At 44.5% G+C, this 120,719-nt stretch overlaps 1 protein-coding gene across 1 annotated transcript; it reads right to left on the bottom strand.

The window, feature by feature from the left end:
• Positions 1-20,804: 20,804 nt before the first annotated feature.
• On the bottom strand, positions 20,805-97,309 carry SGPP1 (sphingosine-1-phosphate phosphatase 1). The gene is made up of 3 exons (XM_086937934.1): positions 96,325-97,309; positions 35,151-35,240; positions 20,805-23,334 (listed from the first exon to the last, which is right to left on the bottom strand). Exons 1-3 carry the CDS (start codon positions 96,880-96,882, stop codon positions 22,786-22,788), a joined length of 1,197 nt encoding a protein of 398 aa, XP_086794060.1. The 5' UTR covers positions 96,883-97,309; the 3' UTR covers positions 20,805-22,785.
• Between the last annotated feature and the right edge of the window lie 23,410 nt (positions 97,310-120,719).

The following is a 120,719-nucleotide window of genomic DNA, read 5'->3' as shown; positions in this document are numbered from 1 at the left end:
GAGTAACAAATACTACGTTCAAATGAACTGATATGAAGTGTTCGAATTGGAATAAATCTTGAACAATCTAATGAGAAAACTGTGTTTTCGTTATTATTGGAGAGCCCAGTCTAGAGGCTAGCGTCCCTAACCTCAATATTCGCTTGATTTTCTAAGGCACGTTCAGGCTACGTGCAACGACGTGGGCACCCACCAGGAACTTTAAAGTTAATTTTGTTGAAAAAGTGTACTGAGTGCTCAGGATAACACTATTTGTTGTTTCAGTATCACAGCCTCAAATATCCTTGAGCACCAATCTTGAAAAATGCAATTGGATGATATAGCTCTCTCTACCTCAAATAGAGCGGAAACGTTAGTCTATACAACTGAAGCCGCGAAAGAAATATATGGGCTCATCCAGGAGACCAGACGCATCACCCCTCAAAAAACTACCACTGCGCAAATTCTCAGGCAATTTGAATACATAAGTAAAAAGGAAATAAATCAACGGTTGCATGCAACCACTTTAATACACTATCACAAAAACCAAAGGATTCCTAGGGGACTCAGAATAGCGCTCAAGCCAATGCTTTGCTCCAATAACAAAAAATTCTTGGAAAAGTGGTATCAAATTCTGAACAAGTGTTCCCTTGACCTGATACTGCTGATAGTGGAGGAACTGTCAAAGGTGTTGGTAGAAATAGAAGAAGAGATTAAAACTGTGAAAGAAGAACTGAATAATATTCCTGATTTAGACAAACTATTGGAGGAGGTCAATTTGAAACTAGACAGATACGCGAAGGAGGTGAACGAAAGGAAAATCCGAAAGTATCGTCGTGATACGTTAGATTACAAATTGGAAGAGGTTTACTCTTGGGCTGAAATATACAACAAAAGGAAATGGCAACCACAACCCCAACAAAAACAATCAGCAACCACATCCTCACAAGAAAGCGTGGTATCCGATACAGATATTGCGCAGAACAGACCACCGTTAACAAAAACCACCAAACAAACAGAGGCATAATCAACCAGCCAATTAAACGTTCAACAACCGACTTTTTTAGATATAAGTCCAGCAGCAAACGCTCCGCCTATCACATCGCAACAAGAAGGGCAAAAAGGAAAAGAAACAGCAGAAGAAATCGCAAAGCGAACACGGAGCCAAGTGCAGAAAATAACTTAGTGATTAACATCTCTGAGAAATCACTAACTCCCATGCAGCTGACAGTACTGAACAAAGGAACCACGTTTGTACCCACATATAGGTCTAACATTGGAGAGACTGAAATTTCATTATTCAAGTTTTTCAGAAATCTGAAATTGAAGTATTTCTTCAAAGACACAAGCCAAACCAACCTCATCCCGATTTGGGATCAAGACTTCAAACCACCGAGCACGTTCTGTGCTCCAACTACGCACAAAACCATAGAGGCATTTGAAAGATCTGTTATGTCTGAAATCCAAAAAATCGCCTTCAGCAAACCCAAGAGACCCAATTTAAGCATCACAGAATGGAACACTCTACAAAACCTCAGTAAAGATAAAGATCTAACCTTCCAAAAAGCTGACAAAGGTGGCGCCTTAATAGTAATGGACACAGAATTCTACATATCCAGTGTTAATAATCACGTTCAAAACCATGATATCTATTTACCACTAACCACAGATCCGACAGCAGAGTATCAAAAAATCTTGTATCAGATTGTAGATCATGCTTTGAACATGAAATGGATAAGCCAGAAAACACACGCTTTCTTCCACCTCAAATATCCAAGGAGACCGCAGCTTTACATGTTGCCCAAAATACATAAGGACCCTATCAGACCACCATTCAGACCCATCGTCTCGGCCTGCGGATCCATCTCGGAACCCATTGGCAAGTTTGTTGATAAATTCCTACAACCGCTTGTTCAGAAAAGTGACACATACATTAAGGATACCTCATCCTTTCTGAATATGCTAAACAGTGTGAAACTGTCACACAATGAAACATATTGGTTATGCACGATTGACGTTGTGGCATTGTACACTTCTATCCCACATAAGGAGGGCATTGAGGCTCTCGAATGGAGTTTAATGCACAGTGATCTAGAAGAACACCAAAAAATTTTCATTTTGGAACTTATGCAATACGCACTGTATCACAGCTATTTCGAATGGAATGGAGAATTTTATAATCAATCTAACGGAACATCAATGGGCTTTGGGGGGGCTCCCTCATATGCGAATATTTTTATGCAGAAATTCTAAATAGATCATATACTTGGCAACCGAACATGGACTGAAGGTCTCACCATGTTTAAGAGATACATTGATGATATTTTTTTAATTTGGTGCGGTTCTAGAGAAAAATTGGAAGACAACATCAAGACACTCAATGGTCAAAATGAAAGGATCAAATTCACACACACTGTATCTAAAGATTCGATATCTTTCCTTGATGTACAAATCAATATTGCCAATTATGAGATTAGCACCAAAGTGTTCCAGAAACCCACGGATAGAAACTCAAGTCTGCTCTTTCAAAGTTTCCATCCTGAGCCATTGAAAAAACATTTGCCTTTTTCGCAATACACCCGACTGAAGAGAATAACATTGGATGAAGAACAAGCTACAAGATCAATCCTTCAACAAACTGCAAAGTACAAACAAAGAGGGTATCCGGATGATATTCTGATACAAGCTATAGCTAAAGTTGACAAAATTAAGAGGATTGATTTATTGAGACCCACAATTAAACCAACCACCCAAAAAACGGTATGTGTACTTAAATATTCGTCAGATTCAGAGAAAATCAAAAGAATCATTAAGAAACACTGGCACCTGGTACAAAATGAGCCTGATCTGAAAGACATATATAATGACCATGTGACCTTTGCATATCAAAGATCAAAAAATTTGAAAGAAGTGTTGAACACTCCAAGTAAAGAGAAAAAAGTTTGGAAAGGAATGTCTAAATGTTTTAATTGCATCCATTGCAACAACGTCATCTGTGGAAACACTATGATGCATCCAACCAAAGGCTTTCCCATCAAATTGGAGTATTCCGGTAATTGCGACACAGCAAATTGTATATATTTGATAAAGTGCCCATGTGGTAAGGTATACGTCGGGCAAACTGAACGCAAAGTGAAAATCCGCATCACGGAACATAAAAGCAATATCAGACTCAGCAATCTCAAGTCAGCTATAGCGTGCCATTGGAAAGAAATGAATCACCAAATATCCCAGCTAAAATTCATGGTAATCGAGGTCATCCATCAGCGCCCAGACATGGATCCCACGAAGCAAAGACTCAAAGCAGAGTTCCAATGGATTAAAAACTGAACTCTTCCCAGCCTATGGGCTTGAACGATCGCATTGAGTATGCGTGGGTCTTATGACTCACTTAACCTGCATTGACTTGTGCCAAGGTCCTGTTTCCCTTAATATGTGTTCATATGTAATGTGAAGATTTCGCATGTAGTAAGGTTTATTATCCGTTACGTTTCATTTAAACTTGTTCATTTTAGTCTTTATTTATTTGAGTTCCCAAGTGTATCATACCATTCATCACCATTCATGCTCAGCGTTGTTGGGGTGTTTACATTTACATCATTGTGGTTAAGCTCCGATATCCCTGTGGCATTTCTTCCTGATTTTGAAGCCAGCATACTCTTCTCACGTGACCGCGGCCCCGCAACGCGATTGGTTGCAACCGCGATCACGTGACACCTGCATCAGCCTATGAGAACGAGGTTAGTTGGTTGGTTGTAAACTTGCCGAAATCCATGGAAGCGCGAACGCGTATGTAAGCACGTAAGTTTCCGGATCTTTGTGACTTGTGTTGTAACGCTGATTTTTTCGATCGAGTGGCAGTGACTAGCGCTTTGAACTCTTGCACAGAATGAGGGTTGAGCACTTTACTGCTCGTTTTGCATCCTTAAACCAGTGCTATGTATTCTTGTTCTGGTACATTTGGGTTCTCATTTCTTCACGATTTTTTCCGTTGTTTTCATTTTTCTTTCTCACACTGTGAGTTTAACAGCAAAGAAACATGGTTATTTTATAAACTGTTGGTCACTATGTTGGGTGACTAATTTGGTCCTGTTTGATTCCCTTTCTTTAGACCCCTGACGAAGGGTCATGGCTGTTGTTGGACCCGAAATGCATTGGGTATTTTGAAAACATGGATTAACATAAGGATGTACTATTCAACATAAGATGTCTATTATGTTGACAAGAGTAACAAATACTACGTTCAAATGAACTGATATGAAGTGTTCGAATTGGAATAAATCTTGAACAATCTAATGAGAAAACTGTGTTTTCGTTATTATTGGAGAGCCCAGTCTAGAGGCTAGCGTCCCTAACCTCAATATTCGCTTGATAATGTATGCAATGTCACGCGTTTTTCAAATATTGTGTTTCTTCCGAAAACAACAAAAACATATTAGTTTTGTAAAACAACAAAATATATAATTCATGCAAGATTACGTTTTTTTTAAACAGTATGTTCCTTTGCAACAACAAAACTATATGGGTAACAAAGAATGGCCGGGCATTTCTTGCGATCATTGCCCAAACAGTACCGGTGGCTGACGTCGATGACGCAGGTCACCTGACCAGCGCGGGTAAGCGTCTTCACGCCGCCTGAATTTAACAGGTAGGGCGGGGAAATGCTCAGGAGACAGGAGGAGACGAAGAGCTCCGTGAGGCTCTGTACGGTGAGGAGTGGGGGAGCCGGGTCATAGGGGAGAAAGCAAATCCATTCAAGTTTAGCCTCCAGTAATATATGCCACAAGAGAGTTAATTAGACGCGGCAATTGGGGCGATAATACAAAGAGCCGATCACTTTGGCGGGTTGGCGCCGAGGTGATCGTGTGTACGATATAATCAACTGTGTGGCTAGAGGCCCCAAGATTATAAGAAAGAAAGAGAATGACCATTACACGGTTTTAACAAGAGTTGGTGTAAGCCTTACCGACTCGACAGTGTCTAGGAGATAGAGATAACAGGGTAGTTGTCTTTCAGAGTCCTTACAGGCTGGGGTGCAGTTGGAATTAAACATTTGTGTGTGCTAACGCTGTGTTGAAAGTAAGACTCATGGCAGACTTTGTATTCTCTCTGCTTGGTACTTACAGATTGAGGAGACAATCGCAGGGGCAAACAAACACAAAAAAAGAAGACTCACATAAGGAGTTTGCGATAATAAACACTCCCCTCTACAGCTGGTACGAGTAAAGTGTGCTGGCAGAGGGTAACTATCACGAACAAGATAATTTGATGAGGTATATTTGGAAAGGGGTGCCTTGGGTGTTTTTAACAAGTGTATTCTTTCAACTTGACAGTCATAGAGACCCAGGTGTCCAACATTGGTGCAGTGACAAGGTGTCTAGCCCTGACGAACTTGCCAAAATTTTCAGAGGCAGAGAAACATGTTGGCAATAGGTAACGGTATGCGAAGTTAGCTACCAGCCTTTTTAATTCACAGACCATGCCTAATAATCAAGAATAAAGTTGTGAGAGAGGTGTACCTGTTGATTTTAAATCACTGTTTGTCACAAGTGAAGTGAAAGCTCATTGCTCCATTTCACCTTACACGTTTTTGTTTGTTTTGGACACTTTATTTTTGAACAAAATGACTACCTATGATGAGAAAAGGGGCCCAATCTGGTGAGTACCTGCCAGTTACCCCGATAGTGGTGCGCCCGTGAGGGGTCATTTTGTTCTCTACACATTTTTCACATTTGTGTTGATGTACTGTGTAAATTAGTGGTCCAGACATCTTTCGTGTTCTGTCTGACTGTCATTTGAAGTTTACAAAGAGTTTTATATAAAAAATAATAGAAAAAGAAATTTGGACGAGGTGCGGTAACACACCCTAAGAAAAACTCTAGTAAGACGGGTGGTGCAGTAGTAGAAATTGATGGTTGACTCCCCTGCTGCTAAAAAGAATACCGACATTTATCGTCTAAGGGACAGGGTTTTTTGGTATTGATGGTTTGTGAGCGGAGGGCAACCCTGCTTCTCCTTTTCCCTCTTGGCTCCTTTTTGGAATAGACTTCTAGTCAGTACACAAGAATAATTTACAGTGTCTCAGTTATTTTGTATTTGCAGCGATTCCCAAACCACGCAGAGGTGGGGACAGAGATAAGATGGTTAGACAACTGGAATCTAAAACTATTTTATAACTGGACAGCAAATTCCCAAACAGGTTAAATACAACAGAGGATTTATACTATTTTTTATAATTGCACGAGGTGCAATTATACATTGGTTGACTTTTGGAATCTAGCATGAATTCTTTCAATTTCTACATAGATTAAATTTGTCTGCCTCCCCGCAGCAGCATCGTTTTTTTAGCATATTTAAATACATAAACAAATGTTTTTGAATCCACTATATTTTTTATGGGATATTTATTTATTCACATAGGATATTTGCACATTTAAAAGGCTGTTTGGTTTTCATTAAATCTGTAGTCAATTACAGAGAGTAACATTGAGCTTCATGATAGCTAAAAGGAACATTGACCAGCAGTGGGGATCAGAACAGCATCCCACCCTTGAGACCTGTAAGAGTAACTTAGATTGGTGCATGTTCCGGGAACAAACTGTTTTTATGGCAAGAGGTCGCCCTCAAAAGTGGGCTTCAATATGGGGACTCTGGAATAAATATAGAGGAGAGATCTGTGTGCCACCCAGGAACGCCGTTTTTGATGTACACCCATCCCCGTAAGGTTCCTGGCGTGTATGTACTCTTCTGCCCTGTACCTCCGTGGATGATGTGTTGAATGTGACATTCTTCTGTACTGTATTTTTTTTACTGATGCTTTGTTTTAATAAAAAGAATTGTTAAAAATCTGTAGTCAATTGATAAATTACTATCATCAGTAGGTTTTAAAAAAGAACTTCCTAGTCATAAGAAATTTTATGGGGATATCGCAGAATTGCATCACCAGGTGTAGCAATAAATGTTTAGATCTTATATTGCTTTAAAAGAAAATTGCGTACATTTGCACATATCTTTATACACGTTTCTAGATTTTTTTGCTCAGATTTGCAATTAGATTCATGTTGTATTTTGATATACAAATATTTGGATTTGCGAAATATTGCATAGGTCCCTCTGTTTGATGGCACACATATTCTGCATGTGAGGCAATAAATGTACAGAGGTTATTGCTGATACAAAAAAGTTTGCGTAATTTGCACATGAAAGTATATATGTTTACATAACTGGCCTGATTTGCACATTAGTTTTTTAAAGATGATATTTTACACATTACAATAGGAATTGTGTGATATTGCACATATTTCTTTGCTTACTGTCATTTATATCCATTTGCAGTTTTTTGCACAGCAAAAAGCAACATATTGGCCTATGAATATATCATATAGGAAATACTAATGGTTGCCAGTCATGCACGTGTGCGTTTCCCATAGTTCGTGTATTTATACATGAATTGAAGTTTTGCATTTATGCATTTTATTGATGGTGGTTCTTGGATGTTTATTATGTTTTTCCTGCTATAGTCAGTAGGATTTACAGACCATCTATGACTAGTTGGAAAAAAGACTAACCAACAACCAACACAGTTAGCCTATGCATAGTTTCTTGTTTATGTTTATTTTATCACGAGGTGCACACCAAAGCATAATTAAAAAAATGTCGGGCCGAGATCTGACTGTCTGTGAGCAAGGGCATCCGCCCGAAACGCATCAGATTTGTGTGCTCTGTAACAAATAAAGAACCTTGCCTGAACTTTGGGATTAGCGTTGTCTCTGTTCGCCTGCCGGGAAGTGCGGGGAAGGCTTATCTTTTAATATATCTATCTATCTATATATATATATCTATATCTATATCTATATATATCTATATTACCTACTGGCGGTCGCCAGTAGGTAGTTATAGTTAAGATTTATTTCAATGCAAAATCTCAATATTCTATTGTGAATAACTTTGGCGTCGGTTGACGAATCTGCCTGAAAATTTCCTCAAATTTGCCTCGCGGAGCTCGGGTCCTTCCCTGCAAGTTTGGGGGGGATTCGTCAAGCGGGGGCCGAGATAAAAGGGGGGCCCCAAAACGTGTTTTCCCCATGTTAATTTCTATAGGGCGGTCGAACTCACTTTTAACCCGAACGGCTGAATTGATTTGCACCAAACCTGGCAAAATTGTAGGGACTGGTAGCCCGATGTGCCTTTGCTATGTCTCAAGATATGTGCTCCAGTATTTTTTACGAAAATTAACTTTGAAAAAATATATATTGGGCTACATTGGGCTATATATATGTTCAAGCCCAAATGTAGCCCAATGTAGCCCAAACATGGCCACCAGAGACAAAAAAAAACAAATGTAGCCCAAATATCGGCCAGATGTAGCCCAACTATAGCGCAATGATAGAATGTCCCAGAGTGTTCTAAAGAACAACTAGAGCGCTAACAGTCTTATGACAAAAGTATGGCACACCTGAAGTCATCTTGATTGGAATAAAGTGTTAACACTTAAAACATGTAATTTGCAAAGGAACAAAATGAGGGGGTTCATTTTGCCATAGAAATTATGATTAGTGCTGAAGAAAGAAAAATTAGGGCACATTTTGAGTGACTTCTCAAATCCTCTTATATTTCATAAAAAAAATTCTGATATGCAGTCTCCCAAGATGGCCACCAGAGACAAAAGAGCCCAAATGTAGCCCAAATATCAGCCAGATGTAGCCCAACTATAGCCCAATGACAGAATGTCCCAGAGTGTTCTAAAGAACAACTAGAACGCTAACAGTCTTATGACAAAAGTATGGCACACCTGAAGTCATCTTGATTGGAATAAAGTGGTAACACTTAATGCATTTAATTTGAAATTTTGCCATAGAAATATATATATATATATATATATATATTCACTGAAAAAACCATAGGTTTCACACCAGTTATAGTTAGGTGGAAATTTTACTCGCATAAAACCATTGAAATTCCCACGTTATAGTTAGTTGGACTCACTATAACTTGCGCGTGTAATGCACTGCTGGTGACGTCACATATTACATCACTCATGACATGGTCAGTGACATCACTCATGACATCTCAAATGACATCACTGATGACATCATCCAGTGAATGTGTATCTTTCTGAAAAATAAATATTTTTTATATGTATATCTAAAGGTTGATAGAAGAATAAATGGATAAATAAATGTCTAATTGGATGTTTTTTGTGTAAAGTTGATTGGTTAACTGACTTATTACATGTATCTTAGTGAATACATATATTAGCGAGTAATGTTTAAATATTTAAATAGCTGTATCTGTGTCTCACTTTGTGTATAAGTGGCTGCATGGGTTGGTGAGTAGCTACATGAGTGTGTATATGGGTTATTAGTTGTTTTTTTGAGTATCAGTGTCTGTATGGTTCGGTGGGGGATATTACTTAGAGCACAGATGCATGAATGAGTGACTCACTATTTGTATGTATTTTGAAGACAGCATGTGTGCAAGATTATGGGTGGATGATTGTGTGTATGGGTGGGTTAGTGAGTATGTGTTTTTATAATTGATTGTTTAAGAGAGTAAATATGTTTCCGTTTCTGTAGCACCGAAGACACCATCCGGGTGATGAACTCCGTCCACTCCGGATCTCCGACCGACCCCTGCCCCCACCACGTCTTCAACAAGGCTGACGCCGTCATCGCACCCCACCTGCGGGACATTATCAACACCTCATTCGACACCGCCACCTTCCCCGAGAGCTGGAAGCACGCCGAACTCAGCGCTCTACTCAAGAAACCTACGGCAGACCCCACCAAACTCAAGAATTACCGCCCCATCTCTTTACTCCCGTTTCCAGCCAAAGTCATCGAGAAGACCGTCAACAAACAGCTGGCCACCTTTCTCGAGACGAATGGATCCCTCGACCCATCGCAGTCCGGATTCCGTGCCAACCACAGCACCGAGACCGCCCTCATCGCCGCCACCGACGACATCCGAGCCCTGATGGACAACGGAGAAACAGCGGCCCTCATCCTCCTAGACCTCTCCGCGGCTTTCGACACGGTCTGCCACCGCACCCTAGTACAGCGCCTCGGCAACGTCGGAATCCAGGAGAAGGCACTGGAATGGATCGCCTCCTTCCTCGACGGAAGAACACAGAGGGTCCGCCTACCACCGTACAAGTCAGAGGCCACCGAAGTCATCTGCGGCGTCCCTCAAGGATCCTCGCTGAGCCCGACACTCTTCAACGTCTACATGAGCCCCCTCGCGGCCATCGCACGCCAACACAACCTCAACATAATCTCCTATGCCGACGACACCCAGCTGATCCTCTCCCTGACCAACGACCCCGTCGCCGCCAGAGCCAACCTGCACGAAGGGATGAAAGAGGTAGCCGAGTGGATGACGACGAGCCGCCTGAAACTGAACTCAGACAAGACGGAGGTCCTCATCCTGGGCTCCTCGCCCTCCGCCTGGGACGACTCCTGGTGGCCCCCCGCCCTGGGCACCGCACCCAAGCCAACGAACCACGCACGCAACCTAGGCTTCATCCTGGACTCCTCCCTCTCCATGACCAGGCAAGTCAACGCCGTCTCCTCGTCGTGCTTCAACATCCTGCGCATGCTTCGGAAGATCTTCTGGTGGATCCCCACGGAGACCAGGAAGACCGTCACCCAGGCCCTCGTCACCAGCCGACTGGACTACGGCAACGCACTCTACGCCGGAACCACCGCCAAGCTCCAGAAGAGACTCCAGCGGATCCAGAACGCCTCAGCCAGACTCATCCTCGACATCCCACGGAACAGCCACATCTCCGGACACCTGAGAGACCTGCACTGGCTCCCCGTCAACAAAAGAATCACCTTCCGGCTCCTCACACACGCACACAAAGCCCTACACGATCAAGGCCCGAGCTACCTCAACAACCGAATCAACTTCTACGCTCCCAAACGCCACCTCCGATCTGCCAGCCGCGCCCTCGCCGCCGTCCCACGCATCCGCAGAGCCACCACAGGAGGAAGGTCCTTCTCCTACCTGGCCGCCAAGACCTGGAACTCCCTCCCTGCCGACCTACGCCTGACCCAAGACCACCTCTCCTTCAGGAAGAAGCTCAAGACCTGGCTGTTCGAGCAGTAACGGCCCCCCCCCCCCCCAGCGCCTCGAGACCCTACGGGTAGGTAGTGCGCTCTATAAATGTCTATGATTGATTGATGATTGATAGTGGTGTGTATATAGCAGTATAATCAAGTAAATGTTTTTTGATAGTTTATTTGCATGTGTGAATTTGTGTGTGAGTAACTATATGGATGAGTATTAGTGTGTAACAGGATGTATAGTTGTATGAGTACATATGGTGAGTAAGTACATGCATGAGTGACTATATAGAACTGTTGGTGAATGAGTGGATGTGTATGTAGATGTTGGAATTACCTAATAAGTTGTTGTAATTGGTATTGGTTTCTCATTTTTTAAGAAAATTTTAGTTTCTATTTTTGAATGTGTGTGCCAAAGGTTATTTTATGCTGATAGGAGGTCTGCCACTTTGTCACAAGGATTTTGTCATCAGTGATGTCATTTGAGATGTCATGAGTGATGTAATATGTGACGTCATCAGCAGTGCATTGCACGCGCAAGTTATAGTGAGTCCAACTAACTAGAACGTGGGAATTTCAATGGTTTTATGCGAGTAAAATTTCCACCCAACTATAACTGGTGTGAAACCTATGGTTTTTTCAGTGAATATCTATCTCTCTCTATATATATATATATATATATATATATATATATATATATATATATATATATATATATACACATACATACATACATAAATACATACATACATAGAGAGAGATAAAACAGTCGTCAGCCTCATCATGAGACAAAATATTGAATGATAAATGCTACAGTGTGCCACCCATTCCCTCTCCGATAGGGCAGGCCCTGATCCTCCTCTCAGTGATGTTTCAGGGGGGTCAGTGGGATTGCAGTGTGTTGACAGAGGGACGAGGAAAACCAATGTATCAAGTGTTCCCCTGTGCCCATTATATGCAAGTACTGTGACAGGTGATGTTTGGGGGGGGGATCTGTGGCTAGGTTACCCCATCTGATTGAGCGTGAAACAATGAGCGCACAGTGTGTTAAGAATTGCCACGGGGTAGGCCATCTTCTGCGATTAGGTCTGTATATGGGATTACGGTGCTGTTTTTAAAAAAGGTCCTCTGTGTCGTGAATTCCTACTGTTTACCAAATGCACACTTCTGTTGCCGTGATGTACGACCCTCCCCTTGGTGACCCCAGTAAAGGATTCAGGGTATTTTACACGTGGCACGGTGCCACAGGTAACATACAGGAATCTGCTGTAGCATTTATATGCAGCAAGGAGTCTGCTCTTCTGGGCTTACCCCAAGGGTGAAGGGTTAAACATGCTGAGCTAAGTGTGGAGTGCGACTGGCAGTTGCAGTGTGGCAGTGTGACGGGGCTGAAGGCCAGCCATCTAGCTGTCCATTGCAGCAGTGCTAAGTTATACAGCTATAAATTGGGCATCACTAGCCCACCTGTCCTGCAGGTAGATATAGCTTCTTAATGGAGACCCTGTGTTTGGACGTCCCCCATTAAATATCCCTGATCTTTGCTTCCATTTTACAGAAGAAGGCAGGGGGAATATAAAGAGACCAGGTCACAAAATAATGAAGGCGTGGGAGGCTCACCATTTTCGCAAGGGCTACCCTCCACGAGATGGACAGAGGGAGAGTCCTCCAGAATGCCATCTGTGAGTAAATAGAGAAGGTGGCTCTAGTGCTGTTCTCATCATACAGGTCAGCATTGGTACTATACATGTGGACACCTAAGTATTAGAATGTGCTGGTACACCAGGACACTGGGACCCCTCCCAGTGAGTACCTGGTAATTGGAGTAGACCGCGAGAACGGGAAGAGGGCGGATTTCGCGGCATTGACCCTCGGCCCCGATACTACGCAAACCTTGATAATGCAGAGTCTAGCGAGTGGGGTATCACGTGGAGGTCTCTTTCTCTTGCATACAATATGAGGTCATCAGCATATAAGGAGATCGTATGTGTGCTGCCGCCCAGGGAAATACTTATGTCTATCCAGGCACGAATGAACACCGCCAGGGGCTTCACCGTCAGGGAGAAAAGGAGAAAGCCTTACTGGGTCCAGCGACCCACCTGGATAGTGTCAGATATGTAGGGGCCAGTTTTCACACAAATCGTTGGGCGTTTATACAATAGCTGAACCATGCTGAGGAAATAGAGGCCCATGCCGAACCTTGGTAGCACAACAAAGAGGTAGTCCCACTACAGAGAATCAAATGCTCTCTCGAAATCGCCTTTTTATGGGGCTCAGCTCAATCTTTGGCTTGTTGAAGGAAAACCAGAAAGAGGTCAGGAGTTTGGCATGGTCCTGAGGTGGTCCATGACTGACTGCAGTGAGCCTGCCTTCTGCAACCAGTTGAGGCAAGAGACATATGTATTAATGCATTAGAAGTGACTTTATTCTTCGATGTCTGTACCACCAGATTTTCAAACTTAGGATCACTGGGGGTTTGATTTTTGGAATTTGATTCAATGAGTTTTATATAGAGCTGGCTAGCCTCAAGGGTATCAGAACGCTTTACAAGAGGTTACAAAATTACATCAGTTGACAGATTACATAAGTTACTAGTAAAATATTTAAAGAGCATATAAGATGAGATAAATGGAGTGTAGAAGGGTAAGGGGGAAGAAGGAGGGAGATATGATGGAGAGACGAAGGAAAGTCTGCCCCAAACCCGGCAGGTGATGGCCTAGGGGGAGGTCCACAGCCCATCTCCTCATTACCTATCGGGTAGCTCCACCGGGCATCGGCCAACTAGCAAGGTCTCTGTTAAAAAACATTTAAAGAGCCTAGGAAGACGCGATAAATGGAGCGTAGATGGGTAGGGGGGAGGGTAAAGAGCTAGGGGGGATATGACTGAGAGACAGAGGAAAGTCTGCCCAAAGTCCGGCTGGGTAGGTAACGGTAGAGGGGGGGGGGGGGGGGGGGGGAGTCCACAGCTTAACTCCTCTTTAGCTAACAGGTAGCTCCACCGGGCATTGGTCAGTTAGCTGGGTCTCAACGGTCGGAGGAAGATCACATAATTTAAGTCATGATGGGCGAGCCGGGTGGGGGAGCACCCCATGTCTCGCTGGTGTAAGCCCGATGAGCAAGTCCATGGAGTCTGGTGTGGGTGGAGGGGCTTCTTTATTTGCTGCAGTCCGGTGGAGCGAGAAAGGGGTGGGTGGTGGAAGGGCTTCGAGAGTGAGGGGGTGGCCTACGTCGCCCGGGAACAGGTTGACAGACCGAAAGGCATGAGCACGGACCAAGTGGTCATAAGGATATCTCTGTAAGGGCCTCAATCAAAGTTTATAGTAGCTAAGGAGAGTTTGGAATGGATTGAGATACCTCAGCTACCAAATCTGCCTTGGTTTTAATAGCAAGCAACTATAAATCTAGCATCTCTGCTGCGCTTTGCAAAAATACAGCAAAACCGGCAACTTCTTCCATTGGTGTCCAAGGTGGCAAGGCTAACTCTATATCTGTGGATCTATCGATCCTAATGGAAAACAAATTAAATCGAGGGATAACTCATCATTCGTACAGTGAGGAGAGACATGGTTGTTTGCTTCCTAGTCATCATCAGTCTCATAGAGAACATTCTGCATACCATGAACTGCATCAGAGTCAGATCCAAATAATGCCTCTAGCTTCTGATCCTACTGTCATTGAGGAAGAGTCCGACGATTAGAGTCTGGCGTCAAACAGAGTGTCTGCAAATTAGCCACCTCACAGCACAACATACCCCTAGAAGGAGACCCCAATGGTTCGGGGGTGAGAAAGAGGCATTGGATTCCAGTGCCAGCAAAGTCAGCATTGGCATAGATGGGACTGGAAGTATAACTCAGTGTTGGGATGGGTCCAAGGTACAACTCAAACAGGGTCAGTTGGAGCTAAGGGATGACCAAGTGGAAGTCAAATTGGAGCCCCTCCCTGCTCTGTGGGGCCTGAAGGCTTGCCAGAGGGAGCTGGTAGCATCTGAAAGAGCTCCAGCATGGCCTCCTTCAAACCTGCATTTTGGTCTTGGGTAGATGATGACCCGGGGAACTTACAGAACCCCAAAACAAACTGCTTGACTTGATAGGAGTTGGATGATGTTTGAGTGGAGTAGGTATGACCTTTTGAACGACGTCCTTGAGCCTTCTCACTTGATTTCAAGTGGCAGGATGGGTCAAGCCCTGCTTGGCCTTCTTGCCCTTATGACTTGTCTTCAACTTTCCAGAAGACATAGAGCAAGAAAGGAATTCATGGAGGACTGACTCCAAGAACATGATCGCGAGCAGCCCCACGACTTGGAGCAGGATCTATCAGTGTCCTCTCTTTTCCTGTCAAGAGATGCAGCTTCTTCACTTCCCATTCTAAGATGGTCTTCAGGTGCATCAGCGAGTATTTAATGCATGACTTCGAGCTGTGACCAGAGCCCAAGCACCAAAAGTAACACATGCTGTGGGTCCATGACCGACATCTGCTTACAGCAGTCATGGCACAGCTTGAATCCTGTCGTTTTGGGGGAGATATTGTCCCTGGCACACTGTGTACATTTTTAAATCTTGGAAAAACAACAGAGTTAGGAGCAAAGCTCCAGCCCCGGATCTAAATGTGTGGATAGAAAGGAATTGATGTCAGCGCGCAGGGGTGGAACTTATATATGTCTCTGCTTGGACCCTTCCAACACGATGAGGAGTCACCATAGAGCACTATAACTCATAGGAGCATTGCTGAGAAAATTCTCAGGATCAGTCTGGCATCTTGAGATATTATTCAGGTAGGGATCTACGGTTTTAAGAATCCTTAAGAACTTGGAGTCATTTTGGTGCAAATCAACGAGGTTCTTTGGTTAGGAAGCATAACACGTCTGGATGCAGCTCTCTGCATCTTGGGTTAAATGAACTGAGGAATGGTTAGTGGCAACATAATCCCAATAGCAAGGTGCACAATTAAATTGTGTTTCTCAGAGTTAGTCTTTTATCGCTGGGATTGGAAAATAAAAAATCAAGACACAACTCAATGAGTAATGAACACTGCACACCTTCATTTTTTTACTGCAACAAGTTGATGTAGTTTAAAAAATAACTGGAAATGGAGGGTTTCTAAATAATGGAGTATTTAAAAGTAGCTTGCTTGACCACTCAAACCAGTTACATTTTTTTAATTAACAGGCATTCTATGGCAATTTACACAAAACTTGGTTTAAAACAAAAGAAATAGATATCAAGACCCAACTCAAGGAGCAATCATTTTTTTACTTTAACACATTGATGAAGTTCCAAAAATGAAGGGACGTGGTTTTTTTTTTCTTTCAAAGAATGGTGTATTTAAAAATAGCTGGATGATCTCTCATAAAACAGCTCAAACTCAAATTAACAGTCATTAGATGGCAATTTACACAACACTTGGTTTGAACAAAACCAATCAAACAGTAAAATGTTAACATGTGAAAAACAAGGACCATACAACATTGACAACGGTACAGCTGCCAAACAGTTTATGGCACAAACTTCAATAATCTAATCATATTATCTTCTGTGAAATCATTCTTAATCCACGATTTCCATTTTGTAAAAAGATTTTTCTTTTACAAATTCTTACTTTTTGTATTGTAGTACTGCATGTCCGTTTAAATGAGTTTTACAACATTCAGAAATGTCTCAAAATAGAGGCTATTTTGACAGAGTATTACGAACTTATAATTAAATAAAAATATTTTTTTAAGGGATGGGTTACACACAGATCCTTTCAATTCAAAGTTTTTTGACAAAACGAAAATATAGCATGAACATTTGAAAATGTAGAAACAAAAAAGACAGACAATAACAGTAGTACCATTGATAGTGCATTCACTCACCAGTATATTGTAAACCACCACAACAAATGCATGTGAAACACGACAAACTTGTGATAATGCACAGAAAATGCTTTTATAAAACTAACTAAAATTACTGAGTACAGAATGCGTCCTGCAATGTAGCTGCCATTTTCCTACAATGAAGGTAAAACTTGGTCACGTAAATGGACCTTAAATCTTTTATTTCGTAAACGAATGACATGGCTTGCATAATGTGGTTTAGACTACATTGCGTTATTGAATACAAATACCAGCCCATTGCCCATCTTAACATTTAACATTCAGGCTCTATATGCCATTTCATAAGATGCTGAAAAAGCATAAATCAAGCTTGGTTCAGAACCCCTCAAGAGTGCTATCGCCAGTAAAATACACAAACGTTCCCAAGCTAACACCCACGGCTGGCCATCATGCAAAGAATGGATAGAGTAAGTGGGTCTGCTGCTGCTTCTAGTTTAGCAGGAATATAACAAAAATATGTATTTAACCTATGCATGTATTTTAACCAGTAGCATGCCGTTGGCTGACACGAACACTATCTCCAGGGTGCTGCGCACGACCAACGGCTGACGCAGCCCCGCCCACTGTGTCTAACGCCCGCACTGCGGCGGAATGTCCGCCGCGGTAAATGGGTTAAAAGTCTGTACTGGCATTTCTTTCTAAATAAACATATACAAAAAAGATTATTTTTGGGATCCTTCTAACAAGGCTGTATAAATAGTACAGTTATCTCAGCAGCAAGTCTACAGAGGAGGATGACCAACTCTTTCGACTGATACAAAACACTGGGTAGTCTCGATTTCTGTCAATCAATTAAAACCAGGAGCTGCCACACTGGACTAAGGTTAGAAAAGATCGTATTAGACTTTATATCTGCACACATCATTAACACACTATCTATTTAGAACGTTGTATAAACTTTACTATACAATACAAAATCATAGAACCATCTGGCAATTTCAGTATTTGCAACGTAATTCCTGTCATTTGTTTCCCCAACTTTACAAGCTAAAAGGTTCTCAATTGGCAAGGACCGCCTTCATTCTCCGACAACTTTAAGGTGGGATCGATGTAGATAAAGCTGGGTTACTTTATCTGAATGCATTAGCACATTTGCAAACACAATTTAGTAAATTAATCAAAAACTATTTATATTTAACTTCCTCAGGACAACCATCACTTCCAAGGAAAACACGTCGGCTAACGTTTAAAAATAAACAAAATTCTAACGCTTCAAAAAAGAAATATGTTTACAACAAAGCTTCCTAGATCAACTTGCGCAAATTGAGTGCTTATATTTATTATTTATATTCACTCACTCTAGCCACAGCCAAGTGTTCTTTCCTCATATTCCCAAACAGCTGGATAGTTGCAGTGCTTCTTTTCAGTTTTTTTGGCTCGTTCTACTTGTTTATGAAGGGATTCAAAAACCCTCCCCTTTTATTCTCGTCACACTGTGGTTCCCACATCACCATTTCTTTTCAATCCAGAATTGTACATTATTACACTATATAGACAAATACATTTTATAGCCTGTAGAGGACCTGAATCCACCATACAAATTGTGTAGTTTGAATAATGATGGATTGATTTAGTGAAAAAATACAATTATCTATTTGTGCATTTTATAGTCCTTTGGAGGACATAGTAATTTGTCCAATCACACATTTATTGTACCGACTCGTGTGTTTCACCTAAATATTCTTCTGTTACATTTAAAGCATATCCTCGATCACGTGTAGCCATGCGCTCTAACACTATTCCCCTTCCTACACTTTGGATACTACCAAAAATGTTGGAGGATTCCACGGTTTTCTGAAGTTCCTTTGGGTGATTGAACTGATAGCTTTCGTCTTTGTCCTTATCTGCAAATTATCAAGAATCTGTTTTTGCAAGCATGTTGTGCTATTAATATGTCTCAGTTGACACAGACATTACAAAAGGTAAATTACAAATTAATGTTTGATAGTTTTCAGTTTAGTTTCCCCAAACATATGTCCTACAAGTATGTTACATTGATAATATTTACCCATATATGTCTTTGGGCTGTATCTTCCATTTTAAGTGTAATGGTGATTATCAATAGACTGGCTTCTCACCACTCAAGTCTTTTAATGATTTAGACCACTTGTATGTTGGACATGAACCTAATACCAAGCAAACGTCTGGAATATTGCTAATTATATCACAGTGTCTTTGAACAATTATTTTACTCTGACCCAGTCCGATTCCCCTGGTAAGCCAATTTTTTCAACATTGCCAACAATTAATATTGACATTACAATGTGACGAAAAAGTGCTAGGATTAAAAAATGCACAAGGAGATATCTTGATAATTGGATAACGACAGATTGATTTACTGAAAAAGTAATGGAAACTAAACAGCGGAGAGGTGGGATTGGTCCCATGGGAGCCTGCAAAATAAATGTATGTAGGTAGTAAAATAATGCACAACTCTTAAATGAATACAAGGAGCAACTTAATATTGCTGAAACAATGTGAAGAACAAGCGAGGGGAGAAGAGCTGAACCCCTGTAACAGAAGGGGCAAAACGAAAAAAGCAGTCTGGAAACACTTTATTTATAAAAATGCATTGAAAATAAAGAAAGAGCCTGACTGTGGAGTACAGTAGAGGAGAGAAAGACTAATAGTATAGAAACTAAAAAGGACTAGTATGTCCAGTCGTGAGCAAGACTCCAGCTGGTAGAAAAGCATCTTCTTTATGCATCGTCAGTTAACTGGTGTAAAATAAATAAATTAGTAGTACTGGTTTAGTACCCGTTTTATTTTTTGGGAAGTGGTTTGTATATACATCTGGCCTACAAGGATTTGATATAGTTAAAATATTTTAACTATATTATTTTATACTGTGGTTAAGGCGCTGTGCAGATTTGCAGCCTATTATCACTGAATTGTGCCAGCATATCTAGAGAGAGAGAGAGTGTGCAAGTTAGTGCTAGGGCCAACAAAGTTGTGGTGTCATGAGAAAGTACGGAGGTTAGTGAACATTTCCAGAATCAGTAGATCACATCTCATTATTGAACAAGTTTACCTGATCCCTGTTTTTTGATTACGTACAAGAAAGGTTTTTAGGCTTCCCATTGGCTGCTCTGGGCATCATTAAAGAATTGCGGAAACAAAACCTTTCAAATGGGAGAGGCAATTACAGGTAGGATTTTTTGTTAAGTGATACAGCTTTTAATACCTCTACAGTGCAAAAACACGTAAGTAATTATACCCCCTCAGACAAAGACTGTCTCACTGACCTTTGATGATCACTTTGAACCAAACTGTTCATATGTTGAGGGTAGTCAATAAAATAAATTGGGAGTAAGAATATTCCGGAGAGATGGGTGGTTGCCGGAAATTAAAAACACTCAATGTTCCACAGGTCATGTCTCACACGGCAAAAAAATTTAATACAGCAAATAAAAGTTCTTCAAATTTACAAGCCGGACTGAAACTGAATTCACTCAGTTTCTTTTGCTAGTCTGGTTTATTTTGTGTGGACAGGTTTGGGAAATGGAATATGTGAAATGCACCCGGAAGCAGGATAGTTCTAGAATGCAGCAAGGTGGTAGGGGGTCTAACGAGTGGCTTGTAAACATCACGAAAATTAAGGGATGATATTAAAAGACGATAACAGACCATACCAGTTATGAATTTCTGATAATACATATTACTTGAAAACCCACTGGCTGAAATCCATAGCTCACAGTAATTATTTCAATGTAAATTAGGGGGTTGAAACCACTTAATGTACGGTCAATAACAGACAAATATTCATATATGTTAATGGTCATATACAGGTCTACAAAAGAAAAAAAGAGAAAATAATCAAGACATATACAAAAAAATGATGAGATGGAGTAAGATACCTTTTAAAGAGGCATTAAAATAAAACTCATGTATGAAATAAAGAGCACTATAGTTCAATGCTCTTGTTGTTTATTCAGAAAAGACCAACTAAAATAGGTCTAGTACCAAAGTTTCAAATGCAGACTATTCATAGGACCACCATCAGCCCTATATAGTTTTATTCTTTATGTACATTCAAAGTAAACACATTAAGTGGTGCAGCTGTAAACAAGGAAATGCAGTAAGGCCACTGTGAAAACATCAACATCCCAAAAACTAAACAAAAATCAACCAGGATTGTTATCACTTCCTTGTTAAAATGATCTGCAGTTTCTTCAGGTTCATTTTACTCCAGGAGAACAAAACCTTAAAAAATGTTTGGTAAACAATTTGTGCAATTGTATGTGCGCGTACCGTGAGACAGGCTGGTGAAACCATTAAAAGACCCAAAAAATCATTTACCTTGTGACGTGATCTGTGCAGATCTTATCAGCTACAGTTTGTGAATCTTTGTGAACTTGTGGTTGCTGTTCCTAATGAGGCGAGCCTTTGCCTAAATGCAACTTTCTGCCACAATATGGCGTGTGGGAATCGGTCTCTATTGTTCCAGCTACATAAACATGTTATTCATGCAGTGTAGGAAAATTGTAACAAGTTACAGAAAAAGTAAATCACAGTGTCTTTACTGTGACAATTTGGGGGCAGAAATGAGTTCCATCTGTGATGAAAGGGATCGTGTAGGCTTAAATAATATTTGCTGAAAAGCATTATTGCACATCCGTTATGAGACTTCCATTATCCAAGTACACTAAAAGTACCAAGTAGCAAGAAACAACGCTTTGTTTAGCATGTCTATTATAAAACAATGCTACTCGCAACCCTGTAACTATTGTAATTTTTACTATGGCTAAAGCGACATCCTAACTTCGAAACATATTGCCCTTTACTAACTTGTGACATACAAACTTACAAACGTTCAAACTGTGATGCCTTACAATAGTTTATTTTATTGTAAGCCCCAGATACCTTTAGATTATACTCTTCTAAGTCTGTCCTTGCCTTCCTCCCTGAGCATAACCATTTCTAGGTAGACACAAACTTGTCGTTAAGAGTAAACATATGCTGTTCACTGAATGTGGTTTATATGTAAAGTGAGCTGTAATGCAGCTCAAATAAACCTTCCATGATGAGGTTAACCGATAGGTCCTTTCCCTATGAAATTTACGTTTTCAATTTGACTCTCTCCTTAAGAAACAAAACTAAATTTGAAAAAAATAATACACATTTAATTTTTCCTCAAAAGGTTGATGGTAGAATGGCTTGAGACTTAAATCCATTCTTTACCATTTGGAAATTCGAGATTTAACTAGGCGTTAATAATGTGGTTTCCAATCCAAAACACGTAATTTGTTATTTACATTCCCATGGTCCGATTTTACACTTTGCTTTTATCTGCCATCTAGGTTTAGGGAATACAAATCCGCACACAACTCCTGGGAACATACCATGCAGTTCAATCAGCTTCTCCAAGCTGCATACTTTGCATCTATAACTATGGAATACTTAATATGAAGCAAGTAATAGAAACAACTTAACTAAAATATATATATAAAAATACAATTTGCCAGATTTATTTTTAACTCGGTAGTCCTATTTCAGATCACAGTTTACATGGCATCTGTTAGTTAAGCAAAATAAAGGCACAATCATTAAGCTGTTAAAGTACCTGCAGCAAGTAGCATTTGTGGTCATACCTTGAACCAAAGCCTGCCTCCTAGATCACAAGTGCAAAGAAATATACATTTTATAAGAGGAAATGACTGCTTGCTCGATCCAGTGCAAAGGTATGCCATGTAAATCGTCTGTAGGAAGTTGGGACAAAACAAGCAATTGCATAATAGTGGTTTCTTGCCCAGTAACTGGTAATTAATGTGGAGAATGTTAAAAGAAGGCCTCCAAGATCTTCCATTATTCAAAATGTGCACCAACTTGAGTGGTTATCAGTTCTGGCCTTTGGACTGTGAATATGCCTTTTTACAAACCAATTAGAGTAAAAACGTAAGGTACTAGAAAAATAACACTAAACCCAACCATTCCATAGGGGATATATCGATAAGGAAGCTCCACCTCCATATGTTGCCGTGCCATCCGAATATCGTCACATGGTATGTTGAAGATTTTGCAGGTCAGAAGGATTGTAGCCTTTCTCACGATACCTCTTACCAAGAGCAGTAGAATTACTCCAATTATAAACTTAAGCACAACTTTTCCAAAGAGAGTCAGCGTAATAGGTGCAGGATTAAAAGGCAACTGATCTGGTGATGGATCAATCATTAGTTCCAACAAGTAATTAAGGTGAGAACCACATGCAATGCCAGCCCCGCTGCCCAGGATCTCAGCTGTATCACCACGTGAAGTGCTCCAGGTGTCAAGAGTGAAGGAAAATATACCCATGGCCAAATGAAGACCGATGATAATTATTGGTGCATACTTGTACGTTAGGTTGAAGTTGTCAATCAGTTCTAATGCAGGATGGAAGACCACCATGATGAGAATAGCATACAGAAATCCAGCAATCACGTCCTGTTTAGTGAGAAAACAGAAATGAGACTTAATTTAGGAGCATGTAAACCACATGCGAGACCCACCGTATAAATGTAGGTATGCTGTATATACAGGAGATCATAAATCCACTAATAAAATATACAAACATTTATTACATTTCCCAAGCTAAAAAATAAACACATTAGCAGCTTAATTAGAAAGGGTGGTTACAGTGTGTATATGGCTTAAAATATTTGATAATTGCAATATTTTGAAAAATTAAACCCAAACATTTGTCTGGAAACATGGTCTTAAAATTCCCAATTAGTTTCTAAAGCTGCATAAACAGATCTCCCAACTGATTCTTTACACGCATCAACCTCATATCAACAATTATCAAATTATCTGATTCCCTTCCTTGGTAGGTGGTCCTTCCAATGGCTTAATATTATTGTTTGAATTACTCATGGTCTTGTCTTAAACCAATATTTTCGTCCCTTAACATTCATGTTACTACCAAATGAGCTTACAAACAGTTATTCATCAGGTTCTATCACTAATTCCCATTGCATTACATAGTCTTTAAAAATCCACCCCCTCCTCCGCCCCAAAAAAAGAACTGCACTATGGGCATGTCTACATCTTATGTTACCATATACCTTCATGTAATCCTCTCTGCTTGCATTCTTTATTCATTCAAGGGCAATGCTAATCAACAATGGCCCGAATTCACCTCGGAGGAAAACGCTGACACCATGAAGTCTTTCGACCCCTACCCCCACCCCCACCCCACCTACTCCAGAGGACAGCATCCCATAAGGAACATGCTCACGCCAATTCTGAATGGCATCTATTCTGCAACCTTCCCCAATGCTTGTAAACATGCAACTTAAGAAACCATCTGTGAACCCTTCAAAGTTCGCCAACTATGGATCCTGCTATCATTACCAGCCAAGTCTTACACCGTGGCCCTCATCCTCCTATGCTTCTCGGCAGCATTTGACATAGTCCCCACCCAATCGTCATCCAGCGTCTACACAACATCGGAATTCAAGGAAACGCACTCTGGTGGGTCTGCTGTTTCCAGACTGGAAGGACCCAGTCAGTCAACTTGGCACCGTACACCTCGGATGCCTGTGATCTCATCAGCAAAGTTCCTAAAGCAGGTGTGCATTTTGTCCATGGGACAAGTAGGCCCAACCCCCTGCAGCACAAACCCTTTGGCTGCCAGTTGACAGTACCACATTGTGGGTCAGGGAAGGGCATTCTCTACAATTAAGGTTAAGTGTGTGTTATATGTAATATGTGTGTTAATGCTGTTCAAACTTGTATATATGGTTCATTAACGCAAAGCCTTTATTATTAGGGTGAGCACTAAAAGTACATGTTTTAAGCTCAGCCTGCACTACTAACAGTGGTTCCAGTATAAAAGTGTACACACATTTTCAAAGTTTAATAATATGAGGCTCTGTATAATGCACCCAGAATGCTCTGATTATATGCAAATATTTGCAGAAGCTTGAAAGCAAAAGTGATGATCATTTGCTTTCAAAATAAAACGTTCACAACGAAATGCATGTAAGAAAAGCAAACATTTAGCTAAACTACTGTAAGATTTTAGGTAGCGTATCTTTGCAGCATCATTTAGTAACATGTTGATGTATGTTAGTATTTCCCGGAAATATTCAGAATGGAATATTAGTGTAACCAGCTTAAATACGAATATGGAAAACAAGAACAAACAAGCATTGGCAAAGCTAGTGGGTCTGAAATTGGTGGTCAGCCTTTTGGTTTTGTCAAGGCGGGACTTGTTTAGGCATGGTTTTTGTAAAACCTTAACAGTGTGGGAGCTGCTGGGTCCTCAGCATTCTAACAAGTATTGGCAAAAGCAAAACAAAAAAATGTTGTTCTCAGCATACATTGCTACAGCGGTTCTGGGCACTGAACAAAACTACTTTGTGTGCCAATATGCTTCTTCTAAAAGAGCAAAATACTGTCACTTACAGGGACGCCAGCTGCTAGACAGAGAGAGACAGAATAAAAAGCAAAACAAAAGGTCATGGTTAACGCCAGGCCTAATTAGAGGCCCAATTATTAAAGAGAGTCTCAAAAGTGCATCCATGGTATATATCCTTGCATTACGTGCATATGTACAGTTTGCAAGAATTTACAAAAATGTACAGAAGTAGGCCAAGAAACAGTACTCCCAGAAAATATTTGTGAACTGCATTTTAGCATGAGCAAATATGCAGGTGTAGATTTGCTTATGTGAAAATCTGAATGTTTTCAAGATCACTTTTTTCCCCAACCCTGGAGAAGTTTTAAGTCTGCCACTGTCAGTAGGAAATTTTCAACTGTTCTCAGTATGGGAAATGATTAGAGAAGAATTGGTGAAAACCCTTACAACATGCATTTTAGTAGGTTTGCACAGACTAAAAAGGGCATTCCAACCCTGGAACTATTGCTTACCACTACCTTCAGCCCCAGTATGTAGACCTGCAGAAACATAGCAGCATAAGGGAATTGCTAGTATTCAAACACTACTATGGTATGAACCCTGGCATAATCAGAGAGGCTATATCAGAACTCCTATATAATGAGATGCTGCGTAATTTGTTGCCGCATTACATGGCACAAAGGGGACAAGTGGATTTTGTTACAGGACAAGTAGATTTATTAAGCAGTCTGCCCCATGGAATTCCACACCCCTGCCTGTTGCCCTGGTTGAATGGGCACGCAGCCCCACAGGAGGCTCCTTCTTGGCCAAGGAGTAACAAGCTTTGATGCACAGAATGACCCACCGGGAGATGGTACGTTTGTGCACAGCCCAACCTTTTTTGGGGCCCACATAACCAACAAAAAGCTAATCATCCACCCAGAACTGCTGTGTACACTGCAGACAGAACGCAAGCGCACGTTTTGGGTCCAGACGGTGGAGCCTCTCCTCTTCCCTTGAAGGATACTGAGGCAGAAAGAAGGTGGGCAAAGTGATGGTCTGCCCGATGTGGAAGGGCGTGACAACCTTTTGCAGAAAAGGACGGGTCCTTAAAACTACCTTGTCCGGAACAGAAAGGAAAGGAGGTTTAGACGGAAGGGCCTGGAGCTCTCTCACTCTTCTAGCAGAGGTGATAGCACCAGGGAAGCAGTCTTTAGAGTGAGAAGATGCAAGGGACAGTTATAAAGGGGCTCAAAGGGATCGCACATCAGAAAAGTCAAGACCAGATTTAACTCCCACTGAGGCATTATGAAGGGTACGGGTGGAAACGCGTGCGTAATGCCCTTAAGAAACGGTTAACAACCGGGGACTTAAAAAGAGAAGGCTGATCTAGAAGCCGTAGAAAGGCGGAGATAGCCGAAAGATAACCTTTGATAGTGCCCAGAGCAGAGCCCTGCTGGGCCAAAGAGAGAAGGAACAGAAAAACTTCAGAAAGAGAGGCAGAAAGGGGATCCACAGCCTTTGATGTGCACCATGCCACAAATCTGTTCCACCTGCAGGCGTATACCGTTTTGGTGAAGGTACGCGTGGCTGCCAGAATGACATCACAGACTTCGGGAGGAAGATCAAAAGGTGTTAACTGTTCCAAGCATGGAGGTGGAGGCTGGACAGGTTTGGGTGGAGGACTGTCCTCTGCTGCTGCAACAGAAGATCCTCCCGAAGCGACAGACGGATTGGGAGATCAATGCTCATACTGAGTAGCTCAGGATACCATACTCTTCAAGCCCAGTCCGGAGCCACAAGAATGACTTGAGCCCGGTCGCGCCTGATCTTCTTCAGCACTCTGGGCAGAAGTGGTATAGGCAGAAAGGTGTACAATAGACGGCAGCTCCACTCGCGATGAAAAGCGTCTCCGAGTGAGTGCCGCCTAGGAAATTCCAACGTGCAGAACTGATGACATTGCATGCTCTCTTTGGTGGCGAATAGATCTAACCAAGGCTCTCCCACCGCAGAAAGAGACCTTGTGCCACGACTAACTTCAGATGCCATTCGTGATCCACCATGCACTGGCGGTTGAGCTCGTCCGCCCTGGCATTCAGAGAACCTGCAGGTGTTGAACCACCAAGGTAATGCCTTGATGTTCCAGCCAAGTCCATAGGCGCAGAGCCTCCCGACGTGGGGTGTACGACCCCACCTCGCCCTGTTTGTTGCAATACCACATGGCAGTGGTGTTGTCTGTGAACACCTGCACCACACTTCCCCCGAATAGAGGAAAAGAATGCCTTCAGTGCAAGCCGGATCGCCCAAAGCTCCAAAAGGTTGATATGGAGCCGGGACTCCGCCGGAGACCAGAGACCTCTGATCTCCGCCTCTCCCATGTGGCCTCCCCTTCCCAAGAGGGACGCATCCGTCACCAGTGTGTGCTCCGGTTGGGGAAGGGAGAGGAATCTGCCAATCGCGATTCGTGAGCTACCACTGCAACTGTCGTGCAGCGCCCTCCGAGATCTGGACGTGATTGGACAGGTTGCCCTGATGCTGTGCCCACTGGAACTTCAGGTCCCACTGCAGAGCCTGCATATGCCACCAGACGTGTCACTAGCAGGATGCAGGAGGCAATCATGCCCAGAAGCCGGAGGGTCATCCTGACAAACCCGGGACAGAGCCTGAAAGAGCGGAATCAAAGCCTTAATATCCCGGACTCGCTGGCCGGGAGGATAAACCCGTAACAGTGTTGAATCCAGAACCGCTCCGATGAAGGGGAGCTTCTGAGAGGGACTCGGGTGCGACTTTGGCACATTGATGAAGAACCCCAGCAAATGCAGGAGGTCGGCCGTAGTCTGGAGGTGGGTGACGACAGCCTGGGGCGAGCCCGCCTTCAACAGCCAGTAGTCCAGGTAGGGAAAACTGACACCCCAGACCTGCGCAGATGAGCTGCGACCACCGCCATCACCTACGTGAACACCCTAGGGGCACTGGTAAGGCTGAAGGGGAGCACGGCAAACTGAAAATGCTCCTGGCCTACCGTGAACCACAGGTAGCGCTGATGGGCCGGCAGGACAGGGATGTGAAAATAAGCGTCCTGCAAGTCCAATGCTACCATCCAGTCTCCAGGGTCCAGAACAGCCAGGAATTGAGCCAGAGTCAGCATCTTGAACTTCTCCTTCCGATGGAAGCGATTGACGTCCCGGGGGTCCAAGATGGGGCACAGGCCCCCCTGTCTTTCTTGGCGACCAGAAAGTAGTGGGGATAACAACCACTCCCTTCTTACTGACCAGGAACACACTTGATGGCCCCCTTGGCCGGGAGCCAAATGATCCCCCCAACATGCGGTGGCACCGAGGTAGCATGGCTGGAGGGGAGGACAGAAAGCAGAGTGAGTAACCGTGGCAGTTTATCTGCAGCACCCACTTGTCCAATGTAATTTCGTGCCAGTGGTGGAGGTCCCTGCCACCCACCGGCGTGGGGTGCTCCCTGAAGCTCTGATTAGTTAGGCTTCGGGCGGAAACGGCGGGGGTGGAAGTGGACTGGTCGGCGCTGGTTACCAGACCCGCCCCTACGAAATCCACGGCCGCGCCTGGTTCTGCACAGGCTTGCTGGAAAAGCGTGCCTGGGTGCCCCTGCCCTGGCCACGAAAGGAATGAAACTCAGGCGTGGCTGAATTCTTTGTGGAAAGACCCAAAGACTTGGCTATGGCCCGAGAGTCTTTAAAGCGCTCTAGGGTATTATCTGCCTTATCGCCAAAAAGGTGGGAGTTATCAAAGGGCATGTCCATGAGCGAGCCCTGGCCTTCGGGTGAAAACCCAGTGGAACGCAACCAGGCGTGGCGCCGCAATGCCACAGTAGTGGAAATTGCCCTGCCCAACGAATCAGCGGTGTCCAAAACACACCTGACGCAATCGCTAGGGAAATGACAGCCTGGACCTCCTCAGCACTGAGGCAATACCTCGGCTACCAAATCCCACACTGTGTGGAAGTAATGGCCCAACAAGCAGGCGGTGTTAACCAACTGCAACCCAAAGCTGGCTGAGATAAACCTCTTGCCAAATTGGTCTAACTCTAGCCTTTTAGAGTCCTTATCAGGCGGAGCCGTGGGAAAGGCACTCTGCGATGTCGAGGCCTGGATGACCAGGCTCTCAGGCGTGGGGTGAGTGGTCAAGAAGGCGGGATCACCAGGCGCCTGAGCGACGACGCCTAGTGAAATTTTTATCCACCAGCGCCCCCGAGGCCAGGCGCAACCAAGTGCCCAAGAGGACTTCGGTGAGAGCCTCATTAAAAGGGTTAGACGGCGTAGACGCTGTCTGGAGCACCTCTGTAAGAAGGTTGGTCTTAAGGGCCACCGTAGGGAGGTAGAGATGGAGAGCCTACGTAGCCCGACACAGCACCACGATGTAGGAAGCGCCCTCCTCCATAGGAGGTGGAGGAGAGGCAAACTCGAGTCAGAAGACACATCAAGCTCGCCCGCATCTTGAAGGTTGTCTACCCAATCCTGCTCGGAGTCATACTGCCGGGCAAGGGGGCCCTCAGAGCCGTACCAGTCCTCGTCCGGCTCCTGAGTAGAGGGAGCCGGCTGCAGCGGAGCCAGAGAGGGGGTGCTAGGGGCGTCTGAACGACGCAGAAAACGGCACCAATCGGTGCCGAGCCGTATCCCAATACGGATCCCAGGTCGGAACGAAATGGTCTGAGAACCGGGGCAGGGGTGGGAGAAACGGCACCCATTGTGTCGCCTCTGGCAGGGCCGGGGCCGGAGGCAAGGGAGGCGCCGGAGCCAGCGGCGCTGCTCCTTGTGGCGCCAGGGCTGGAGGTGCAGGATCCTGTGGCGCCGGGGCTGGCACCGGAGGCAGTGCCGCTGGGCCAACAGGATCTGGACACTGGACCGCGGGACCCAAAGGCGCGCCAGCAGGAGCCCGGGGCCTAAAGAGGCAGTCCATGGCAGCAAGAAACTCTTGCATCTGTTCGGGAGTCGCCGACGGACACGGGTATAGCGGGTAGGCCCCGGGACTCCCAGGCTCCAGAGGAACCGCAGGGGCGGAGCCTCTGTCCCCCTCGTCCACCTCCGGGGAGCGGCGGGGGGACGTCGGAGAGCGAACACGCTTCTTCGACTTCTTTTTATGGCGTAGCTTACCGGAATCTGAAGGTGAAGACTTAGAGCCCGAGGAGCGACGGCTCCGATCCAGCGAGCGGTCTCGTGAACAGCCCCTAGACTTGGAGCAGCGGTGAGAGGAGTGCCGGACCTCCAGCAATTTCCGGCGCCGCTCCCTCAAGGCCTTCAGGCCATGGCTCGACAGTCCCGGGAGTCACAGTGGGTCTTCAGGCAGTAGAGGCACACATCGTGGGGGTCCGCCACCGACATGTTACGGCGGCACGACCCACAAGACCTAAATCCCGGCATCCCTACGTGCACCAGGAGACAAGAGGAGTCAAAAAGCAGTCAAAAAATTACTGAGGTTTGTGCTCAATCCAGATCTGCGCTTTCGATGCGGAAAAAGAAAGAACTGACGTCAGCGCACATGGGTGGCCCCTAAGTAGTCTCCGTGACGTCATCTCGGCAAACACGACGCCAGTGACGGACAGGGAGTCGCACGATGCCACCTACTGGCGCGCAGGGGTACTGCTAAGAAAAAACTTTCTGGATCCAGTCCGACACCTGGGGGAATATTCTAAGGTAAAGAATCTATCACTAATGTGTCTCTTTCAGATATGGACGATAGAGTGATTGGTCCATGTGAGTTCTGTGGTGTGGCTGTAGATTGCGTGGTTGCGGAGGTGACAATGGGGTCCAATGTTTGTCCTGCGGTGTCCGTATGGTCGGGGACAATCGGAATCAGTCCAAGGCTTTTCATGCTGCCGAGGAGGTGGGTGGTATTGTAGTCACGGAGGTCATTGATGCGAAAGTTGAGGTCGTCGAGGAAGATGTAGTACTTGGAATACAGGGCTAAGGATGCAATGCAGTTGCAAAAGGTGGCACGAGGGCCCGGGGTCATATACAATGGTGCCTCTGATGGTTGTATTGCCGTCCGTATAGAGTTTGAAATGGAGGTGTTCCATGTGGGTGGTTTCATCGTCTGTGGTGGTGCACTGTAAGACTTCTCTGTGTATGCACCCCCCCCCCCCCAGTTTGTTGGTACTGTCCCGGTAATTGATTGTGAATCTGTTGGGGAACACTGTGCGATGTCAGGGGCAGAGAGTGGGTTGAGCCAGGCCTCAGTAAGGAAGACGATGTCAGGTGTGTGGTGATTAGGTCCCATAAATTGGTGGAGTGCTTGCCCATTAAGCGCATCTTGAGGAGTAGGTCGTGGAGTCAGTGGCTTGTTTCTCGTATTGTGAGGCAAAGGGTCAGGGTGTTGCTCAAGGGTGGTCCGGATGTGGAAGTGATGGTGCAGGAGAAGATGCATCTGGCGCAGGAGAACGGTTCTAGTGTAGAGTGCGGAACGGCATTGCAGCAGAGTTCGGTGTGGCAGCCGGTGTTCATGGAGAGGATGAACGCGGTGCAGTAGATTTCGGAGGGCCGGGGACCAGTTGACCTGGCTCTGGTCGCAGTCCAGATGCAGACAGGCTTGCCTTTGGCATGCCTGCTGCATGCCTCCTCTGCATGCCCGTCCTGCGGCCTCCATTAAGTATGTTCTGGGAGAAGGGAGGGGTGCTGGGAGGTGGTCGGCGGGCAAGGCAGGAGGCGGCAGAGAGTTTAGCAAGAGGCGGGAACGGGCACGAGGCAGAAAATCGGGGAAAACAAAAGCAAGAGGGGAGTCAAGAGAAGCAGCAAGAAAACAAAAATGAGGAGAATCGGAAGTGGCAAGAGAAGAAGTGGAAAAATAAAGAGAAGAATCAGGGAAGTGGCTAGAGAACAATAAGTGGCAAGAGAGCAACGAGAGGAGAATCAGAGAAGTGGCAAGAGAGCAAAGAGAGGAGAATCAGAAAAGTGGCAAGAGAGCAAGAAAGATGGCAGAATAGGCAAGCACACAGGACAAGGCTGTCACAAGGATAAAACCAACAAAAGAACATCAGACAGATTCCCCTTGTAGGGGTCAGTGTCCCGGAATCTCACCAGGTCACAAACTTTCTTTCCTAGAGCCCATAGTAGATAGATTTTGTAGAACAGTACATGGCTGTGAGAATTACGTCCACCACTTCAGCCGGCAAGTAGAATGCAATCAATTGTCGCCACTCAATCTAAACGCATGGAGGTGTAAATTGTGGATATTTAGTCGGAGAGAGGTTTCTGCTTTGCCATTGAGAAAGAAGATACTCCCAAACTACCAGTCTCATCGGAGGAGGGACGTTCATGCTCAGGTGGTAAAGGTACACACCCTTCTGGCCCAATCAAAAGTTACTAAGGGGATTGGGGCACAGTGGTCCTGACCTTCAGAATTCAGGGTATGAAAGGTGATCCATTCCAGCTTGAATGCAATTGCTAATGAATGTTCTTATGCAAGATTTTAAACTTTTGCATTAGACGATGATGAAAAGATCGAGCCAAGGCTCTCTCCACTGGTCGACGATGCCCTGCACAATCATGGGACGTTAGCCCCACTCAGGTTCAGACTGACATCACCTCAGTTCGTCCGCTTCGTCATTTAGGGTTTTTATTCAATGGTTGCCGACCAAGAAGATGCCCTGGTGCTCTCAAGAGACAATCTCCAGAGACAACGCCTCTTGGCAGAGGACACAGGACGCTCTCCCATGACAGTGTTGTCCATGAGAATCTACACCAGCTTCCCCTGATGGACAGCAGCAAGAAAGCCTGATGAATGACTTGCAGTCCAGTATGCTGATGTGAAGCTGGCGCTCCACAGGAGACCAGAGGCCTTTGATCTCCAACTCTCCCAAGTGATCTTTCCAAGACAGTGATAACATGCGATTAGCATGGTCAGTTTTGGGTTGGACAGGGGGAGCGGCCTGTGGCAGGTCAGCATGTGATCGACCAGTCACCACTGCAGATTGTAGGCAATCTCCCTCAACACCTGGACAGTGTTGGGAAGGCACCCTAGCTGCATGGTCCAATGGGACTAAGTTCTACTGCCGAGCTCGCATATGCCAGCTGGCGCGGTTGACAAAGAGAATGCACAAGGCTTTTTCAGACGAAGAGGCCTTAGAGCCACCCACACCTGGATTAAGCCTGAACATGTGGATAATAGCCTTTATGATGAAATTAGGGGGGAACTTGGTCTCATTTCCTCTAAACCTCAAAGAAGGTCAGTTGTTCAGCCGCTGTTCAGAGGTGACCCATGACCGACTGCGGCAAGTCCTTCTTCAGCATTCAGTTGCTGAGGTTATGAGAATACAGATACTCTCGACCTCCGGAGATGGGTAGTAATCGCCTCCATCACTTTTGGGAAAACCCGCGGGTTGCCAGTAATGCCAAAGAGGAGCACGGCAAATTAAAATAATCCTGGCCTATCTTGAATGGCAAGTAATGCCTGTGGGACTCCAGAAAGGGTATATGAAAACATGCATCCTTCAAGTCCAAGGTGAACATCCAATATTTCTGGTCCAAAGAAGTAAGGATAAGATCCAACCTGAGCAATACAAATTTGTACTTGCGCAGGAAGGCATTCAGGGGTCCTAGGTTTAAGACAGGTGTGAAGGAGGATTATTTATTTACCTGTAATCCTAGTTCTCCTCCAGGGGTATACTCAACAAAGTCATAAGCACTGAATAATTCCGGCCCACGTGCGGGATCCCGGAGCATATAGAAATATTATATATATATATATATATATATATATATATATATATATATATAGATTTGATTGATTAACATATATATGTGTATGTTGGGGACCAAAAGTGCCCAGCACTTCATTGACATACATATATACATGTATAAAAATGTGCTGCTCCTGTGCACCGACATAGCTCCGCTGTAAAATTCTCTCTCTCAAATTCCTCTCGCTTTTGCAAAGGAAATACAGCACTCCTGGGAGGTAGATTCCAGCACAATCACCGATTTATTTACTTACGCAGGTAAAACAGACGCGTTTCGGAACAAATCCTTCGTCTGTGTTATTTAAATACATAAATATGCAGCCTAACATAATTCCAATAGGGCAAAATGCCAAAATTACATAGGTTTATCTTGCACAAAAAATAATCTCCTACATACACTTTGTAATAGAGAACACACACTGTAATAGTTTCATACAAGAAACCTTTATTTTCAGAAAGGAAAAACAAGTAATAGCAGGCAGTTGGCCCTGGATTGTTCGCCTGAGGCACAGGGTCAGACTGATTTGCATATGGCCATGTCTGAACTGGGGTGGTGGAGTGAGCTAAAGAATTATGATGGATTAAACCCCGATCAGTTGACTCTGGGTGAGTGCTCGCAATGTTCAACACTCAGTCCATCATCCCCTTTGGTTTTGTTTTGTTTGCCCTAAGTAGGCAGGGTATGCCCAGACGTGGGTCCCTTGCGCACTTTGCCACTGGATTCAAGCTAGCCTGGCCGATGATGGCTGATTAGCCGGACCCAGTCCTAGGATGCTTGTTTCCGGTCCAGGAAAGACATGGCTTGGCAGTTCGGGCTGGACTGTTCCCATGAGGCACAGGGTCTGACTGATTTGCATATGGCCATGTCTGAACTGGGGTGGCGGAGTGAGCTAAAGAATGATGATGGATTAAACCCCGATCAGTTGACTGGGGGTGAGTGCTTGCAATGTTCAACACTCCGCCCATCATCCCCTTTGATTTTGCCACATTCTAATACAGGCATTTTCTGAGTTTTTAACCTAGGTTCCACTTGGTATCAGGTAAGAGCTGAAAGATACAAAGTATAACAATTCGCAACTCAAATAGATTTAACAACTTATCATAAAGCATTGACTCTAGACACAATGTAACAGCCCATGGTACTTGTAACTTTTCTTTACTAGTCAAATTACAAACAATTTCAGTAAAATACATAAAGTGAACATTTTTGTCTTACCAAAACTGAATGCATTCCCATGTAAATGCGACTTGTACAAACCAAAGTACACCACACGATAACAAGAAATAATCCAAGCATAAATGGGAACTGTAAGGATAAGAAAAAAATTGTTAAATACACTCAACACCTTGCAATCCTGACAAATAGAAATAGAAACTGAACACTAACTCAGCAAAACGGATTCTGTAAGTAGATTGCCTACATAGCTTTCCAATCTATACAACCAAAATACATAATTTTGTACCAACATTTCACCAAGAATCAAGATGTTTTCACATTAGCTATACTTGCAATTATTTGAGAGTTCCGACATGAAACAGAATTTTCAAGCAAGTGTTAGCTATTTATTAAAAAAGTAATTCCTTAAACGTATCTAATGCATGTATCATTTAGCACTCATTGTCCACCAATGACTAACCTGCTCCCATTTTGATGATTATTTCTTTGTTTTCTTAGAATTTAAAACGATTCTTACAACCAGGATTGATTGCCACCCCTATAGTCACTAGGCAATTGCTTCATTCGTGACCAGTAGAAAATGTAAAACCCTACAAATAGGCATGGCTTCAGGCAGTGTACATACATTTGCATTTAGGTGGACACTAAGCATATTTCTTTAAGTATTTTACATTGGATCACAAAGCAATGTTAAGGGTAGGGTTTGTATTTGCACAGTTAATCATTCTATCTGCTAAATCTGTGTCAAATAACAAAAACTCGTAAAAAGGTCAAGTTTTGCATATTCTAGGCCTTGGTGACAACAGCTTTTTTACATTCGACAGATTTACGAAAAAGACAATCCTCATAATTACATAATTAAAGTAAACCACTAATTAAGAGCAAATTTCTATTTAAAAAAAGCAATATTCCATGGAATTTTTTTTTCAGGTTTACATAATAATTCCCCCACAGCCCACCTCAGTGACATTCTATGCATCGAATTAAGCAGGAAAAGCTTCTAAATCTATCATGTCCAAATGATGTATGTACAAGATGCAGCTTTTTACTCACTCTAGTCTGCATCCAAAACGGGAATAGGGTGTTCTCAATGATGTACATTCGTCACTTCAAAATTATATTTCACATAGGATATGTAGCCTAACTCCTAAAATATAGTGAAGTAACTAATTTTTCATGGTCTATATTGACTTGTAGCTTTCAAAATTCTACGTGGGAGGGATAGGTAGACACAGGCATAGCTTGGATTTATTACAGTCAAGCCAGAGCATTCTCTTTCTGAGGGAAATACACCTATAATAGTGTGCAATCTTCAAACCCCAACACGAGACACAGTCTGGTTTTATGCCCTTGTTTTAGTTTACTCCTGCCTGGAGACTCAAACCTCCAGATACCCCCCTCTTCCCCCCCTCCCCACCCTGCTCAGAACTGGAGTAAAACACCTTGTAAGGATCTGTCGCAGAGAAATGAACAACAGGGAAGATCAGCTCAGAACTGGTCTATGGACTGAGCCATTGGAAAATACAAGTTTGTCTGCCACTTTAGTATGAAGATAGGCCAGGTCTCCCAGCCAGAATGTCAAGAATACTTTACTAGGAATCCAGGGACAACACACAAGAGGTGACTGAGAATTTCTCTAAGCTCCAGGAATCAATTTCCACTGCCAACTTCCCTGGTCAGGTTCAGAACTAGAAACCTGGGGACTTCGTCTAAGATTACCGGGAGGGCAGACTGTCACTATACCCTGATTGAAGGAGAGAACATACCAGGTGCGCTGGATGGCATACTAGAGTTCTCCTTGCATTAGAAAGATGCTACTCAAAAGCAAGTGCCTATAAAGGAGCGGAGGCAGGACCAGTCGAAGATGTACACCCGTGCATCATTGGAGGACATGCACTGTTCTGTGAGAGCGACACTTAGGGGTCTGAAAGTCACTCCCAAAGTGAAAGTGAAAACGTTTACCCCTGTGGACACAGGGTATGGAGAAATACAGGATGACCCAGAAATTCTGTTGTAGAACTAAAGCATCATGAAGACACAACTGAAGTAGAACCACAGTGACCAAGATGCTTGCAGTCAGCACCAAGCACTTACCATGACCACAGGGGTAGGCATCTAGCTTGTTTGAGGGTTGTGGATTGTGCTTGGGCCCGAGGAAGAATCCAAGCCACAAAATTCATTGAGTATATAACCTCCACTACAGCCTCTTCAAGAGCTGCAAGCTCAGCCTTTCTGGCACTGGAGTTGGTGATCGTGCATCACAGAGCAGGATCGGAGCATTCACTGCTGTTCACATTCAGTCAACTGTGTAGGGAACACTGTCAAATTGTGAGGCTCCACCAATGACCACAGGACAGGGCTGCACTAGCAAAGAACTACGTGAGACAATGAATAAGGTAATGTGAAAATTCTGGCATCCAGGCTAGCTGCTTGCCATGGGGTTGGTTTTTACAGTGCAAAAGGGTTAGGAGTAGCGCCTCCTACTTTCTCTCGCAATAAACATCTTTCCTACTAAATACGGCCTCATATCTCTATAAATATGGCGACAAGGATCTTAACTTTGTTCCTAACATTCACTGAAGTACCTGCTGTGCATCCATGGTGAGAGCAAGCGAGTGGAACGCTGCTGTTTGCAGGAGGGAGAGTGGAGGATTTATTCTGTGTCCAGAACCCCTTGGTGAGCCTGAGCTTACTTGAGGAGCCCGTGGCGAATGCAGGTAAGAGTCACGTTTTTGGCTGTGGAATGGGGATCGTAGGCTGCTTAGTCTGCGCATTCTACAAGCAGCCAATAGCACGAGATCGCAACTTCTTAGCACATGGTCCGCATCCACCACATGCCTCTCAGTGAGCTCAGGCCACAGGCTATGCAACTGAAAGTTTACGTGATTAACGTCTACACGCTACGCAAGTGAGGCTACGTGACAGACGTAAGGGCCATTTTCTATTGGGCCCTTGAGCTTATTAAAACGGCTGTCAGGTACAATAAGGGCCCGATTCACAGAATGAACTTAAGACTCAATCGTAAACTTACTACTGTTTTGGTATTCACAGAATGCACTTACTACTTTTGGTATTCACAGAATGAACTTACTCATTTCGGTATTCACAGAAGTTAGGACTCCTAACTTTAGGACTCCTAAATGCCTTCTGTGAATACCGAAAGTCCTTAAATTGGGATTTTTCTCAATTTAGTAGTAGTAACGTTAGTACTCCTAACTTTATGACTCCTAAATGCCTTCTGTGAATACAGAAAGTCTTAACATTAGGATTTTTCTCAGTTTAGGAGTCCTAAAGTTAGGAGTCCTAACTTTACTACTACTAAATTGAGAAAAATCCTAATTTTAGGACTTTCGGAATTCATTGATGCCTGTGGCAAGGGACTAGGTGCTGTATTGACACAGATTTCTATTGAGGGCTGTGAATGTACAGTAACATATACTTCTTGTTGCTGGTTTACTGCTGAGTAAAATAATTATTCTTTTCCAAAGAACAAGCATTAGGTAGTGGTGCACTGGCAGAGTGGGAGACATGAAGACCTAGGAAGGAAATCAACTGGCGTTGAAATAAAAACATCTGCGCAATGCATGTGAAAGTACACAATCCATTAAATTACACACTAGCTCTGAAATAATGCCTAGCTGCCGATGACTGACAAAGAACAGAACAAGGAAATTTTGCAGCTATGTGAAGTTCCCATCCCATAAATGTGCCTGTGACGGAAGACCCAAGTGTACCACTCTTCTGTGGCTGAAGAGATTTGAAAGTAAGTATCCAGAACATGGTGGTATTCATGTTCGTGCATGGTTGTGATGGGTCTTACTTGGCATTCTATTGAACCCTCAACTGCAGATACTGTCAACCGACAGAAAGTAGCATTTCCCTCCTCAATCAGGGCATCAGTGACCTCAGTAACAATGTATGTTGAAGACTTCCTAATAATTTGTGGATGTTGGAGAACATGTAGCGTGCACTAAACCAACCAAAAAAAGTGGAAAAGAAAACGTAGGTCTAGTTCACAGAACTAGACCGGACAAAGAAACGTGAAGATGGTCACACTGCCGACTTGGTGCATCAGCAAATGTTTGGTTGATCACCCACTGCCAGTGTGATCTCAAATGCTTATCTTTCTCAAAGCCGAAAACAAGAGATTTTGTTTGACAATCGTCCCCCATTACCAAAACTGCAAAGAGACATCCTATGGATAGGCAGCCACTGTTTGTATTTTGCTTCTAGTAAAAGTCAGCAAAATGATTAGTGTCATCGCAGTAAGCTGTACGATTGTTTCAGTTTATTTATTTAATTAACTCACTTCCTCTGTGAGAGTCCCAGCTTTCCTTCTTTAAACTTCTACACGAGTGCCTCCTCATACAAGGCAGAATCCGTTCGATTCCAGACTCTTGGCTATTTCTTTGGGATTTTAAACATGCTTGCCAACATTCTGTGACCAAGAAAAGGTTAGAATTGTAACGTTTCCAAATTCGAAGTTAGAATTATGATATCAATGGAAATAACTTCAAACCAATAAGCCAGACATAACCCGACTTAAATGAGTGAAGTGAGCACAATGTCCGCACATTGATATTGTGAACATCTTTTCACCACCCAGCTTCTGACAACTAAACAATCCAGCGAGTCAGTAACGTATTTGGATCCTAAAACTTTTCCCGAGAGTTTGGGGTAGATCACATACTCCAAATGCAGAGAACAGAGTAATGACTAAGGTCATACAAGTCTTAATACAGGTCAAGGCCTCAGACCAGAAAGCCATACCTGACTTTACGAAGATCTCACAAGTTGAGGCTACAGGCGAATAACAGGTTGCTGGCGGCTCACTGTTTAGTTTAGAAGCCAACATGAATGCAGCTGTGGGAAAACATTAATTGCTTAGTGGAATTATCAGTCATGTTACTCGTGGTATCTCTAGACTTTTGATTGACCAGACCTACAAAAATGTCAGCAATTTTAGACTCACATAAAAATAACAAGAATGCTATGCATTCTTTTCACCAATATATTACACCTGTCTTATCTTTGCAACTATTTTCTTCACACCACTTTCCTAACCTTCACTTCACATCTCCATCTCATTACTCTCCATGCATTTTCCTTGCTCCCAAATCCATCTAACAGATCCTGACTTTGCTCCAAGACCATACCTCACTAAACGAATTCTGCTCCACACCCTAACCTCCTCCTGCCTCTAACTTTACCACCCTACAGTCCAAGGCAAAGAACAGCCCCTCGCTAACTTTTATCTATCTTCATTTAAGGGCCATTTCACTCCATACGTCTAGTCCCTCTTGTCATCATGGTCTCTAGCTGTCTGTCACATTTTATCAGGAGCTTTGGAAAATGTGTGGATCAGCACATTTTTTCAGAGAAGTCAGTCTTTCTTACAATACCTTGTTCATTCCTATCAAGAATTGAAGTGGTGTGCATGATTCATAGTGTCTTTCAATGCTACTATTAGTTCCAAATAAGGCTACGCAGCTTTCTTTTTTTTTCACTTCAGTTGCATGTAATTTATTTATTTATTGAATTTATAAGGCGCAACAGCTACCCAAAAAGGGTTTCCCGGCGCAAGGACGGACTGGGCGAGAAACAGAGCGGCAGTAACTTGAGATTATTGGTTAAATAACCAAGTCTTCGGGGATCTGTGGAAACAGGTGTAAATAGTTTCTTTGCGAATAGTAAGGGGAAGAGAGTTCCAGAGGGAAGGGACGAGATGGGTGAAAGATCTTCCACCCATCTTGGAAAGTTTGAACCTGGGTACCGTAAAGCTTTCGTGAGTTGCAGACCGGAGATGGCGAGTAGGAGCATAAGGGCAGACAAGAGATTGCAGATACTGTGGTGCAGTGCCTGTTTTGATTTTGAACATATAGCTCAGGGCTTTGATCTTAATACGGTTCTCCACCCTGAGCCAATGTAGGTCACGGAGGTGGCTGAAAATGGAAGTGGCTCTGGGAACCCTGCAGAGTAGTCTTGCTGCAGAGTTCTGTACCAGCTGCAGTCTACGGGTCACCGCCTTGTTAAAGCCAAGGTATAGGACATTTCCATAGTCAGGCCATGAGGTGACAAGGGCTTGAACCACTGTTTCCTGGGTAGCATCTGGCAGCATCCAGATGATCTTCCCAAGTCATTTCAGGATGATGAAACAAATGGCAGTAACCTTGACTGCTTGATGGTGCATGGTCAATGAGTCGTCTATGGTTGCGGACATGGATGGAAGGCCGAGGGAGAGCACCATCTCGTCAGGCCAGTGTAGTGGGCCCCAAAGATCTTTCTTCTTACCAAGGATCAGAACCTCAGTTTTTTCACCATTAAGTTTAAGGTGGTTGTGATTCATCCATGTAGCAATTTTTCCAAGACCTAGCTGAAGGAGAGATGTGGAGCTGGGATCGGTGTTAGAGAGAGAGAAAATGATCTGGGAGCCGTCAGCATAAGTAAAGAGGGTCAGGCCAGCCTCTTCAGCTATATCAGCTAGAGGCCTGACGTATAAACTAAAAAGCAGCGGGTTAAGGATGGAGCCCTGGGGTATTCCATAGGGCGATGAGTGAATGTCAGAGCTAGCAGTGGCAGAGAAGATTTGAAAAGTGTGGTTATCTAAAAAAGAGGTGAGCCAAGCCAAGGATGAGCCACGAATGCCCAGAGACCTCAGTGCATTGATTAATGTACGATGGGAAACTGTGTCAAACGCCGCACTTAGGTCTAACAGTATGAGAGCAACAGTATCTCCAACATCCAGATGATGGTGCAGCCTCTCCGTAAGCCCCAGCAATGTTGTTTCTGTGGAGAAACCAGCTCTGAAACCAGATTGATGTAATCACCCTCTATTCTCCCTTATTTGACAGTTTGGCAGGCTGCCTCTAAAACAAGCACTTGTCCGTGAGTAGGAAAGGGAGTTTCTAAAATAGTTCTGATGGCATGGTCCAAGAGGCAATGGAGGGTTTACCATGTATTCCTGTACTTTTTTCTCCGATTCCCTTAAACCAGAGACTTGATTTCGACACAAAGGATCAAAGAACGTAGAAAACAGAAGTTTTTGGTTCTTCTGTTGAAGCAGCTTGTTGCAACAGAGCATGCAGCAATAACTACACATGATAAATTTGTGGTAACAAAATTATTCATAATAATCGGATGCAAGCATATGAAAACGCATGCCTTGGCCCCTGTGAACTTTCAAATCGGTGGGGGCATAAATGCCTACCATGTATGGTGCAGAAAAACCACAGTGAGCAAACCCAAAGTCTCCTAAGCGAGGGAGATTTTGGGTTCACCCCTTCGCCCAAGAAACTTTAGCAAGAAAGTAGATGCCAAACAGTAAATGGACGGCATTTTTTAAAACAAAATTTGCTAACACCCCAAGAAGAGTTTTCCAAGTACATCTGAGGAGGAACTACTGAAATATCATAAACCTTCAGTTTCTGCAACAGCCGAAAACAATGTACATTACTGGCTTTGTCCATCAGGAAATTCTACTAACAGTGGTAATTCAAATACACGGAGGGGACAATGCCTGTATTACAGCCTTTTGAAGTTTCAAAAATATGCTTGTGCTGTGTCACAAAGAGGAGAGATGGAGAATATTCAAAGCCACATTCAAAAAAAGTACTGTGTAGAAAGGACCTGGTTTCCCTAATTTACAAAACATAAAAGCACTGCGGCATAGCAAGGCCACCTTGGCTCTACTGCAAGCAAGAAAATTAGGCTTCCCTGATCCAAATTTTGTGTGAAAACCGCAATTAATTTAGAGTGAGCAAGGCCACTCACGGTATAGGGCCTGGTGCCACTGAACCTGGTGCACTATTTGGTAGCAACACCTCTGATGTGATAGGAGCGTGCTCAAATTTTATCTCAAGTGCTTGCAGCTCCCCTCTATTTCTGCTTTTTCTTTGCATTCTAGTATATGTTGCGGTGATTTCGCAAAGAAATAAACAGAACTGTCGATAATGCAAAAAAAAAAAAAATGGACTGAAATGCTATCACTGTGGAGCGGATTGCTGATCTACCATCTAGTCAAGGTTAAAAGACCATCTTCAAGATTGCAGATACCTTCACTAAAATGAGCCATTTTATTCCTTTAAAGGCTATTCCACATGCTAGGGTATTAGCGCAATTATTAAGTCAGTACACTCTCAATGTTCAGAGGGTACAAAGGATAGTAATTTCAGGATTGTGGGTCCCAGTTTTTTATCACGCTTTTGGAAAGCCTTTAAACAAGGCCGAGGGACAGAAGGTAGATGCTCTTCTAACTACCCCCTGTAGACAAACAGGCAGCCAGAAAAGTGCAATCAAGAACCTGAACATTACCAGCGCCTATTCCTTTTAGGCCAAGAAGCTAAGCGGCCAGATCGCTTATTGGCAGCTGAATTTGCACATAATGCCACAAATGTATCCACTGGCTACACTACATTCTTTCTAAATTATGGTAGACACCAAAGTCCTCCAGTTGGGTTTCAGGAGGTATCTTGCCAAGCAGTTAAGTAACAGCCTAGCAGTTAGAACTAGTTGATGAATCAACCAAGGAAAACAGACGCACTGAAAAAATTATAAGACACAGGCTGACAAAAAAAATGACAGGCTCCTGATTTCCACATGCGAGAATAGGTGTGGTGGTCATCTTGTCATCTTGGCCACAAAGGGAATAGAAAACTAAACCCTGTTATATGGGGCTCTATCAGGAAGAAAAAGATTATAAATCCAGTTACAGTCTTATTAGAAATTAACTGAAAGCCCTGGAATACATGCAGTCTTTCATGAGTCGGTGTTATAGAAAACAGCACTAAGTACTAGATTAAAAATACCCGTCACCATTACTGATTGCTGGAAGTTCAAAATAATTAATCAAGAGAATCCTGGACTCAAAAAAGAGTTAGCGGTAAAATGTACTACTTGGTTGACTGGAAGAGCTATGGACTCTGTGAGATCATCACCGAGGGGAGGGGGCATGGAGGGGAGGGATGGTCAAGTAGTCCCAAAGTTTAACAAAGCAAGCTGCAGGGAGTTACGATTTGTACCACAATTTTAAAACCCAAAACTGAGGACTTTAAAGAAATCCAACAACACGAATGCTGACACCTGTGGAGTCCTATAGAAGGATAGAACACTCAAGATGGCCTAATAGAAGACGCAATCATCGTGGTTCTGTAAATAGCAACCTGTTACAAGATTTGTGCTGTAAATAAGATTCTTAGTTTATATTATTTAATGTAGTCTTTTCTCAATATTGTTACCACCTTATACTTCTAGAATACTATCAGGGTTCTGATGTTATGACTTCACCTAGCTGAGATTCCAAACACGGCAGTTGGAGTCTGGTGAGACGCACGTTAGGTCTCTGGGCTACGAATAAACTTACCAAGTATCTCCACCAGAGCGGTGTCCTGTGACCCATTCAGCTTACAACACTTGGCGACGAGGATGGTTCAGGACGATATACTTATCTTTGGTGATACTATATCCGAACACAATGATGTACTCAAGGTGGTCCGGTCTAGGATCGAGGAAGCAGGTTTGACACTGCGCAAAGAAAAATGCTCATTCTTAGTACAGAAGATAGAATATCTGGGCTATGTTATAACCGGAAGGTGTCAACCTAGGAGAAATTCATTAATGGCTTTTGAATAAGCTCCTTGTCCTATCGACAAGGATCAACTAAGGTCCTTTATGGGGCTAATAGAGTTTTATGCAAACTTTGTGAGGGATTTTTCAGATAAGACATCTATTCTGAAAAGTTTATTAAAGAAAGGTGTAAGATTTGCGTGGAATGGGGAACATACAAATTGTTTCAATATCATAAAAAAGGAATTGTGTGATGCTAAAGTTTTGACCCTGTTTGATATCAAACATACCTCGATTTTAATGGTTGATGCGAGTAGCATTGGGTTAGGTCCGGTGTTGCTACAGAAACATGGAACTGAAGAAAAAACAATAGCTTTTGCTTCTCGTCCTTTAAGCACTTCTGAGTTGTAATATTCCGTTGTAGAAAGAGAAGCTCTTGCTACTGTTTGGGGTACACACTACTTTAGGACCTACTTATGAGGCACTAGGTTTCAGTTGAGATCTGATCACAAGCCTCTTGTGAATGTGTTGGCACCTGGAGGTGCAGTTAAAGGCTCACCCAGATTAGCGAGACTTGCTTCGAGATTGCAAGAATATCAATTTGAGATGACCTTTGTTAGAGGTTGGCGAAATGTCCAGGCAGACTGTTTATCCAGACTCACTGCAAAAAATGAAATTTCTTGTCATGACCTAGTTGAGTTCCAAGATGAGAGTGCAGTGGCTTTCTTTCAAGATGGTATATCCATGGGTGAAGGAACTTTTTCTAAGCTGGAGTGGTGTTCTAGCATGGAGAAAGATTTAGTTCTTTTGAAAGTCATAGACCTCATAAAAATGAGTACCAGACGTGAGAGTAGTGTTATGCCTTCCGTGCGACCTTTGATAAAGATTTTGGATGAACTTTAAGTATCAAATGGTGTGATTTTGATTAGTAGGGACAGATTTGCTCCTCCATGTTCATGGAGACATAAGCTGTTAAAATTGGCTCATGAAGGGCATCTAGGCCAAACGCTCACTCAGCGTAGGATAAAGACTAATTTCTGGTGGCCTTCGATAGATCCAGATGCAGCATCTTGGGTTGAGAATTGCGAGAGTTGTAAGGAGGGAGAGAAAAGACTTAAGATTGCGTCTGGTCAGGAGTTGGGTAAAATTAGTTCACCGAATCAGCCTTGGTATATATAGTATATGCTTAGACTTTATAGGACCAATGGATGAATTGCCTACCAATCAGCATTTTGCAATTGTGGTTGTGGATAATTTTTCAAAGTAGCTTACAGTTACCTTTGTTAAAGAAATCACTACTGACTGTACAATTAACTTTTTAAAGGGGGTATTTCTTGATGAGGGTTTTCCTTCTATACTCATAATAGACAACGGTACTCAGTTAACATCTAACAAAATAAAAATGCTTTTAGAGAATTGTGGAATTATACATCATCGCACAAGCTTATATAATCCCCAAGGAAATGGTATTTGTGAAAGAGTCAATAGATTAGTAAAAGGTATTATTCAAATGACATGTGCATCAGGTTGTTTTTCTACAAGAAATGGTTTGGGCCTATCGTTCTACACCACACAAACAGGATAATAAGTCCCCTTTTGAGGTAATGCGTGGAAGATCCCCAGGTACAAAACAGACACCTTCTTGGTTGAAAAATGATTAAGATGATCATTCTCTGCAGATAAGTCAAAGGGATTCATTTAATTCTATCTCAATGGGAGACTTAGTAAAAGTTAAACCTGGTAGGGCCTAAAGGTCTTTCTAAATTTAGAGGACCATTTGTGGTCAAAACGTTTATACCCACACTATATTGTTCTAGAAAATGGTGAAAAGTGGAACTATCGCAGAGTTGCGCTTTATCAAAAGTGTTCTGATTCTAAAACAAAAGGAAAAATCTCTGAAAATGTATTAAGTAACAGTGGTTATATGTTCTCAACTCAGAGAGGATGTAAGCTTCCCTATTCTGACAGAGTATAGGAGAGAGGAAGGTGAAGGTGATGCTTCACATCATCTCAATATACAAAGACATAATTGTCAAGCTAATAGATCTTCTCTTAATAGTAGGTACGAAGAAGGTAGATCGACTAATGATATTACCAGAAGTTCAAGATCTCGTCGACCACCGGAATGATTATATCTGTTGATTTCCGCATGTTATTATAAATTTGTATCTTTCTTGTGTTTCTTCATTTTTAATATTCCAAGGGAAGGAGATGTGTTGTATATGTTAATGTTAAAAATATTTTATATAGCACACAGCTACTCCGGGAAGTGTCCCGGCTCTTTAACCCCTTCCACACTCATGACGAGCTGGGCTCGTCATGGTGTAGCCTCCTCAAAAACTCATGACGAGCCCAGCTCGTCATGAACAATGGGTATTCGGATACTTCAGCACAGGGGGGGAAAACGCATAGCAGCCATGGGGTTAATAAAAACTAGGACACAGACAATGGGGCGAAAAGGGATCAGACCTACGGGCCTACTGGACAAAAAGCCAAGACTTTAGCTCCCTCCTAAAACCTAGGAGACTTGTGTTAAGTCTCATGGACACTGGCAGAGAGTTCCAGAGCTTGGGCGCCAGATAGCGGAAAGAGCATCTACCAATTCTGGCCCGTCTGATTGATGGAACTTGAGCCAGATGTTTTGAAAAGGTCTATAACTAGTGAAAAAAACCTCAAAGATAAATAAACAAACACTACTACTATGTAAGCCCACTAAATCTAATATTGAATCACCAAAAGTGTAGAGGTATTCTGATTTATTTTATTTTTTCTTAGATATATATACTTTTTATACACATTTATTTGAAGCAAAAGAAAATATATGAATATTTGATAAATGCATTATAATATACTTGATATTCACATAATATTCACAAACACATCTAAAATTTCATAGCAAATATATAAAAAGACATGTAACAAAGAATGATGGAGGCAACGTGGTAGGTCGCACACAAGCAAAGTGGTGGGTGACACACTACGAGCGTTTCGGCTTAGGAAGCCTTCATCAGGTGACCAGTCTTTGGCAGTGAGAGAAAAGGAGAAAGGGGACTCAAGTTGAGAGAAAATTCAGACTTAAAAACATATACTCCATCAGACGTTCGTATTCCAAATTAAGGTGAAATAAATGAATAGTCGCACTGTATAGTCCTGTAGATAAACTGGTAATAATAACAGGGATATGTGCGGGGATTCTGCTAAAACGATATATCGAACTAGAAGTGGTTAGATATTCTTGCTGCTCCTCCAGTTAAGGATGTCAGGAAGGGCTTTCAATCTTATAATAATGCCAGGGATATCTACAGGGATTCTGCTGGGACGATATACCAAACTTGAAAAGGTCAACTATTCATGCTACTCCTCCAGATGAAGGTGTCGGGGAGGGCTTTCAATCTTCAAAATAAGATCCCTAATTGGAAGCTGAGGGCCAGACATAAGGTGTGTTCATACAGGGAACCTATATTCCATACGAACGAAAAGGGGGGTTATGGCCCTCATAGCTTTACGTGATCAGGTGCGGCTCGTCACACTCCACGAGTTGAACTTGAGCCAGAGCCAGGGAAGCTACCGTAGCGTTCTCGTAGGCAGATAGAATGCCAAACGATTCCTAATGTATTTAGCTTGTGTGCCATGAAGCGCCTTAAAAGTCAGTGAGAGAGCCTTGAAAATCACTCGTTTTTTAATGGGGAGCCAGTGGAGATTTTTTAATAAAATAGTCGCACTGGTCTGCGATGAAGCCCATAAATGGCTCTGGCGGCAGCATTCTGCACGACTGTAATAAGTCAAATGAGTCACAGGTATAATTTAAAGATGAGTGCTTTATTGATACAATCTTAGATGGATGTAAGTATCAAGCACAAGAATCATAGGTAAGTAGCCCAAAGGGAGAGCCCCACCAGGAACAGCTTCCTTGCCGCTCAGCCCATCCACTCCAACTGCCACTCCACGCACAGGCATACCAGCATTCCATACACACATCACACATACCAACATTCCAAGCTCACTCACACTGGCTGAGCAGCAAGGGAGATAACTAGGAAAGGTACAATATACTAAATACTAGCATACTACAACGACCTGCAGGCGAGAAAGAAGAAACTCCGGCAGTTTATATTATTTAATAGAGTCTTTTCTCAATGTTGTTACCACTTTATACTCCTAGAATACTATCACGGTTCTGATGTTATGACTTGACTTAGCTGAGATTCCAGACTCGCAGTTGGAGGCTGGTCAGCTGGTGAGATGCACGTTATGTCTCTGTGCTACGAATAAACTTACCAAGTATCTCCACGAGAGCGGTGTCCTGTGATTCATTCAGCTTACAACAATTTGGCACAGAAGAAAGACATTGCTTGGGACTGCATCATCACACTTTAACATGGTTTGTCCTAGTGAGCAGTATTCCATTAAGTATACCTTTGTTTTAGTAAAAGAGTGTCACCATCTTCCATTTCAGCACATCATCTTTAACTCTTTAAAAAGAGTACTGGAGTCATGAGCAGTGTTCAGTTAAGCGTTTCATAAGAAGAGTGTTATTGTTCCCCATTTCGGCCTGTTATCTTCATCTCTTCTGAGAAAATAAACATATTGTGAGGAGTGTTCCCTTCAACGCATATGTGTCACACAAATAGAGCGCTGTGGTTCCCAGTTCCTTTCCAAAAATAAACCTCAACATTAAAAGTTAAATGTGAAGTAGACAATATTCTTTTGGTGAAGGAAGAAAAAGGCTCACATAATTTGCAAAATGTATTCTTGCATATTTGTGCTCACTTAGTTGAACGTCCGTAGAATTGTTTTGAGGAAGTGCCCATTTTGCAAGATCACAGCCATTTTTGCTAGATTTAGTACTGGTTTATTGACTCTGCACACTAAAGCGCTGACATCCAGGCCCAGTGTATGTGCTCTAACCCCTAAAACATGTATAATTGGCCAATTCCTGATTGGCAACTCTAATTTACCTGTAAGCCCCTGGTATAGGATACTCTTGGTACCCAGGGCTCGTAGGTTAAATGTCACCAAGTGGTGCCCAAAAGCTACTTGACCCTTGGCGGCTGGTGTTAGACAGTACCCTCTACCACTTAAGGTTGCAGTAGAAGACACTTAAAAACTTTTTCTGTACTTATGTTTAAAAAAAAGAACCATTGGCTACCACAGGACCAGCGCCAAACCACAGCCGCTGTTGTTGCTTTGCCGGTTGTATTCAACTTCATGATTTGCTCTACAGAAACCAGCTCTACTTCCAGAAAAGTTTCTAAATCCCAACATGGAGAATTGCACCAGGACCAATGCAGAGCAGCACCCCGCTGTCTTTGAACCTGCCGTCGGCTCTAGCAAGCGCCTTACCGCTGAGGAAATTCTACCAGAAAAAAAGACTAAGTCAGAAGGCAAACTTTTCACTGGGACATACCTGGACCCTGTAGCTGTCCCACCATCCATTGTGAGTGCCCTGGTCTAGTGCAACCAGATAACCGCAGTAGGCGTGCTGCGTTTTTTTTAGTTAGAAAACTCCAAAGCTTCTCAAAATACTATCCAGATTCACTTAATCAGATTTTTGTGAATTTAAAAATAAAAATTATGTGCTGTTTTTATAATTTGGAGTGGGATTTTTATTGTGTTGTATTTTTAACTTATTAATGGGTTGGGGTACTGGTGCGAGGAGGAAGGGAACAGATGCAAACAACTGAGGAAGCCACAAGAAGGGCAGAGGGGGACACACACAAAAGGATAGAACATCACAAGGGTGAAAGAGGAAGGCAACTGGAAATACCATGCACACTAATCAAAAAGAAAAACAAGCACTGGCAAAGTCAATAGGTCTCACCTTTTCAGAGGTTCTATTTTTGTTTTCTCTAGTCTACAGTAGTTGTGTGGATGTAAGCGTAGATTGTTTTTTGTCAACAAAATAGTTTTTAATGTTTTGCTGATTAAGTGATATATATTCAATGTTTTGTCTGCCACGGTAGACCTATTGGCTTTGCAAATGTTTGTATTCATGTTAGCCAGCTGAAGCATTAATGCCCTGGACTATCTCAATGGGATTGAAAACCATTACTGCAGATTATATAAATTCCCTTTGATATGCGTTCAGCTAACCATAGTACATGATTTTGTTAAGCCATTTTGGCATAGCACACAGTAGCTTGGTTCTTTTAGTAGGAGCAGGGGTCTTATTTTAGTCTTCCATTATTTCAGAAGTTGTATGTATAAGGTATTTATATATAAACCTAATTGAAAGACAGTGGAGCTCTGTATTTAGTCAAGGCAGAGCCATCTAAAAATAGGACAGAAGTGGTAGCTGGTTTGTGGAGTACTGATGATGTGCTTCTATCAAAAAGGAGGGAAGAGGATTCAAGGTCCATTCAGTTCCCCTAGTTAGATAGTGAATTAATCAAAAGGGAATGGACACTGGTGTCTACTAAACCTTCGGTTAGTCTTTGAAAACCTTCATAGACAGCCTGTTTTAGTCGATGCGGTGTATCTTTTATCCGCCCCGTCAGGCGTCATGGCATATTCATAGGGTAGTCAAATAACGTGCGGTATGCCTGCCTCAACCGAGGCTACCTCTGGTCCAGGTAGAAGTGTCCAGAAATAATAGGAAAGGGAAAAATATAAAAACAGTGTGTCACCAAAAAAGAATTTTTAATGAAAAGGTTGGCACTGTTAATAAATTCGATATATATGTAATCGGGCAACTAGATTACCATATATCTATATATATATATGGATGCGTCAACATGTTTCAGCTCTATGAGCCCAGCCGGGTCTGTAGAGCTTTCGTCAGGACAAAAAGACAAAAATACATACACAGAAGGTACTTACACAACTTGTGTAGGTTCCTATAGCTATTATGGAATTTCTTATACAGTCACCTTAATAGGCGTTCTTAGAGGCTCCTACAGGAGTGAAGAGTCGCTAGGAGTGGTCTTTGCCACGAGGACCAGCTTTCAGTCCCTGTGCTGACTCTGCCTCCATTTATAAAATACATAGCTGTAAAGCTTTGGGCATGCAGCCGCATAGCTAGGGGGGGGGGGGGCGGGTGGTCCGCCCCAGGCGGCACTATTTTGGAGGCGGCCGCCTATCGGGCCCCATCAGGTTGTGTGCTGGTAAGTACGTGCCAGCACCACGGTGGACGTGACTGTCGCCACATCCTGTCTGTTATTTAGCGGGGAGTTCAGTTTATTGCAGACGGCTTAGGCTGGTTGCTGAATTTACCTCACCACCCGCAAACCATTAGTGGCTCTCGTAGCTTCCTGCTGCAGCTCGCACCGGCGGCCCTTAGCCAGCCTGGCCCGGGTGAAGTGTGCTGTCAGCTGCCGCACCCTGGCAAATTCAATTCTTGCCACAGCCGAGGCCGAGGGACACAGAGGAAGGAGTCAGTGACCTGTGGGGCACCAGCCGGCAGGACAGACTCCAGTCCGTCACGAAACAGCCCCACGCTCGGGACTCACTGAACAGCCTGGACGACTTGCATCTCAATTAGGCAACGTGAGTGAAAAGAAAATATACTTTTGCATTTACTTTCATTTTCTATAACTGAACATGGAATGAGTAGACTGCACCACGTGTCGGACGTTTTTTTTTGCTAAATGTCAATACAGAGGAATTTAAATACTTGCTGCCAGCTTCATTTGTAGTCATAGTATGCTACATTCACAGTCGAAGTAGACTGCTATTCAAGCGAGGAAAAAATAATCTACAAGTCTCTGGACAATCCCCACGGTAGAGAGGGGCAGGTGTCATAGCGAGAGCTGGTTTCACTGCTCTCCCCGCCCCGCCCCCTCCCCCAACCAGCAGCACACCACATTAATCCAGCATGTGCAGAGGTGAGGTGAGCCGCCCTGAATGCCATCCCGCCCGGCGTTTTGCGGCCTGTGTCATACTTGTGATTGCGTCCACAAGAGGCCTTTACTTAATTCCCACGCTCACCAGCATTAAATTACAGATAAAAGTAAGCAGAGTAATGTATTCTAATTCTCCGGTTTTATTTTCTAAATCACAGCCGGTAAATGTTAAGATCTAAATACTTCTTTGTCGGGGCAGGCTCCTTTCAATGTAATGCTTCCACAACCTGGCTGGCTCTTTCAAGGTATGGCGCGTAACTAACTCCTAACTGGATGGATCAGGTATGTTTTTTTACAAGTCCTGTGGCTGCCGAGCCCCAGGAAGACATAGACAACATGAAGTACTCGACTGCACGTTTCATTACGGTGAGCTGCTCACCGTAGAGACACCCACCGCACACTGCAATGCAAGTTATTTCTGCTGCTGAAAGCATTTGCCTTTTTCTGCCCATGTCAGAGCACTGTGGTGTATCGACTGCCCGACGGACTCGAGCATAGCACGGTCTGTGAGCAGCTCTGAGCAGAGCAGCTGTCAGCAGTGATTTTCACATTGCAGCTTAGACACTGCAACCCTAGGCAGGATTTTCCCGTTGGTAAGTGGCCTGTTACACTACGGGGCAAGCGCTAGAATCAGTGAGGTTTGTGTTTAGGAACAGCATGCAATAAGGTTCAGATTACAAAAAGAAAAGGAGTTGGATTGCTGAACAAAGTGCGATAAGGTGCTCTGTGTCCAAACATGATCCAGCAATTTTACACTGGCAAATGCAATTTCTGTGGCTCTGCAAGAATCAACAATGATCACAAGTGTGAAATCACTAGAGTAGATTGTGGGTATACAATCGTTTTACAGTGGGATTAGGTGTTTTGCAGCAGTTTCAAGTTCTTTTCAAAGCTTATCCTTGCTCAAACGAATGTAATTTGTTATGTTTATCTGTTTCCATGTACTTAATTTGTTGATTTTGCTTGCTAAAAAGTGTCACTCTTAGTGTCATACATTTAGTAGCTGAATGCCCTTCATAGGTACCCTAAAACCTTGAAAATGTCACACATAAGCACTCTTAAAACGTGGCAGCTATGCAGTCTGTGTTTGTCAGATAGTGCCCTTCCATTTCTGGTGGTTTGCAATAGTTTTAAGATCTTCGTAGTGTTTCTCGTTGCTGATATGGCTGTAATTTCTGATATATATATATATATATATATATATATATATATATTAATTACACTCAATTTATGAAAATGTCACACATAAGCAATCTGAAACCTTGGCAGTTATGGGCCTTTATAATTTATTTGGTACACTCACTGTCAGTGACTGCAGTCAGTGTCCTCAAATAAATTATAAAGGCCGCCCCCAGTGCCACGCAGCCCCCGTGTAAAGAGCAAGGCAAGAGCACCTGCTTGTAAATGCTGCCTGCAGTGCAGCATGCGCTACGTACCCAGTTTGGGGTTGCTTGTGGGTCCCGTCCCAGGGCCGACAATCTTGTAGCGCGAAAGCTGCGGAAGCCATGGGCGGCAATCTGAGGGATAGCCCCGGGCGCCACAAGCTCTAGCTACGCCCCTGTGGGCATGCATACATGGTTGCGATAATTATTGTTAATGCATTGTGCCGCTGTGTGATGATTGACAGGGGGAGTGTGGGGGATGGGGGATGGGGGATGGGGTGTGTGTGTGTGTGTGTGTGTGTGTGTGTGTGTGTAGCTCTCCATTGGAAGCAGGTGTTATGAGGGGATGGGTTGCTAAAGTGGAAATCAGAGGGGAGGAGGCTGAAAGAGCAGCCGACTACAGAGGGGCATGCAGCGATGAGGGTGGTGGACAGAATAGGGACTTTAGAAATCAGCAAATGTGAGGAAATAAGGACAAGATTTACAGGGTTGTTTACAGAAACGGTGCTAGGAGCATAAATACTAAAAAGAAGCAAAAGGGAACCTTCACAAAACATGGACTGAAAAAACAAAAAATTGGTGCGCATACATATACTGAAATAGTCAAAAGTGAATGGTTAGTTTTATAAAATACATAGCTGTAACGTTTTGGGTTTGCATATATGTAAGCTTTCCTGTTACAGTTTCTATTTTTGGTAAATTCTGTTTTTTTGTGTGTTTTCAAGTGATTTCAATACCTTAAAAAAACAGTGGTTACATATTTTTGGGCCATTACAAACAGAAACAGTGTTTTTCCGGCGCTTATAGAACCTTTTGCTTTTAATATTTCTTGCTTTCTGCACTGATAGTGCATGGTATATAGACAGTGTACGTACAGCATAGATGAGCTCCAAATAAATTTGTACAAATCAAACTTATCTTAGTACAACACACAATAATTCTTCAGGGAGTCTTTGGTCATACACGCTCGCTCTTTTCTTCCCATGTAAACTTTTATTTGTGAAAAAGCCCTCTCAACATTGGCACTTGAGACAGGCAATGCCAAAATAACCGGTGTACAATTTGGTAACTGGCCACTGACTTTGCTTTTCCATGCCAATACTGGTGCACCTTAAGATTGTGAATCTTTGCTACAGGTTCTGCAACATATGTGTTGAACTGGGAGCATATGCGCATATGCCCTCAGAGTTAGTGATGCAGTCAAAAATCAGGCAGCACTTTTGAAACTCCGGAGAAAATTTCTCTTTACGGAAGGGATCTTTAACTTGTGCAGAGTACCACAGTGAGGCTTCATTGACTTTATATACCATGGTTGGGGAAGGGCTATTTCTCATACATTGTAAAATAAAAGTTGCTGAATTGCTCCTCAACATTTCTTTGCTTACAAAGTGGTAAGCACTCTAACATGGAATATGTTGCAGTAACAAAGTCACTTAAAGTGTCGCCCAGCCTACTCTCTACACCAATTATGCTGAACACTTGGTAGACAAGGTTGTTTTCAGAATATAGCTTTTTTTTCTTATGTCCACTACAATGCTTTATGTCCACTACATGCTTTCCTGAAAAAATCTAAGAATGCAGTAGAGTGTACTTTTTTCAAATCACTATAAATATGGGATCATGGCCTCTAGGAATGAGAATCACCTTATCATTCTTTGATGCCACACAAAGCACAAAATGAGAAATATTTGCGTTTTAGTTTGCGTGCATAACAAAACAGTGCACCTGAATGGACTAAAATGTCAATCGCATTCTTCATTAACTCTGAAGATTGTAAAGATGCTTTCAGCATACCATCTAAAAAGTGGCAATGATCTCGTACAGGGAAGCACTTCAGCTCAGGTACGATTATGACAGGTCATCAAACAACTTTTTCACATACGAAGCTGAATCACTGAAAAATAACAAAATCGCTCCAATCTTTGTTGAACTTGGTAAGAACTTTTTGCAGCAGCATTCCAAGCGACACTGCATTCAATGTTTTCCAAAAGTTTGGCAATTCACCTACTATCAATACTGACGCACTAGAAAAGTGGGCTGATATATCAAGGGGGTTTTACCCATGCTCTGTGGGTAAATGTGATGGTACATATTAGGAAAGATTCATATGAAACCACCATTTTTCCTATCAGTGAAAGACTAAAATGTAGCCGAAAAAATCAAATATGATTTTGAAAATGTGCTGCTGTTTAGGACCTCTAGAGACTATTTGTCGCTGGGAGCTGGAAGATCAACGCAACAGGAAGAAGCGTGTCACATCCGCACAGATTCCCAGAGCATCACCCAGTCACAGGGAAGAAGCGTGCCGCATCCGCACTGGTTCCGATGCCTCGTCGAGCAACCAGGAAAAAGCGCACCACATCCACACCGGGTCCCTTTCAGAACCCCCTACCCCCTCCCTTGAAGAGACGGGCCAACGTCTCACCCTGCTGGAAAACCAGCTAGCAATTGTTATCAAGGGCTTCAATGAAATCCTTACCAACCTCGCCTCGATCCGTAAACCTTACCCAAATCTCCACTGCACCCTCACTATCAACAACCCTACTCCCCAAGGGCACCCCTCGACTCCCCTCCACAAAGAGACCTCAACCCCCCGCAAATCAAAATAGATACCTAGCCGTTCCAACAGAACTAGAATAGCTATTTCCTCAAGGGAAGCAGCAGATTTGGCCGCCTCTTACGACATCCCCTCCACCGCCTCCTCTCTATCCAAAATCCAGGTGATCACCAAATTCAAAAGGGACCCCTCACCTCCCAATAACCCTAGACTCCCTGCCTCTCTTACCAACATTCCCAGGGCCCCCCTTAAGAGAAACCCCAATAACGAGGCATCCACCACTAACTGCAGATCAGCCTCTAAACATGCAACTGAACTAGCAGAATCCATCCTCACCCATGACATAGACATAGCCTTCATCACAGAGACGTGGCTAAACGATTGATCGACATCCATCATGGACACTCTTGTGCCACCAGGCTTTGTATTCATCAACAAATATCGAAATGACCAAAAAGGCGGAAGTTTAGCAATCATCCATAAAATCAATATATCTGTGACTGAAATCAACACCTTTAATTATAACGCCTGTGAATGTCTTTCCGTAAACATCAACAGGTCATTCCAGTGCCATCTTCTATACCATCCCCCAGGAAACACCACCACATTCACCGAACATCTGTCCGATCTGATTGCTCATTACTCTCTCCGAGACGCCAAAAACCTAATTCTGGGAGACCTGAACTTACACTGGAACGAAAACATAACACGGTACTCCAGAACCTAAATGAGCTGCTACTCAGCAACAACCTCATCCAACAATGTTCAGAAGCTACCCAAGACAAATGAGCGATCCTTGATGCCATCATCTCCCAACAGGACACCATCACAATCAATCAGATCCTACCTGTCGACGGGTCTGCCTACCTCCTTATCCTATTCCACTTCAATCAACCAATCAAACATCATACCCCACCCAAGACCCCCCAAATGGACGAGAAATCTTAGACAGATCTCCATGGACGACTTTGAAAAAAGGGTATGCTCACTCCTGCATTCCTCCACGGATGAACTCTCTACAACGGAACTCACGACTCACTATTACTCTACTATGACTTCCATCCTTGATCAAGTAGCCCCACTGAAACAAAGAAACAAAAACCAGAACATTCCGTCTAGATCATGGTTCAACTCTGACATCAACGCGTAAAGAAGACAACCAAAATCCTCCAAGAGCAACTCAAGGAGACCCAAAGGAAATACAAAAAAACACATTAACAACGAAAAAACCACCTTCTTCTGCACCACTCTGGACACCGCGAACAATAGACCGAAAGAACTATTCAACATCATCAGACAAACATCCAAGCCCTTAGCTGCCCAGGCCAGGCCTCCAAAAACCTATGGGACAACTTGGCAAACTTCTTTAAAGACAACATCTCAAAGATTGATCTCTCACTTAACATCAACCCTAACCCCTCATGCACTAACCCACCCCCGGAAACCGAAGCCAACACATGCAAACACCCCACGAAATCAAATCCTGGAAATCCTTCAACCCCATACCTGAAAACGAGATTCTCAAACTGATCGCCACCTCCAAACCCGCATCTCACGCACTTGACCCTTTACCCTTCCAACTGACTAAAAAGCTGCAACTCTCCATAGCTCCATTCTGATGCAAGATCATAAACAGCTCCTTGAGTACTGGGGTCATTCCCAACTGCCTCAAAGTTGGACAAGTCGCACCTCTCCTGAAAAAACCCGGCATTGACACCAACGATTTGAACAACTTTAGACCTGTTTCCAACCTCCCCCTCCTTGCTAAAATCCTTGAAAAATGCGTTCTTTCACAACTAACTCAGCACATTGAAGACTTCAACCTTCTAGATCCCCACTAATCAGGATTCAGAAAAGGCTACAGCACCGAGACCGCAATCCTAAACATCGTGGATGACATGCACAAATATCTAGATACTGACAAATGCTGCCTACTCATTCTCCTGGACTTATCGGCAGCCTTTGACACGGTGGATCACAATCTACTCATCAAGGCTCTGCAAGACAGAGTAGGTGCTGACGAGGTGGTCCTACAATGGTTCTCCTCCTAACAAAAACGCTCCCAAAAAATGAAACTCAAACCCATCACATCCCACTCACAACCGGTCAACAGAAGTGTCCCACAAGGATCAGTGCTCTCCCCTCAACTGTTCAACATTTATATGGAACCCCTCACCTCCATACTCAAAAAAGGCGACACCACCTTCCACCTCTATGGAGACGACACCCATATCTATCTGGAAACCTCCTCCTTTGAAGACATTCAGAGACTAAACAACACTCTCAAAGAAGTCCAACATTGGCTATCCATAAACCACCTCAACTCAACCATGACCAAACCGAAATACTCATCTCCAATAAATAAGAAAATCCCCAAACCATGGAATAGCTCAAAGCAATCGATGCTCTCAACAGTAATCTCACCCCGGCCAACTACATAAAATCGTTAGGAATCACCCTAGACCCTAAACTGGACATGGACAGGCACCAAGAACTGCGCGAAGAGTGCCTTCCTCAATCTGAAGCTTCTCAATAAAATAAAACCCTTAATCCCACCCAAAGACCTTAAACAAGCCACCCAATCCCTGGGGATATCCAGGCACGACTATGGAAATGCTATCCTCACTGGTACAGCGAAATCCCACCTAGCCCCCCTCAAAACTACTCTAAATGCAGCAGCCAGAATGGTCACAGGAGTCAGGAAATTTGAGCACATTGTACCTGCACTCAAACAAACAACATGGCTCCCAGTAAGAGATGCGTGCCAGCTTCAGAACTGCCTGTCTCACGCACAAAGCCCTCCACACAGGAAAACCGGAATATCTGACTTCCAAACTGAACAAGGCTGGCCAGACCGGGAACCTCAGGAGCTCCAACTCCCTAATGCTCATCCCTATGAAAACATGCAAAACAAAAAACCGTTGCACGATCCTTCGCTGGAAACCCTCCTAAAATGTGGAACTCCATCTCAGCACACATTAGGTCTATCCCATCCTTTGTAAAATTTAAAAAAACTCCTAAAAGACCTCTTCCTCAACCGTGCCTTCCCGAACAGTTAAGCTCCGCTGTAGGGCACTTGCCGACTTTCTGCAGCATCATGCCACTTTGTTACCATCATCTACCTCTTCCAAGTTCCCCTACGCCCCTCACTGATCCCCCTCCCTATAAATGGTTTCGCTCAAGACAGGGTGCGAAGCTCCAAGGACTGCCTTACCTCATTTGTCGTACCACACGCAGGGACTTTATGTATGAACCAATATGTATTCCTATGCCTTATTTTGGGACTCCTGCATTATAATCTGTTGTAAAGTGCTCCGATAGCCTCCAGTCTGGCTAGTTAAATAAAAAAATAAAAATTAACAAGACTGGATGCTACTTCGTGGTCAAGAGGACCTTTGCCAAGGAAGAAACAATGGAATAGATTAAAGAAGAGGACTGACCCTTGCTGTGTGCTCTGGGACTGGCCTGCAGTTTGCTGTATTAAACAAGGAAAGGCTAAAGGGACTTTGCTGTGTACTGTGTCCCCCTGCTTGAAAGGACTTTGCTGTGTGCTTTGTCCTGAAGTAACATCCCCAAGGGCCCAAGGTGAGCTGGCTCCCTGTTGCGGAAACACAGGAACACAAATGTTTGCAGGAGAGTCTCAGCAGCGCTGTGTGCGCGTGCTTGTTGCAGCCTGAGACCCTGGTAAGGTGTGCCCTGTGATCGTGGGCATCTGGAGTCCAAGCAAAGTTCAGCGACGCGGTGTGCGTGTGCTTTGGCAGCCTGAACTCCTTTGTGAGGATTGTCCAGTTATCGTGTGCACCAGAATCCAAGTGAGTCTCATCGACGCTGTGTACGTTGTCCACCGTGAGACCATCGTGAGGATTTGCTATGTTATTGTGCGCACCAGAATCCAAGTGAGTCTCATTGACGTTGTGTGCATGTGCTTTGTGCAGTGAGACTTTTGTGAGGATTTGCCTTGTTATCGTGCATCCAGAGTTAAAGTGAGTCTCAGGGACGCTGTACGCGTGATCTTCGTGCAGCCTGAGACCTTTGTGTGGAGTGCCCGGATATCGTGCACCCGAAGCTCAAGGAGGCAAGGCTCAGCAACTGTGTCGTGTGCCCTGTGGCAGCCTGAGATATTTGTAACAGTAGCGGCCTGGACCGGCAGCCCCGGAGGAACTGAGTCGCCAGCCTGAGCTCACTGTTGCCAATTCACCAAGATTGCATTGGAGGCACAACCACTGGACGAGGAGAGGAGAGTGAGTTTGCGCCCCCAGGTAACGTGTGTCGACTCCTGGTGCGGGCTCGGAAGGAAATTCTCGGCCTCTCTCATTTCGGCAGTGCAAGCCTCTGCTTCGGCTCGTATCGCGGCCTGTATTGCCAAGGAAGTGGCAGTGCCGGGGCCAGTGTGTGGAGCTGCACTTTTTGATTACACCATACCCCTGTTGGGGCAACTGTTCGGAGGCTGACTGCAAGTCAGGAGGAGTGGCGGACAGACCACCTAAGGCACTGTGATCAGTGCCAGTGGGCTACGCATTATTCCATTTCTGCATAACGGAGTACCTGAATAGACGCATGGAATTATTTCTGCAAAATGAACTACCGGATTAGCGTATTACACATTGCATTATTCCTGCATACCGAACTACCCGATTAGTGTTTTAAACGTTGCCTTATTTCTGCATAACGACGTACCTGGTGGTTGCATTACGCATTGCATTATTCTTACCTTGCAAAGTGCCTGATTCTTAAGTTACGCATTGCATTCTTTTTACATTGCAGTGTCCGATTGCTGCGTTACGCCTTGCTCTATTTTTTTATTGCAAAAGTCCCGGATTCTAGCATTACGAACTGTATAACATGATATTAGGATTAAAGTGGAATGTTTAGAAGTGCTCATTAATATCGCCAAAACTTACAAGGGCTGGCTGGCCTAACAGCCGGCCAGGAGAAATAGTACACAAACTCATATGTTGGATTTATATCGTGTGGTCTTATCGTATATGTTTTTATATAAAATGTAAACCTGTTTTTATAAAACTTGTGTGGAATCTATTTGTGGTGTCATCATTGGGTTGCTGTGAGCGTGGTTGCAAAAACTTTACACATTTGCCTTGAAGATAAGCCTGGCTGCTCATGCCAAGCCTTCCTTTTCCTGATGTGGAACGGCGGGTCCCTATTTGGCCTAAGGTACCTAACTCAGCCAGCCAGGGATCCCGGGTCTAACAATTATTAACAGTGCATTTCATTTTTATAAAATATTGTTAAATTTTGCGTTCTGGTCCCTCACTCACCCTCGTGGCACATCAACCAGAATGGGTGTACACTTCATGAAGAAGCGGAGAGTCACTGCTTCATGGTTTTCACCGTTCAATTATTAACAGTGCATTTTATTTTTGTGAAAACTCTTGTAAATAAAATATACATTTTGAACCTTTCACTTAACCTCGTATCAAGTCCAACCAGTATGTGTGTGAACTGAGGAATAGATGGTTGTGCGATAATATTTCTCTTTTCTATCTTTCTCTGCCAACGTGTACATTGTCTCTAAGGAAAATCTACCAACTCTAGATATTTTTGGAAACTAAAACACCCAGGGGAGCACAAGCTGGTGTGCCTCTTGTGAATTCCACGGCGTTTCTTGCCCACAATGCACTGCAAACCTCAAAATATGACTAAAGTCACACATGTTCCTTGTATTACTGTGCCATATTCTTCGAGCATCATAAAGAAGACACAAATGTCCTACCACCTAGTGTTCCCCCAGGTCTCCTGATAAAAATGGTAGCTCACTTTTGAAGGTAGGCCAAGTGTCTGGGACAGGAAAAGGCCCAAAACTCGTTGTGGAGGCTTATCAAAATTATAGATCACAAAACAAGCTGGTTTTGCAAGAAGGTCACCTGCATTATTGGTCCTGGTCTCGGTGGCCATCTAGGGAAACCTACCAAACCCAGACAGTTCTGAAAACTAGGCACCCGGGTGGCTCCGGGGAGGTGTGGCTTGCATCGATCTTCCAACGTTTTCTCGCCCGGAATCCCTTACAAACCTTAAATTTAGCTTTTAAAAATACCATTTCTGACTTGTATCACCATGCAGGCACAAATTTCCTACCACCCAGCATTCGTTCCCCATGGTTTCCTGATAAAAATTATACCTTGCTTGTTTGGGGCCCAAAGCATGGTCAGCCTAAAAATGCATTAAAGCACAAGTTACTTACCTTCAGTAACGATATATCTGTAAGAAACATTAGTTAGTTGTAGATTCCTTACCTTAGAATTACCCCCAGGGGTCAGACTGGATCAGGAAAGATTTTGTGTCAGCAGTACCTCTGCGTGTCAGAAGATGGAGTCGGTTGGCTTCGCGTTCGTCGTTGTGGTCGCCGGGATGACGTCACGGCAGCTACTCAGACACCGCTGTTGCGCGCGTACGTCAGTTCTGTGCACGGCTTTCCGTGCCAGAAACACAGAGCCACGCAAGACACTGACCATTGGTGCACAAAACTAGGGCCCTAATAAGATGTCCTTTTAACCCTTGAAAACAGTTCGCAGAACGGGGAGGATGAGTGGGGTGGTAAGAAATCTATAACTAATGTTTCTTACGGATATATTTTTACCGAAGTTAAGTAACTTGTGCATCTGAAAGAAACACCTTAGTTATAGATTGCTTACCTTAGAATAGATACCCCAGCAATACCAACCCTGGTGGTGGGTCTGCAAACCAAGATCACACCAGAAAGTCCTGGAGAACAGAACGACCAAAGAAGCCATCTCCTCGGACTTGGCTGTCCAGGCAGTTGTGTTTTGTGAACGTGTGCAGCGATGCCCACGTAGCCGCCTGGCAGATGTCATTTAGAGGCACTCCTCTTCCCAAGGCAGTAGTGGCTGCTGTCGCCCTGGTGGAGTGAGCGCTTCGCCCGACTGGAGGCTCCTTTTTAGCCAGAGAGTAACAAGCCTTAATGCACAACACAACCTAAGTAGAAAAGGTGCGTTTGAGTACGGCCCGACCCTTCTTTGCACCCATGTAACCAACAAAAAGTTGATCATCCAACCAGAACTGTTTTGTGCGATCCAGATAGAAGGAGAACGCATGATTTGGGTCCAGACGGTGGAGCCTCTCTTCCTCCTTTGAAGGATGCAGAGGCGGAAAGAAGGTGGGCAACGTAATGGTCTGCCCGATGTGGAAGGCAGTGACCACCTTAGGAGGAAAGGATGGACGGGTCCTGAGAACCACCTTGTCCGGATGAACAGACAAGAAAGAAGGTTTGGAAGAAAGAGCCTGGAGCTCACTCACTCGTCTAGCAGAAGTGATGGCTACCAGGAAAACAGTTTTAAGAGTTAAGAGACGTGAAGGACAGTTATGAAGCGGCTTAAAGGGTGCACACATCAAATAAGTTAGTAAAAGATTCAAGTCCCACTGAGGCAAAACAAACTGAATTGGAGGAAAAAGAGGCGTTAAGCCTTTCAAGAAACTTAACTACCGGGGTCTTGAAAAGAGAAGGCTGATATGGCAGCCGAAGGAAAGCAGAGATGGCAGAAAGGTAGCCCTTGATAGTGCCCAGAGCAGAGCCCTGCTGGGCTAAAGAGAGTAGGAACAAGAGTACTTCAGAAAGAAGGGCAGAAAGCGGATCCACAGCCTTTGCTCTGCACCATGCCACAAATGTGTTCCATCTGCAGGCGTATACAGTGTTTGTGGAGGGACGCCTGACTGCCAAGATTACAACACAAACTTCGGGAGGCAGGTGGAAAGAAGTCAACTGATGCTGCTCAATTTCCACGCAAGAAGGTGGAGACTGGACAGGTTCGAGTGGAGGACCGACCCCTGCTACTGCAACAGAAGATCCTCCTGAAGAGGCAGTCGGATCGGAGGATCGATGGTCATGTTGAGCAGCTCAAGATACCAGGCTCTTCGAGCCCAATCTGGAGCCACAAGAATAACTTGGGCCCGGTCACGCCTGATCTTCAGCACTCTGGGCAGAAGTGGTATAGTCGTACAACAGACCGCAACTCCATTCACGATGAAACGCATCGCCTAGCGAATGCTGCATTGGAAATTCCAATGCGGAGAATTGCTGACATTGTGCGTTCTCTTCGGTGGCGAATAGATCTAACCAAGGCTCTCTCCACAGTTTAAAGAGACCATGCACCATCTCAGAGTGAAGACTCCATTAGTGATCCATCATGCACCTGCGGCTAAGTTTGTCTGCCCTGGAATTCAGAGAACATGCCAGGTGTGGAACCACCAAGAATATGCCTTGATGTTCCTACCATGTCCAGAGGTAAAGGGACATAGGGTTGCAGAGAAATTTCGTTTTCTGACAAAATCTAACAAAAAGCTTGTAAGATTGAGATTTCAGCACAGCAAACCCTTCATGGATACCATTTAGGGGGTAAAAAGACAGATCCTTCCTTCAGCAGCACTTTTTTCCCCAAAAAACCCAAATGTAGCTGTATTTTGGCTAAATTCTTGGTCCCCTCACAAACTCTGGATACCTTTAGAATCCTCAGGATGTTGGAAAAAAGGGACACAAATTTGGCATGGATACCTTATGTGGACAAAATGTTATGAGATGCTATGCACGAACTACCCCAAATGGCCACAAAAAGGTTTTGCACATGGGGAGGGAAAGCCTAGCAGAGATGCTCACTTTACGTTCTTGGTAAACTGACCATAGGTCTTTAGCAACCAGGCAACTTGCCCTGTTTGGTAGGTAGGCTTGATCTAAAAGCAGGTAACAAACAAATCAAAAACTGCACACGGCTGTCCCATTGTCCTTAGTAAAATAGCTCGAAAGCCGACCTGTGCAAAAAAAGCAATCACCTTTTATTTTGCATACGCTTGCAAACCAAACAGAAAGAAGAGCACAGCTTGTGGGCTAGGCTCCACCGACTGGAATAATAAAGACTAAAAGAGAAGAGGAAAAAAGGGCTGAAAACGTAAACCTGTGCCAATATCAGTAAAACCTGTGAAGCTACAGAAAGAGAAACTTAGTGCAAAAGGGGTCTCAAAGTCAACAAATGTGTCCCGTTCAAGCTCCTCATGCACGCCTACAAAGCCCTCTACGATGCAGGACCAGCATACCTGAACCACCGTCTCTCATTCCTCGTACTTACCAGACACCTCCGCTCAACTGGCCCTTGCTATCGTCCCTCAGACCTGCAGGACCAGGTCAGAGGAAGATCCTTTTCCTACCTCTCCGCCAAGACTTGGAACACCCTGCCTTCCCACCTCAGACAATCCCAGTAGCGGACTCAATTTAAGGAACTCAAGACCTGGCTCTCCAACAGAACCTCAGCGTCCAGTCGGATCAGGAGCCCCCGCACCTTGAGACCCTCACTGGTGAGCAGTCGCAGTTAACAAATACTGATTGATATACTGACTGACCTACATAAAGGACCATCATGACAAAACCATCATCACACAATGCACATCACACATCAAGTCAATTCCTTTTATTAGTTTTGCTCGCAGGATGTAAAATATAAAGAGAAGGTAAGAAACCAAACTGGTTTTCACCAGGTTTCATCAGAGAAAACCACCAACTTGCAAGCACCACAAACTATTACTCTAACAAATGCGGTATTTTGCTTCATGATTTTTCCCCGATACAACCAAGGCCTTTGTTGGGATAGAAAAGACCTCCACATGGTAATGGACGCCACCCGTATCCGGGAGTATCCCCTACTGTAATGATGTCTGGATCCCATATGCTGATATTTGCTGTCATAGGTAAAAATGAATCATATGTGCCGCCATGACCTAGGCCAGTCTCACGGACTACAGTCTTGTTGAACTGGGAGCAGCACACAAAGTGCTACCCTTATAGTGTTGAAAGGCTACTGCCTTTACTAGGAGTCAAGCAGCATGGGCACACTGGTGGCAGTATACTGTGTAAGGATCAGTAGGAGTTAACAGATAATTTTAAATTGTGTCACTGGAGTGAGGTCTCATTTAAAGTTCTGTGGCTATGTGCTTAATTCACCCTTGGCTTACATTGGTTTGGTGTGTAGTGCTGCACAGTGCATGTGTGGTGTACATGGTTAGGTGTGTGAATGGTACAATACAGGGATAATGTAGTACTGTGTAGTTCGAATAGGTTATATGCATGTGCTGGGTGTATGTGTGCCTTTGAACGGTCCAATACATAAAGGATGCAGTGCATGTATGTCATATGCACCTGCTGGGTGTAGGTTCGCCTGCATGTGGTACAATACATGGATGACTTTGGGTTCTATTTTGGCAGACCCAGGGCTACATGGTTAAACATGAGGAAAAGAAGTAGAGGAATATACCCCTACACATTTGTGTTTTGCTGCATTTGTTTAAACAGGGTGGGATACACTGGATTTTGAGAGAGGTCACACTAGAAGGGACCCACGCACATCTCAGGAAGGAATTGAGACTGACAAGGGAATCAGAGTACGGATGAGGCTTTGGGTTAACCTCTTCATACACATCACTATAGCTGACATCCAGGTGCGAATTTCTAGTCACTCCCATGGCCTGGGCTGTGGTGCTATCAGTTTCGGAATCACTCCTGCTGTGACAGACTGCTTTCTGAAGAAGAGGGCAGATGAGTTGGCACTTCAAAAGAAAGAAGACCCCAACATAAACTTGAAAGACTCAGACTCTAAATCACATTTGGTGTCTGGAAAGAACTATAAGAAGAGGAGATTGAGACCCCCAAAAATGGCAACTTTCAAGCAGACAATCGAGCTGTGTAAGGAGGAGAAACTCTGCAAGACTTCTGCCTGTAACCATGTCCGGGAGCCAAGGCTTGCTAATCTCCAGCTGAGTGAGGGAACATCGCCCAGGAAATCCAAGACCAGTGTGTCCTCTGAGGGGAGTATTGGAAGGAGCGAGGTCCAGTGGGAAATCCTGTCAAGTGGATTCCCTTAGTGAGGTGTGAGGAAACGGCTGCTGCACCCATCGGGTCGTTGTCTATGTTCAGGTAAAGTCATCGATCCTCGTATGCCAGAGAAGGGCAACCATGAAGTGAGCAGTGATTGTAGCTGTGCCTAACAGGTCATCGCCCGTATGCCAGGAGGGGATGCTTTTAAAAAACGGAGAGAGCCGTAGCCCATGTGCGGGGGAATGCCAGTGACCCTAGAGGCCTCCGTGAAGTGATTGCTATATTCAGTGTGTTTTAGCCCTGTGTGGTGGTTGGCCGGCGAAGCTGTATGCCAAGTGAGCCACTGTGAGGAAATCTGCTGTACCGATTGGGTCAAAGTCTGTGTGCTGTGGCGAAACGGTGACTCTGTATACCATAAGGGGCCACAGGGACCAAGCACAAAGTGTGACCTGATCGAGAAAGTTACTGAAGGAGAGATGCAACACTGGGGCTGCCACGGACCTCCATTGTGGCTGAGAATAATAGTCCGGAATTCGCAGTACTTCCCCTTGCCCCCTCCCCCGCATTGGGTGTGACCAAACAAACTTACAGATCTTGGAGAAGCCACAAAGAACTTCAGGTCGCACAACTACGTGTGAGAAAATTGAGATTTGCCCAACGTAGCCAAACGAGGAGGTATGTGCAGAAAACTTACCGGACACAGCATCTGCAGCACTAAAGCCCACAGAGGGAGAGGGCTCAGGAACTCTGGTCGATCTGCTCCTGCAGGAGGGGTTTACACTGGTTTAGGGCCAGACAGCATGAGGAAACTTGCTTGCCAGACAGCTCTGCCGTGCTGGAAAACATTTGACTTTAGTACAGAGTTGGAGTGGTACTTCTGAGACTACTAGTAGAGCTACACATGAATGTGACTGAGGAAAAGCCACGATGGCTAGAATGAGTAGGGAGTGGTTCTCAGGGAACCGACTAAAGATACACTACAGGCCTGACCTCAGATCTGTGGAAGTTGTTTGTCAATGTCGTATTTCCCTTTGTTTAAGTAGTGGTAAAATAAATACTTATTTTTTCATAAATGTAAGTATTTGACCAGATATTTATAGCAGCTGCTGTGTGTATTTTGATTTGTAAGCCCACGTTCACTCCCTGTATCCATCTCCCCCAAGTAGCCATTGACTGCTCAACCAACGCTATTACGGAGAGTCAAGTGCTGAAGGGGTACTTGGCCCAGCTGCTCATGATCCATAGTAGGCCAGGCACCAGGAGACGAGGAGTAAAAGGTCTCAACTCACAAGGTTGGGCCCTTAACCCCTGCTTGCCCTGTGACACTCCGAACGGAGCTCGGACAGCCTTAAAAGCCTGGCTTTGCTTATGCATCAAACATGCAAAAGGCCAAGGGAGGAATGCTTGCACATTGTTTAAGTCAATTTGCAAGACATTTTACAACGGGACTCACACAGAGAACTACCTTTTATGCAGGAATTTGTCCCAGAGCAGCAGTATTTTTCCACCCTTTTTAGGTCGGGCCTAGAGCAGCACATGCGTTTCTTGCTCGACTTTTAGTAAAGGGTAAAAAAAAAGTGCTACCTACCAGAGGCTTTTGCTGGTCAGAAGCTTACGTGCACGCCATCGGTCTCCTCCGTCACGGGTCATTAGGTTGCTTTCCCCTCTGTCTCCGTCCAATCACTTTAACTTTCATGGCTTGGCTTTTTTTCTTTTGCTTTCAGCACTCAGCCTTCAGCTTCATTTGTTTGTGTCTTCTAGCTGTGAATCATGCTCCTCTGCTCGACTCCCCCTCCCTTCTCCCCCTCCTCCGCCTCAGTTTCATTTGTGTCTATCACTGTTAATCTCCTGATTCCACCAGGAACACACACTATCAGTCGTCAGTGCACGCTTTCACCAGGCACACACACCACCAGCCGTCAGTGCACGCTTCCATCAGGCACACACACCAACAGCCGTCAGTGCACGCTTCCATCAGGCACACACACCAACAGCCGTCAGTGCACGTTTCCACCAGGCACACACAAAACAGCAGTCAGTGCACGCTTCCACCTGGCACACACACCACCAGCCGTCAGTGCACGCTTCCACCAGGCACACACAACAAAAGCAGTCTGTGCACGCTTCCACCAGGCACACACACCACCAGCCGTCGGTGCACGCTTCCAGCAGGCACACACATCACAACCCATCAGTGCACACTTCCAACGGGCACACACACCACCAGAAGTTATTGCACGCTTCCACCAGGCACACACACCACCAGTGCACACTTTCACCGGGCACACACACCACAAGCCGTCAGTGCACAATTCCAACAAGCACACACACCACCAGCCGTCCGTGCACGCTTCCAACAGGCACACCCACCACCAGCCGTCAGTGCACGCTTCCAACAGGCACACACACACCAACAGCCGTCAGTGCACACTTCCACCAGGCACACACACCACCAGCCGTCAGTGCACGCTTCCACCAGGCACACACACCACCAGCTGTCAGAGCATTCTTTCACTGGGATCCCACACCACCAGCCGTCAGTGCACGCTTCCACCAGGCACACACAACAAAAGCAGTCTGTGCACGCTTTCACCGGGCACACACACCACCAGCCGTCATTGCATGTTTCCACCAGGCACATACACCAGTGCACGCTTCCACCAGGCACACACACTACCAGCAGTCACACACCACCAGCCGTCAGTGCACGCTTCCACCAGGCACACACACCAACAGCCGTCAGTGCACGTTTCCACCAGGCACACACAAAACAGCAGTCAGTGCACGCTTCCACCAGGCACACACAACAAAAGCAGTCAGTGCACGCTTCCACCAGGCACACACAACAAAAGCAGTCTGTGCACGCTTCCACCAGGCACACACACCACCAGCCGTCGGTGCACGCTTCCAGCAGGCACACACATCACAACCCATCAGTGCACACTTCCAACGGGCACACACACCACCAGAAGTTATTGCACGCTTCCACCAGGCACACACACCACCAGTGCACACTTTCACCGGGCACACACACCACAAGCCGTCAGTGCACAATTCCAACAGGCACACACACCACCAGCCGTCAGTGCACGCTTCCAACAGGCACACCCACCACCAGCCGTCAGTGCACGCTTCCAACAGGCACACACACACCAACAGCCGTCAGTGCACACTTCCACCAGGCACACACACCACCAGCCGTCAGTGCACGCTTCCACCAGGCACACACACCACCAGCTGTCAGAGCATTCTTTCACTGGGATCCCACACCACCAGCCGTCAGTGCACACTTCCACCAGGCACACACACCACCAGCCGTTAGTGCACGCTTCCACCAGGCACACACACCACCAGCTGTCAGAGCATTCTTTCACTGGGATCCCACACCACCAGCCGTCAGTGCACGCTTCCACCAGGCACACACAACAAAAGCAGTCAGTGCACGCTTCCACCAGGCACACAAAACAAAAGCAGTCTGTGCACGCTTTCACCGGGCACACACACCACCAGCCGTCATTGCATGTTTCCACCAGGCACATACACCAGTGCACGCTTCCACCAGGCACACACACTACCAGCAGTCACACACCACCAGCCGTCAGTGCACGCTTCCACCAGGCACACACACCAACAGCCGTCAGTGCACGTTTCCACCAGGCACACACAAAACAGCAGTCAGTGCACGCTTCCACCTGGCACACACACCACCAGCCGTCAGTGCACGCTTCCACCAGGCACACACAACAAAAGCAGTCAGTGCACGCTTCCACCAGGCACACACAACAAAAGCAGTCTGTGCACGCTTCCACCAGGCACACACACCACCAGCCGTCGGTGCACGCTTCCAGCAGGCACACACATCACAACCCATCAGTGCACACTTCCAACGGGCACACACACCACCAGAAGTTATTGCACGCTTCCACCAGGCACACACACCACCAGTGCACACTTTCACCGGGCACACACACCACAAGCCGTCAGTGCACAATTCCAACAGGCACACACACCACCAGCCGTCCGTGCACGCTTCCAACAGGCACACCCACCACCAGCCGTCAGTGCACGCTTCCAACAGGCACACACACACCAACAGCCGTCAGTGCACACTTCCACCAGGCACACACACCACCAGCCGTCAGTGCACGCTTCCACCGGGCACACACACCACCAGCTGTCAGAGCATTCTTTCACTGGGATCCCACACCACCAGCCGTCAGTGCATGCTTCCACCAGGCACACACACCACCAGCCGTTAGTGCACACTTTCACCGGGCACACACACCACAAGCCGTCAGTGCACAATTCCAACAGGCACACACACCACCAGCCGTCCGTGCACGCTTCCAACAGGCACACCCACCACCAGCCGTCAGTGCACGCTTCCAACAGGCACACACACACCAACAGCCGTCAGTGCACACTTCCACCAGGCACACACACACCAACAGCCGTCAGTGCACACTTCCACCAGGCACACAAACCACCAGCCGTCAGTGCACGCTTCCACCAGGCACACACACCACCAGCTGTCAGAGCATTCTTTCACTGGGATCCCACACCACCAGCCGTCAGTGCACGCTTCCACCAGGCACACACAACAAAAGCAGTCTGTGCACGCTTTCACCGGGCACACACACCACCAGCCGTCATTGCATGTTTCCACCAGGCACATACACCAGTGCACGCTTCCACCAGGCACACACACTACCAGCAGTCACACACCACCAGCCGTCAGTGCACGCTTCCACCAGGCACACACACCAACAGCCGTCAGTGCACGTTTCCACCAGGCACACACAAAACAGCAGTCAGTGCACGCTTCCACCAGGCACACACAACAAAAGCAGTCAGTGCACGCTTCCACCAGGCACACACAACAAAAGCAGTCTGTGCACGCTTCCACCAGGCACACACACCACCAGCCGTCGGTGCACGCTTCCAGCAGGCACACACATCACAACCCATCAGTGCACACTTCCAACGGGCACACACACCACCAGAAGTTATTGCACGCTTCCACCAGGCACACACACCACCAGTGCACACTTTCACCGGGCACACACACCACAAGCCGTCAGTGCACAATTCCAACAGGCACACACACCACCAGCCGTCCGTGCACGCTTCCAACAGGCACACCCACCACCAGCCGTCAGTGCACGCTTCCAACAGGCACACACACACCAACAGCCGTCAGTGCACACTTCCACCAGGCACACACACCACCAGCCGTCAGTGCACGCTTCCACCAGGCACACACACCACCAGCTGTCAGAGCATTCTTTCACTGGGATCCCACACCACCAGCCGTCAGTGCACACTTCCACCAGGCACACACACCACCAGCCGTTAGTGCACGCTTCCACCAGGCACACACACCACCAGCTGTCAGAGCATTCTTTCACTGGGATCCCACACCACCAGCCGTCAGTGCACGCTTCCACCAGGCACACACAACAAAAGCAGTCTGTGCACGCTTTCACCGGGCACACACACCACCAGCCGTCATTGCATGTTTCCACCAGGCACATACACCAGTGCACGCTTCCACCAGGCACACACACTACCAGCAGTCACACACCACCAGCCGTCAGTGCACGCTTCCACCAGGCACACACACCAACAGCCGTCAGTGCACGTTTCCACCAGGCACACACAAAACAGCAGTCAGTGCACGCTTCCACCTGGCACACACACCACCAGCCGTCAGTGCACGCTTCCACCAGGCACACACAACAAAAGCAGTCAGTGCACGCTTCCACCAGGCACACACAACAAAAGCAGTCAGTGCACGCTTCCACCAGGCACACACAACAAAAGCAGTCTGTGCACGCTTCCACCAGGCACACACACCACCAGCCGTCGGTGCACGCTTCCAGCAGGCACACACATCACCAGCCGTCAGTGCACACTTCCACCAGGCACACACACCACCAGCCGTTAGTGCACACTTTCACCGGGCACACACACCACAAGCCGTCAGTGCACAATTCCAACAGGCACACACACCACCAGCCGTCCGTGCACGCTTCCAACAGGCACACCCACCACCAGCCGTCAGTGCACGCTTCCAACAGGCACACACACACCAACAGCCGTCAGTGCACACTTCCACCAGGCACACACACCACCAGCCGTCAGTGCACGCTTCCACCAGGCACACACACCACCAGCTGTCAGAGCATTCTTTCACTGGGATCCCACACCACCAGCCGTCAGTGCACACTTCCACCAGGCACACATACCACCAGCCGTTAGTGCACGCTTCCACCAGGCACACACACCACCAGCTGTCAGAGCATTCTTTCACTGGGATCCCACACCACCAGCCGTCAGTGCACGCTTCCACCAGGCACACACAACAAAAGCAGTCAGTGCACGCTTCCACCAGGCACACACAACAAAAGCAGTCTGTGCACGCTTTCACCGGGCACACACACCACCAGCCGTCATTGCATGTTTCCACCAGGCACATACACCAGTGCACGCTTCCACCAGGCACACACACTACCAGCAGTCACACACCACCAGCCGTCAGTGCACGCTTCCACCAGGCACACACACCAATAGCCGTCAGTGCACGTTTCCACCAGGCACACACAAAACAGCAGTCAGTGCACGCTTCCACCTGGCACACACACCACCAGCCGTCAGTGCACGCTTCCACCAGGCACACACAACAAAAGCAGTCAGTGCACGCTTCCACCAGGCACGCACAACAAAAGCAGTCTGTGCACGCTTTCACCGGGCACACACACCACCAGCCGTCATTGCATGTTTCCACCAGGCACATACACCAGTGCACGCTTCCACCAGGCACACACACTACCAGCAGTCACACACTACCAGCCGTCAGTGCACGCTTCTACCAGGCACACACCACCAGCCGTCAGTGCACGCTTTCACCAAGGACACACACACACACCACCAGCCATCAGTGCACGCTTCCTTCAGGCACACACACCACCAGCCGTTAGTGCACGCTTCCACCAGCCGACAGTGCACGCTTCCACCAGGCACACACACCACCAGCAGTCAGTGCACGCTTCCACCAGGCACACACACCACCAGCCGTCAGCGTATGCTTCCACTAGGCACACACACCACCAGCCTTCAGCGTATGCTTCCACCAGGTGCACACACCACCAGCCGTCAGTGCACGCTTCCACCGGGCACACACACCATCAGCAGTCAGTGCAGGCTTTCAAAAGGCACATACACCACCAGCCATCAGTGCAGCAGGCAGGCTCTTCTCAGAGTTTCTTGGTAAATATTTGTTCAATGCCTGTGAGGGAGTGGGTCGAGTTTCCTTAACCCCTTCCACGCTGATGAAGAGCTGGGCTCGTCATGGCGTAGCCTCCTCGCAGGCTGATGACGAGCCCAGCTCGTCACGTAAAGTGCGTTTTCGCAAAACCCAGCGTGCGAGCGGAATTCCGCTAGCGCGCATGGTGTTAAACCATGCCGAGTATGCAGGTGCAGTGCATGAACTCATGTGTGAGTGAATCATTCTGCCTGGGCTCACTCACTCCACACTTGTAAATTGCGCCTACACCAGGCTTTTTCTCATTTGCAAAGTTCAGTGCATGCGCACAGCTAGGCAGCCTGCACACCCCCGGGAATGACTGCTTCCTACAACTAGAATGGAAACAACATTCAGAGTAATGAAAACAAATTCATTTGTTGCAAAGAACTGTTAACAAAAACCATGTCAAGCCATTGTAGATCTGGCAACTTAAACAAAACAGCAACAAAAACAAATGACAAATCTCGAGAAAAATGCATATCAGTACCAACCCTCCTCCTCATGGATTTGCTAGGCAAGCACTCCTTCAGAACAGAATGCTACCAGGAGGGTTAGGCTGTGTGTAAGAATTAGTCCCATCAAGTTGTGTACAACATTGCACTCAAAGGTTAGCTGGATGTAGGTGATGAGCATAAATTAACTTAGTCTGGTTTGTCAAAGTTTTAAAAAAAAATCGGTTGCATGTAAACAGTGTTTTGGGAGTTCTTGTTCCTCAATTTTCTGGAAAAAAGGGGATATTGTGACATCCACACTTCCCTTTTTTACTGGCGTTTAGCTCTGTTAGCACCAACAAAAAATGTCCCACTTAGCAGTGGTTCTGGCGTCCCTGAAAATGTCAGTAGTAAGGTCAGTGAAATCATACCACATGTATACAATGCAATAGTCAAATGTAAGTGCAGGCGTTGACCCTCCCACCTGAGTGAGTCTGTCAGCATGGGGGAGGGTTAAAAAGGACCCTCTGGTGCTTTGCACTAAATGTTTTCCTTTTGTTCCTCCTGAAGCTCGAGCTTCTCAGGAAGAGCTACCTAAACAGCCTGAGGTTTTGTTGTTTGTAATGACTATCTGCTTGCAGGGCACGCTGCTGACATTACATTACAAAAGTGGAAGGGCTCTTTTACCTTTTACTGAATACACGCTCTGGGAGGTTGGGGGGAGAGGAGGGTGCTATCCCAGCCCTCCAAGGACTAACTCTTATGGAAGAGATCTCGATGAAAAGAGTGGAATCTCCCCTTTTTAATGGTACCTCTGCCCATTGGATGCCTGCTTGGAGATAACCACAGGAGTGCGACCTCCAAGCAGGGACGTTCCCAACCAGACACCAGGAATGGGGGAAAAGAGCTCCCTTACACAAGAGCGTGTACTCCCCCCAGCACATCTGCAGAAAGCCCTAATATATATGATATATTCATACATATAGATGCTTCGTTTTACTCGTGGCAGTTACGCACAAATTAATGCACTCTCGGGAGCGAGTTCATAAAGAATGTATTTGAACTCCGCAGCAAACAGACGCGTTTCAGCAGTCGCCTTCGTCAGACTGCTGATACGCATCTGTTTGCTGCGGAGTTCAAATAAATTCTTTATAAACTCACCCCCTGCAAGTGCATTACTTTTGCGTATTGGGCACGAGCAAAACTAATTGCTTGTATAATAGCACAGACACACCTCCGTGCGATGATGCACCCGTCCGCGAGTGCACAGACTGCAGTGTAAACATGGGAGCTTTGGGGATATATATATATATATATATATATATATATATATATATATATATATATATATATATATACATATACATATACATATACATATACACACACACACACACATACACATATACACACACCCGCACACCCACCAGGGCATGGCCTTGCCCCTACCCCAACATACATTAAACATGTAACAGTCTTCCTGCGCCCCTCCTCCACCGGTAAGAACCAGTGATTTTCAAAATGTAACCAAAACAAACAAAAGGAGGTGGTGGTTTAGCTGACATGGAGCCATACGCCGCCCCAGAAGGAGTAATATAGACTTTGAGCCCCCCCCCGCCCACCTCTGTTCCCACCACAGCAGATAGGAAGTTTGTCCCAATTAGGGAGGTCACCCCAAATCTTTGGCTTCCCCCACTGGGGGGAGAGGGGTTTAGAAAGCTCACCAGCCACAAGATATTTGGCTTTGGGGCAAAAGAAAGGGGCACAGGAACTGCACTCTTGCATTGGGCACACCCCCAGCCCAAAGGGGACAAACCAGTATTTTGGTCTTGGGGGAGGGGTTACAGAAAGAGTATGCCCCCAATTTCACCCCAGGGACATAAAACCCAGGTCAATGTGCATGTTCCTGAAAGCTAGTAAGATGGGGACTTTAGCACAACAAACCATTTGTTGGCTGGTGCAATTTTTAGGGAGGAAAAATAAAAAACACTTCTATCCGGAGCTCTTTTTACTATATTTCACTGAAAAACTCAAAATGTAGCTATATGTTGTCTTTTTTCTCTGTTCTCTCCAGTGGAAGCCACAAGCCCTGGGTATATTTAGAATCCCAAAAATGTTGGGGGGAAAACGCAAATTTGGCATGTGTAACTTATGTGGCAAGAAAGAACTTGGAGGACACTCTCCAGACAAACATGCTGACCACCATCCTCCCTCCTCTTACAATCAAATTAGGCCGAGAGTTTGGAAATCCTAAACCCTGTGGAATCCTTCAGCTGTGGGCCAGGAAATCAGGCCCAATCACCTCCGACCACCTATTTTAAGATAATGGATGTGGGGCAAGGATCAATATTGTGAGAATAGATTATTGTTTTATTAGTGAGTTCCAGAACTGTATTTCCCCTGGATGTAAACACATAGGAAATCCACATTGAATATTTGAAAAACTATAATGATAATTAATAAGTGCAGATTATATTATTAAATGCTGTAACCAGAATAAACAGAGCAGTCATGATAAATTAAGCAATAAAACAGCACGTTAAAAAGAATAGCAGTAGGTTAGAGGGTTTTCGCTTTAATAAATCAATGAGGGAATTCGTCCCTTTCTAGGCCAGAGAGGAGCTGAACCAGTTCAGCACCAAAAGCCTCTATATGAGTTTCTGCTCTGATGGCATCAGACACACACGTTTTGCACTCTACCATTCTACTGTGCCAGGCTTCCTTTACAAGGTCAAGTTGTGGCTCTGTTTTGGCATTCCACACTGCAAGGGTAAAGATAAGACTAGAGCAGCTAGTCTACGGCTTCAGTGCCGATTTGTCTGCATATCATGAGCCCTTCTCTCCATATAAATCTGAAGATGTCCCTTTCAGTGAGATGGATAAATTTTACATTAAAAAGGCAGACCTTGTGATCTGCGATTTAAAATGCACAAATTAGCAAATGAATTGTTGCACCCTAAGGTAAACTTAATATCAGCATAAATCAAATTACTGATATGAATTATTTGTTGCGCGATTAAACAATACATCCTATTTGCATATAATGGAAGATAAAGGGAACATGCATTTAAAATGAATAGGGAGCACACAGGAAAAAATGCAAAGCATGTTACAGGAGGAGCTGGTGGGGATTGTCTGGGCCTACACATTGTTAAGTGTTTGACCAGAGGAACAGAATACAACAACTTGTGCACCCCAATCTAGACTGCACTTTTCTGATGGACACATGCATGTATGTCGGGAGGTTTGCATCATAATCCGGTCTTGAATTGGTTAGTGAATACTGCGAAATGTTCAGCTAACAGATTGCTTTAAACTACGAGCTACTTCTGTAAAGCTGCATTGTGATGACTGGTGCAGTCAGGCAGTCCTTCAGTCTGAATGTCAGTCAAGCTTCTACCTGCTAAAAGAGCTGGTGGAGCTTGTCTGATCCAACATAGAGATTTAATTATTTGACCAGAGAAAACTTGAAAGCCGCAAATTGTGCAGTCCCATAACAGTGCTGTCAGGTAACAAAACTATAAAACATTTATATGTTGAAAGAGGTCCACAACTAGATGCACTTGAATTTATCACCAAGTACAGCCTAAATGAGTTTAGAGCCTGCCTTGAACTACATCTACTATGATGCATTTGGGTAGAGTGGTGGTGCATGGATGCAAAGTGTGCGAGCTCTTAGTATAGATTTGTACACCGTGAAAGCTGAAGACTGAAGTTCAGGGTGTGGTGATTATTGCTGTGGGTAGGGGTGGGGATAGTATTGTGAAAACTTGGGATTGGTGGGGGAAGCTATGGTAGCAGGGCAAAGGTGAGTAAGGAACCGACGTCAAACATATGTGAAGTGATCTCATTAGTTGGGTGGGCCGCGCCGTAGTTTGGTATTTTAGGGGGAGAAGAGAGCCTTATTTCCAATTACCAGATATTTATATACAAGATTGATACTTTTACGTCCTGGTTAGGGCCTCGCCTCTTGAGATGATATGGTTGGAGTGAGTGTCCCCCACAAGCAACATTAATGGAATTACTTTCACCTTTTTGTTGTACTGATGGAACTAGTGAGGGTGTTCTGAAGAGCTGCTTGGATGAAATTGTGCAGATTTGGCCGCACTGAAACTGTTTGAAAGCACTGGAAGCTTTGCCCAAAGTGAGAGATCAGCATCTGTAGGAGATTGCACGGGTCGTCAATTTTTCAGTAGACTAAAGCCTGGTACTAATCAATGTTACCTTAATTATTTTTCTCAGTGTTCGTGGTACAGTGCACACATGTATTGATTGTGGACTACTTCACTCCCAATTCAGCATCTCCAATGCACTACCCTATTTCTCAGCCTATACCTCGCTCAATAAATCCTCTACCTCCACTTGGACTCATCCCAAACGCCATTCTACTACTGTGATCCCCAAAATACCCCTTTCTAGACTCTTCCCTCCTATACCCCTTCTTTCATCTAAAACCTCTTTTACTATTCAGATCTCCCAAACAAGCCTTTCTAAAACTCTTCCCTCATGAATCCCTCCAAGACTCATCCAATACCTCATATTTCTCCCTAATCCACTTTTAGAGACTCTTCCCCCCTCCATCTCTTCTTTTCTCATCCTAAACCTCTTCCAACTTCTATGATCTCCCCAAAAACGTTCTAGACCCTTTCCTCTTTTATCCCTCCACTATCCTTTTCAATCCAACTAACAGACTTGGATGTCCACGGCTCAAATATTTCCCTATACTAATTCACCACTAATCCTTTTTGGGTTCCAGAGTAGTGTGCTACTTGCAAAAAAGCACTTAGACGCCTCGTCATGGGTAGTAAGCGCTATATAAATAAAATTACAATACAATTAATGTAGGCAAGTTTACTTTTCTTTTACCTTAACCCTTTGTTTGCTCACATTAGCAAGAAGAGAACAGAAAAAATATTTACAACAGCTGGAGACCTGCGGGCATTAATGTAACTCAAAAATTCATAATGCATTCCTTAGAGTTTCCTATTACTGACAATAAGTGTTTGTTAATTGTCACAGGACAAACATAGTTAACTTACCAATGCAGCGCAAGTACAAAATAGGCAACAGCAGTGCAAGGAACCACAACCAGTTAGTGAACGGTTTGGAGGGGGGGGGGGGGGGGGGGGGCAGGGGCGACACACTTCTGTTACTTTTAATGAGAGCAAGAGGGCTGCAACCTTCACTCATACACAGAAGACCACCGCAGGCCGTTTTTGGGGGGATTTGTTCCTAAATGGAACACTTAAAAAGATGGTACGGCCAGGTCAACCAGAGCGCAAAGGACTGTAGAAAGAGAGAAACGTCCAACCTGGTTGCAAGTATTGATTTAATTTTAGTTGCAATTGCTATAAAGCTGACAAGCCAATTAAAGGATGACCAACGCTGTCTATCAAGGTTACATTTACAAACATATCAAAGTACAGTAGCTGAGAAAGTCAGCCATAAATAAGCCATTAGCACACAAAGAAAGTTCAGAGGTTGAGAGAAATAAAACATGGAAAGGAAAATGAAGCATAAATCATGAGACAACAATCAGCATGTTTTGGATCGGAACTGCCGGTTGTGCAGGTACACAGTGAGTGTAATTCAATCAGTAGATCTACCATCTTTGGCCCACTGAGATAGCTGAAGGTTTTATGAATACGAACTACTAAACTTGGGTCAAAAAGATCGATTCCCAGAAATTGCACACAAAAAAAGGTAACTTTTTAATTTGAGATTTTAATCCTTTTAGATCTTTTGGATAAGAGGTATTAGTTCGGTTTAACAAAAACCTAAATGGATTAGTGGGGGAAACATCCTCAACGACGACTCCGGAACAACGAGTTCTGGAGTCACACAAGCCGAACAACGAAGCAGCCTAAAACCACGTATGTGCATGGTTTAGGCTAAGCCGGTCTAGTGTTCGTATTCGTTTTTAAAGGGTGGGGTTTGGGTTTTCAAGGGGTGGGGGATTCGGGGTAGTTTTAAGGGGTAGTTTTTTTAGGGTGTAGGTGTGGGTTAGGGGTATTTTGTAGAGGGTCGGAGGGGTACAGATTATTTTTTAAAGGAGAGGGAGATTTCGGTCTTTTTTGGGGAGTGGCAGGGATACAGATTAGTTTTTAGGGGTATTCATAGTTTTAAGGAGGTTGGAGATGTGTATTTAGGGTGTAGGTGGGGTTAGGGGTATTTTGTAGAGGGTCGGAGGGGTACAGATTATTTTTTAAAGGAGAGGGAGATTCCGGTAGTTTTTGGGGGGTGGGAGGGGTACAGATTAGTTTTTTGGGGTGGAGGGGTTATGGGTTGTTTTAAGGAGGTTGGAGGTGTGTATTTAGGGTTTAGTGAGAGAAGGAGGGAGTGGTAAACTCAGCCACAGATAGCGGTTTCCCATGCATGCATTTACCACGAAACATTGTGGTAAAGAAATGCATGGTAAAGCTAGTCGTGGTTAAGATGTGGTCATAGTAGAAACTGTGTTGTTCAGGTAGGCATTGTAAAGGAACTCGTTCCGACATACAACTGATTAGTGGTATGTTTGATACACCAAAACAAGAGGATTTGTTAAATTGGGATCTCAAACTTAATCTGTAGTCGAGATACAGTAGTAAAAATGATGGGCTCTGTTTTTTAGTATGTAGCATTTAACATTAAAGATCATTCTATGACAATTGATTGCTTTTACTTTCGAATTACTGTAGATGCAGGAAATATTACAATTAGTTTTATTTGGAATAAATTGTTGATTGGATGTCCGATTGGATCTCAAAGACGCCTACATTACAATTCTCATTTCCCCCCTCACAGACGGTTTCTACAATTTCAATGGATGTCCCAGATTTTAGAGTTCACCGTCCTTCCTTGCGGTCAGTCTTCCGCTCCATGGGGCTTTACCATGGTGATGAAACCTGTGGTCAAGCTCATAAGAGCACTGGGCGTCGGGTTGATAGTCTATCTAGACGACATCTTAATCTTGAATCTATGTCCAAATCGCCTGTCAACTCATCTGCAGACGACCATCGATCTACGACAATCTCCCAGCTTTGTAGTCAACAAGAAGACATCCCAATCCCTTCGCAGAATATTCAGTAGCTGGAATTTGTAGTGAATTCAGTCAAAGCTACCCTGAACCTTACCTCTTGCAAGTGTTCCAAAATAAAACACGAATTCAAGAGAACTCTGACCAGACAAACGATTTTCCTAAGGCTCTCAGCCCGGGTAGTAGGCCTCCATTCATCGTCAATACAGGCCATTTTTCCAGACCCCTTGCATTGCTGCGCACAACAGTACCTCAAGATCTTTCACTTGCAACAGGGTCTCACGTATTCCCAATCCGTGCCCCTTTTGAAGGAAGCAAAAATGGTAGATCTTCCATATGGAGACATGGAATGGCAGGGCCATCTTTGGCTCTTAACTTGATCTGGTGATAGAATCAGACGCCAGCGGTTCGGGAGCCTGCTGCGGGTAAAACTGTCTTCCACAGAGCAGGCTCTTCATGTTAACTGCTTGGGATTGCTAGTAGGCTCTTTTGAGGTGAAATGTTGGACCAAAGACATAACCCAATGCTGTGCGCTCTTCAAGATGGACAATGTTGCGGCAGTCCGCTACAACAACCATCTAGGTGGGATGAGATTGGAGGCTTTCTCTGATCTTGCTCAGGCCCTTTGAGAGTACTGGTTAGCCAACCAAATTTAAATCAAGGCAGAACATCTCTAGGGAACCTCCAATCACGTGACAGACTGGCCTTCCTATCATTGGTCGAATGGCAGTCTCCAGAAACTTTGACCAAGGGTGTTCCAGGATCTTCTGAACCATTGGGGCCCATTCACGATCGGTGTTCCAGGATCTTCTGAACCATTGGGGCCCATTCACGATCAATCTCTTTGCCTCATGACTGGATCATCAGTTGGAAAAGTACTGCAGATGGCAACCGGGTCCCAACAAAATAGCGACCAAAGCATTCCTCCAGGACTGGAGTGAGGTGAAAGGGTATGCCTGTCCTCCATTTGCAATGATTAGGAGACTGTCCACTCATGACAGAGTGCAGACCTAGTGGTAATTACCCGATGTGGAGGTCTCAAATCGGATTTCAAATTCTGATGGGACTTCCTTGGGATTTTCCAATCTCTCTACTCCCGTTTCAGGCTCTCCTAAGAGATCCCCAGGGAAATCCACACCATCTGTTACTCACGCGTTCACTCAGTTTTATGGCATGGCGGATTACAGGGAATATTGGGAAGTCCAAGGGATTTCTGAAGAAGCTGCCACCTTACTTGCCAGAGCCTGGGCACATAGCACAAATAAAAGATACCGCTCTGCATGGTCACAATGGGGGGGGGGGGGGGGGGGGGGGGGGTTGGTGTCATCAACAGTATTTGAATCCAGTGGGGGCAGAGGTTTACATTTTGAATTTCTTGGCAGCCTTGGCTTAGGAGGATCTGGCTTATAGGTCGAATAATACCTTTAGATCAGCCATTTGTGCTGGCTACATTCAAATTGATGGACATCTAGTCGAAGAGCGTCCTCTTGTTTGTTAACTCCTTAGGGGCATCTGATCATCTGTCCGTCTGGAACCCTGATAGTCTACTTTGTTGGATGTTACGGTTTTGCTCTTATTTAAACCATGGTCTTCTAATAAGTACCGATCTAGGAAACAGATGTTGGCAAAATTAGACACTCTGTGGCAGAGTATCGGATGGGAGAGCCCTGGATTTTACAGGTAGAGTATTGACTCCAGACTGAGTGACATTTAATGTTTCCAGAAGAACAAATATGTAATTCGAAAACTGTCATACCCAGCCTTCTCAAATGTCCCAAAATTGTGTTAGAGCACTGAAGTCTCACCAGTCTATGACCAATGATATACGAACTCAGGGTGAGTGACAATTACTCTCACGAAACCTCCTAAAGCAGTTTCTTTCCCAACCATTGCTATGTGGGTCCGATGGGCCATGCAAGAAGCAGGGATTGATGTTTCCCGATTTAGGAGCTCATTCTGTAAGGGGGGGCCATGGCCACCTAAGCTTTTTCATTGGGAGCTCGTTTGGAGGACATTCTAAATGCTGTAAATTGGTCCTCAGATTCTATCTTCAAAAGGTTTTATTTTAAGCCAGTTACAATTCTGGCATCTCTGGTGCTGAAAAAGCTTCAAAGCTAGCCTCCAGTACTGAGACAGAATGAAAAATGTCCTAGCAATCATAATGGAAAGTTTCAATTCTATAAAGGACTCCGAAGCGAGGATTAGCTCACCCTCTGTTAAAAATATTGGTTAATCCCGCCCAATAAGAATTACTGTGTAAGAATGATTTTGCTCTTAATGATGATGATGTATAGTGCTCATGATGAATATTTCGATATTTCATTTTGTGGTGTATTTGCATATCAGCTAGTTTCTCATGCTCGTTTAGAACGTAATGAGGTTAGCTAGAATCTTACATCACTCGTTTGTTTTATTTGGGACGGATATGAATACACAAGAGTGATCCTGGAAATGATCTGCTGTGTTCGCAGGAATAAAGAGGAAGATGGAATGTCCGAGGAAGGTTGAGAGGATGAACTGTTAGCCTTTGTTTCCCAATGACTTATGGGAAATGTGAAGTCAATAAAGACTTTTAAAGGATGCAGGTTAATAAAAATGAAAGTTGAAGCCTAATCCTACCCTTCAAGTCTTAATAGAATTGAAACTTTCTGTTACGCTAGCTAGGACATTTTTAATTCTTACTCTCTTTGCTGAGAATGTAAAGTGCCAGGGTCCTCTTCTGGCACACAATAATCTCAGTGCTCTACACACAGGTTTTTCAATATACAAATAAATTCTAGATTTGTCAGTTGTAGGGGAATGTGTTATTGAGCTCACTTCCTACAGTAACTTCTTCTGTTTGGGATCAACAATTCAGAACTTGTGAGCTAGAATTCATTTGTTCATTCCTCTTAAATAAAATCTCACATTAGTTTATATAGAAAGTGGAAAGGACCCCTCTTACTGTACAGGCAGTAGGGTGTAGAAACCTGGGTCTCCTTTGGTTCTGATAACTTTTCCCCAGCCTACAGCTTGTGGGCTTCTGCCATTTGCTTACACATCAAAGCTGGTTGACATGTTAACCCCTTCGAGGCTGATGACGAGCTGGGCTCGTCATGGTGTAGCCTCCTCGCACACTGATGACGAGCCCAGCTCGTCATGTAAAGTGCGTTTTTTTAAAAGTCAGCATACCAGCAGAATAAGAGCAGCGCGCATGTGGTTAAAGGTGACTTAATGATCGCAGACCTTTAGAACTACCAACTTAAGAGGCAAGACTTTGTTTCCAAAAATACCACAAAAGGGAGGGCGGGGGGAACTAGACGCAGGCAATAAACTAAGGGAAGATATGACACTACAGGTTTGAATTCAAAATCTTTACTATGCACGTATATTGATTAACAGATGTACTGATCTTTGTTTATTTGCAACATAGTTAAGACATACACAAACACCAATAAAAAACAAAACATGTTATGAAAAGAAAAAACTGATTTCCCAAGTTATTGTTTCTAACACTGGTAGGAAAGTTCGAAGACCTTGCTTATTTCCCAATCTGACATGAGCTAAAAGAGAACCGTATCATGACTGTTGCGTGTATATATTTTTTTGTTACTTTTTAAAATTTGTTTTTAGCTCTCTTATTTGGACCGATGGGACACTTCTGGATGTTTCTTTTATAATTGACTAGCAGCCCGTCCCGACGTTGTCCGGGTATGAATTGCTGCTGGCCAGTAGTATATTGTTTTGTAGGATTTCGTTTTGATAGCGTTTCTTATCTGTGACAGGCCTGTGAAACGCTCCGATTCACAGAGCACTGCTGATGCACTTAAGAGTGCGCGTTCAGTAGTGTGTGAACTCTAGTTTCCCTATTTTATTTTTCCTTGCAATATTATATATCGCGAACTCGACTACATGGCATGAGCACAATTTACATTACAGAAGAACACATTCATTTGTGGTAGGCACGGGGAGACAAACCGATTTGCCTGGAATCACAGGATGTTGAGCTGATGCAGAGATTCGAACGTAGCTCCCCAGCTCTAAAGTTCGCAATTCTAGAACTTGTGGCGGGAGGTGTGTCTAAAAGTGTATGTCGGTGCTGCCCATCAATGAGAGAGACCTGTGCATTTTTCAAATGGGTGGTGAAAAAATGTTAGTATGTTGCTGGAGATGTGGGCCGCCGTGCCACCAATGTACTTACCGGGGAGGGTAAACACCCATTATTCCGCAACTTTCTTTCCACATACCATCACTCCTAATACTTTCATTACGAAAGTACCATGACTCCGCAATGCCATTATAACGCATGGCATTACATTTTATATGCTTTTACCACGCATACATTTACAACGAAATTCGTTGTAAATGCATGAATGGTAAAAGAATGTTTTTTTTTTAATGTTTGGATGAGGTAAGTATGGGTATAGGGGGTATATGTTTTGGGGTACTGAGGTATATTTTTTGGGGTGTTTGGGTATTTGAAGGGTTCAGATATAGTTTTGGGTTATGGGGTACAGGGGTAGTTTTAGGGTTTAGGGATAGGTATGGGTTTTGGGGTACAGGGGTATTTTAAGGGTTCAGGGCTAGGTTGGGTTTTGGGGTACAGGAGTATTTTAGGGTTCAGGGCTAGGTTTGAGTTTTGGGGTATAGGGGTATTTTTTGGGTTCAGGGGTAGGTTTGGGTTTTGGGGTACAGGGGTATTTTAAGGGTTCAGGGCTAGGTTGGGTTTTGGGGTACAGGGGTATTTTAGGGTTCAGGGCTAGGTTTGGGTTTTGGGGTACAGGGGTATTTTAGGGTTCAGGGGTAGGTTTGAGTTTTGGGGTACAGGGTTATTTTTAGGGTTCAGGGGTAGGTTTGAGTTTTGGGGTACAGGGTTATTTTTAGGGTTCAGGGGTAGGTTTGGGTTTTGGGTACAGGGGTATTTTAAGGGTTATGGGCTAGGTTTGGGTTTTGGGGTACAGGGGTATTTTAGGGTACAGGGGTAGGTTTGGGTTTTGGGGTACAGTGGTATTTTTAGGGTTCAGGGCTAGGTTTGGGTTTTGGGGTACAGGGGTATTTTTAGGGTTCAGGAGTCAGGGTGGGTTATGATTATGGGGTGCAGGGGTACTTAAAGGGAGCAGGGTGGGATTAGCACACGATATGAGACATGGCATGAAGGGCGGAACGTACCACACGCCCCCAGCGTTTGTCACGCCCCTAGCACACGCCCACAGCACAACGCAGACACGCCCACAAGGGACTACTTTGCTGGCACAGTTCTTTTACCTTTTAAATGTATATGGTGGGTGTCTGCATAGCCTATGTCCTTCTGCTGCAACTGCCCTTTCCAACGCTGTATTGGGTGTTGTGATTGGTACTGTGGTTCCTGAAATTACCCACCTCAAAGGTTTGGGCTCTCTCTTTATTATATTAGTATAGATAGATAAACTAGTACCTGGAATAAAAGAGCAATTAGACAACCCCTTGGGATAGCAGACACTCGTCAAAACACCACTGACCAACAGAGAGACCTTGGGACAGTTATTACCTTATTATTTTGTAATTCGTTTGTATTTATTTTGCTTAGCAGAGCTTTACTGCATATAAATGAATGCTTGTCCACTTGGGCAGAACTGAACAACTGGTGTTGTAATGGGAGTTGTATGTTGTATTTTTCTATACTCGGGTCTCATGGGATGAATCGATCTAAATTAGCTGGAAAGTGGGCGATTTATGGTAATTTGTGGAGATTTATGGAACTGCCCCTTTTTTTACTTGCCTTGCACTCGATTACTTTAGATTGAGAATAATTATTTCAAAACAAATTAACTCAGCCCACTGGGACAGGATTTGCTAACTGTTGTTTAATTCGAGGGCTCAAGCAATGCGGCGCCCGTTTTGTACCTCAGTTTCGGTGTAGGTATTGACTGCTACAAGATTTGTTTAGGACACGTTAATCAAGAATATTATGTTTAAAAATTTAATTTGTTGACCAGATGGATTGATAATTCTGTTGACAAATTACTTACCTTCAGTAACGCCTTACCTGGTTGAGATAGGATTTAGCCGCACCTTTTAATTTTCCACGTGTCAGACTGGATCCAAAAGATTTTTCTTCGAGCAATACCCCTGCGCCCGTAGGTAGTGTCAGTCGGGTCCGTGCCGATGTGACGTCTGCGTCACCTACGTAGCCACCACCTTGGCGGGCTGATGTCAGTTACTGGTCACGACTTTCCACGCCAGCAGCGCAAAGCCATGAAATGCACTGAAATTGAGATGTTTCTGAACAACTAGGGCACTGAAAGGGATCAACCCCCGACCACAGAAACCTGCAGTGCGATGAGTATGAGTGGGTCGATAAGGAATCTGCGGCTAGATCATGTCTCTACCAGATAGGAGGGTGTTAACGAAGGTAAGTAACTTGTCCATCCGATACAGACATCTAGCTGCAGATTCCTTACCTTTGACTAGCTACCCAAGCAATACCATCCCAAGAGGAGGGACTGCGGACAAACTTAGACCAGGAAATCCTGCAGGACAGAGCAGTCAAAAAGGATGTCCCTGCTGACTGGAGTGTCCAAAAGGGGGTGGCGATGGAAGGAGCATCTGAAGCAATCAAACACTCACACCCAGTCAAAAGATCTGGGTTCAATCCATCACCGTTCTTTAGCCCACTCTGCCACGCCAGTTCAGACATGGCTATATGCAAATCAGTCTGACCCTGTGCCTCATGGGAATAGTCCAGCCCGAACTGCCAAACCATGTCTTCCCTGGACCGGACACAAGCTTCCGAGGACCGGTTTCTGGCATTCCATGTCTGAACTGGGGTGGCAGAGTGGGCTAAAGAACGGCGATGGATTAAACCCAGATCTTTTGACTGGGTGTGAGTGTTTGATTGATTTAGATGCTCCGTCCATCACCACCCCGTTTTGTACCGACTTGAGTGTCCAGGTAGAGTGCTTTGTGAACCTGTACAGGGACGCCCATGTTGCTGCCTGACAAATGTCGATGACTGGAACTCCACGTTGCAAAGCCATTGTTGCAGCCTTGGCTCTGGTGGAGTGAACCCTTAAGCCTTCAGGAGACTGCTTTTTGGCAATAGTGTATGAAATTGTGATGCAGAGGATGACCCGTCGCAAGATAGTCCTCTTATGCACACCACAACCTTTCTTAAGGACCACATACCATACAAAGAGTTGGTCGTCCACACGGAACTCATTTGGGCGGTCAAGGTGAATGAACATGCTCTTTTTGGGTCCAGACAGTGGAGTCGCTGCACTTCTTGAGAGGGGTGTGGAGGAGCGTTGAAAGTGGGCAAGGTGACCGATTGCCCCACATGGAATGGTGTTACCACTTTCAGGAGGAAAGTGGAAAGCACCAAATTTATCACAAAATATTGTCAGGTAAGGAGGCCTGGATGACAAAGCCTGCAAATCGCTTACCCTCCTAGCAATGTGATTACCACTATAGAGGCTGTTTTGATGGTAAGCAGCCAGCGAGGGCAGTTGTGCGGAGGCTCGATTGGACCACACATCAGAAAGGTAAGAATCAAATTAACATCACACTGAGGTATAATGAAAGAGGAACGTCGGAACATATGTAGAAGCCCCTTAAGAAATCGGTTTACAATAGGAGATATAAATAATAAGGGTTGATCTGGCAACCTCAAGATGGCAGACATGGCCAAAAGGTACCTTTTTAGAGTTCCACGAGCAGGGCCCTGTTGGACTAACGTCAAAATAAAGAGACGTATTTGAGAGAGGGAAGCAGAAAGAGGATCAATGAACCTTTCTGTACAATATTTTACAAACTTCTGCCATCAGCAGGCGTACACAGTCTTGGTAGAGGGATGCCTATGAGAGGATGGTATAATGCGGTCAACTGCCACCACTCAATCTCCATGCAAGAAGGCGTAGAGGTGATAGGCCCGATTGGAGGATTCTCCCCTGATACTGAGACAGAAAATCCTCCCAAAGAGGCAGCCTGATCTGAGGATCGATGCTCAATTGTAAAAGCTCGGGGTATCAAACTTTCAGTGCACAGTCCGGCGCCACAAGAATAACATAACCAAACGTGTATTTGTAAAGTGCATGTTCACCCAGACGGGTATCTTGGAGCAGAATAACTGAGGTTTATTTTTACCCAACTCAATGGTACTCGTTGTGTCGACCGCAGAAGGATTAAAGGCTGAGTGGACCCACCAGAGATTTTAACCTATGATGATGAGGTCGAACAAATTCCACTGCAGAGTACATATTAGTCCACTGAACCACCAGACCCAGCGACTTGGGCCTGGTCGCTCTTGATCTTCATGAGCACTCTGGACAAGGGTAGTGTGGGTGGAAAGGCGTATAGGAGGCCTGAGCTCCACTCGAGATGAAAATCATCTTTGAGCGAGAGCTGCCTTGGAAACTCCAGAGCACTAAACTATTAACATTGCACGTTCTTGTCAAGAGCATCCAGATCCAACCAAGGCTCTTCCCACTGTTGAGACATTGAGCCACCTCCGGATGGAGATGTCATCCATGATCTGCTATGCATCGACGTTTGAGTTGGTCTTCCCAAGAGTTCAGAGAATCTGCCAGATGTTGAACAACCAGAGATATGCCCTGATGTTCAAGTCATGTCCAGAGACGAAGGGCTTCTTGACAGAGGGTTCACGCCCCCTCCCTTCCCTGCTTCTTGCAGTACCACACAGCGGCAGTTTTGTCCGTGAACACTTGAACCAGCTTTAACTTGATTGAAGGAAGAACAGCTTTCAATGCCAAGGGAATCACTCGGAGCTCGAGCAGGCTGATGTGGAGTCCGGATTCCGCCAGAGACCGTTGCCCTCTGATCTCCACCTCTCCCAGATGCCAACCTCATCCCAGGAATGACTCGTCAGTGACTACTGTTTGGTCTGGTTGGGGAAGGAGAGGAGTATGCCTCTTACCCAATCGGGGTTGGTCAGCCATCACTGCAGGTCCTGTACAGTTCCCTCTCAGATTTGCACCATGTCTGAGAGATTCCCCTGATGTTGCGCCCACTAGAACTCAAAGTCCCACTGCAGAGTCTCCATATACCAGTTGGTCTGTGTCACTAGCAGGACGCAGGGTGGCCATGAGGCCCAGCAGCCTCAGAGTCTTTCTCATCGAAATCCAGGATTGAGCTTAAAACATCGGTATCAAAGCCTGAAGACCCTGAATTAGCCACTCAGCAGGATAGGTCCGAAACTGCACCGTGTCCAGAACAGCTTAGATGAAAAGGAACATCTGAAACAGAGTCAGGTGTGAGTTCCGCACGTTGATAGAGAACCCCAGCGAATGTAGTCTAGATGTGGGAGATGACAGCCTGGGGCGAGCCCTCCTTCAACAGCCAGTAATCAAGATAGAGGGAAGACTGACACCCCTGTTTTGAGCAACCACCACTGCTATCACCTTGATTAACACTTGAGGGGTGCTGGTAAGGCCAAAGGGGAACCCGGTGAACTGAAAGTGGTGGTGGCCTACCATAAATCACATGTAGCTCCCATGAGCAGGCAGGACAGGAATGTGCAAATATGCATTCTGTAAGTCCAACACTACCATCCAGTCTCCTGGGTCCATGGCATAGAAGACCTGAGCCAGAGTGACCATTTTGAACTTTTTGGGGAGGAAGTAGTTGACATCGGCTCCTGTATTTTAAATTCCTTAATAGGGTGTACTACTCCCCCGAGCGCCTGCACAGATGTGGATTACGAGACAATCCCAGCTGTGAGCGTTGCACAGCACAATCTGCTGATTTCTTACATCTTGCCTGGCTGTGCCCTAAGGTGGCAGACTTTTGGCATGAGGTCTACTTAGAGGTAAACAGGGTCACTGAACTGTCGTTATCCCCTGAACCGCTGCTCGCGCTACTGGGATATTCCAAGGATATAGCGCAGGAATTTTGTCGCCGTGTTGATATAGCCTTCCTGGTGGCAAGGCGTTGCGTAACACTTACCTGGATGAGAGGGCCCTTTCCTACACTAAACAGATGGGCCAGGGATAAGGTATATTGCTGCACACAAACAGGACTGTACAGCGAATTGCTATCCCCTCGAAATCGACCGAAGAACTACTGGGCGCTGTACCTGGAGAGGAGGCCTGTGGTAGACTATGCTGACACTGACGACACAAGATCTGACTTGAGGGCGTTGCGCGTGAGGGGAACACAACACAAGCAACTAGCATACTGACGCAGCCGATGTTGTAGAGTGACTGGGTGATGACAGCAATTGGTGACCCCCACTACGGGACGTGATGATGTACTGTCTATGATTGACTGCACTTATTTCGGGATAGCTGACTGGGCTACTGGATGGGAGCGGGAAGGCAGAAGAGATATGTATTGACAATGTATATATTGGACTCCACGTGAAGAATTGATTTGTGGGGAATTCCTACGTATGTTAAGGGTGGGACAACGATAATGGTCGAGAATACTATGCAAAACCTGCAACTTATAACTGCTCACTCTGATGTGTCTGTCGAAGTTACTGCCAACCTGATTGTAATCCATTTTGTTCTTTCCTTTTATGATATGCCAAAAATAAAATAATTAAAAAAAATAATATATATATATATATATATATATATATATATATATATATATATATATATATATATATATATATATACACACACGTGAACAAGGCTGTCCGCAGCCGAAACATGTTGTTAGGTGAATAAACACCCTTGGAGTTGCAGAAGAGTCGCGTTTGTTTTGTGATCTTAGAGCACTACTACTTTGGAACTTTTGGAATTGTAATTACTGGCGTGCTCGGCCGGCATTGGTGCCACCTCCCTTGGGGCCGCAGGCAGCACATCAGAGCGGACTTTGAAAACATATATATCACGCTCCAATTCCTCCTCACTTCAGAGAAAGATGACAGCACTCGGGGGTTACTCTTCGAAAAAGTGCAGGTTTATTTACTTCTTGCAGGCACCCTCCACAAACGCGTTTCGGCGTGCTGCCTTCGTCAGTGTGGTAATAAAATTTACATGATTACATCGTGATTCTTTCACTGATAATATGTACCATCACAATTACTCACAGACAGAGAATTGGTGAAACTCTTTGATACATCAGCCCACTTTTCTAGCGAGTGAATATTGATAGTAGGTGAATTGTCAAACACTACAGGCTTTAAACATTCAATACAAGGTGTAGTGACAGGTGCTAAGAGTGCTGTCCCCAAGCTTCTGGGATAGTGGCGGAAACAGGACACCAGATGTTTGGAAAACATGGAACGCAGTGTCACTTGGAATGCAGCTGCAAAAAGTTCTTCCCAAGTTCAACAAAGATTGGAGTGATATTGTTTGTATTTGTAATGATTCAGCTATGTATATGGAAAAGTTGTGTGATGACCTGTCAAAATCAATACCTGAGCTGAAGTGATTACCTGTAAGAGATCCTTGGCACTTGCTAAATGGTGTGCTGAAAGCATCTTTACAATCCTCAGAGTTAATGAAGAATGCTATTTACTTTGTAGTCCATTCTAGTGCACAGCTTCATTAAGCTTGGAGAGAGGAGTTGGCCCAACGGCTAGGACGGTCGACCTTGAATCTGGGGAACTGGGTTCGAGTCTCTGCAATGACATTGAACATCCTGGGATTCTGGGCAAATACTTAATCTCCCTGTGCCTAACAAAAAAATGAATGTGTCCTCATGTAACGCAACTTGTGCTATGTAAAGCTCTCTGATACCCAATACCTTTGAGTCAAGTTTGCGTTACATAAAACGGTGTTAGAAAAAAGCATGGGAACTCAAATGCCAACATTTCTCATTTTGTACTTTGTGTGGCATCAAAGAAAGAGTCATCCCAACTGTGCCATTTAGACGGCAGTTTTCAGTCCTAGAGGCCGTGAATGCTATATTATCAATGTGGCAACCGTTTACATAATTTCTGCTCAGTGATGATGCCAAAGGTAAGAAATATGAGAATCTTCAGTCGCATATTGATAGTGATGTGAAAAAAAGTACTCTCATTGCTTTCTTAGGTTTTCATAGGAAAACGTGACTGCAGTAGTGGACATTATAAAAAAACTAGAGAGTCTGAAAACACTGGTTTCCCAAGTGGTCAGCATAATTGGTGTAGATGTGAAACATCTCCTTTAGAGTAGGCTGGGCAACACTTTTAGTGACTTTACATGCTCCATGTTAGAATGCTTGTCACTTGCGGAGCAAAGAAATGCTGAGGAGCAATTCAGAAAATGTTATTTTACAATGCATGAGAAATGGCTTGCAATTATGCATAGAATTGCCCCTTTACCAACCATGGCATTTGAAGTCAATGAAGCCTCACTGTGGTACTTTGCACAAGTTCTAGATCGGTTCCATAAAAGGGAATTTTCTCCAGACTTTGAAAAGTACTGATTCATTTTTGACTACTTCAATAACTCGTGAGGCATATGAGCCCAGTTCTGTACATATGCTGCAGAACCTGTCCCAGAGAATTGCAATCTTCAGATGTACCAGTACTGGCATAGAAAGCTATGTCAGTGGCCAGAGTTAGCAAACTGTGTACTTATTTTGGTGTTGCAAGTCTCAAGCAGCAACTGTAAGAGGGCCTTTTCACACATAAAAGTTTACATGAGAAGGAAAAAGCGAACGTGCATGACCAAAGTCTCACTAAAGAAGTATTGTGCTACAACATGTTTGATTTGTAGAAATCTATTTGGACCTCATATACACTGTACGTAAATTGCCTACCTCATACACTGTACGTAAATTGTCTAGGTACCATGCACTATCAGTGCAGAGAGCAAGCAATAATAATAATAGCAAAAACGTTCCAAAAACACTGTTGTTTTTAATGGCGCAAAAAATGTGTAACCACAGTTTAAGGTATTGAAATGACTGGGAAACACTGGAAAAAACACCACAAGTAAATACCAAAAATAGATCATCATCAATGGCACCTCAGCAGCTTTATTTGTAGATGTAAAATGTTCAGAGACTTGTGCGGTCAGATCGAGACTCCAGCAGGAACATGAAAGGAAGAATACTGTATTTATACCACCTTAAAAGCAAACCATATTCTCTATTCCAACCCAGTGTAGAGAGGGTTAGCAACTGAAGTGCAAACGCAAAGGTTCAACAAGTGGTGGTCTGCTATATTTTGAACAATTAGCAACTGGAACAAAAGATATTTGCAGAGACTCAAATGGTTTGCTTTTCCGTAGTTGTGGTACGAGGAGACAGCAGCAAGTGGAAGCTACACAAATGATCTGGGGAGTGAAGAACTGAGAAAGCATCCGACTTATGGAGCGCTTCTGAGGCACAGTTCTATGCATTGTCCCACTGACATATTTTATTTTGACTTCCAGAACAGTAGTGTGGGAAAAGGGTGGGCACTACTTGAGCCAGTACAAAATAGTACCCGTAGGATTTCATGTGTGCATTTATTTTGAGTACCGATGGTCGGAATAAGGGTTAACGGGTGGAATTTTGTTAGCACCAATTTCCTAAGCTTTTGTCACTTTCCAAACATTTTTTACTGGAAAAACATGACTTTAAACAATTTTACAGTCCATACTGGTGGGTCATCAAACTCTGCCCGTCTGCATTTTCATCTTAATGCCATCTATGCACTACTCAAAGTGTGCTGAACACAGGCAGACATGTTGCACAGATATCTGCTTTTCTTTCGGGGAGGTAGCACATTATTAAGACTGTAGGAATTCCCTCGTTCCAGATGCCTTTAAGCATATTAAATTAACTAGATGCTCCCAGTTGCAGCTGCAGCACATGACGGTGCTTGAGACTTGTGTGCTACAATGGGGGTGGGTGGAAGAAAGATGTTTTCCTATAAGCTGTGTGTGCTCTCATTTCACTCTTATATGCACGTTAGACGGGTGGCTGCGTTAAGCTTTTTGAACGGCAACATGTAGAATGCAAAATGACTATTTTAAAGAATTGTTCCATGTAAACAACCGTGGCAATATTCACGACTTAAACGCAATGAGGTTGGGGCCCATTGAGATACCATCAATCATATGACTGTCCAATTAACTCAGACACACTGGTAATGTGGCCCATATCTCGGTATTCACGCTGATATTTAGGTGTATCGCATGTCACTCACCAGCAGAACAAGCAGCAATCTGAGAACACCCATCCCATGCACCACTACAACCGGCGGGGAAATTGGATAGATGGAAGATAGCACCCCACCCCTGCCCCAATAGAATAACCCCCCACATCCTTTAACAAGTGACACCTTTGGCAGCAACCCTCTTTATGTGCACCAGTCACTCTCGCCCTCAAACTAAGGTGCAAAACTGCCACCCCAAAGGTGAAACGGACACAACACCCATGGGCACTCACCTGCCAACGGCCGTAGGATAGCAGCAGCACAGACAGTGGGATAGCGGTGCCGGACATGGCGTGCGTGGAGGGCATGCTGTACTCGGAGTTGTAAAACACCTCAAGCTTCAACACGGGCGGCGAGGAGGGTCGGGGGCGCCGCACTAAGTCTTTGGTACACTGGCCCAGGTACATCACCCACACCCAGACGATGATCAGCCGCCGGCCCACGTAGGGATCCACGTTCCAGATCCAGAAGGGGAAAAATGAGATACAGAAGAGCTCGTTGCCCAGCTCTGTGCCCAGGGTGAACAAGTAGTACAGCGCCCGGTTACTGATCTCGAAAGGCTGGCCTTCCTCCCCGGTTAGAGAGTTCCTGCGCTGTCCTTTACCCCAAACCCGGTCCTTGGGTGGCCTCTGCCGCAGCTCCTGGTGCTCCCGTCCATTTGCTACGATTTCTTCCGCCCCGGAGTGCTTCTCCACGGCTTCTCCTACCCCACACAGCCGCTGGAAGCGCGCCACCTTGTCCGGGTGCTGCAAGTCCTCGCAGAGCTGCCGCAGCCTCTTCAGCGTCCCCATGTTTCAAATCACGGGGCCCGGGCTCGGCGCCGCAGCTGATAACGGCTATCTCCCCTCCGGCCTGAGCCTGTATCCGGCAACGGGTGAAGGCTGCGCCGGGGCCGCCCAGCACCTGGAGGCAGTCAGCGCTGCTCGGCCTCCGCCCCTGAGAGGAGGAGCCGCGATACGACGGAACACAGGGCACTCGAGAGCAGCAGCGCAGGCCTTGCGTTATAACTGCTGACTGACTGGGAAACTCGTGAGCCGAAGCGGCCGTCTGAGGCAAAGTCAACAATGTACACACCACTCCCAGCAGGCTCCGAGGGGCAGCGCTCAGGGAACCAAGCCACACCTGCAAATGTGAGAACCCACCCCACTGACAGGCGCGAGACAGAGGCCAGTCAGCCACACAGCGGCCGGTCTTCGCCGCCACAGGGAAGCCGCTGTGACAGCAGTCACGAGACCGACCGAGTGCTTCCTCCTGGTCAGCACGAAGGCGGCTTCCTGTCGCCCATTAGAGGACCCCCTCCGTTTCAAAAGGCTTCTTGTGCAACCGTAATTAAACGAAGAGCAGATAGAAGATGTGTTGTAATGTCTACAGCGGCAGACTTAGAAGCTGGGGGTTGAGTCTTGGCGGGAGGCTCAGGCTACCTGTGATTCTGGGCAAATCACTTAAATCTCTCCGCGCCTAAAATGAAACATGTCCCTGTCCGTCTGTAACGCACTTGGTTGGTGCTAATGTTAAAGTGCTTCGATACCCTCGGGTCGAGTTCGCGCTATAAGAATGAACAAAAAAGGTTTAGGCACAGCTGTCCCTGAGTTTGTAAAATGACCCTTTCTGGGTGCAGAGCCACGCGGCCTCGCGCCCGCCTCACCGGAAACAGCGCTCGGGTTACCTACCTCGAGTGCTGCTATTGTGTAAGGTCATTCGTGTAAGTGGTGGTATTGTTAACCAACCAGTCGACAACGTCTGCGTTTTTTTTCTGTACTTGTCTACTGAACTCTTTCTACGTTTTACTGAACGTGACTCATACCTGTCAAAAATGTGTGAACAACAATGGAGTTTTCGAGAAAAAAACGACTGAAGTGAATTAACCCATTAACTTGCGCTAGAGAGTACGCGGTTTTCAGCAGGTAATAACTAAAATAGCATCATTTTCAATTTAACAGTCGGTAGTCTTCTGCCTAAAGCATGCATGTTGGGCCAGGTGACTGCTGTTTTTTCAACGGTTGGTAATGACGGTTAAGAGTCTATCCATTTACTAGTTGAGCGGTAAGTATTACCATAGGGTTTCATGTTACTTTTTAAAATTTCACTTGAGTTTATGTCAGTACCAAGGCTTCAGAATATGAGGTCTACTATTTGCTTTATTTTTTAAATAGATTATTTTTCAGTCAGACTGTTCAAAACAAGTCGCAAGAAACAAAAGTGCAATTGTACATACGTCATTATAATCATATATGAATATACTACAACATAAACAAATAAAAATAGCTAGGGTGCAGGAAATTCCTAAATACTAACAAAAATATATTTACTTATTCAGTAATGTCATGTCATGTTCCAGCTGAGACCCGCCCACATTTTGTCAAATTTTCTCAGTGAAGAAGGACCTCTTGCTATAGCAAGGACCTGCTCCGACTCTTATATTTGTCTCAGAAGCAGCCACCATGCTTTATTTAGGGGGAGCATCTGAGATCCAAACACAGTCACACATAACCAGGCACAGAGTATCAGTATTGACACTAAATCCTTGGTACCGCCATCACGTTCGTATTTAACACCCATAAAAATCTCTTTAGGGGATAAAACCATATGTAAACTAAGACAATGAGACATTAATTACATTGGACCAATTCTGCTGGAGAGCGGGACATACAACAAACTTATAAGCCATATCTGTTGACTGTAGCGTGCTTTTAGGACACTTAGTTTTATCCCATCGAGCATTAGAACTCCATTTAGAGATTGTTTCAGGCATATAATATAACAGGCACTTAGATTGTTGCAGCTTCAGATTGATCGAATGGACTGATCTGTCAACAATCTCCAATGCACTCCGTCTAGCTAAAACATGCACAGCTGTATCAAGTTGCCCACCCATCTTTGAAGCCAGTAACACATTATCATCCGATACTGACAAAGAGCCTGATATACCAAGCTTATTGTTGGTTTCCTGCCTACTGTATAAAGACAGACCATTAAGTCAGAATCTACCAAATCCATCGGGTAGCGGCAATGTGTCAAGAAATAATCTCTTATTTGAAAATATTTAAAGAAAACATGGTGCAGATGCCCATAGCTAGCCTGTAAACCAGAAAAAGAACCTAAGCCATTCACACAAAACACCTGCCCAATGGTCTGTATCCCATATCGAGCCCAGGCATTCCTGTTTGGATCTTGAAAGACTAAAGGAAAGGTAGGATTGCCCCTTAATGTCGTGAATTATTTAAAAAAGAGATTGAATATTTGTTAAACATTTCCTGCCAAATACGAATAGCACTCTTCAAGACCTTAAAGTGGACCCTCATGTAATAATTTGAGTCCCCCATTCAATATAAACAAGCTTATAGTCTACAACTAACGCTATTTGATGGCATAAATCTACTTGATCTGGGTAGTTCAGAACTAGCAGGATACGCAGACGCCCGAGAACGCAGCCCAAAAATACAACTTAAAATTTGGAAGTTGTAGCCCCCCTCATTTATATGGGAGCTTAACAAATCAGATTGCTCGTCTCGCTTGCATGTAACCCCATAAAAAGCTTCCACTAGCACTTTCAAAGCATCTGAAAAAGGAGTCCAGGACCCGTAGAGATGTGGCCCAGAATAGAGAAATTTCGTGAGGAAACTCATTTTGATTATATTACATCATCCAAGTATTGTGATTGGTAATTTTTTCCATACCTTCTTTTTGACGACGACCAACATCAAAAAAGCCTCATAGTGCAACTTAATTATTACCCCCACCTCCAAGCACAATTTCACACCAAGATATATAGTGTTCAGAACTAACCCTGTCATAGGGGCATCTAGCTTAAAGTTCATAAGGACCTGTGTTTTAAACATTTTTAACATTCCCAGAAAGCTTACCAAACTCAACAGCCTCCTTAACAACTTGTCCCGAGGCACAAAGCGGATCTGATGCATATATGGCCACATCATCTGCATAAGCAGTGATTTTGAGATCATAGCCACTGAACTTTGGCGACAAAATGCCAGGGTTCAGTAACAGCAATCTCAGATATGGTTCAATATAATAAAAAAAACAGGGAAGACAGCAGGCATCACTTATGACTTCCACGATGTATCTGCGGTCTGCTTGAGTACAGCACCAGATGTATCACCCTAGCACACGTGGTCTATATAGTTCCTGCAGTATTTGTATAAATTTATCCCAACCCTGAAGGCGGTCAATGTAGCCCAAATAAAATCCAAAGCAAATCGATCAAAGGCCTTCTCGGCATCTAAAAGGAGCATACCCATCCTAGTGTCAGTTTTCTCTGAACCATCGAATGCGGGGACTGCTGTATTTATGTGACTTTTAGTATCCCTTCCTGATACAAATCCATGCTATTGCTCAGAGACTTAACATCGGAACAAAAGGGGCAAGTCTCATTGCAAAGACCTTAGCACACCATTTAGTATCCGAGTTATTCAGGGAAATGGGTTGATGTGACCTCCTGTCCTCTGGTGGTTTACCTTTCTTCAGAAAGGCCATAATATTAGTTACCTTCCAGGGTTCAGGGATTTTCCCTCCGTCATAGATATGCTGTGCAAGCATTAAGAATTCCTCAGCTAGTACATCTTTAAAAGCTTTATAGCACTCTAAGGGACAAGCGTCCTCCCCTGCCGCCTTACCCGAAAAGAGCTGGCAAAGCCTCCTCCACCTCATCTATAAAAAAAATTGCGCCATCCAACTCGCCTGATAGGCTTCTAGGTTGGACAGCTTACACTTCTGTATGTATGTCTCAGTTTCCAACTGGCAGTCTACATAAGGCTGAAAATAAAGATCCTGATAAAACAGGAAGAACGGCTCTGAAATGAAGTCGGGTTTCATATGAAGATTACCATCTACACCTTTAAATAATCATACACTTGAACTGCTTATACGAGATTTGGTGAGCTAGAACCTACACAAATCCTAACACCATATTCATATTGTAGCGCTCTATTTTTGACATACTTTGCTGCAATCTGCTTTTTCAATACCCGCCCTGACACAGACCGCTTTTCAATTAGTTGTGAAAAGATTGATTGTTCGTCTGTACCGCCTTGAGCAATTACCTGGGCATGAAAGATTTTGAGCCGTAGAATTTCTTGATGCAGTTGACGTGCAGCACCCAGAGCAGCTCAATTTTGTTGGATGATAAACTGTAGTGTGTTACCTCGAATGTAAGCTTTCATAGTTTCCCAGGCAATAGAAGGTGTCGCGGTACCTGTATTGTTGACAAAGAATTCCCTTAACAAACCTGTAGTGTAAGTTAGATAGTCATCGTTAGTTAACAGATGAAGGGGAAATGAAAACTTAGATTGCATATATTTTGTATTGGTGAGACAGAATGTAAATCAAAGTGGGTTGTGGTCTAGGGCATGAGTCTATTTCTGCACTTAATAATAAAGGCCTCCTGACGAGCACCATAACAATCCTGGAATACTGCCTATGTGGACAAGAATAAAAAGTATATCTAGGATCAGCTAAGTGCAAAATCCTCCATACATCAGATAGCCTATGAAGCCGAATCAGCTCTTTGATTGATGCCCCAGTCCTAGTCCTATGAGGGGTGGTTTTGTGATTGGTTGAATTAATACTGTAATCCATTACACAGTCAAAATCACCCATAATAATTAGTTCCCCTGCCCAGTCTAAAATCTCTAGGGAAAGCTTATCCAAAACCTCTGGATCATCAATGTTTGGCCCATCCAGTGCACAGATAATAAAATTCTGGGAGCACAATATCAGTTGGGCGAGCACCCATCTTTCTTTTGGATCAGCAGCAGTTTTCAAGATGTTACATTGAATATTTTTTGCAGATAATAATGATACTAGTGGGTTTGCTAGATCTACAGAGAAGGAGTGTATTTCCATATTTTGCCTACTGGCTACTGCATGCTCCAACGGAGAAGAAAGCATCAGAGAATCTGCCAGATGTTGAACAACCAGAGATATGCCCTGATGTTCAAGTCATGTCCAGAGACGAAGGGCTTCTTGACAGAGGGTTCACGCCCCCTCCCTTCCCTGCTTCTTGCAGTACCACACAGCGGCAGTTTTGTCCGTGAACACTTGAACCAGCTTTAACTTGATTGAAGGAAGAACAGCTTTCAATGCCAAGGGAATCACTCGGAGCTCGAGCAGGCTGATGTGGAGTCCGGATTCCGCCAGAGACCGTTGCCCTCTGATCTCCACCTCTCCCAGATGCCAACCTCATCCCAGGAATGACTCGTCAGTGACTACTGTTTGGTCTGGTTGGGGAAGGAGAGGAGTATGCCTCTTACCCAATCGGGGTTGGTCAGCCATCACTGCAGGTCCTGTACAGTTCCCTCTCAGATTTGCACCATGTCTGAGAGATTCCCCTGATGTTGCGCCCACTAGAACTCAAAGTCCCACTGCAGAGTCTCCATATACCAGTTGGTCTGTGTCACTAGCAGGACGCAGGGTGGCCATGAGGCCCAGCAGCCTCAGAGTCTTTCTCATCGAAATCCAGGATTGAGCTTAAAACATCGGTATCAAAGCCTGAAGACCCTGAATTAGCCACTCAGCAGGATAGGTCCGAAACTGCACCGTGTCCAGAACAGCTTAGATGAAAAGGAACATCTGAAACAGAGTCAGGTGTGAGTTCCGCACGTTGATAGAGAACCCCAGCGAATGTAGTCTAGATGTGGGAGATGACAGCCTGGGGCGAGCCCTCCTTCAACAGCCAGTAATCAAGATAGAGGGAAGACTGACACCCCTGTTTTGAGCAACCACCACTGCTATCACCTTGATTAACACTTGAGGGGTGCTGGTAAGGCCAAAGGGGAACCCGGTGAACTGAAAGTGGTGGTGGCCTACCATAAATCACATGTAGCTCCCATGAGCAGGCAGGACAGGAATGTGCAAATATGCATTCTGTAAGTCCAACACTACCATCCAGTCTCCTGGGTCCATGGCATAGAAGACCTGAGCCAGAGTGACCATTTTGAACTTTTTGGGGAGGAAGTAGTTGACATCGGCTCCTGTATTTTAAATTCCTTAATAGGGTGTACTACTCCCCCGAGCGCCTGCACAGATGTGGATTACGAGACAATCCCAGCTGTGAGCGTTGCACAGCACAATCTGCTGATTTCTTACATCTTGCCTGGCTGTGCCCTAAGGTGGCAGACTTTTGGCATGAGGTCTACTTAGAGGTAAACAGGGTCACTGAACTGTCGTTATCCCCTGAACCGCTGCTCGCGCTACTGGGATATTCCAAGGATATAGCGCAGGAATTTTGTCGCCGTGTTGATATAGCCTTCCTGGTGGCAAGGCGTTGCGTAACACTTACCTGGATGAGAGGGCCCTTTCCTACACTAAACAGATGGGCCAGGGATAAGGTATATTGCTGCACACAAACAGGACTGTACAGCGAATTGCTATCCCCTCGAAATCGACCGAAGAACTACTGGGCGCTGTACCTGGAGAGGAGGCCTGTGGTAGACTATGCTGACACTGACGACACAAGATCTGACTTGAGGGCGTTGCGCGTGAGGGGAACACAACACAAGCAACTAGCATACTGACGCAGCCGATGTTGTAGAGTGACTGGGTGATGACAGCAATTGGTGACCCCCACTACGGGACGTGATGATGTACTGTCTATGATTGACTGCACTTATTTCGGGATAGCTGACTGGGCTACTGGATGGGAGCGGGAAGGCAGAAGAGATATGTATTGACAATGTATATATTGGACTCCACGTGAAGAATTGATTTGTGGGGAATTCCTACGTATGTTAAGGGTGGGACAACGATAATGGTCGAGAATACTATGCAAAACCTGCAACTTATAACTGCTCACTCTGATGTGTCTGTCGAAGTTACTGCCAACCTGATTGTAATCCATTTTGTTCTTTCCTTTTATGATATGCCAAAAATAAAATAATTAAAAAAAATAAATATATATATATATATATATATATATATATATATATATATATATATATATATATATATATATATACACACACGTGAACAAGGCTGTCCGCAGCCGAAACATGTTGTTAGGTGAATAAACACCCTTGGAGTTGCAGAAGAGTCGCGTTTGTTTTGTGATCTTAGAGCACTACTACTTTGGAACTTTTGGAATTGTAATTACTGGCGTGCTCGGCCGGCATTGGTGCCACCTCCCTTGGGGCCGCAGGCAGCACATCAGAGCGGACTTTGAAAACATATATATCACGCTCCAATTCCTCCTCACTTCAGAGAAAGATGACAGCACTCGGGGGTTACTCTTCGAAAAAGTGCAGGTTTATTTACTTCTTGCAGGCACCCTCCACAAACGCGTTTCGGCGTGCTGCCTTCGTCAGTGTGGTAATAAAATTTACATGATTACATCGTGATTCTTTCACTGATAATATGTACCATCACAATTACTCACAGACAGAGAATTGGTGAAACTCTTTGATACATCAGCCCACTTTTCTAGCGAGTGAATATTGATAGTAGGTGAATTGTCAAACACTACAGGCTTTAAACATTCAATACAAGGTGTAGTGACAGGTGCTAAGAGTGCTGTCCCCAAGCTTCTGGGATAGTGGCGGAAACAGGACACCAGATGTTTGGAAAACATGGAACGCAGTGTCACTTGGAATGCAGCTGCAAAAAGTTCTTCCCAAGTTCAACAAAGATTGGAGTGATATTGTTTGTATTTGTAATGATTCAGCTATGTATATGGAAAAGTTGTGTGATGACCTGTCAAAATCAATACCTGAGCTGAAGTGATTACCTGTAAGAGATCCTTGGCACTTGCTAAATGGTGTGCTGAAAGCATCTTTACAATCCTCAGAGTTAATGAAGAATGCTATTTACTTTGTAGTCCATTCTAGTGCACAGCTTCATTAAGCTTGGAGAGAGGAGTTGGCCCAACGGCTAGGACGGTCGACCTTGAATCTGGGGAACTGGGTTCGAGTCTCTGCAATGACATTGAACATCCTGGGATTCTGGGCAAATACTTAATCTCCCTGTGCCTAACAAAAAAATGAATGTGTCCTCATGTAACGCAACTTGTGCTATGTAAAGCTCTCTGATACCCAATACCTTTGAGTCAAGTTTGCGTTACATAAAACGGTGTTAGAAAAAAGCATGGGAACTCAAATGCCAACATTTCTCATTTTGTACTTTGTGTGGCATCAAAGAAAGAGTCATCCCAACTGTGCCATTTAGACGGCAGTTTTCAGTCCTAGAGGCCGTGAATGCTATATTATCAATGTGGCAACCGTTTACATAATTTCTGCTCAGTGATGATGCCAAAGGTAAGAAATATGAGAATCTTCAGTCGCATATTGATAGTGATGTGAAAAAAAGTACTCTCATTGCTTTCTTAGGTTTTCATAGGAAAACGTGACTGCAGTAGTGGACATTATAAAAAAACTAGAGAGTCTGAAAACACTGGTTTCCCAAGTGGTCAGCATAATTGGTGTAGATGTGAAACATCTCCTTTAGAGTAGGCTGGGCAACACTTTTAGTGACTTTACATGCTCCATGTTAGAATGCTTGTCACTTGCGGAGCAAAGAAATGCTGAGGAGCAATTCAGAAAATGTTATTTTACAATGCATGAGAAATGGCTTGCAATTATGCATAGAATTGCCCCTTTACCAACCATGGCATTTGAAGTCAATGAAGCCTCACTGTGGTACTTTGCACAAGTTCTAGATCGGTTCCATAAAAGGGAATTTTCTCCAGACTTTGAAAAGTACTGATTCATTTTTGACTACTTCAATAACTCGTGAGGCATATGAGCCCAGTTCTGTACATATGCTGCAGAACCTGTCCCAGAGAATTGCAATCTTCAGATGTACCAGTACTGGCATAGAAAGCTATGTCAGTGGCCAGAGTTAGCAAACTGTGTACTTATTTTGGTGTTGCAAGTCTCAAGCAGCAACTGTAAGAGGGCCTTTTCACACATAAAAGTTTACATGAGAAGGAAAAAGCGAACGTGCATGACCAAAGTCTCACTAAAGAAGTATTGTGCTACAACATGTTTGATTTGTAGAAATCTATTTGGACCTCATATACACTGTACGTAAATTGCCTACCTCATACACTGTACGTAAATTGTCTAGGTACCATGCACTATCAGTGCAGAGAGCAAGCAATAATAATAATAGCAAAAACGTTCCAAAAACACTGTTGTTTTTAATGGCGCAAAAAATGTGTAACCACAGTTTAAGGTATTGAAATGACTGGGAAACACTGGAAAAAACACCACAAGTAAATACCAAAAATAGATCATCATCAATGGCACCTCAGCAGCTTTATTTGTAGATGTAAAATGTTCAGAGACTTGTGCGGTCAGATCGAGACTCCAGCAGGAACATGAAAGGAAGAATACTGTATTTATACCACCTTAAAAGCAAACCATATTCTCTATTCCAACCCAGTGTAGAGAGAGGGTTAGCAACTGAAGTGCAAACGCAAAGGTTCAACAAGTGGTGGTCTGCTATATTTTGAACAATTAGCAACTGGAACAAAAGATATTTGCAGAGACTCAAATGGTTTGCTTTTCCGTAGTTGTGGTACGAGGAGACAGCAGCAAGTGGAAGCTACACAAATGATCTGGGGAGTGAAGAACTGAGAAAGCATCCGACTTATGGAGCGCTTCTGAGGCACAGTTCTATGCATTGTCCCACTGACATATTTTATTTTGACTTCCAGAACAGTAGTGTGGGAAAAGGGTGGGCACTACTTGAGCCAGTACAAAATAGTACCCGTAGGATTTCATGTGTGCATTTATTTTGAGTACCGATGGTCGGAATAAGGGTTAACGGGTGGAATTTTGTTAGCACCAATTTCCTAAGCTTTTGTCACTTTCCAAACATTTTTTACTGGAAAAACATGACTTTAAACAATTTTACAGTCCATACTGGTGGGTCATCAAACTCTGCCCGTCTGCATTTTCATCTTAATGCCATCTATGCACTACTCAAAGTGTGCTGAACACAGGCAGACATGTTGCACAGATATCTGCTTTTCTTTCGGGGAGGTAGCACATTATTAAGACTGTAGGAATTCCCTCGTTCCAGATGCCTTTAAGCATATTAAATTAACTAGATGCTCCCAGTTGCAGCTGCAGCACATGACGGTGCTTGAGACTTGTGTGCTACAATGGGGGTGGGTGGAAGAAAGATGTTTTCCTATAAGCTGTGTGTGCTCTCATTTCACTCTTATATGCACGTTAGACGGGTGGCTGCGTTAAGCTTTTTGAACGGCAACATGTAGAATGCAAAATGACTATTTTAAAGAATTGTTCCATGTAAACAACCGTGGCAATATTCACGACTTAAACGCAATGAGGTTGGGGCCCATTGAGATACCATCAATCATATGACTGTCCAATTAACTCAGACACACTGGTAATGTGGCCCATATCTCGGTATTCACGCTGATATTTAGGTGTATCGCATGTCACTCACCAGCAGAACAAGCAGCAATCTGAGAACACCCATCCCATGCACCACTACAACCGGCGGGGAAATTGGATAGATGGAAGATAGCACCCCACCCCTGCCCCAATAGAATAACCCCCCACATCCTTTAACAAGTGACACCTTTGGCAGCAACCCTCTTTATGTGCACCAGTCACTCTCGCCCTCAAACTAAGGTGCAAAACTGCCACCCCAAAGGTGAAACGGACACAACACCCATGGGCACTCACCTGCCAACGGCCGTAGGATAGCAGCAGCACAGACAGTGGGATAGCGGTGCCGGACATGGCGTGCGTGGAGGGCATGCTGTACTCGGAGTTGTAAAACACCTCAAGCTTCAACACGGGCGGCGAGGAGGGTCGGGGGCGCCGCACTAAGTCTTTGGTACACTGGCCCAGGTACATCACCCACACCCAGACGATGATCAGCCGCCGGCCCACGTAGGGATCCACGTTCCAGATCCAGAAGGGGAAAAATGAGATACAGAAGAGCTCGTTGCCCAGCTCTGTGCCCAGGGTGAACAAGTAGTACAGCGCCCGGTTACTGATCTCGAAAGGCTGGCCTTCCTCCCCGGTTAGAGAGTTCCTGCGCTGTCCTTTACCCCAAACCCGGTCCTTGGGTGGCCTCTGCCGCAGCTCCTGGTGCTCCCGTCCATTTGCTACGATTTCTTCCGCCCCGGAGTGCTTCTCCACGGCTTCTCCTACCCCACACAGCCGCTGGAAGCGCGCCACCTTGTCCGGGTGCTGCAAGTCCTCGCAGAGCTGCCGCAGCCTCTTCAGCGTCCCCATGTTTCAAATCACGGGGCCCGGGCTCGGCGCCGCAGCTGATAACGGCTATCTCCCCTCCGGCCTGAGCCTGTATCCGGCAACGGGTGAAGGCTGCGCCGGGGCCGCCCAGCACCTGGAGGCAGTCAGCGCTGCTCGGCCTCCGCCCCTGAGAGGAGGAGCCGCGATACGACGGAACACAGGGCACTCGAGAGCAGCAGCGCAGGCCTTGCGTTATAACTGCTGACTGACTGGGAAACTCGTGAGCCGAAGCGGCCGTCTGAGGCAAAGTCAACAATGTACACACCACTCCCAGCAGGCTCCGAGGGGCAGCGCTCAGGGAACCAAGCCACACCTGCAAATGTGAGAACCCACCCCACTGACAGGCGCGAGACAGAGGCCAGTCAGCCACACAGCGGCCGGTCTTCGCCGCCACAGGGAAGCCGCTGTGACAGCAGTCACGAGACCGACCGAGTGCTTCCTCCTGGTCAGCACGAAGGCGGCTTCCTGTCGCCCATTAGAGGACCCCCTCCGTTTCAAAAGGCTTCTTGTGCAACCGTAATTAAACGAAGAGCAGATAGAAGATGTGTTGTAATGTCTACAGCGGCAGACTTAGAAGCTGGGGGTTGAGTCTTGGCGGGAGGCTCAGGCTACCTGTGATTCTGGGCAAATCACTTAAATCTCTCCGCGCCTAAAATGAAACATGTCCCTGTCCGTCTGTAACGCACTTGGTTGGTGCTAATGTTAAAGTGCTTCGATACCCTCGGGTCGAGTTCGCGCTATAAGAATGAACAAAAAAGGTTTAGGCACAGCTGTCCCTGAGTTTGTAAAATGACCCTTTCTGGGTGCAGAGCCACGCGGCCTCGCGCCCGCCTCACCGGAAACAGCGCTCGGGTTACCTACCTCGAGTGCTGCTATTGTGTAAGGTCATTCGTGTAAGTGGTGGTATTGTTAACCAACCAGTCGACAACGTCTGCGTTTTTTTTCTGTACTTGTCTACTGAACTCTTTCTACGTTTTACTGAACGTGACTCATACCTGTCAAAAATGTGTGAACAACAATGGAGTTTTCGAGAAAAAAACGACTGAAGTGAATTAACCCATTAACTTGCGCTAGAGAGTACGCGGTTTTCAGCAGGTAATAACTAAAATAGCATCATTTTCAATTTAACAGTCGGTAGTCTTCTGCCTAAAGCATGCATGTTGGGCCAGGTGACTGCTGTTTTTTCAACGGTTGGTAATGACGGTTAAGAGTCTATCCATTTACTAGTTGAGCGGTAAGTATTACCATAGGGTTTCATGTTACTTTTTAAAATTTCACTTGAGTTTATGTCAGTACCAAGGCTTCAGAATATGAGGTCTACTATTTGCTTTATTTTTTAAATAGATTATTTTTCAGTCAGACTGTTCAAAACAAGTCGCAAGAAACAAAAGTGCAATTGTACATACGTCATTATAATCATATATGAATATACTACAACATAAACAAATAAAAATAGCTAGGGTGCAGGAAATTCCTAAATACTAACAAAAATATATTTACTTATTCAGTAATGTCATGTCATGTTCCAGCTGAGACCCGCCCACATTTTGTCAAATTTTCTCAGTGAAGAAGGACCTCTTGCTATAGCAAGGACCTGCTCCGACTCTTATATTTGTCTCAGAAGCAGCCACCATGCTTTATTTAGGGGGAGCATCTGAGATCCAAACACAGTCACACATAACCAGGCACAGAGTATCAGTATTGACACTAAATCCTTGGTACCGCCATCACGTTCGTATTTAACACCCATAAAAATCTCTTTAGGGGATAAAACCATATGTAAACTAAGACAATGAGACATTAATTACATTGGACCAATTCTGCTGGAGAGCGGGACATACAACAAACTTATAAGCCATATCTGTTGACTGTAGCGTGCTTTTAGGACACTTAGTTTTATCCCATCGAGCATTAGAACTCCATTTAGAGATTGTTTCAGGCATATAATATAACAGGCACTTAGATTGTTGCAGCTTCAGATTGATCGAATGGACTGATCTGTCAACAATCTCCAATGCACTCCGTCTAGCTAAAACATGCACAGCTGTATCAAGTTGCCCACCCATCTTTGAAGCCAGTAACACATTATCATCCGATACTGACAAAGAGCCTGATATACCAAGCTTATTGTTGGTTTCCTGCCTACTGTATAAAGACAGACCATTAAGTCAGAATCTACCAAATCCATCGGGTAGCGGCAATGTGTCAAGAAATAATCTCTTATTTGAAAATATTTAAAGAAAACATGGTGCAGATGCCCATAGCTAGCCTGTAAACCAGAAAAAGAACCTAAGCCATTCACACAAAACACCTGCCCAATGGTCTGTATCCCATATCGAGCCCAGGCATTCCTGTTTGGATCTTGAAAGACTAAAGGAAAGGTAGGATTGCCCCTTAATGTCGTGAATTATTTAAAAAAGAGATTGAATATTTGTTAAACATTTCCTGCCAAATACGAATAGCACTCTTCAAGACCTTAAAGTGGACCCTCATGTAATAATTTGAGTCCCCCATTCAATATAAACAAGCTTATAGTCTACAACTAACGCTATTTGATGGCATAAATCTACTTGATCTGGGTAGTTCAGAACTAGCAGGATACGCAGACGCCCGAGAACGCAGCCCAAAAATACAACTTAAAATTTGGAAGTTGTAGCCCCCCTCATTTATATGGGAGCTTAACAAATCAGATTGCTCGTCTCGCTTGCATGTAACCCCATAAAAGCTTCCACTAGCACTTTCAAAGCATCTGAAAAAGGAGTCCAGGACCCGTAGAGATGTGGCCCAGAATAGAGAAATTTCGTGAGGAAACTCATTTTGATTATATTACATCATCCAAGTATTGTGATTGGTAATTTTTTTCCATACCTTCTTTTTGACGACGACCAACATCAAAAAAGCCTCATAGTGCAACTTAATTATTACCCCCACCTCCAAGCACAATTTCACACCAAGATATATAGTGTTCAGAACTAACCCTGTCATAGGGGCATCTAGCTTAAAGTTCATAAGGACCTGTGTTTTAAACATTTTTAACATTCCCAGAAAGCTTACCAAACTCAACAGCCTCCTTAACAACTTGTCCCGAGGCACAAAGCGGATCTGATGCATATATGGCCACATCATCTGCATAAGCAGTGATTTTGAGATCATAGCCACTGAACTTTGGCGACAAAATGCCAGGGTTCAGTAACAGCAATCTCAGATATGGTTCAATATAATAAAAAAAACAGGGAAGACAGCAGGCATCACTTATGACTTCCACGATGTATCTGCGGTCTGCTTGAGTACAGCACCAGATGTATCACCCTAGCACACGTGGTCTATATAGTTCCTGCAGTATTTGTATAAATTTATCCCAACCCTGAAGGCGGTCAATGTAGCCCAAATAAAATCCAAAGCAAATCGATCAAAGGCCTTCTCGGCATCTAAAAGGAGCATACCCATCCTAGTGTCAGTTTTCTCTGAACCATCGAATGCGGGGACTGCTGTATTTATGTGACTTTTAGTATCCCTTCCTGATACAAATCCATGCTATTGCTCAGAGACTTAACATCGGAACAAAAGGGGCAAGTCTCATTGCAAAGACCTTAGCACACCATTTAGTATCCGAGTTATTCAGGGAAATGGGTTGATGTGACCTCCTGTCCTCTGGTGGTTTACCTTTCTTCAGAAAGGCCATAATATTAGTTACCTTCCAGGGTTCAGGGATTTTCCCTCCGTCATAGATATGCTGTGCAAGCATTAAGAATTCCTCAGCTAGTACATCTTTAAAAGCTTTATAGCACTCTAAGGGACAAGCGTCCTCCCCTGCCGCCTTACCCGAAAAGAGCTGGCAAAGCCTCCTCCACCTCATCTATAAAAAAAATTGCGCCATCCAACTCGCCTGATAGGCTTCTAGGTTGGACAGCTTACACTTCTGTATGTATGTCTCAGTTTCCAACTGGCAGTCTACATAAGGCTGAAAATAAAGATCCTGATAAAACAGGAAGAACGGCTCTGAAATGAAGTCGGGTTTCATATGAAGATTACCATCTACACCTTTAAATAATCATACACTTGAACTGCTTATACGAGATTTGGTGAGCTAGAACCTACACAAATCCTAACACCATATTCATATTGTAGCGCTCTATTTTTGACATACTTTGCTGCAATCTGCTTTTTCAATACCCGCCCTGACACAGACCGCTTTTCAATTAGTTGTGAAAAGATTGATTGTTCGTCTGTACCGCCTTGAGCAATTACCTGGGCATGAAAGATTTTGAGCCGTAGAATTTCTTGATGCAGTTGACGTGCAGCACCCAGAGCAGCTCAATTTTGTTGGATGATAAACTGTAGTGTGTTACCTCGAATGTAAGCTTTCATAGTTTCCCAGGCAATAGAAGGTGTCGCGGTACCTGTATTGTTGACAAAGAATTCCCTTAACAAACCTGTAGTGTAAGTTAGATAGTCATCGTTAGTTAACAGATGAAGGGGAAATGAAAACTTAGATTGCATATATTTTGTATTGGTGAGACAGAATGTAAATCAAAGTGGGTTGTGGTCTAGGGCATGAGTCTATTTCTGCACTTAATAATAAAGGCCTCCTGACGAGCACCATAACAATCCTGGAATACTGCCTATGTGGACAAGAATAAAAAGTATATCTAGGATCAGCTAAGTGCAAAATCCTCCATACATCAGATAGCCTATGAAGCCGAATCAGCTCTTTGATTGATGCCCCAGTCCTAGTCCTATGAGGGGTGGTTTTGTGATTGGTTGAATTAATACTGTAATCCATTACACAGTCAAAATCACCCATAATAATTAGTTCCCCTGCCCAGTCTAAAATCTCTAGGGAAAGCTTATCCAAAACCTCTGGATCATCAATGTTTGGCCCATCCAGTGCACAGATAATAAAATTCTGGGAGCACAATATCAGTTGGGCGAGCACCCATCTTTCTTTTGGATCAGCAGCAGTTTTCAAGATGTTACATTGAATATTTTTTGCAGATAATAATGATACTAGTGGGTTTGCTAGATCTACAGAGAAGGAGTGTATTTCCATATTTTGCCTACTGGCTACTGCATGCTCCAACGGAGAAGAAAGCATTAGAGGGTTGAGAGCTGTGAAGGAATGTCTGAATCAACATAATTTCTTACTGAATATAATAAAATGTTCTCTTATTAAACAAATAAACTAGTGTTTGTTGGAGCAGAGTTTGACGTTGAAGTGAATGAAGTTCTTTTCTGAACAGAGAGGACTGGCGATTCAAGAAATAGTAAAAATATTCTTTCAGAATTTTAAATCTCCAGTAAGACTATGGTTGATGCATCCTGTTGATGGCATCATGCATCTGTCTAGTGCCCTGGGCCCATCTGCATTTGTAACCTATCGGCCTTCATCCAATCTTTCACTGGAGATGAAAATCCCAGGACATAAGCACATTAATTCCAATTTTCCCTCTTGTCAAACAGGTTCTGAGGTGATAGCTGAATTGGGATACCTTGTCATAGGGAATGCCTCTTTAGCCAAGGGATCCTCCCTTCATTACAATGGATTCAAGCTCTTTAGGCCGAGGAGCAACATTGAAGGACTATTTAATTCAAGACCAGTGGTCCCCACTTCAAAGCCTTCAGTGCATCTAACTGGAGGGAATTGAAGCCGGTGGAGAAAGCATTAAGATGTTTCCAAAAGGTAGTAATAGAGAAACGTGTTAGCACAATTAGGCGATTTAGTGACAGTATCTTATGGGAATCTCCAGTGAGGAATAAGAACGAGGTCCCGAAGGGGAAATTGCTCAGAGCACGGGGCAATGGACAGAAAGTTGTGTACCTTCATTGAGTGAGAGCTACAGTAGGCAGGGAAAAATGGGGGAGACATTGCTGCCTTTATGCTTTCTTAATAACAAACTGGGGATGCCAGGGCTCGAATTTTGTTCAAGACTGCTCTTTATTTAGCAGCTCTGGGCCTTCGTTTCACAGATTACGAAGACTATTATATTAATTCATACATTACATTTGCGTTTCAAATTATTTACATTTTTCACAAACGTCAGAGGTTTTAACAGACCTAAAAAATTAAAGCAGTTGAAACAGACATAAATCATATATATAATAATCTGTATTGAGTTGCTTCATCAACATAATTGTGTTTAACCCATATGTCTAACTGTCATTGAATGTCGTCATTTATGCACTTACAGATTATTATATATATGATTTATGTCTGTTTCAACTGCTTTAATTTTTTAGGTCTGTTAAAACCTCTGACGTTTGTGAAAAATGTAAATAATTTGAAACGCAAATGTAATGTATGAATTAATATAAGAGTCTTCGTAATCTGTGAAACGAAGGCCCAGCGCGGCTAAATAAAGAGCAGTCTTGAACAAAATTCGAGCCCTGGCATCCCCAGTTTGTTATTAAGATTGATTGTCCAGCCAGGACCTGTAGGACAAAACCCCCCTAGCGTTAGAAGTGATTAGAGCAGGCCCCAGCCTGCGTGGGTTATTGGTTATTCAGCCAACCTAAGAAAGAGTTTCAGTAATTGCAAAACGGGTTATAGAACATAACCTGTTTGACTATGTCAGAGGAGGAAACACTATCCTTTTCTGAAGATCACATTAAAAATTTAATCTCGGGACCTTCTCCTTTCTCCTCAATCAAACTTAGTACGAACGCACAACAACAAAATGAAAGTGATAAACTTTTAAGACTCAATAAGAAACATACACGCACAGAATTGCACGGACATTTTTTATTTGAACATCTCAAAGCAGGCACCATTCCTTGGGGCCTCCAAGTCAAAAACGTGCCGGTGGTGTTCACAGAGGACCAAGTATATAAAAAGGGTTTTAGCTACATAGCAACAAAATGCAGCAGAGACCTTATGGTCCATACAGTAGAAACGGCTAAGAGAATATGTTTAAAAGAGCAGGAGGAAATCGAGGCTTTAATTAAAGCTATTGAAGACAACCACACAGTCACTGAAGCAAAAGCGCTACTAGAAAAAATTGACAAAGAAATTGCGACTTTCAGGGACAATACAATTAACTTCAGGTCTAACAAATTTGAGAAAGACGTCAAGTCCTTTAAAATAGAGACAGTTTACCACTATCTAAAAGAGGACTACTATACACAAATCGAATCAAGACGAGTTCTATCCTAATATCAAGGGAGGTCTAAAAACAGATTCTTAACGTTTTCAGAAAGTTCGTCATCAGAGTCGTCGAGCGAGACAGACCCAAGAGAGGGCCCATCCAAATGTAACAACTCTTTTTTAGAGAAGGGCAAAGGCAGAGTCAGATTCAAACCACAGCCTCAACCATGGGAAATGAGAACACGAAGAACTCAGTACAAGACCTAAATCCAACATCAATTGTAAACTTATCCAACAAAGAACTAACCTTACATGAAAAATCTGTCTTGGAGTTAGGCCTGAAATTTGTGCCAGCAACCAACACAGATTTAACCAATTTGAAAATTGAAGCTTTGGAATTTTGCCGCAAACTAAGATTGAAGGCATTTTTCCACAATAAAGAAGACACCAGAGTAATGGAACCCTCAAACCTCTCTAACAAATCCACATTCATTCCTCCAACATACACAATGCCAAAGGAAATAATAGCCTTCGAACAAATAGTTCTTTCCTCCATCACACAGTTGGGCAAACAAAAGGTGTTTCTGAAGAGAAACATCACCAGAGAACAACAAACAACATTAAATAATCTCAGCAACAACGAAACGATAGTCGTAAAACCCGCAGACAAGGGGGGAGCCTTGGTGGTTTGGGCTAGAGATAAATACATTGCAGAAGCCAAAAGCCAAATAAAAAATACTGTGTGGTATAGAGAACTAAAAGAAGATCCAACTCCACAAATAAGATTAGAAATCCAGACTAAACTAAAAGAGGGACGTGACAAAGGAATACTAGGAGCAAAAGAATTTGAATATCTAGATAAAAAAAGTCCTCGTATTCCAGTTATCTATTTTCTACCCAAAATACATAAGAACCTGATTGAGCCACCCGGAAGACCCATCGTCTCCGGGTGTGACTCAACATTGGAACCACTAGCCAAATATGTGGATGTTTTTCTAAAACCATTCATGCCTGAAGTTGCATCATACCTTAAAGATACCATGGATTTTATCAACAGAGTTGAGGGTGTCCCATTTGATGACAGTCATGAACTTATGGTATCCTTTGATGTCACTTCCCTATACACCCAAATCCCGCAAGAGGAAGGACTAGAAGCAATGGAATATTTTTTGGAAACACGACCCAGACCACAAAGAGTTCCTACTGATTACATCCTTGACTTAGCGAGGATAGCCCTCAAAAGAAATTATTTCCGGTTCATGGACGCGTTCTACGTGCAGGTGAAGGGGACTGCCATGGGGTGTCCTTATGCCCCAGAAATGGCGGTCCTCTTCATGGCCCTGTATGAAGAGCGCTTCATTTACCGGAATAATCCATACAGACAAAACATTACAATATGGTATCGCTACATAGATGACATCTGGTGTCAATGGAATGGGTCTGAAGAAAGGCTTGCCCAATTCCACCAGTGGCTAAACACCAGGCATCCCGACATCAAATTCACAATGACTCACAGCACAACATCTCTCTCCTTTTTAGATGTTGTAGTTTTCCCACAAGACAGCAAATTGACCACCACTCTACACCGCAAAATCACGGACAAAAACACCATGCTTCACTATGAAAGCTACCATCCGAAAAGTCTCAACGCTAACCTCCCATATGGCCAAATGTTGAGAATCTGAAGAAACTGCTCCCGGAAAGAAGACTTTACGGCACATTCTCAAATACTAAGTGACCAGCTAAGTAGGAGAGGCTATCCTAGTAAACTGCTAAAACATTCCATCAAACATGCCTGGCACACGCCACGAGAAGAACTACTAAAGACAAAGGAGACCAAGCCAGTTGAGAGGCCAGTCTGTGTAACAACATTCGTCCCCAATACAAATAAACTGAAGGCAATCATTTAAAAAAATTGGCACCTGATCTCTAACTTAGAAGTTCCAATGGAAAAACCACTGTTCGCACTAAAGAAAAACAAAAGCATTGCACAATATGTTGTGCGAGCGGACTTAGGATTAAGCCAGGCTAAATCAGATTTACGCACTTTATGGAAGCTCCAACCAGTAAAAGGCCATCATAAATGTGGCTCCTGCGTGTCTTGTGCCAACACGATAGAAGGGGAGGAATTTCAGTTTAATACATTGAAATGGTTTCATAAAGAATTCACTAATTGCAAAGCCAGCAATGTAATATATGCAATTATGTGTCCGTGTCCCAAATTGTACATTGGGAAAACTACCCAACAAGTAAATCAGCGAGTGGTGCAACACCGATCTAGAATTAGACACAAGGTGTTGACTGCCCCTATGGTAGAACACTTTGTAGAGCATAAACATACCGAGAAAGACTTCAAATGGACAGTGCTATCTGCAATAAAAATTCCCCCCCGCGGAGGAAATGTCGATGCCATGTTGTTAAAAAAAGAGGCATATTTAATTCTCAAATTTAACTGTGTGGTGGATGGAATGAACGAAATGTCTGAACTGCAACAATCCAGTCACTGAGCCCCCTGCCCCCCCCACCGCCACGTAAACCAGTGCCAGCCACCACCAACAACATTACTTGATCCCACTATCCATAACTCAGCCGTTAACACTAAGTATTAAACTCGAAAGCCACCCCTTTGAAAGACTACAAGTTCCATCATGCTTAGCAGTGCACTTAAGGGCTAAACAGTTCCGGGGGACCGTTAACAACATCCGTTGACTCGCGGTAACCAAAACGCCGGTCATGCGGTAATACGAAGAAAGCTATTGTCGACCTGTCAGGAGTAACAAGAGGTAAGAATCCCTAACAAGCACCTCGAATTCCGGTCTGAGCATTATCACTAATCCAGATAAAATAAAATAAACCGCAAATTTAAATTTTTCAGGGACCCCCCGATAAGTAAAAGAAACGACAGCAAAGCAGAACCGCACGTAGAGAAAACACTTTTCCTGTCTTCAAGTAAGTGTTAACGATGCAGGCGAATGATTAAAAACACGCAGCCACACTCAGCTATTGATTAAATGTTTTATCAAACCCAACAGCATTCAGCATCTGTGAACTGATAAGAACCCCATACCGAGAACGCACCTTTAGAGAACCATCAAACCTTGGTCAAGTAAGTGCTGGCACCTCAATCAAAAGATAGATTAATGTCACCGATCGTTTTGTAGAATACTCTCACATACGGGGAGAACGTTATCAGCATGCCTTCTTTTGATTTATTGTCTAGGCAATGGTAAAAGAGAAGGAAACATAGACGCCCCACGCAAGAAAGTGACAGAGAACGAACGTTCTGAAAAATGAGGTAACCCCCTCCCCTTTCTTTAAAAAATCTAAGAGTTCAACAACTTAGAGAATAGGAGAAGCTAAACACTCCCAAAGTTTTGCACCGTAGGTACACAGCTCAGCCCTGAGGAAGAACCCTGTTAACTGAATAAAGGGTTTGGAAATGTGTCGGCTGTTCGGCTGTTCCAAGGGAACCTACACCTTGGTGGTCACAGGATTAGAATATCCACGTTCACAATTTGGGCGATTTAAGTGAAATTTCAGGAACTATAAAACCCGAAAGGCCCATTGTGTTTAGTCCTATTAACTGTGTACACTATGTCATTAGGACTACTACAGAAACAATTATAGGTGTACCATATTGAGTTGCTTCATCAACATAATTGTGTTTAACCCATATGTCTAACTGTCATTGAATGTCGTCATTTATGCACTTACAGATTATTATATACATGATTTATGTCTGTTTCAACTGCTTTAATTTTTTAGGTCTGTTAAAACCTCTGACGTTTGTGAAAAATGTAAATAATTTGAAACGCAAATGTAATGTATGAATTAATATAAGAGTCTTCGTAATCTGTGAAACGAAGGCCCAGAGCTGCTAAATAAAGTGCAGTCTTGAACAAAATTCGAGCCCTGGCATCCCCAGTTTGTTATTAAGATTGATTGTCCAGCCAGGACCTGTAGGACAAAACCCCCCCTAGCGTTAGAAGCCTTTATGCTTTCAGCAAAAATGCAGAAGGTTCGGGGTTCTATACCTAAATCTCTTTCCAACCAAGAAGAACAAAAAAGTGCAGAAAGTTTACAGGTTTTCAGAGAAGGCAGCTTGTGGGAAGTGGGGGGATAAGATGCTTTCATAGTCATATGACTACATACACTTCTGTATGTCTTTCCCCTGTTGCATTCATTCCAAAACTTTTACAGAGGATCAAGATCATCCCGAGGAGGTGATTGTAGTAGAGGTGTTCTGGACGAGCAGGTCATGTTTCCAAATGTTGAATTCAATGGCAAAAAAATTCCTATGGATTCTGCCCCAGTTTCCAGACCATCTACATCTTTTTGTTTGGAAATTGATTGGCTTTTTTACAGAGGAAAGGAATCCCATCTTATTAGTCAAAAGTAATGCAGATATCACGAAAATCTTCCACTTTAAAGTTTGTTACAAGACATTGGAAGAGTTTTCAGATTTGTTGTGACATTCTGTTCCAGCTCTTTACTTTTGACTTCAATCTGTAATGCAGTCTGTAGGAAGGTTTCAATATTTGGATGAAAGGGAAGTTTGACTTCTGCTTTGAAGGATTTTTTTTAAAACGCTCAGTGAAAGAGTTAGAACTTCTCCTTGGGATTAGACCCAAATTAGCCTGTGCTTAACTCTCTGGTAGCTCAGCACAATGCAGTCAGACTTAACTTAGAGGCAATGTCTAAAGTATTTCTGCAGCCCTTTGTAGGAAGGGGGAGGCTCTAGTTGGCGCAGTGCAACACTAGTGACAAGCAGGGACTCTCTCTTCCTCGTCAGGGCTGAGGGTTACCTTCCAGACAACCTCTGCTTACCCTCTAGGTAGTGTGGCTTAAGCAGTCGTAGGCTAATCCTTGGGGCACATAGGGTTAAACACTTGCAATATTACACCTTCACAACCAACCCACCACACAACGAGACCAGACTGTATTCTGTTAAAATATATATCTTTATATAGATTTTGAGCAGGCTTGTGAATACAGTCAACGTACTTTACGGTATCGGTTTCAAATTACTTAGTTCAAGTTGCCACCGTTCTTTCGAGCAATAAGAGTTCTTTTAGGGCCCTCAGGCCGGTGTCAACAAAGTTCTTGTGGAGCCGGCGGCTTCTAGGGGATCTGTCCCACGTCGCGTTGCCTTCCCGGGGTCGCTGTTCGTTGCGGCTCTCAGCCGAGCAGTTCACGGGTCGTCCGGGGCAGCGGTGTTCTGTGGCGGCAGGGTCCTCTCCTCGTTGACCGCTCCGACCCTGGAGGCGGCGGCTGTGTGGGGGCGGCAAGTGGCAGTACGGTCCCCAAG

This window comes from Lissotriton vulgaris, chromosome 9 (assembly GCF_964263255.1).
Source record: "Lissotriton vulgaris chromosome 9, aLisVul1.2, whole genome shotgun sequence".
NCBI lineage: Eukaryota > Metazoa > Chordata > Amphibia > Caudata > Salamandridae > Lissotriton > Lissotriton vulgaris.
Note: the sequence above shows the minus strand (reverse complement) of the source record. Positions and strands in the feature narration are given on the sequence as shown.

What these genes read in the sequence shown, in the direction of transcription:
- SGPP1 (XM_086937934.1), bottom strand. Translation starts at nt 96,882, where the DNA reads ATGGGGACGCTGAAGAGGCTGCGGCAGCTCTGCGAGGACTTGCAGCAC. An exon ending in TATCCTACGGCCGTTGGCAG is followed by an intron (nt 35,241 to 96,324) that starts GTGAGTGCCCAT and finishes TTATCCTTACAG; the next exon opens with TTCCCATTTATGCTTGGATT. An exon ending in TGGGAATGCATTCAGTTTTG is followed by an intron (nt 23,335 to 35,150) that starts GTAAGACAAAAA and finishes CTCACTAAACAG; the next exon opens with GACGTGATTGCTGGATTTCT.